Source organism: Pholis gunnellus (genome assembly GCF_910591455.1).
Source record: "Pholis gunnellus genome assembly, chromosome: 14".
In the NCBI taxonomy this organism is placed as follows: Eukaryota; Metazoa; Chordata; class Actinopteri; order Perciformes; family Pholidae; genus Pholis; species Pholis gunnellus.
The window spans coordinates 12,501-142,500 of record NC_136541.1 but is presented as its reverse complement, the minus strand read 5'-3'; the positions used below and the strand labels follow the sequence as shown (position 1 = coordinate 142,500).

Sequence of the window (130,000 nt, the reverse complement as noted above, 5' to 3'; positions counted from 1 at the left end):
AGTGTCGTGAGCACTGAAGTTGACCAGCAGAACTGTGGAGTCCCCAGTTGCCATTCTGCTGATTGGTACACGATCACAAACAACAGTCTGAGACTCACAGTGTCATAGAGGTGACCGTCTCTCGTTTCTCGGCGCACAGCCGGGGCCTCGTGAGAGTCCCCACACCTCCAGTCCAGCCCCTCTCCAGGAGTCTCCAGAACCAGTGCTATGCGTGGAGGAGAGCCCAACTTTATCTAGTTGATACCGCTGCATCTACCTGCACCAGCTCCGGTTCCTTCCCACCATAGAGGTGACTATCCATGTCTCTACAGCCAGTGATGCAAGGGGTTGGCACGTCTTGGTCCCCGCCGTTTGCCTATCCTTGTGAGTGGTGGGCCAACAGGGCGGAGGCTCCAAGAAGATTTTTCAGCCTTTTGCCTGGACGACCCCAATGTGTCAAGGCTCGGCCACTAGACCCTCCTAGGTCTGCCTCCAGAAGGGGGCCCTGGTTTCCCTTTTCCGATTGAGGTGCTACAACTACTTCCTGGACGATTAATTTAGGGACCACTTTACCTTGAGAGCTGTTGCCCACTACAACACAGCTCCCAGGGTCACAGATTGGATAGCAGGACTGTAAACAGTCTAAAATCTGCCTGGCAACAGCAGACAGGAAGTCAGCAGGTAAATGATGCCATTGTTTGTCCTCTGACCCTCAGGTTCATCGGGGAGGAGTCTGTAGCTGCAGGTGAGCCTGTGGAGCTGACTGACAGTCCCACGTGGATCATTGACCCCATTGATGGGACAGTAAACTTCGTACACAGGTGAGAGGCTCCGCCCACGCTGTGATGTCACGGAGAGGAGGGTCACACCTGCTCCACCTGCGCTGATCTCATTGAACTCTTCTTCCTGTTTCACAATAAAAGCTATAATGAAAATACATAATTATATAAATCACGGATATGAATAGTTATATAAATATTAACAATCTGTGAAGCATACGACACCTTCGATTGAGAAAAAAACACTTTAATAGGGAAAAAATGTTAGAAGGCTCAACAAAATCAACAGAGGAGGGATCCTGGACGGGCAGACAGGAAGTCAGTGTTATGTGTTCAAACTCATAGAACTATAGTTACATGTGTAACTGTTTCTCCTCACAGATTTCCATTTGTGGCCATCTCCATCGCCTTCACCGTCAACAAGCAGGTAAACTCACCTGTTAGTCACAGGTCACGGGGGTGGGGGGGGTCAGACAGGAAGTGGACTGACATGTTGTTGTTGACAGACGGAGTTTGGGATTGTGTACAGCTGTGTGGAGGACAAAATGTTCTACGCTCAGAGAGGAAGAGGAGCATTTGTGAACGGAGACCCTCTGCATGCCTCTGGACAGGAAGGTGACATCACACACGTGTGACATCACAGATGTGACATCCCACCTGTATTGAAGTTGTTCTGATCATCCCGTCTCCTCCTATCAGACGTCAGGAAGTGTGTGGTGGTGACGGAGATCGGATCAGAGCGTGATGACCTCGCTCTGTCCATCATGACCTCCAACATCTTCAGGGTGCTGAAACTACCTGTTCACGGGTCAGAACTCCTCTCTGCTCCTCAACATATATAACATATATAATATATAAATATATTATTTAACTGTGCATTGTTGATACACTTTGATGTTTAGTTTTGGTGAGAAACTTCAATAAATCTAGTTTGTAGAAGATTTTTTCACATTAATGTAAAATAGATATTAGAGATGAAAAACGACTTGTTACTTAATAACACAAGCTCTAAGCAAACTACTAATATTTAAATAAAGCAAATATTTAATAAATACAATCATTTATTTCCTAATCCTTTCAATTGTGTGTTTCTATGCAAATACATGAAAAGGGGGATGATAGTTATCTGTAGGAAATACACCTCTAGTCCTGATGGAGAGCCTAAGTTGTGATATCACCTCTTGTCTAGCTACACCTGAAACATGTTCCTGGGGTTTACTTTCCTATTCTAAGATCAGTGAGGATCCACTATCAGAACCCCTGTCTTGTATGTTCCAGTATCTGTTCGTTGTCACCTCTCTAACGTGTTGTTAGCATGTTTCTTGTATGTTCCAGTATGTTCATTGTCACCTCTCTAACGTGTAGTTTGCATGTTTCTTGTATGTTCCAGCATCTGTTGGTTTTCACCTCTCTAACGTGTTGTTAGCATGTTTCTTGTATGTTCCAGTATCTGTTGGTTGTCACCTCTCTAACGTGTTGTTTGCGCGTTTCTTGTATGTTCCAGTATCTGTTCGTTGTCACCTCTCTAACGTGTTGTTAGCATGTTTCTTGTATGTTCCAGTATGTTCATTGTCACCTCTCTAACGTGTAGTTTGCATGTTTCTTGTATGTTCCAGCATCTGTTGGTTTTCACCTCTCTAACGTGTTGTCAGCATGTTTCTTGTATGTTCCAGTATCTGTTGGTTGTCACCTCTCTAACGTGTTGTTAGCATGTTTCTTGTATGTTCCAGTATCTGTTGGTTGTCACCTCTCTAACGTGTTGTTTGCGCGTTTCTTGTATGTTCCAGTATCTGTTCGTTGTCACTTCTCTAACGTGTTGTTAGCATGTTTCTTGTATGTTCCAGTATCCGTGCGTTGTCACCTCTCTAGCATGTTGTTAGCATGTTTCTTGTATGTTCCAGTATCTGTTTGTTGTCACCTCTCTAGCATGTTGTTAGCATATTTCTTGTATGTTCCAGTATCTGTTCATTGTCACCTCTCTAGCGTGTTGTTAGCATGTTTCTTGTATGTTACAGTATCTGTTTGTTGTAACTTCTCTAACGTGTTGTTAGCATGTTTCTTGTATGTTCCAGTATCTGTTTGTTGTCACCTCTTTAACGTGTTGTTAGCATGTTTCTTGTATGTTCCAGTATCTGTTCGTTGTCACCTCTCTAGCGTGTTGTTAGCATGTTTCTTGTATGTTCCAGTATCTGTTCGTTGTCACCTCTTTAACGTGTTGTTTGTGTGTTTCTTGTATGTTCCAGTATCTGTTCGTTGTCATCTCTTTAATGTGTTGTTTGTGTGTTTCTTGTATGTTGCAGTATCTGTTCGTTGTCACCTGTTTAACGTGTTGTTTGTGTGTTTCTTGTATGTTCCAGTATCTGTTCGTTGTCACCTCTCTAGCATGTTGTTAGCATGTTTCTTGTATGTTCTAGTATCTGTTCATTGTCACCTCTCTAACGTGTAGTTTGCATGTTTCTTGTATGTTCCAGCATCTGTTGGTTTTCACCTCTCTAACGTGTTGTTAGCATGTTTCTTGTATGTTCCAGTATCTGTTCGTTGTCACTTCTCTAACGTGTTGTTAGCATGTTTCTTGTATGTTCCAGTATCCGTGCGTTGTCACCTCTCTAGCATGTTGTTAGCATGTTTCTTGTATGTTCCAGTATCTGTTCGTTGTCACCTCTCTAGCATGTTGTTAGCATGTTTCTTGTATGTTCCAGTATCTGTTCGTTGTCACCTCTCTAACATGTTGTTAGAATGTTTCTTGTATGTTCCAGTATCTGTTCGTTGTCACCTCTCTAGCATGTTGTTAGCATATTTCTTGTATGTTCCAGTATCTGTTCGTTGTCACCTCTCTAACATGTTATTTGTATGTTTCTTGTATGTTCCAGTATCTATTGGTTGTTACCTCTCTAACGTGTTGTTTGCATGTTTCTTGTATGTTACAGTATCTGTTCGTTGTCACCTCTCTAACGTGTTGTTAGCATGTTTCTTGTATGTTCCAGTATCTGTTCGTTGTCACCTCTCTAGCATGTTGTTAGCATGTTTCTTGTATGTTACAGTATCTGTTCGTTGTCACCTCTTTAACGTGTTGTTAGCATGTTTCTTGTATGTTCCAGTATCTGTTCGTTGTCACCTCTCTAGCATGTTGTTAGCATGTTTCTTGTATGTGACAGTATCTGTTCGTTGTCACCTCTTTAACGTGTTGTTTGTGTTTCTTGTATGTTCCAGTATCTGTTTGTTGTCATCTCTTTAACGTGTTGTTTGTGTGTTTCTTGTATGTTCCAGTATCTGTTCGTTGTCATCTCTTTAACGTGTTGTTTGTGTGTTTCTTGTATGATCCAGTATCTGTTCGTTGTCACCTCTCTAGCATGTTGTTAGCATGTTTCTTGTATGTTCCAGTATCTGTTCGTTGTCACCTCTCTAGCATGTTGTTAGCATGTTTCTTGTATGTTCCAGTATCTGTTCGTTGTCATCTCTTTAACGTGTTGTTTGTGTGTTTCTTGTATGTTCCAGTATCTGTTCGTTGTCACCTCTCTAGCATGTTGTTAGCATGTTTCTTGTATGTTCCAGTATCTGTTCGTTGTCATCTCTTCAATGTGTTGTTTGTGTGTTTCTTGTATGTTCCAGTATCTGTTCGTTGTCATCTCTTTAACGTGTTGTTTGTGTGTTTCTTGTATGTTGCAGTATCTGTTCGTTGTCACCTCTTTAACGTGTTGTTTGTGTGTTTCTTGTATGTTCCAGTATCTGTTCGTTGTCACCTCTCTAGCATGTTGTTAGCATGTTTCTTGTATGTTCCAGTATCTGTTCGTTGTCATCTCTTCAACGTGTTGTTTGTGTGTTTCTTGTATGTTCCAGTATCTGTTCGTTGTCATCTCTTTAACGTGTTGTTTGTGTGTTTCTTGTATGTTGCAGTATCTGTTCGTTGTCACCTCTTTAACGTGTTGTTTGTGTGTTTCTTGTATGTTCCAGTATCTGTTCGTTGTCACCTCTCTAGCATGTTGTTAGCATGTTTCTTGTATGTTCCAGTATCTGTTCGTTGTCATCTCTTTAACGTGTTGTTTGTGTGTTTCTTGTATGTTCCAGTATCTGTTCGTTGTCATCTCTTCAACGTGTTGTTTGTGTGTTTCTTGTATGTTCCAGTATCTGTTCGTTGTCATCTCTTTAACGTGTTGTTTGTGTGTTTCTTGTATGTTCCAGTATCTGTTCGTTGTCACCTCTTTAACGTGTTGTTTGTGTGTTTCTTGTATGTTGCAGTATCCGTGCGTTGGGGACAGCGGCCGTCGACATGTGTCAGGTGGCGACGGGTGGAGCCGACGCCTACTATCACATCGGGATGCACTGCTGGGACATCGCGGCCTCCGCGATCATCGTCCAGGAGGCGGGAGGCGTTGTCATGGATACAGACGGTCTGTATTTAACATGTGATACCTCACCTGTGTGTACCTGCTGAGGTTGTGTCTGCCTCACATCGGCCCGTGTTCCTCCTCAGGTTCAGAGTTCGACATGATGTCCAGGAGAGTCATCGCTGCCAGCTCTGCCGCTGTGGCCAATGACATCGCTCGTGTCATCAAAGCGTTTCCCTGTCCCCGCGACGACGAGGACATCAGGTGTGTCAGTGGAGCGACAGGTGTAAACTGAGTGTCTGATTAAACTGTTGTAACGTTAAGACGGTAAATCAGGTTGCACCAATAAAACTTAAGAAAGCTCATAAAGATTTTAAATCAATTATTTCAGAATTAATAAACACAAAAAATAAATCCTAACTTTGTCATTCTGATTTTTACTGTTATTTTGACAGCTATTAATGGTTTAGTTGACAGTTACACTAAAACATGGAAGATTTTCCATACTGTTATTTTACTTCTTAGTCCATTCTGTTCCCATGATATCTACTTCCTGTCCGTCCTGGAGAGTGGTCCCTCTTCTTCGAAAGGGACCACCCTTCGAAAGGTTTTTCGGGTAGTCAGTGTGGCTTTGTGGCACAAAGGCAGTAAAACTGCCTGTGCCAAAGCACACTGACTGTAATCCTGCGTGACTGCATTCCAACAATAATAGTTTTGTTATTGTTATCCTGTTTCTCTTTCTTTAACTTCTATTTCTTCCGTATGTATTTTGCTACTGATCTCCTTCCACATTTTTTAAGCTACAGAAACCGTTCGAATAGGAAAATGTTCAGCTCTTTCAGGAGAAGTGTGCTATATCTCTTCATATTTATAATCTTTAAACTTTTAGAATTATTAAGCTTTTTGCAATTTTTTTTGAATGGGATGTCTATGGAGAATATTTTCAAATCCTTCTACTCCAGGGGTGGCCAACCCGCGGCTCCCGAGCCGCATGCGGCTCTTTGCCCGGTTTCATGCGGCTCTTATGTTCATATCGAAGTTTGTATTTGTGTTTTTTTAATGTTCGTGTTCGCTTCGCTTGAGTTAAATACGGTATTTTCGTCAAACGCGCATGTGCGGCCACAGATTACGTTCCTCGTCGACCCATTTAACGCCGAGACGGACTGTTTGAAAGCCCCGCTAGTCACAGATGAGGATGCGGCTGAGTTGGAGATGATCGATCTTTGTGAGGAGGACCAACTCAAACCTGCTTTAAGGGACCATTGAGTTCTGGAAAAGTGTGCCAATGAAAAAATACCCCAATGTCAAACGGGCTGCGCTTAAGATACTGTCAATGTTTGGGTCAACATACGTCTGCGAGTCTGTGTTTTCTACCCTGAAACACGTGAAATCAAAGCATCGATCTGTTCTGACTGACACCCATGTGAAAGAATTGCTTCAAGTGGCAACAACGGAATACAAGCCAGATTTGAAGAGGATTGTTCAAGGCAATGAATGCCAGAAGTCCCACTAAGTAACATGCATAGTAAAAGAAAAACACTATTGTAAATTATTATATTTTTGTTTGTGGACTTGGTTGAACTGAGAGTTTGTCTGTGTGAGACAGTGCACACAATGTTCATTGTTGAACATGACTGGCCTGTGGTCTTAGGAGTCAATTTCTGTCATTATCATATTGGTGTGTGACATTTACAATAAATCTGGCTGAGCAAAGGTATGTGTGTGTGTGAGGAAGGGATAGGGTGATGTTCATGTGTGCCCATGTGTATGATGTGGCTCTTTGCGGTAACACAGTAAAAAATGTGGCTCTTGGTCTCTGACTGGTTGGCCACCCCTGTTCTACTCCCTCATACTTTCAGCTATGACACCATTTCCTCTCTCTGAAGAAACTAAACTTCTTCACTTCTGCAGGAAAATGGTTCGCTTCCTCGTCCAGGATGCGAACAAACAAAATGATAAACAGTTGGTGGATTCGAACTATGGAATTTCTTTAAAAGGGGAGCAAACGTTGCGTGTGCTTCCCTTGTCGACCGAGATCGAGGGAAAAAGCACAGAGATAGGGGAGCAAGAGGGTGAACCACAGGGGTCCTCCTGGCCCTCAGCGGTGCGTTCAGGTAACCTCAGGTTTCCATAGGTTTTGGGGGTATCCGGTTGTCTTACCGGAAGTCCCGCCTCGGCATCCCTGCTCTCGTCCAATGAGAGCAGGGATGCATTTGGGGGAGGAAATTCACACGATGTGAACTTCTTCAGAGTGGGGGAGCTGGTCTTCAAAGGGGAGAACTGATTCTCTCTGTTTCAGAGCCCATGTCGAAGGCACATGGTCAGATCCCAACACTAATGTCAGGTACTCTGTTCTCTACCTGCTCAGGTACTCTGTTCTCTACCTGCTCAGGTACTCTGTTCTCTACCTGCTCAGGTACTCTGTTCTCTACCTGCTCAGGTACTCTGTTCTCTACCTGCTCAGGTACTCTGTTGTCTACCTGTTCAGGTACTCTGTTCTCTACCTGTTCAAGTACTCTGTTCTCTACCTGTTCAGGTACTCTGTTCACTACCTGTTCAGGTACTCTGTTCACTACCTGTTCAGGTACTCTGTTCTCTACCTGCTCAGGTACTCTGTTCTCTACCTGCTCAGGTACTCTGTTCACTACCTGTTCAGGTACTCTGTTCTCTACCTGTTCAAGTACTCTGTTCTCTACCTGTTCAGGTACTCTGTTCTCTACCTGTTCAGGTACTCTGTTCACTACCTGTTCAGGTACTCTGTTCTCTACCTGCTCAGGTACTCTGTTCTCTACCTGCTCAGGTACTCTGTTCACTACCTGTTCAGGTACTCTGTTCTCTACCTGCTCAGGTACTCTGTTCTCTACCTGCTCAGGTACTCTGTTCTCTACCTGCTCAGGTACTCTGTTTTCTACCTGTTCAGGTACTCTGTTCTCTACCTGCTCAGGTACTCTGTTCACTACCTGTTCAGGTACTCTGTTCTCTACCTGCTCAGGTACTCTGTTCTCTACCTGTTCAGGTACTCTGTTCTCTACCTGTTCAGGTACTCTGTTCTCTACCTGTTCAGGTACTCTGTTCTCTACCTGTTCAGGTACTCTGTTCTCTACCTGTTCAGGTACTCTGTTCTCTACCTGCTCAGGTACTCTGTTCTCTACCTGTTCAGGTACTCTGTTCACTACCTGTTCAGGTACTCTGTTCTCTACCTGCTCAGGTACCCTGTTCTCTACCTGTTCAGGTACTCTGTTCTCTACCTGTTCTTAAATGTGGTCACTACGATGGTTCAAACTGCATTGAGTCCTCATGAAGATAAAATACAAGTTAATGAGACATCTGAAGTTAATGAACAGACACAAACTTGACCTGAGAGACGCGATGTGTTGAGACACCTTTGACTCAGGATTGTGATCACCTGTAGAGTGTGTACGTCACCAGCAGGAGGCAGCAGCACTCCGCTGCACGAGGAAGAAGAAAAAGAAGAAACCCGGAAGTAAGCGGAGCCGCAGCAGCAGCAGCAGCAGCAGCAGCGGATCAACAGCAGATTGTCGACAGGTTAGTCTTTAATGATGTTTATAGGATGTTTTCATGTTTACTCCTTCACGATACACCTCATCACGTTACACTCTTAAATCACCGTCTTTAACTCTCCTCGTTCTCTTCTGGTTCCGTGTCTCCGTCTCACCAGACTCACTGACTTGTGTTTTTAAGCCGCTTGTGTGTAAAGACACGGACAGCTTCCGGTGTTACACCACAGCTTGTTATCTTAGAACAAAGTATATTATCATGCTTTTCAAATGTATAATGTCCACACCCACGTTTTCTAAATTATGTTCGGATTATATTAATGAAGATAATAATAATGATGATAAACTTGTAAAGTGCTTCAAAGGCGTAAAAACAGAAAATGCATCAATGCAATTTATCAGATAAAAAAAAGTACCTGAACAGAACCAGCGGCTCAGGATCAACCAATCACGTAACGTCAATAACATCAGGAGATTTAACAGGTTCTATTGGTTCTTTACGGCCACCATGGAATATTTAACAGGTTCTATTGGTTCTTTACGGCCACCATGGAATATTTAACAGGTTCTATTGGTTCTTTACGGCCACTATGGACTATTTAACAGGTTCTATTGGTTCTTTAAGACCACCATGGACTATTTAACAGGTTCTATTGGTTCTTTAAGACCACCATGGAATATTTAACAGGTTCTATTGGTTCTTTACGGCCACTATGGACTATTTAACAGGTTCTATTGGTTCTTTAAGACCACCATGGAATATTTAACAGGTTCTATTTGTTCTTTAAGTTCACCATGATGATGATGCCATTTGTGTCCTTATAAGGAGCTCTTCCTCTAAGATGGCAGACCTCTGGCAGAACGCCATGGATCACGCTGTCGCCATCGCAAGAAGAGCCGGAGAGGTGTGTGTGTGTGTGTGTGTCAGTTAGTGTGTGTGTGTCAGTTAGTGTGTGTGTGTGTGTGTGTGTCAGTTAGTGTGTGTGTGTGTGTGTGTGTGTGTGTCAGTTAGTGTGTGTGTGTGTGTGTGTGTCAGTTAGTGTGTGTGTGTGTGTGTGTGTGTGTGTGTGTGTCAGTTAGTGTGTGAGTCATAGTCAGATAGTTCATAGTGTCATCCTCCTCCAAAGTAACAGATACAGCTCTGTGTTGATCGGCTCTGTGTTGATCGGCTCTGTGTTGATCGGCTCTGTGTTGATCGGCTCTGTGTTGATCGGCTCTGTGTTGATCGGCTCTGTGTTGATCGGCTCTGTGGTGATCAGCTCTGTGGTGATCGGCTCTGTGTTGATCGGCTCTGTGTTGATCAGCTCTGTGCTCTGTATTGATCAGGTGGTGCGTGAGGCTCTGCAGGACGACAGGAAGGTGATGACAAAGAGTTCGTCGGTTGATCTGGTGACACAAACCGACCAGAAGGTGGAGCAACTCATCATCCAATCAGTGAAGGACAAATTCCCCACTCACAGGTAAGAACACCTGTTCGTGTTAACGATCAGATCCATCTTTCAATCACTGAAGGGACGACGAGTTCCTGTTGATAGACTTTCTTTATTCTCATAAACTAAACAGTTCAATCAAAACTCCAATCTCACACACACACACACACACACACACACACGTGTATATATATACAGTATATATATATACTTATATACAACATGCTTTATTTACAGTAACAATGAGAAAAAAAAATCTTCAGTTGAAATCCTGAATGTGTGTGTGTGTGTGTGTGTGTGTGTGTGTGTGTGTGTGTGTGTGTGTGTGTGTGTGTGTGTGTGTGTGTGTGTGTGTGTGTGTGTGTGTGTGTGTGTGTGTGTGTGTGTGTCAGCTTCATAGGGGAGGAGTCAGTAGCTGCAGGGGAACCTTGTGTCCTCACTGACGGTCCCACCTGGATCATCGACCCCATCGATGGGACAACCAACTTTGTTCACGCGTGAGTTTTATGAAAAATCAAACATAGTCTAAAAGCATAAAATTATGAAGTGATGACATTTTGAACAGAGATGGATGTAATTTCTAACTTGACTTTTATTTCTGGTTACTATTATTATTAATTTATTGGCGACTGTGGCTGAGTGGAGAGAGCGTCAGCTAAATGACTGTAATGTCATTTATTACCTCCAATAAATACATAATTGTCTCTTTAACAGATTTCCTTTTGTTGCTATTTCCATCGGATTTTCTGTCAACAAACAGGTGAGTTCAACTTCTAGTCCAAGTGGTGACCTACTATACTATGACTCACTATACTATGACCTACTATACTATGACTCACTATACTATGACCTACTATACTATGACTCACTATACTATGACCTACTATACTATGACTCACTATACTATGACCTACTATACTATGACTCACTATACTATGACCTACTATACTATGACTCACTATACTATGACCTACTATACTATGACTCACTATACTATGATTCACTATACTATGACCCACTATACTATGACTCACTATACTATGACCTACTATACTATGACTCACTATATTATGACCTACTATACTATGACTCACTATACTATGACCTACTATACTATGACTCACTATACTATGACCTACTATACTATGACTCACTATAATATGATTCACTATACTATGACCCACTATACTATGACTCACTATACTATGACCTACTATACTATGACTCACTATATTATGACCTACTATACTATGACTCACTATACTATGACCTTCTATACTATGACCTACTATACTATGACTCACTATAATATGACCTACTATACTATGACTCACTATACTATGACTCACTATACTATGACCTACTATACTATAACTCACTATAATATGACCTACTATACTATGACTCACTATACTATGACTCACTATACTATGACCCACTATACTATGACCTACTATACTATGACTCACTATACTATGACCTACTATACTATGACTCACTATACTATGACCTACTATACTATGACTCACTATAATATGACCTACTATACTATGACTCACTATAATATGACCTACTATACTATGACTCACTATACTATGACTTACTATACTATGATTCACTATACTATGACCCACTATACTATGACTCACTATACTATGACTCACTATACTATGATACACTATACTATGACCCACTATACTATGACTCACTATACTATGACTCACTATACTATGACTCACTATAATATGACCTACTATGACCTACTATACTATGACTCACTATACTATGATTCACTATACTATGACCCACTATACTATGACTCACTATACTATGACCTACTATACTATGACCTACTATACTATGACTCACTATACTATGACTCACTATACTATGACTCACTATACTATGACCCACTATACTATGACCTACTATACTATGACTCACTATACTATGACCCACTATACTATGACTCACTATACTATGACCCACTATACTATGACTCACTATACTATGACCTACTATACTATGACTCACTATACTATGACCTACTATACTATGACTCACTATACTATGACCTACTATACTATGACTCACTATACTATGACTCACTATACTATGACTCACTATACTATGACCCACTATACTATGACTCACTATACTATGACTCACTATACTATGACTTACTATACAATGACTTACTGTACTATGACCCACTATACTATGACTTACTATACAATGACTTACTGTACTATGACCCACTATACTATGACTCACTATACTATGACCCACTATACTATGACTCACTATACTATGACTCACTATACTATGACTCACTATAATATGACCTACTATACTATGACTCACTATACTATGATTCACTATACTATGACCCACTATACTATGACTCACTATACTATGACCTACTATACTATGACCTACTATACTATGACTCACTATACTATGATACACTATACTATGACCCACTATACTATGACTCACTATAATATGACCTACTATACTATGACCCACTATACTATGACTCACTATACTATGACCTACTATACTATGACCTACTATACTATGACCTACTATACTCACTATACTATGACTCACTATACTATGATTCACTATACTATGACCTACTATACTATGACCTACTATACTATGACTCACTATACTATGATACACTATACTATGACCCGCTATACTCACTATACTATGACCCACTATACTATGACCCACTATACTATGACCCACTATACTATGACTCACTATACTATGACCTACTATACTATGACTCACTATACTATGACTCACTATACTATGACTCACTATACTATGACCCACTATACTATGACCTACTATACTATGACTCACTATACTATGACCCACTATACTATGACTCACTATACTATGACTCACTATACTATGACCCACTATACTATGACTCACTATACTATGACCTACTATACTATGACTCACTATACTATGACCTACTATACTATGACTCACTATACTATGACTTACTATACTATGACTCACTATACTATGACTCACTATACTATGACTCACTATACTATGACCCACTATACTATGACCCACTATACTATGACTCACTATACTATGACCCACTATACTATGACTCACTATACTATGACCCACTATACTATGACTCACTATACTATGACTCACTATACTATGACTTACTATACAATGACTTACTGTACTATGACCCACTATACTATGACTTACTATACAATGACTTACTGTACTATGACCCACTATACTATGACTCACTATACTATCATTTTTGTATTTTAATTATTTTAACTATACACCACAGGTGTGTTGTACAGGTGTGAAATGTATTTTTTTCTTTTTTCTTTTTTTGGCCGGTGGTAGTCTTTTTGCATGTACAGTAGGTACTGTGTGTGTGGGTATGTGGACTGCCGACAGTCTGTGTATGTAATGTATGTGTGCAATATGTTACTTGTATTGTCTTAACAGCAGACACTGTATGTATGTCTCCAAGACAAATTTCCTTCGGGACAATAAAGTCTATCTTATCTTATGACCTACTATGACTCACTATACTATGACTTACTATACAATGACTTACTGTACTATGACCTACTTATTAAAACTTACATTACTATGACCTGTGTCACTATGACTTACTCTAGTATGACCTGCAGCTCTACAGCTGTCCTTCCTCTTTCAGATGGAGTTCGGTGTGATCTACAGTTGTTTGGAAGATAAGATGTACACAGCGAGGAGGGGGAAGGGAGCGTTTTGTAACGGAGAGCCACTGCAGGTTTCTGATCGTGAAGGTCAGTAATCAATAACACAACTCAACGGATTCACTCAACAATAAGCGATGAGGACGAGTCAATCATATTTAATCCAAAGACATTGATCAAAGGCAACAACTGAAATCATGAAGGCTTTTGTTTAAATGTATTACACTGTAAAACACACGTCTCTTTATCACTAGATGTAGCTGAGGACAACCAAAAACGTACAGGAACAGGATGTGATGTCATGATGCTCTGATCCAGACTGAGGTCACAATCTGACCCGTTTCTTTTTTACTCTCAGACATTAAACAGTCGATCATTGCCACAGAGTTTGGATCCAGCAGAGACCCTGAAGCTGTAGAGAAAATCTTCTCGAGCCTGAGGAGTATTCTCTGCATCCCTGTACACGGGTAATACTACTGATACTGCACTCATTTACTGATATTGTAATTGGTGTGTATTTTTGACAGTATATTCATGTTTCCAGGGTGCGTGGTGCAGGAACTGCAGCAATCAACATGTGTCATGTGGCATCCGGTTGTGTTGAAGCGTATTATGAGATCGGGATCCACGTTTGGGACGTCGCTGCAGGATCTCTGGTGGTCTCAGAGGCCGGAGGAGTCCTCATGGACGTGGAGGGTAAAGATACTCAAAGCGAACTTCAGTGTTTCTGTTGATTTCAATGGAGGAGATAGGCATTAACACATTGTGTGTTCAGGAGGAGCAGTGGACCTGATGTCCAGAAGAATTGTTGCTGCCAACAGCAGAACCATCGCTGAGAGGATCGTCAAACAGATTGACAGCTTCAGTCCACTCAGGGACGACGCTCCACCACCAGAAACACTGTGAAACGCAGCGCAGTGGATTCAACAGATTCCATGTGTGAGACCGATGTTCAGTTTGTTAAGATGAATAAAGTTTGTCATGAAAACAAATACGAAATCTGTTTATTGGAAATCTTATATCTGTGACTTTCAGATGACGGACATCAGGACGCGTGTTACAATCTTAAAAACATACTTTGACCTTTTAATCGTTTTTTAATCACTTTTTTCGCCTGTGACTGTTTGGGGAGAGAGAGTCCGCTTTAAGGACCTCAGGATTGCGTCTTGTGTTTTTGCAGATGATGTGGTTCTGTGGATCCTTCAGAACGTGACCTTCAGCAGCGCTGAGGCCGTTGGGATGAGAGTCAGAACCTCCAAGTCTGAGGTTCTGAGTTCTCTCCTGGTTTGGGATTGAGTCTCAGCTCAAGGAGAGGGAGGAAGTTCAAGGATCTGGGTCTGGCTCACCTATTATTATATATATTATATTATTATATATATTATATTATTATATATATATATATATATTATATTATTATATATATTATATTATTATATATATTATATTATTATATATATTATATATATTATATTATTATATATATATATATATTATATTATATATATTATATTATTATATATATTATATTATTATATATATATATATTATAGAAGTGGTGAAGTGGTGAAGGGGTCAAGGGGTCAAGGGGTGAACGGGTGAAGTGGTGAAGTGGTGAACTGGTGAAGGGGTGAACGGGTGAACTGGTGAAGGGGTGAACTGGTGAAGGGGTGAAGTGGTGAAGGTCAAGGGGTGAAGTGGTGAAGGGGTGAAGTGGTGAAGGGGTGAAGGGGTGAAGGGGTGAAGGGGTCAAGTGGTGAAGGGGTCAAGGGGTGAAGTGGTGAAGGGGTGAAGTGGTGAAGAGGTGTTAAGGGAACAGAAGAGGGGAATCTGAAGTAGATTAAGATTTATTTATTTAATTGGTTAAATAGAGCAGAAGCCACACACACACAATCACACACACACACACACAATCACACACACACAATCACACACACATCTGTGGTTCAACTTGAGCCTGCAGGTGTGTGTGTGTCTGTGGGATTTTGTGTCTGTGTGCTTGTGTGTGTGTGTGTGATTGTGTGTGTGTGCATGGGTGTGTGTGTGTGTGTGTGTGTGTGTGTGTGTGTGCGTGTGTGTGTGTGTGTGTGTGTGTGAGTGTGCGTGTGTGTGTGTGCGTGTGTGCATGTGTGTGTGTGTGTGTGTGTGTGTGTGTGTGTGTGTGTGTGACGGTCCGATCCCCAGCTCCCCCTGTCCTTGACTGAGACCCTGAACCTCGTGTTGATCCTCAGCTGCTCTACAGCAGCTGCTCGTTGGCTTTGAGCAGCGTTCATGTTCAGTTCACACTCTGAAGGTAACGTGAGGCGACAGATTCTGAGGTTTGGCATTTTAAAGTTTCCTGGTTCAGCCTGGAGGGGGGGGGGGGGCACTGACACTCCCACTCACATCAGAGTGCTTCTATCTGAGAGGAAGAGATGAACCATTAATCTGGTTTAAAGACTTTCTGTTCATCTGTCTGTTGATGTGAATCATTCCAGTGAACCCAGCGTGGCTTCAGGTTTAACAGCTAAAGACAAACGTAAGAAACCTGCTTTCACTTCATTTCTGCCCATTTTATAGCAACTTCTTCAAATTAAAACATTTTCATTTATATTGATAAAAATCTTGCAGCATATAATAAAAATGGACTCATGGCATGTAGCTGATGATGACCAGTTCTTTCTTGTTTTTAATTCATATGAGTTACTGTGTGACTGATGCTGGAGTCACGTCTCAGTTTATGATCAGAAAACTTTGTCCAACCTCGTCTGAAATCAAAGTTTCTATTTTGAACTTCCAAACTGGAAAATGAAATAAAAAGTTGTCCGTCATAGAGACTTAAATATGGAGATAACATTTTTTATCATTTAGACATTCAATCTTTCAATTATATGAATATTTTATTTGTATTTGCCTCAGAGGGCTTAACGATCTGTAAAACATACAAGCTCCTCCGTCCCAGGACCCTCACATGAGAACAGACCCCCAAAACTATAACGAGGAGAGAGCAACAGAAGAGGATCTCTATCACAGGGAGAAGTTCAGAATAGTATCAGTGGGTATCAGCAGGGCCACGGCAGGAGGCGCCACCAGGGACCAGGCAAGACCACGATCCATACCTAAGACCACGATCCTAACCCTAACCCTGTGAGGAGAGGAAGCACAAAGAGAGGAGCTCGGTGTATCCTAGGAAACCCTTCAGCAGTCTAAGCTTATAGCAGCATAATTAAGGTCTGGACCTAACTATAAACCTGAACCAGACCTAACTATAAACCTGAACCAGCCCTAACTATAAACCTGAGCCAGCCCTAACTATAAACCTGAACCAGACCTAACTATAAACCTGAGCCAGCCCTAACTATGAACCTGAGCTAGACCTAACTATAAACCTGAGCCAGCCCTAACTATAAACCTGAACCAGACCTAACTATAAACCTGAGCCAGCCCTAACTATGAACCTGAGCTAGACCTAACTATAAATCTGAGCCAGACCTAACTATGAACCTGAGCCAGTCCTAACTATAAACCTGAACCAGTCCTAACTATAAACCTGAGCCAGCCCTAACTATAAACCTGAACCAGACCTAACTATAAACCTGAGCCAGCCCTAACTATGAACCTGAGCTAGACCTAACTATAAACCTGAGCCAGACCTAACTATGAACCTGAGCCAGTCCTAACTATAAACCTGAACCAGCCCTAACTATAAACCTGAGCCAGCCCTAACTATAAACCTGAACCAGCCCTAACTATAAACCTGAACCAGCCCTAACTATAAACCTGAGCTAGACCTAACTATAAACCTGAGCCAGCCCTAACTATAAACCTGAACCAGACCTAACTATAAACCTGAGCCAGCCCTAACTATGAACCTGAGATAGACCTAACTATAAACCTGAGCCAGACCTAACTATGAACCTGAGCCAGTCCTAACTATAAACCTGAGCCAGACCTAACTATAAACCTGAGCCAGCCCTAACTATAAACCTGAACCAGCCCTAACTATAAACCTGAACCAGCCCTAACTATAAACCTGAGCTAGACCTAACTATGAACCTGAGCTAGACCTAACTATAAACCTGAGCCAGACCTAACTATGAACCTGAGCCAGTCCTAACTATAAACCTGAGCCAGACCTAACTATAAACCTGAGCCAGCCCTAACTATAAACCTGAACCAGCCCTAACTATAAACCTGAACCAGCCCTAACTATAAACCTGAGCTAGACCTAACTATAAACCTGAGCCAGCCCTAACTATAAACCTGAACCAGTCCTAACTATAAACCTGAGCCAGCCCTAACTATGAACCTGAGCCAGCCCTAACTATGAACCTGAGCTAGACCTAACTATAAACCTGAACCAGTCCTAACTATAAACCTGAGCCAGCCCTAACTATAAACCTGAACCAGCCCTAACTATAAACCTGAACCAGCCCTAACTATAAACCTGAGCCAGTCCTAACTATAAACCTGAACCAGTCCTAACTATAAACCTGAGCCAGTCCTCACTATAAACCTGAGCCAGCCCTAACTATAAACCTGAACCAGCCCTAACTATAAACCTGAACCAGTCCTAACTATAAACCTGAGCCAGCCCTAACTATAAACCTGAGCCAGTCCTAACTATAAACCTGAGCTAGACCTAACTATAAACCTGAGCCAGCCCTAACTATGAACCTGAGCTAGACCTAACTATAAACCTGAGCCAGTCCTAACTATAAACCTGAACCAGCCCTAACTATATACCTGAACCAGCCCTAACTATAAACCTGAACCAGCCCTAACTGTAGACCTGAACCAGCCCTAACTATAAACCTGAACCAGTCCTAACTATAAACCTGAACCAGCCCTAACTATAAACCTGAACCAGTCCTAACTATAAACCTGAACCAGCCCTAACTGTAGACCTGAACCAGCCCTAACTATAAACCTGAACCAGCCATAACTATAAACCTGAACCAGCCCTAACTATAAACCTGAACCAGTCCTAACTATAAACCTGAACCAGCCATAACTATAAACCTGAACCAGCTCCTTAAGATATGATGGTTTCTGACCGATTCGGGCTTTGTAGGTGAGGTGAAGGATTTTAAATTATATTCTAGATGTTACATGGAGCCAGTGCAGAGACATGAATCCAGGAGTAATATGATCTTTTTTCTCAATTTCTGTTAGTACACGAGCTGCAGCGTTCAACTGAACAGTCTTAAAGGAACAGTGTTTAATATTTAGGGGGTTAATTGGCAGAAGTGCAATATAATATTCATATGCATTTATTTAATGAGTGTTTTTTTGTTAGCTTAGATAAAGCCATTAATGTCTCCAGAGGGAGCGGGTCCTGGTCCACTGAGTCCACCATGGTGCACCACTGTGCTTCTACAAACTGAACTGTAACTCTACTGTGAAATTAAGTGTTTATACGTTAACGGGAGGCCGTGATGGGAACTGAACCCGGTATGAAATTATTAAAGACTGGAGTATTGAGAAGCTTTGGTGGTTTTTATTAGTATTTTTCATTGTTTTGGTGTAATTTAATATCACGCTGAAGCAACCAAATCAATTTTAAAAAAGCAATAATTTAGTCACGAAGAAGAACAGAGTATTGACTGAAGAGTAGCTCCCTACAGTAAGAACATCCTAAAGATCTCTTTCTCTCACTGAAGGCCAGCATAGAGGTGTGAGCTCACACACTGTTGCAGTCATCTAGTCTAGAAGTAACAAATGCTTGAAATTTGTTTTATTTGGGAGTTAAAGGACAAATCCTGATCAAAGAACTGAGATTATTGACGCTGCTGCTGGATGCAGAGCAGCTACATCAATAGATCATCGATGTACAGTCGAATAACTTCAGTCTAGTCTGAGTTCAACAACAGGAAGTAATGAAAGCTTGTGACATTTTATATAATTTAAATTGAAATATATATATATATGTGTGTGTGTGTGTGTGTGTGTGTGTGCTTGCCTGCAGCTGTAGGTGATTCACTTCCTGTGAACACCTGAGATCAAATCAGCTGCAGGCTGTCAGAGCTCAGAACACCTGAGACTCATGAGCCTGAAGTCTCTGGGGTGTGAGAGCCTTTAGACTCAAACAACACAGCCTCAGACGATCACAACCGATCAGCTGTTAAGATCCACAACATCAGTCGGGTCACAGGTCTGATCAAAGATTTGTCTCTAAAGGTTCTGGGACAGTAAAGTTATCACTTCCTTCCTCTGCTAACATCATTTTAAATACCAAAACATCCGTGTGGTGGATTTGAGGGTCCCTTGTTGTCTCTGGTGTCTCAGGTAGACTCTCTTGTGGACTCTGATGTCTCTGGTGGACTCTCTGATGAACTGTGTCTTTGGTGGACTCTGGTGAATTGTGGTGTCTCTGTTGGTCTTTGGTGGAAACACCTACCTGACGACAAACTACAATAACCAGCTTCCTGTACCTCGCACAGTCTCGAACCTCCAGCAAGAGAGAGGAGGACGTCACAGTCCTGCAGAGAGACTGGTGAGTCTGGCCTGGTACCTGGTTTAACTTGAACCAGGTACAGACACGGGTCAGTAATATGTCAGTAGAACAGAGTTCTTCACTTATCTTTAATAAGAGTGGACATGGAGATCAGCTGAATCTCTTCACAGATCAATAACTCACAGAAGGGAAAGACGTTCATCAGTGATCGTCAGCGTTGGTGACAGTCGAAGCTCTTCAGAAGAAGAGAACTCTGAAGGTCTTCGTGTTCCAGCTGAACCTCCTGCAGCTCATCTGGTATTTGAGTTAAAGGTCGAGGATCTCCTCTCACACGGAGTCCTGCTGAGTGAAGTCCTCCTTCAGGTCCTCAGGCCAGGATGTGAGTTATTATGACCTGGTGTGGACTCTGAAGTGAGTCTCTTTTTAAATGACGTATCGTTTAAATGTAGAGATTTTAGATATCAATAATAATAATGAATAATAATAATAATGATTTGACTACTCTGTTCTCAACATTACAAAAGAAAAACAAGTCAAGATATTTAGTGCTAATCAGAAATTGCAAAGAGAAAAATATCCACCAGCGTCCGTTTTCCCTCAACGGTCAGAATGAAAGCTGCAGCTTTCTGTCTTCTCTTCAGCTGGTTTATTGTGTATAAAGAAGAAAAGAGACCAATCACAGGCCTGTTTCATCATCACATGTCTGTCAGTCACCTGTCCAGGTGTTTCAACAGCTTCACTCAACATATCCAGCAGGTTTGGTGACGTTTGGACAAACTGTCACTGATTTATGGACAGATTTGCACCAGGTTCAGAATCAGGTCCATCTGGTCCCACAACACCAGGTTCAGAATCAGGTCCATCTGGTCCCGCACCACCAGGTTCAGTTACTGACATAGACTGACACAGACTCTGAGTCCATGGCCGGAACAGATTCCGGATCAGATCCCAGAGCAGATCCCGGTGCTGGTCTCATCTGACCCCGGCTTTACCTTCTTTTCTTTTTTTCACATTTTCAATCCATTTTAATACATTTACAAATGTTATACAAAAGTGTAGTTCGTATGAATTAATAATGTGTTTTGAATCAAAGTGTTTTTTTATGTTGTAGTGACGAGGCTGATGAACAGACCCCCCCCCCCCCCCGTGGGGGAACAGGGTCTTTGTAGCAGCAGGACTCCAGCAGAGAGTTCTCTCTGTTTCCTCCTCTCGGAGCTGCTGCTGGAGTTCTTCTTCCTTTAAGTAATCTGAGCTGATTACTGATCAATAATCATAATAATCAGAGAAGCTGCAGATCAACAGGACACAGATCAGCTGGACGGTAAGACTGTTTTTCAGTTTGTTCAGATTTAAATGTTGTAATAGTTACAGAAGAGGTTTTAATAAAATAAACTACAATCAGATTCACATGTTTGTCCCACAGTGAACACTGTATATTATTATATTTATATATAATAAATATTATTACTTTGGGATATTGAAAGTAAAAAAAAATCAATTTTAAAGCAAAACAGAAAATCCTGCAAAAGAGAAATAATCCTGTTTTTCACAATAATCCTGTTTTTTAGTGGATGATTTTCACAAGAAGAACTGCTCAGTTTGTTTATCTTCAGAATGAAAATGGTTTTTGATACCATTTATAATGCTATTAATTATTTTCTGCAAATTAAATCAAAGATTCAGGGTCCCTATTAAATATCATCTCATATATATTTACATAATTTAAGATTATAGTATAACTATATAATTATATAGGTAATTATATATATATGGATATTTCAATTTCAATTTCAATTTCATTTTATTTTTATTAAAAGTTGTATGCTGTATAAGGAGGTGAATATAACTTGTTTTGACACTGTTTACAGTAAAATAACTATTTCTCTTTTTTTCTTCCTTTTGTTCTAAAGGATCAACTCCTCCTTTATCACCTCCTCTTGTGTCCTCCACCATTGTTCATCTTCCTGGATCTGGACGGTCTCCTGTGTTTATTTAGGAGTATTTTTCCTTCCTCTGATCGGACTCCTTGTTGGACAGTTTGACGTCTGGATGTTGGACAGTTTGAAGTCTCTTTGTTGGACAGTTTGACGTCTCTTCGTTGGACAGTTTGTCGTCTCTTCGTGGGACAGTTTGTCGTCTCTTCATTGCTGTCCGTCTTCTCTGAGATGATGTCTCTCTGGTGTCTGAGCATGCTCAGTGTGATCGTCCTGTCACTGTGGGAGGAGCCAGGCTGTGAGGCGATGACCCTGAACTCCATCCTCCTTCGTCAGGTTTCAGGAAGAGGATGCGATGGAGGACTAAGACGAGGAGCAGCAGCAGGTGTCCACTGCTACCAGAGGATGAGGAGGAGCTGGGTGTGGAACCAGTTCTTTGTCCTGGAGGAGTACACCGGAGATGAGCCGCTGTATGTTGGGAAGGTACAAAAACACTTTGATTTATGTAAATTATACTGACAGATGAATCAGATCTGAGAGTTTAGACTAGGTAAGCTATCAGTTATCTCTGTTAGTTTACCCGGTTATCTCTGATAGTTTACCCGGTTATCTCTGTTAGTTTACCCGGTTATCTCTGATAGTTTACCCGGTTATCTCTGTTAGTTTACCCGGTTATCTCTGTTAGTTTACCCGGTTATCTCTAATAGTTTACCCAGTTATCTCTGATAGTTTACCCGGTTATCTCTGATAGTTTACCTGGTTATCTCTGTTAGTTTACCCAGTTATCTCTGATAGTTAACCTGGTTATCTCTGTTAGTTTACCCAGTTATCTCTAATAGTTTACCCAGTTATCTCTGATAGTTTACCCAGTTATCTCTGATAGTTTACCTGGTTATCTCTGTTAGTTTACCCAGTTATCTCTGATAGTTTACCTGGTTATCTCTGTTAGTTTACCCAGTTATCTCTAATAGTTTACCCAGTTATCTCTGATAGTTTACCCAGTTATCTCTGTTAGTTTACCCGGTTATCTCTGATAGTTTACCTGGTTATCTCTGTTAGTTTACCCAGTTATCTCTGATAGTTTACCTGGTTATCTCTGATAGTTTACCCAGTTATCTCTGTTAGTTTACCCGGTTATCTCTGTTAGTTTACCCAGTTATCTCTAATAGTTTACCCAGTTATCTCTGATAGTTTACCCAGTTATCTCTGATAGTTTCCTGGTTATCTCTGATAGTTTACCTGGTTATCTCTGATAGTTTACCCGGTTATCTCTGATAGTTTACCCAGTTATCTCTGTTAGTTTACCCAGTTATCTCTGTTAGTTTACCCAGTTATCTCTAATAGTTTACCCAGTTATCTCTGATAGTTTACCTGGTTATCTCTGTTAGTTTACCTGGTTATCTCTGATAGTTTACCCGGTTATCTCTGATAGTTTACCTGGTTATCTCTGATAGTTTACCTGGTTATCTCTGTTAGTTTACCCGGTTATCTCTGTTAGTTTACCCGGTTATCTCTAATAGTTTACCCAGTTATCTCTGATAGTTTACCCAGTTATCTCTGTTAGTTTACCCGGTTATCTCTGATAGTTTACCCGGTTATCTCTGTTAGTTTACCCGGTTATCTCTGTTAGTTTACCCGGTTATCTCTAATAGTTTACCCAGTTATCTCTGATAGTTTACCCGGTTATCTCTGATAGTTTACCTGGTTATCTCTGTTAGTTTACCCAGTTATCTCTGATAGTTTACCTGGTTATCTCTGTTAGTTTACCCAGTTATCTCTAATAGTTTACCCAGTTATCTCTGATAGTTTACCCAGTTATCTCTGTTAGTTTACCCAGTTATCTCTAATAGTTTACCCAGTTATCTCTGATAGTTTACCCAGTTATCTCTGATAGTTTCCTGGTTATCTCTGATAGTTTACCTGGTTATCTCTGATAGTTTACCTGGTTATCTCTGATAGTTTACCCAGTTATCGCTGTTAGTTTACCCAGTTATCTCTGTTAGTTTACCCAGTTATCTCTAATAGTTTACCCAGTTATCTCTGATAGTTTACCTGGTTATCTCTGATAGTTTACCCGGTTATCTCTGATAGTTTACCTGGTTATCTCTGATAGTTTACCCAGTTATCTCTGTTAGTTTACCCAGTTATCTCTGTTAGTTTACCCAGTTATCTCTAATAGTTTACCCAGTTATCTCTGATAGTTTACCTGGTTATCTCTGTTAGTTTACCTGGTTATCTCTGATAGTTTACCCGGTTATCTCTGATAGTTTACCTGGTTATCTCTGATAGTTTACCCGGTTATCTCTGATAGTTTACCTGGTTATCTCTGTTAGTTTACCTGGTTATCTCTGATAGTTTACCTGGTTATCTCTGATAGTTTACCCGGTTATCTCTAATAGTTTACCCAGTTATCTCTGTTAGTTTACCCAGTTATCTCTGATAGTTTACCCAGTTATCTCTGATAGTTTACCTGGTTATCTCTGATAGTTTACCCGGTTATCTCTGTTAGTTTACCCGGTTATCTCTGATAGTTTATCTGGTTATCTCTGATAGTTTACCTGGTTATCTCTAATAGTTTACCCAGTTATCTCTGATAGTTTACCCGGTTATCTCTGATAGTTTACCCAGTTATCTCTGTTAGTTTACCCGGTTATCTCTGTTAGTTTACCCAGTTATCTCTGTTAGTTTACCCAGTTATCTCTGTTAGTTTACCCAGTTATCTCTTATAGTTTACCCAGTTATCTCTGATAGTTTACCCGGTTATCTCTGATAGTTTACCTGGTTATCTCTGATAGTTTACCTGGTTATCTCTGATAGTTTACCCAGTTATCTCTGTGAGTTTACCCAGTTATCTCTGTTAGTTTACCCAGTTATCTCTAATAGTTTACCCAGTTATCTCTGATAGTTTACCTGGTTTTCTCTGTTATTTTACCTGGTTATCTCTGATAGTTTACCCGGTTATCTCTGATAGTTTACCTGGTTATCTCTGATAGTTTACCTGGTTATCTCTGATAGTTTACCCAGTTATCTCTGATAGTTTACCCAGTTATCTCTGTTAGTTTACCCGGTTATCTCTGATAGTTTACCTGGTTATCTCTGTTAGTTTACCTGGTTATCTCTGATAGTTTACCCGGTTATCTCTGATAGTTTACCCGGTTATCTCTGATAGTTTACCTGGTTATCTCTGATAGTTTACCCGGTTATCTCTGATAGTTTACCTGGTTATCTCTGTTAGTTTACCTGGTTATCTCTGATAGTTTACCTGGTTATCTCTGATAGTTTACCCGGTTATCTCTAATAGTTTACCCAGTTATCTCTGTTAGTTTACCCAGTTATCTCTGATAGTTTACCCAGTTATCTCTGATAGTTTACCCGGTTATCTCTGATAGTTTACCTGGTTATCTCTGTTAGTTTACCCGGTTATCTCTGATAGTTTACCTGGTTATCTCTGATAGTTTACCCGGTTATCTCTGATAGTTTACCTGGTTATCTCTGTTAGTTTACCTGGTTATCTCTGATAGTTTACCTGGTTATCTCTGTTAGTTTACCTGGTTATCTCTGATAGTTTACCCGGTTATCTCTGATAGTTTACCCGGTTATCTCTGATAGTTTACCTGGTTATCTCTGATAGTTTACCTGGTTATCTCTGATAGTTTACCTGGTTATCTCTGTTAGTTTACCTGGTTATCTCTGATAGTTTACCTGGTTATCTCTGTTAGTTTACCTGGTTATCTCTGATAGTTTACCCGGTTATCTCTGATAGTTTACCCGGTTATCTCTGATAGTTTACCTGGTTATCTCTGATAGTTTACCCGGTTATCTCTGATAGTTTACCTGGTTATCTCTGTTAGTTTACCTGGTTATCTCTGATAGTTTACCTGGTTATCTCTGATAGTTTACCCGGTTATCTCTAATAGTTTACCCAGTTATCTCTGTTAGTTTACCCAGTTATCTCTGATAGTTTACCCAGTTATCTCTGATAGTTTACCCGGTTATCTCTGATAGTTTACCTGGTTATCTCTGTTAGTTTACCCGGTTATCTCTGATAGTTTACCTGGTTATCTCTGATAGTTTACCCGGTTATCTCTGATAGTTTACCCGGTTATCTCTGATAGTTTACCCGGTTATCTCTGATAGCTTACCCGGTTATCTCTGATAGTTTACCTGGTTATCTCTGATAGTTTACCCGGTTATCTCTGTTAGTTTACCCGGTTATCTCTGTTAGTTTACTCAGTTATCTCTGATAGTTTACCCGGTTATCTCTGATAGTTTACCCGGTTATCTCTGATAGTTTACCTGGTTATCTCTGTTAGTTTACCCGGTTATCTCTGTTAGTTTACCCGGTTATCTCTGTTAGTTTACTCAGTTATCTCTGATAGTTTACCCGGTTATCTCTGTTAGTTTACCCGGTTATCTCTGTTAGTTTACTCAGTTATCTCTGATAGTTTACCTGGTTATCTCTCATAGTTTACCTGGTTTTCTCTGATTGTTTACCGTGTTGTTGTTGACCATTTCCGTGGTTGCCTCTGGTCCCTGCAGATCCACTCTGACATGGATAAAGGTGATGGTCAGGTGAGGTACGTCCTGAATGGTGAAGGAGCGAAGTCAATTTTCACCATCGATGAGAACACAGGAGACATTCATGCCACCAAGAGGCTGGACCGGGAACAGCAGGCGTACTACACCCTGAGAGCTCAAGCTCGAGACCAAAATACCAACCTGCCCGTCGAACCTGAGTCCCAGTTCATCATCAAAGTCCAGGACATCAATGACAACGAACCCAAGTTCCTGGATGGACCATACACCGCCAGGGTGGCTGAGAGGTCTCCAGTAGGTGAGTCTGAACACCTGCAGACTAAATGAGGGGTTTAGTTTAGCAAAGAGTACCTGTTGACACTGATCTCGGACTTCATCAGCTGAGAATATAAGAAAGTGATCAGGCACTCCACTTGTCCCAATATAAACTGATCCGTAATGGAGGGGAAAGGAAACAGGAACAGAAACCATTCTCTAGAAGCTCTTACATGATGCAAATATATTCAATTACATGTATTCAGGTATAGCAGTTAAGTACAACAGGTTTATCCACCTTTAAACTTCTACTTTTATTATATTGTTTGTAAAATAGCATCAGTAAATAAGTTCATATTATCTCCACAATAATGCATCATTAATGATGTTCCAATAATATAGTATTAAATAGTGTAGTAACATTCACAGTTTTATACATTATATTATAACGTTATTTGAATGAACCATAAACACTTACCAATAACCTTGTTTATATGTTTTACATTATGCATGTTCAATATATTTGGGATTTGTGGATTTCTGTTCATGCCATTTTTTATTCTTGCACCTTTATTGAGGTTTTGTCTTTACATTTGCACTTGTCCCTACTTTGTACTGCAACTGCTGTTTCCCTCTGGAGAGGTTCTATCTATTAATAATAGATTTATCTTTAAATAATAACCTGTTAGTTTTTATTTATTTTATTTTTCTCAGATGGACATTTTTATTGCTTCTCATATTTCTTGTTGTCATATCTAATGGAAATGTGGACTACATACATCATTGATCAGGCAGAACCTGTGTTTTCCCTCTCAGTAGAGATTTGATGAGTCGACTCAACATCTGTGAGTCCGACTGCAGAAGCTTCAATAAAATGTACAGAAAGACAAACGTTGACTTTATGCTTTATTCAACAGAAATTGCCACCACACATATTTATCGTATTATATTTTATATATCTTTATATATATACTATATATTTTCCTTCTTTCATGGAGCAAAGCCTTTCGCACGACTGTACTTGTATATGTATATATATATATGTATGTGTGTGTATATATATATATATATATATATATATATATTGTATAACCGGAGTGACAATAAACATTTTGAATCTATCTTATCTTAGATTTTTCATTCTCACACTTTTACTTCAGTTCCACTTTGACTTTATCATTCTTATGTTGCAGTTTTGCTACGTTCAGTTCACTGAATGATGTGAATTCGTCCTCCACCTCTGATTAAGCGTTACAAACTGAAAAATATTGAAATCCACTTTTAGCAAGTAAATATTCTTTATTTCTACTTTTCAACACAAGCTGCTGCATGAGCACCAATAAATGAAAGAATAACTTAAAACCAGTTTCACAGCCTGTGAAGTTGTTTATTTATTTGTATTTTTTCACTTTTAAATGATGAAATCTTTGATTTATTACAAACATTAGTTTTGTTAATTGATGTTTTGGATTTATGTGTGATGAGGTTCGTCCCCATGGAAGACATTTCATGGTATTCAGTAGAAACCAAGGTCATTCACAGTTTTCATGGTGTTTCTTAAGGTCTTGGTGTTATTTTGAAGGACTTTTTGGTGGATTTTTTAAATAATCGAAGCCCTTATATACTACATTTGAATTGGCGCCTAGACAGAAAAACTTGACACACGATACTGAGCTGCATCTCAAATCAATCCTCCGGTTCCCAGCTTTCAGACGACGTATATGAAGTATATGTAGATGGTATTTAATTTCTATGTGACTTGTTGACCTGCTATCGCCCCATAAGACCCCCCCCCCAAAAAAAAAAAGACAAAACACGGGTCAATGTTGAAGAGGGGTGGAATAGAAAGAGTCACAATGAGGAACATTAATCCTGTGACAACAACGCAGCAGACACTGACATGAGAGATAAATACATTTAAGAAAGATTGACTTCTTATTTCTAGTCAATACAGCTAAAATAATTGACTTACTTGAACTTGGAGTAAATTAGCAAAAGTAGAGCTTCTGGAGGACAAAGAGTGCACAGGTCTAAATCCAATGTTTCCATGTTTTTTCATGAGGAAGAGGAGCAGCAGCTGATGAAGAAAAATAAGTCTGACCTCAGTTAAATCATTTTATTTTTCTCTGCAGGTACGTCGGTGGTGACGGTCGTGGCAACAGATGCTGATGATCCCACTTATGGAAACTCTGCCAGAGTGGTTTACAACATCCTGCAGGGTCAGCCATACTTCTCTGTGGAGCCAAAGACAGGTGAGTACAACACCTGAGTACAACACCTGAGTACAACACCTGAGTACAACACCTGAACACAACACCTGAGTACAACACCTGAGTACACCTGAACAAAACACCTGAGTACAACACCTGAGTACAACACCTGAGTACAACACCTGAACACAACACCTGAGTACAACACCTGAACACAACACCTGAGCACAACACCTGAACACAACACCTGAGTACAACACCTGAACACAACACCTGAGCACAACACCTGAACACAACACCTGAGCACAACACCTGAACACAACACCTGAGTACAACACCTGAACACAACACCTGAGTACAACACCTGAACACAACACCTGAGCACAACACCTGAGTACACCTGAACACAACACCTGAGTACAACACCTGAACACAACACCTGAGTACAACACCTGAACACAACACCTGAGCACAACACCTGAGCACAATACCTGAGTACAACACCTGAGCACAACACCTGAGTAAAACACCTGAGTACAACACCTGAACACAACACCTGAGTACAACACCTGAGCACAACACCTGAGTACAACACCTGAGTACAACACCTGAACACAACACCTGAGTACAACACCTGAACACAACACCTGAGTACAACACCTGAACACAACACCTGAGTACAACACCTGAACACAACACCTGAGCACAACACCTGAGTACAACACCTGAACACAACACCTGAGTACAACACCTGAACACAACACCTGAGTACAACACCTGAACACAATACCTGAGTACAACACCTGAACACAACACCTGAACACAACACCTGAGTACAACACCTGAACACAATACCTGAGCACAACACCTGAGTACAACACCTGAGTACACCTGAACACAACACCTGAGTACAACACCTGAACACAACACCTGAGTACAACACCTGAGTACAACACCTGAACACAACACCTGAGTACAACACCTGAACACAACACCTGAGTACAACACCTGAACACAACACCTGAGTACAACACCTGAACACAACACCTGAGTACAACACCTGAACACAACACCTGAGCACAACACCTGAGCACAATACCTGAGTACAACACCTGAGCACAACACCTGAGTACAACACCTGAGTACAACACCTGAACACAACACCTGAGTACAACACCTGAACACAACACCTGAGTACAACACCTGAACACAACACCTGAGTACAACACCTGAACACAACACCTGAGCACAACACCCGAGTACAACACCTGAACACAACACCTGAGTACAACACCTGAACACAACACCTGAGTACAACACCTGAACACAACACCTGAGTACAACACCTGAACACAACACCTGAGTACAACACCTGAACACAACACCTGAGTACAACACCTGAACACAACACCTGAGCACAACACCTGAGTACAACACCTGAACACAACACCTGAGTACAACACCTGAACACAACACCTGAGTACAACACCTGAACACAATACCTGAGTACAACACCTGAACACAACACCTGAACACAACACCTGAGTACAACACCTGAACACAATACCTGAGCACAACACCTGAGTACAACACCTGAGTACACCTGAACACAACACCTGAGTACAACACCTGAACACAACACCTGAGTACAACACCTGAGTACAACACCTGAACACAACACCTGAGTACAACACCTGAACACAACACCTGAGTACAACACCTGAACACAACACCTGAGTACAACACCTGAACACAACACCTGAGTACAACACCTGAACACAACACCTGAGCACAACACCTGAGCACAATACCTGAGTACAACACCTGAGCACAACACCTGAGTACAACACCTGAGTACAACACCTGAACACAACACCTGAGTACAACACCTGAACACAACACCTGAGTACAACACCTGAACACAACACCTGAGTACAACACCTGAACACAACACCTGAGCACAACACCCGAGTACAACACCTGAACACAACACCTGAGTACAACACCTGAACACAACACCTGAGTACAACACCTGAACACAACACCTGAGTACAACACCTGAACACAATACCTGAGCACAACACCTGAGTACAACACCTGAGTACACCTGAACACAACACCTGAGTACAACACCTGAACACAACACCTGAGTACAACACCTGAACACAACACCTGAGTACAACACCTGAGCACAATACCTGAGTACAACACCTGAGCACAACACCTGAGTACAACACCTGAGTACAACACCTGAACACAACACCTGAGTACAACACCTGAACACAACACCTGAGTACAACACCTGAACACAACACCTGAGTACAACACCTGAACACAACACCTGAGCACAACACCTGAGTACAACACCTGAACACAACACCTGAGTACAACACCTGAACACAACACCTGAGTACAACACCTGAACACAATACCTGAGTACAACACCTGAACACAACACCTGAGTACAACACCTGAACACAACACCTGAGTACAACACCTGAACACAATACCTGAGCACAACACCTGAGTACAACACCTGAGTACACCTGAACACAACACCTGAGTACAACACCTGAGTACAACACCTGAGTACAACACCTGAACACAACACCTGAGTACAACACCTGAACACAATACCTGAGTACAACACCTGAACACAACACCTGAGTACAACACCTGAACACAACACCTGAGTACAACACCTGAACACAATACCTGAACACAACACCTGAGTACAACACCTGAACACAACACCTGAGTACAACACCTGAGCACAATACCTGAGTACAACACCTGAGCACAACACCTGAGCACAACACCTGAGTACAACACCTGAACACAACACCTGAACACAACACCTGAGCACAACACCTGAGCACAACACCTGAGCACAACACCTGAGCACAACACCTGAATACAACATCGATCCTCCTAAAGACTCCTGTCTGTCTCTGACTCATGAAGATTACATTTCATCACCCTTTAATACTATACTTTCTATGACACTGATTATTGAAGACTGATGAATGTAGGTAACTTTAATTATGAATAGAAACACAAACTTTCTGAATTCAAAAGATCTTTAACAAAATAAAGTGATACTGATCTCTTATTGTCTTGTCTGCTGTGTATACTCCCCGACATGAACATGATGCTGAAATATGTTTATGGTTCACAGAGAACTTGTGTGTTGGTGTGTGTGTGTGTATGTATGTATGTATGTATGTATATATATATATATCATGTGTATGTGGACTACCTGACATAAAACATTTATTGAACCAGACTCTCACCGCAGGTGTGGTGCGGACGGCTCTACCTGACATGGACCGGGAGGTGCGAGACCTTTACCTGCTGGTCATCCAGGCCAAAGACATGAAGGGTCAGATGGGAGGTCTGTCAGGAACCACGTCTGTCACGGTGATTCTGACTGACGTCAACGACAACCCGCCTCGCTTCACCCGCAGTGAGTCTGACCTTCACATACGACCTCATAGAGACAGGTGACCCGTTACACCTCCATGTGTCCACACATTGACTTTATGTGGACGACCCACCAACACATATTCATTCAACCTTCTAATAGATTTCTTTAGCCCAACATCACAAACTATCGTCAGAGAGCTTTACAATCCGTACACATACGACATCCTCTAACCTTTGACTCTCTGTACAACCGCGTGTACAACCGTGTATACATGTGTACCTGTGTATAACCGTGTGTACCTGTGTATAACCGCGTGTACCTGTGTATAACCGCGTGTACCTGTGTATAACCGCGTGTACCTGTGTATAACCGCATGTACCTGTGTATAACCGTGTGTACCTGTGTACCTGTGTATAACCGCATGTACCTGTGTATAACCGCGTGTACCTGTGTATAACCGCGTGTACCTGTGTATAACCGTATGTACCTGTGTACCTGTGTATAACCGCGTGTACCTGTGTATAACCGCGTGTACCTGTGTATAACCGCGTGTACCCGTGTATAACCGCGTGTACCCGCGTATAACCGCGTGTACCTGTGTATAACCGCGTGTACCTGTGTATAACCGTGTGTACCTGTGTGTACCTGTGTATAACTGTGTGTACCTGTGTACCTGTGTATAACCGTGTGTACCTGTGTGTACCTGTGTATAACCGCGTGTACCTGTGTACCTGTGTATAACCGCATGTACCTGTGTATAACCGCGTGTACCTGTGTATAACCGCGTGTACCTGTGTATAACCGCGTGTACCTGTGTATAACCGCGTGTACCTGTGTATAACCGTGTGTACCTGTGTGTACCTGTGTATAACTGTGTGTACCTGTGTACAACCGTGTGTACCTGTGTGTACCTGTGTACCTGTGTATAACCGCGTGTACCTGTGTATAACCGTGTGTACCTGTGTACCTGTGTATAACCGCATGTACCTGTGTATAACCGCGTGTACCTGTGTATAACCGTGTGTACCTGTGTACAACCGCGTGTACCTGTGTATAACCGCGTGTACCTGTGTATAACCGCGTGTACCTGTGTATAACCGCGTGTACCTGTGTATAACCGTATGTACCTGTGTACCTGTGTATGACCGCGTGTACCTGTGTATAACCGCGTGTACCTGTGTATAACCGCGTGTACCTGTGTATAACCGCGTGTACCTGTGTGTACCTGTGTATAACTGTGTGTACCTGTGTATAACCGCGTGTACCTGTGTATAACCGCGTGTACCTGTGTATAACCGTGTGTACCTGTGTATAACTGTGTGTACCTGTGTACCCGTGTATAACCGCGTGTACCTGTGTATAACCGCGTGTACCTGTGTATAACCGCGTGTACCTGTGTATAACCGTGTGTACCTGTGTGTACCTGTGTATAACTGTGTGTACCTGTGTACCTGTGTATAACCGTGTGTACCTGTGTGTACCTGTGTATAACCGCGTGTACCTGTGTACCTGTGTATAACCGCATGTACCTGTGTATAACCGCGTGTACCTGTGTATAACCGCGTGTACCTGTGTATAACCGCGTGTACCTGTGTATAACCGCGTGTACCTGTGTATAACCGTGTGTACCTGTGTGTACCTGTGTATAACTGTGTGTACCTGTGTACAACCGTGTGTACCTGTGTGTACCTGTGTACCTGTGTATAACCGCGTGTACCTGTGTATAACCGTGTGTACCTGTGTACCTGTGTATAACCGCATGTACCTGTGTATAACCGCGTGTACCTGTGTATAACCGTGTGTACCTGTGTACAACCGCGTGTACCTGTGTATAACCGCGTGTACCTGTGTATAACCGCGTGTACCTGTGTATAACCGCGTGTACCTGTGTATAACCGCGTGTACCTGTGTATAACCGTATGTACCTGTGTACCTGTGTATGACCGCGTGTACCTGTGTATAACCGCGTGTACCTGTGTATAACCGCGTGTACCTGTGTGTACCTGTGTATAACTGTGTGTACCTGTGTATAACCGCGTGTACCTGTGTATAACCGCGTGTACCTGTGTATAACCGTGTGTACCTGTGTATAACTGTGTGTACCTGTGTACCTGTGTATAACCGTGTGTACCTGTGTGTACCTGTGTACCTGTGTATAACCGCGTGTACCTGTGTATAACCGTGTGTACCTGTGTACCTGTGTATAACCGCATGTACCTGTGTATAACCGTGTGTACCTGTGTATAACCTCGTGTACCTGTGTATAACCGTGTGTACCTGTGTACCTGTGTACCTGTGTATAACCGCGTGTACCTGTGTATAACCGCGTGTACCTGTGTACCACCGCGTGTACCTGTGTATAACCGCGTGTACCTGTGTATAACCGCGTGTACCTGTGTATAACCGTGTGTACCTGTGTACCTGTGTATAACCGCGTGTACCTGTGTACCACCGCGTGTACCTGTGTATAACCGCGTGTACCTGTGTATAACCGCGTGTACCTGTGTATAACCGTGTGTACCTGTGTACCTGTGTATAACCGCGTGTACCTGTGTACCACCGCGTGTACCTGTGTATAACCGCGTGTACCTGTGTATAACCGCGTGTACCTGTGTATAACCGTGTGTACCTGTGTACCTGTGTATAACCGCGTGTACCTGTGTATAACCGCGTGTACCTGTGTATAACCGTATGTACCTGTGTACCTGTGTATAACCGTGTGTACCTGTGTATAACCGTGTGTACCTGTGTACCTGTGTATAACTGCGTGTACCTGTGTGTAACCGCGTGTACCTGTGTATAACCGTATGTACCTGTGTACCTGTGTATAACCGCGTGTACCTGTGTATAGCCGCGTGTACCTGTGTATAACCGCGTGTACCTGTGTACAACCGTGTGTACCTGTGTGTACCTGTGTATAACTGTGTGTAACTGTGTACCTGTGTATAACCGTGTGTACCTGTGTGTACCTGTGTACCTGTGCACCTGTGTATAACCGCGTGTACCTGTGTATAACCGTGTGTACCTGTGTACCTGTGTATAACCGCGTGTACCTGTGTATAACCGCGTGTACCTGTGTATAACCGCATGTACCTGTGTATAACCGCATGTACCTGTGTATAACCGCGTGTACCTGTGTACCTGTGTATAACCGCATGTACCTGTGTATAACCGCCTGTACCTGTGTATAACCGTATGTACCTGTGTACCTGTGTATAACCGCGTGTACCTGTGTATAACCGCGTGTACCTGTGTATAACCGTGTATAACTGTGTGTATAACCATGTATAACTGTGTGTACCTCTGTATAACTGTGTGTATAACCGTGTGTACCTGTTTATAACTGTGTGTATAACCGTGTATAACTGTGTGTATAACCGTGTATAACCGTGTGTACCTGTGTATAACCGTGTGTACCTGTGTATAACCGTGTATAACTGCGTGTATAACCGTGTGTACCTGTGTATAACCCTGTGTACCTGTGTATAACCGTGTGTACCTGTGTATAACCCTGTGTACCTGTGTATAACCGTGTATAACTGTGTGTATAACCGTGTATAACTGTGTGTACCTCTGTATAACTGTGTGTATAACCGTGTGTACCTGTTTATAACTGTGTGTATAACCATGTATAACTGTGTGTATAACCGTGTATAACCGTGTGTACCTGTGTATAACCGTGTGTACCTGTGTATAACCGTGTATAACTGCGTGTATAACCGTGTGTACCTGTGTATAACCGTGTGTACCTGTGTATAACCGTGTGTACCTGTGTATAACCCTGTGTACCTGTGTATAACCGTGTGTACCTGTGTATAACTGTGTGTATAACCGTGTATAACTGTGTGTATAACCGTGTATAACTGTGTGTACCTGTGTATAACCGTGTATAACTGTGTATAACCGTGTATAACTGTGTGTATAACCGTGTATAACCGTGTATAACTGTGTGTATAACCGTGTGTACCTGTGTATAACTGTGTGTATAACCGTGTGTACCTGTGTATAACCGTGTGTACCTGTGTACCTGTGTGTACCTGTGTCCCTACAGAGAGCTACCAGTTCAGTGTTCCAGAGTCGGTTCTGGTTTCCACGGTGATCGCTAAGATCAAAGCTCTGGATCTGGATGTTGGTCCAAACGCTGAGATGGACTACAGGATCCTGGATGGAGATGGACTGGGAACCTTCAGGATCATCACTGATCCAAACACACAGGAAGGACTGGTCACACTGCACAAGGTACATGTGTATCGGGGTCAAAACCGGGTCAGTCAAAAAGGTGTTCAAATCCAATAAGGGACAGGCAACAATCCAAGGTCGAGAAAACAGGCAGATCAGAACAATACTATATATATATATATATATATATAATGCTGGAGAGCTTGGCAGAGACACACAAGACAATCTGGCAGGGAACAAGTGCAAATGAGTGGACCTAAATGGTGAGGGACTAATGAGGGAATGGCTGCAGGTGAGATGGGCGTGGAGGACCAGGTGAAGGGAACGAGTGATGACAGGGTGTGAGTGGCAGGACCTGAAATCACAGGAGAGTTATAAACAGGCAGGATGAAAACAATCTAATCTGAAGGGGAATTTGTGACAATGATACTAGTTTCCTTATAGAAAGTACTGGTTCTCTTGTATGATGTACTGGTCTCCTCGTTGGAGTACTGTGTTCCTGGGAGAAGGTATTAGCCACATTATAGAAGGTACTGGTTTCCTTGTAGCAGGTACTGGGCATGTTGCAGAAGTGACTGGTCACCAGTGTCTCAAATGTCTGCTTCTTTTTAAGGATGATTGTTCTTATTTTGGTGTGTTGTGATTTTAACAACTGACCCTCTGAGTCCATCTCTCAGACCATCAGCAGTTCTAAACTCTGCGTATGTTCGATCATTAGTCGGCACTGAACTGCAGCAGTTTCCTGGATTACTTTGTGTTTTCTGTGACAGTGGAGAGTCCCCTTATAAGCACTGTTGGTTTTACATTTAGATTTATGTCAGGGATGCATGGTTAAGAATCTTTAGACATATTTTAGCTATTTAAGTCCTTTTAAATCACACTTCAAGAACTCAACGTGAGACTGTTTTATCTCCACACGTTGAGTCATGATGTCGACACAATCAGCCTGAAATAGAAATCTACAAGCATTATTCTTTTCCCTCCAGACTCTGGATTATGAGACCAAGTCGAGCTTCACGGTGTGCGTTGAAGTGTCCAATCGTTACGTGGACAATCGTTTCCTGTCGATGACTCCGTTCAGCGACGTGGTGACGATTCGACTGCTGGTGGAGAACGTAGACGAGCCTCCGGTCTTTTCTTCCGTCAGTCAGATGGTGGTCTCAGAGGCGGCTGCAGTGGGAACTGATGTGGGATCAGTTTCAGCTCACGACCCCGACACCACAAACAGCCCCGTCACGTATGAAACATCAACGCTTTTACAAGAACCAGAACCAGACAGTAGTGCTGATGTTTTAATATTTTAAAACTGTGTGTCTGCAGGTACTTTATAGACAGGAAGTCAGATGTGGAGCGGTACTTTAATATTGACAGCAATTCAGGTGTCATCACGACAGCCAGACCTCTGGACCGAGAGACCTTCGCTCTTCACAACATCACCATCTTCGCCACAGAGAGCTGTAAATCTTCATGCTAAGCTAAGCTAGCTGTTCCCCCTGGTTCCAGTCTTCATAATAAGCTAAGCTAGCTGTTCACCCCTGGTTCCAGTCTTCATGCTAAGATAACCTAGCTGTTCCCCCCTGGTTCCAGTCTTCATGCTAAGCTAACCTAGCTGTTCCCCCCTGGTTCCAGTCTTCATGCTAAGCTAAGCTAGCTGTTCCCCCCTGGTTCCAGTCTTCATGCTAAGCTAACCTAGCTGTTCCCCGCTGGTTCCAGTCTTCATGCTAAGATAAGCTAACCAGTTGCTAGCTGTAGCTTCATGTGTATGTGGACTACCTGACAGGTGTGTCTCTGTGTGTGTCAGTGGATCGGTCTCAAGTGGGGAAAACTATGGTTCTGGTCTCTGTGATGGACGTTAATGACAACGCTCCGAGCTTCGCCATCGAGTACGAAACATTCGTCTGTGAGAACGCCAAACCTGGGCAGGTAGGAATGTTCACCTGCTGCTGTGTTTATAACTGATGTCAAAGAATAACACTGATTGTTTTCCTTCACTTCGCACGGAGACAGGAACAGCTGGTTTTTAAATAAACATACATTGAACACGTAGTCTTTAGTTCTCAAAAAGAGAATAAAAGACTACGTGTTCAAGGTAGATTTATATATCCATATGTATATATATATATATATATATACATATACAGTATATATATATATATGTACTGTTGTCTGTGCACTTTATTTTAAATTCTTCTATATTCTATTGTAAATTTTAATATGTTTCTATTTCTTGCACTGTTGATTGTTGTTGTTTAATGTTCTGCACCTCCCGCCATGACAAATTCCTTGTATGTGAAACATACATTGGCAATAAACGGTTCTGATTCTGATTCTATACATGTGTGTGTATGTTAAGGACAGAGTAGAATATCATGTGTTTGACCTGAATCTTTTATAATAACATATGTAAATACAGTTTCTCAGGGACGGGTTTCAGCTCTGGTATTTTCATGTATTATTATTATTGATCTGTATATTTCTGATACGCTTTAGCTCCCTGCTCTTGATATTTTAGGTTAAAGTATTTCTTTACTGGAGCCTCAGTAATTATACAGAACAGAGTGAACAAATGATGCTCAACTCTTCTTTGTTTACTGTTAAACTTATAAGCGTAAAAATAAGTTAACGTTGCTGCGGATGTTTCACTGCCTCAGTGCCTTCTGACCTTCGACCTTCAGATAAATAGTTATTTCTGTTGAAAGTGTTGGATCGTCTCTGAAATCTGTTTTAATCTGTTTCTGATCTTCATCCAAATGTTCCATCACTGTTCAACTAATCTTTATCCTGAGGACCCCCGAGGTCGTCCCAGACCAGATTAGAGGTCGCGTTAACCAAATATTTTCCATCGACGGAATTTTTTGTATTCAATGGCGGAAAAATGTGAAGGCCGTCCATCATGTTGATGGACTAGAGACCTTGAGTACGGGTCACTGAGCTCATCACCGATGCAGAAGGAGCTCATGATGCACGATTTTCAGAGTTGAATCAAGTGTTTGGAGGATCAGGTTCCTGGAGTCTGGTGAGTCTCCAGTCTGGCAGCAGAGGTTCAGCCTTCAGAAGGAAATAGAAATGACCACGAGAGGAAATATGGGAAAAAATCATTCATCTGCTTTGTGTGTGTTGACATGAAAAGTGACCGTACGTGTCTGTTTAAATATACAATCTCTAATGACAGGTAATAATAGATTATAAAGTCTAACGCAACCACTGGACCAGATATATGAGACGGGAGTCCTGATCAGCGGCCTGAACCACCACAGATGACTTTTAATGAGCTCCCTCTGAATGTCTCTAAGGAGTCCAGACTCCCTACGAAGCCAGATCTTTTCAGCTGTTTGTATCCTAGATGGACTGGTGGATTCAGAGCTTCACCTTCTTGATCAACCGTCCGGTCTAGGTCTGTAAACTACAATTAGCCTACAGATCTAACAGGAAGTCACTGTTTCTTTGACTTCCTGTTTATGCTTTTAAGGCGGCTGAAAACTGTCCGAGTTGACCTCAGTTTTTTGTCAACACCTCCTGAAGATGATGATGATGAAGAAGATGAGGTCTGATCTGGTCTACTGTCCAGGAGAGAAGCAGCTCATCTAGAATGAGCCTGTTCAGAGTCGTCAGGCTCGTTGGAGTGAGGAGGATGGGATTGGGTCTAAGTGAGGAGGTTGGGATTGGGTCTAAGTGAGGAGGATGGGATTGGGTCTAAGTGAGGAGGTTGGGATTGGGTCTAGCTCATTGCAGTCAAACATTTACAATGGTGGAGGATGAGGTTTTGGGTTCGGCGGTCTGGTTCATCTCAAACAAGCCGACTCTGATGTCAGATGACCGGGATCATTGATGAAACATGTATTGAGAGAGTTTTAGATCATACATGACCCCACGATCTAACAAATAAGACAAATCTTGACTGTGATGGATTTTCTTTCTGTTGCAGAGGCTCCAGATGTCATCTGATTGGTTCAAGTCTGAAACTGTGATGAAGTTAAAACAAACCGTGTCCTTTTGTGCCAGCTGACCTTCTCTTTCATGTGTTTGACCTCTCAGATCATTGAGACTCTGAGCGCTGTGGATCGTGATGAACCAGAGAACGGACATCACTTCCTGTTCTCTGTCACCATAGAGATGAAGGGGAAGCTTAAATTCACCCTGAGAGACAATAAAGGTGCAGTCTCCCATAACGACGTCACTGATCAGGTCTAAGAAACAGAGAGCAGGGACCTGCAGGGATGAATATTTAAAAAAAACAATTATCTGATTTACTATTGTATGATTTTTATAATTAAATCAATATGATGTAATGTTCTAGTTTAAAAAGTCTGTAAATGGGTTGAGTTGATTATTTTAAAGTCTGTCCGCCCTTCTGTCCTCAGACAACACAGCGTCCGTTCTGACTCAAACTGGTTTCCTGCAGCGAGATCAGCTGGTTCACTTCCTGCCGGTGGTGATTTCAGACGGCGGCTCTCCGTCTCTCAGCAGCACCAACACGCTGTCCGTCACCGTCTGCGACTGCGACCACAATGGAAACAGACGTTCCTGCAACCGAGAGGCATCACAGCTAATGGTGATAGGACTCAGCACCGCCGCCACCGCCGCAGTCCTCACCTGTGTCCTCACGCTGCTGGGTAACACCTTAGACATGAGGTCATAGACGTGAGGTCATAGACGTGAGGTCATAGACGTGAGGTCACAGACGTGAAGTCATAGACGTGATGTCATAGACGTGAGGTCATAGACGTGAAGTCATAGACGTGAGGTCATAGACAAGATGTCATAGACGTGAGGTCATAGACGTGAGGTCATAGACGTGAGGTCATAGACGTGACGTCATAGACGTGAGGTCATAGACGTGACGTCATAGACGTGAGGTCATAGACGTGAGGTCATAGACGTGAGGTCATAGACGTGAAGTCATAGACGTGACGTCATAGACGTGAGGTCATAGACGTGAGGTCATAGACGTGAGGTCATAGACGTGACGTCATAGACGTGAGGTCATAGACAAGATGTCATAGACGTGAGGTCATAGACGTGAGGTCATAGACGTGAGGTCATAGACATGAGGTCATAGACAAGATGTCATAGACGTGAGGTCATAGACGTGAGGTCATAGACGTGAGGTCATAGACAAGACGTCATAGACGTGAGGTCATAGACGTGAGGTCATAGACAAGACGTCATAGACGTGAGGTCATAGACGTGAGGTCATAGACGTGAGGTCATAGATGTGAAGTCATAGACGTGACGTCATAGACGTGAGGTCATAGACGTGAGGTCATAGACGTGAGGTCATAGATGTGAAGTCATAGACGTGACGTCATAGACGTGAGGTCATAGACGTGAGGTCATAGACGTGAGGTCATAGACGTGACGTCATAGACGTGACGTCATAGACGTGAGGTCATAGAGAAGAGGTCATCGGGTCAAAAAACTCAACCCCTTTCTCCCAAATCTAATGATGAACTCTTCAGACAGTCGAGAGAGAACAATAATGATCAAGTTAGCACCTAAATATTTCCCACCAGCCACCTACAGGCACCTTTTGATTCACTCGACTCTTTCCTTGCTCCATAGGTGTTGCCATAGTGACAGTTGCCCTGACACACAGGAGGAGGGAGCCAACGATGGAAGATGAGCGTGAAATTCGTGAGAACATCGTTCGTTATGACGATGAAGGTGGAGGGGAGGAGGATACCAAGGCCTTCGACATGTTCGCTCTGAGACACCTCAACAAAACTAAACGAATGTTCCAAGACCGTGACGTCCACCCGCCGGGACTTCTCACCAAAACACCGGAGTACCTGATGGATCAGAACCGGCTGTTCCAGGAGTTCATCAGGGACAGGCTGCAGAAGGAAGACCTCGAACTGACGGCGCCCCCCTACGATTCTCTGCAGACCTACGCCTTCGAGGGCAGCGGGTCAGCCGCCGAGTCACTAAGCTCATTGAACTCGTTGAACTTGTTAAACTCATTCGACTCGTTAGATTCGTTAGACTCATTAGAGCCCGAGCAGAACTACGACTTCCTGAAAGAGTGGGGGCCAAGGTTCAGGAAGCTGGCAGACCTCTACGGACACAATGAGGAAGGTGAGTTTAACTCATAGCCCTCAGACTGCAGCAGCCACAGGGGGCCTAAAGGGACACTTCAACAGGTGTGTCAATGCTACAGGTACTGGTTCAGCTTCCTGTTTATCTCTCTGTGCTGTCTGTATCTTTGTTGTCTGGATATGGATCAGGATTATATGTGGATCAGGATCACAATCCATCTCAGGCCAGCAGTTCTGAAGCCTTGCTCAGAGACGGGAGTGTTTTTTTACCCAGAATGCATTTCTGTGGTTTTGGAGGAAACTGGAGTTACACAGAGCTCAGGACTTAAACCTAAGCATCCTCCCTGATGTCGACCATGTTTGTAGTCCCATCAGAGACAGCAACATTTAAAGCAACGCTGCTTCATTGTGCACTAAAACATCCTTATTAGGACGCATTGTTCTGTTCTGGACAGAAGAATGAAGTTTGTCACTGTGCTGAGACTTTAATGTGACAAACATCAACAACAACAACCCTAAGACACGTCTGTTGATCTCACCTCCACAACTCAAACCACCAGAACACTTCACACACGTCTCAAAGACTGTGACTCATAACACACTAACTTAATAATCACATAGAGCATTTTATCGTACTGACGTCAGTCAGTATTTTATTAATACACCTTTTCACTTCATTGACTCACTAAAGTAAATCTAACAAGAATCAATCACAAACACAGACATTTGCTTTAATCTCCTTTATTTCTATATTCTTGCATAAAGTCATTTATTTGTGAAAAATAAAGATTAGCTCCAGCTCTCCTTCGTCCTCATCATCGTCTTCTTCATCCATGTTTTCACACTAAATCACTGAGAAGCTTTTGGTGTGTTTGGTAACGAGAATAAAAACAATCTGGGTTTGGAGTGATTATTATTTCATTTTATTGTAAATATTCTGCTCAGATTTTTATCAATAGAGTTACTACAAAAATGCATGAAATGTTTTTCACAGTTTGTTCACATTTTAAAATGTGCTTCAGATATAAAGTGTTGTTTTCAGGTTGGTGGAGTTTGAACATCGTGTCTTTGAATATATTTAGTGTGAAAGTAATGAAAACGGATTCAAAGTGTTTCTCTGATGAATGTTAGCAATAAAAATCCATAATAATAAAGTTATTTATGAAAACAAGTTTTCAGTCCTCGAATCACTGAAAGCAACACGTGTGTGTGTGTGTGTGTGTGTGTGTGTGTGTGTGTGTGTGTTATATCTTATATATACCTTGTTTATATCTTTGCTATATGTTGGTTCATATTTAGTCTTATATTAATATAATTGTTTCAGTCTTCATCATCTCTGGTTCGAAGCTCTTTCACATTAAATATCAGATTTAAAGGTTAATTTATGAGGAACTATCTTCTTCAGATCGTTTCAACAGAACGAGACTTTAAATAACTATACCTGAGGGATAATATAACATTTATTTATTTCTATATATAATTATACATTATGTTATATTATTACTATCTCATCACAGAAATTCATTTATGTATTTGTGATCTTCCTCCAGATGTCGCTCACAGAGGACTTTTATTTTGACAGGAACATGTCACCCGGATGTGACCAATAGTGTTTCCGGGTGGTGGACATCAGGATCGTTAGATCTGTTCTGTGTTCTCTTGTACTGGTTCTCTTGATACTGGTTCTCTGTGATGGCGGTCCGTGCCGGTCCGTGCCGGTCCCTGCTGATCTGTCTGACCCTACTGGTCTCTGCGGTCCCCCCTCTGAGAGCCTGGGACGCGGATCTGGAGCTGTTGGACCTGGTGGAGGAGATCCAGCAGAACTTCTACCAGTTCCTGTCCCTGGACCAGGTCTGTGCTAACTGCTAACAGCTAACTGTCTCCATGGTTACTTTAGCCGCTAGCTCAGTGCCACGTGCACGCAGAGGAGCTAAGCTAGTTAGCAGCTGTAGCACACCAGTGACCCCAGTTAGTTGAACTGGTTCAGACCAGGTGACTACTGGTGCTAACGGTTAGCTCAGGCTAACAGCAGCTAACAAGTGTACTCAGATTATCAGGTAACCCGGATGTAGTTTCTCTTATTTGATACAAACCAATAGAAACACAGTATTCATACAGGACCAATAGAAACACAGTATTCATACAGGACCAATAGAAACACAGTATTCATACAGGACCAATAGAAACACAGTATTCATACAGGACCAATAGAAACACAGTATTCATACAGGACCAATAGAAACACAGTATTCATACAGGACCAATAGAAACACAGTATTCATACAGGACCAATAGAAACACAGTATTCATACAGGACCAATAGAAACACAGTATTCATACAGGACCAATAGAAACACAGTATTCATACAGGACCAATAGAAACACAGTATTCATACAGGACCAATAGAAACACAGTATTCATACAGGACCGTTTGAACTGTGTTCATCCTGAACTGGACCTTCAGTCTGTTTGTTTATATTTGACTTCATCCAGCCAATCAGGAACAAGAACTGCGTGTACATGAAGTAAAAACTGAAGTAAAGACTGTAAACACTGACTCTGTTTTGGTTGTTCAAATATTGAAATGATTCTGATATTTCCCTCTGAGGGGTTGGTATGTTGTTATTGACAGCACGTCTGTCTGTCTCTCTGCCTGTCTCTCTGTCTGTCTCTCTGTCTGTCTGTCTGTCTCTCTGTCTGTCTCTCTGTCTGTCTCTCTGTCTGTCGCTCTGTCTGTCGCTCTGTCTGTCTGTCTGTCTCTCTGTCTGTCTCTCTGTCTGTCTCTCTGTCTGTCTCTCTGTCTGTCTGTCTGTCTGTCTCTCTGTCTGTCTGTCTGTCTCTCTGTCTGTCTCTCTGTCTCTCTGTCTGTCTCTCTGTCTGTCTCTCTGTCTGTCTGTCTGTCTGTCTCAGGATGCTTCAGGAGCAGAGATAAAGAAGGCCTATCGACGGCTGTCTCTCTCTCTGCATCCCGACAAGAACAAAGATGAAAATGCTGAAACTCAGTTCAGACAAGTAAGAAACACTTTTCTTCTTCTTAAAGATGTTATGTAGAATACACAATACACACACAACAAAACACTACACTATCAGGGTGAGGAATTAACTTAAACCTAGATAGATGGATAATTTATTCATCCCTCAAAGGGAAATTTGTTTGTTCCAGCAGCAAAAAATATACTAAAGCAATTAATCTACAAATCTACAAAGTGTTACAGCCAAGGTACAAACTGCTGCTGTCAATAATCAGTCTGTTAAGATGTTGATGAATCAACCAAAGCAGCATCTCATGAAAACAGAACTTCAGGTTCAGATCATTCAGTCTTTGTCCTTTTTGTTTTTAGCTGGTGGCCATTTATGAAGTTCTGAAGGACGAGGAGAGACGAAGCAAGTGAGTCTCACTTCTGTGCATCATGTCCAGACCTCTGCAGCTAGTCCATAGACCTCCATAGACCTCTGCAGCTAGTCCTTAGACCTCCTTAGACCTCTGCAGCTAGTCCTTAGACCTCCTCAGACCTCTGCAGCTAGTCCTTAGACCTCCTTAGACCTCTGCAGCTAGTCCTTAGACCTCCTTAGACCTCTGCAGCTAGTCCTTAGACCTCCTTAGACCTCTGCAGCTAGTCCTTAGACCTCCTCAGACCTCTGCAGCTAGTCCTTAGACCTCCTCAGACCTCTGCAGCTAGTCCTTAGACCTCCTCAGACCTCTGCAGCTAGTCCTTAGACCTCCTTAGACCTCTGCAGCTAGTCCTTAGACCTCCTTAGACCTCTGCAGCTAGTCCTTAGACCTCCTTAGACCTCTGCAGCTAGTCCTTAGACCTCCTTAGACCTCTGCAGCTAGTCCTTAGACCTCCTTAGACCTCTGCAGCTAGTCCTTAGACCTCCTTAGACCTCTGCAGCTAGTCCTTAGACCTCTGCAGCTAGTCCTTAGACCTCTGTCACTAGTCCATAGGCGTCTGTCACTAGTCCTTAGACTAGGATTGTTTGTAATTAGTGCTGTATAAATAAAATGTGTATGTTTTGCAGGTATGATGATATCCTGGTGAACGGGCTTCCTGATTGGCGGCAGCCAGTGTTCTACTACAGACGAGTGAGGAAGATGAGTAACGCTGAGCTGGCCTTCCTCCTCTTCCTCATCCTCACTGTGGGACACTACGCTGTCATTTGGTCCATTTACCTGGAGAAACAGCTGGTGAGACAACATTAGAACTCATTCACCCAATCAAAGGCCTGAGCATGTGATACCATTATGAATCCTCCATGTTTCCAGGATGAGCTGTTGAGTAAGAAGAAGAAAGAGAAGAAGAAGAAGCTAAGCTCCAGACCTGCAGAGGAGCTCAGGTGTATTGGCCAGGATCGCACCGACAGGTACAGCTTTGACATCACAAGACTTACTGTTTATTTGGTTTATTTGTGTTATTTATTGTTTGTGTGTTTGTTGTTTCAGAGTTCACGATCGGCCACACTGGCAGGACATCCTCCCTCTGAAGCTGAGCATCTGGCTTTACCTCTCCATCAAGAACCTGCCGCAGACCATCCAGGTACTCTACCTGTCCATCTCTTTACCTGTCCATTAAAAACCTGCCACAGACCATCCAGGTACTCTACCTGCCAATCAAAAATGAAATCACTGCAGTGAAACACAACTGTGGAGTCACCGTGGTGACGTCACCTTACCTGCCTCATCACTCCATGACCTCATTGTGAGTCACTCATAACCTCATTGTGAGTCACTCTCATACTTTGATAAACGGTCCTTAATAAACCTCAAGGGCCTCTTTTCTGTCTCACTAAGCGTCCTCTTCTGTCTCACTAAAGGTCTTCTTCTTCTGTCTCACTAAAAGTCTTCTTCTGTCTCACTAAAAGTCTTCTTCTGTCTCACTAAAAGTCCTCTTCTGTCTCACTAAATGTCTTCTTCTGTCTCACTAAATTTCTTCTTCTGTCTCACTAAAAGTCCTCTTCTGTCTCACTAATGTCCTCTTCTGTCTCACTAATGTCCTCTTCTGTCACACTAAATGTATTCTGTCTCACTAAAAGTCTTCTTCTGTCTCACTAAAAGTCCTCTTCTGTCTCACTAAATGTCTTCTTCTGTCTCACTAAAAGTCTTCTTCTGTCTCACTAAGCGTCCTCTTCTGTCTCACTAATTTCTTCTTCTGTCTCACTAAAAGTCTTCTTCTGTCTCACTAAAGGTCTTCTTCTGTCTCACTAAAGGTCTTCTTCTTCTGTCTCACTAAAAGTCTTCTTCTGTCTCACTAAAAGTCCTCTTCTGTCTCACTAAATGTCTTCTTCTGTCTCACTAATGTCCTCTTCTGTCTCACTAATGTCCTCTTCTGTCTCACTAATGTCCTCTTCTGTCACACTAAATGTATTCTGTCTCACTAAAAGTCCTCTTCTGTCTCACTAAAAGTCTTCTTCTGTCTCACTAAAAGTCCTCTTCTGTCTCACTAAATGTCTTCTTCTGTCTCACTAATGTCCTCTTCTGTCTCACTAATGTCCTCTTCTGTCTCACTAATGTCCTCTTCTGTCTCACTAATGTCCTCTTCTGTCACACTAAATGTATTCTGTCTCACTAAAAGTCCTCTTCTGTCTCACTAAAAGTCTTCTTCTGTCTCACTAAAAGTCCTCTTCTGTCTCACTAAATGTCTTCTTCTGTCTCACTAAAAGTCTTCTTCTGTCTCACTAAAAGTCCTCTTCTGTCTCACTAAAAGTCTTCTTCTGTCTCACTAAAAGTCTTCTTCTGTCTCACTAAAAGTCATCTTCTGTCTCACTAAAAGTCTTCTTCTGTCTCACTAAATGTCTTCTTCTGTCTCACTAAAGGTCTTCTTCTGTCTCACTAAAAGTCTTCTTCTGTCTCACTAAAAGTCTTCTTCTGTCTCACTAAATGTCTTCTTCTGTCTCACTAAAAGTCCTCTTCTGTCTCACTAATGTCCTCTTCTGTCTCACTAATGTCCTGTTCTTGTTGAGGAGCTCTGCTTTGACCGTTGATGGTTTAAAGTGGACGTGTAGAAGGAGGAATGTGAGGCGGATCCAGCTGCACATTCACAGGTTGACTTTAGATTTGTAAATGTCCTTTTCTGTGTTTCAGGAGGTGAAGCAGTACTATGAGGACTACCAGCAGATGAAACAGCAGCTGAGAGAAGAAGCTGAAGCAGAACAGGAAGTTGTAACAAGTAAATACTTTTTACATTTTTTTTACTTGTATGTGAATATGGGTTATAATTAGTGCTGGGCAATGATTACAATTTTTAATCGCGATTAATCTCATTTTTATTCGCAACATTCAATAATGAATCTAAAGTAGTGTGTTGAGCTCTTTCATGTTAAAGTGCTGCTCTATGAACTAAAGGTCAACAACATTTGGTTTAAACATTTTAAACTCATCAGGTTCTTGTTAACAGCAGGATTCTCTTCACACAGCAGCAGTTATAACACAGTTATAATGATTCTGATCATAGATATTCAGCCGGTGTTCACAACTTTATCTTCATGTGTGTCAGAGATGAATTTAAATATACATCTTGAAACCTGCAAACCTATCTACGTCATGTTTTAATGTTTGTTAAATTCTCAGTAGTGATAACTAAATGATATGATTATTATACATATTACAAACTAAGCACTTTAAAAACTCTAAAAAAAAATATTTATATGAATCATTTATTTGTTGCTTTTGTTGGTATGTTGGTCAGACACTATGCTACGCTGATTAGCGTAACATGTGTGGTGTTTGTTATAAATGTACGTTGGTACATAGAGGGTGATAAGAAGCTGTACATGGAGGGACTTAGGACCCAGGGGAATGTAGGGGAAGGAAACAGGAAGAGACGCCACACAAACCGCTGTTCACCGCTCGCTGGTTCTTGTGTTAAAAATGTCACTTAATAATTTTAAAAAACTGTTAACGCGCGATAAAATAATTGTCTGCGTTAATTAATTAATGCGTTAACTCTATAATAACGCGTTAACTTGCCCAGCACTAGTTATAATATATGAATATGGGTTATAATGTATGAATATGGGTTATAATAGCTTCCACATGTTTGTATTTCCTGTCTCAGCCATGAGGTATAACTAAACTTCCTGTCTGTTCAGGAGAGAAGAGGCCGAAGGTGAAGAAGCCGAAGGTGGAGTTTCCTGTTTACGAGCTGTCTTCAGAGAACCTGAACAGTCCGGGTTATGACCAGGCCACGTCCATCGAGGACATCGAGGACCAGATGGATGACTGGCTGCAGGACCGCGGAGCTGCAAAGAAGAAGGTCTGATATTATTCATCAGTTATTAGTCTGATAACTGTTCTTATCAGGAAGATTAAAACCAGAACATCTGATGGAGAACAAACTTTTTAATCACTGATCTTCATACATGTCTTCAGACCTTCAGTCTAAATGTCCTCAGACTAAAATGAACTACAGATGATGTCACTGTCTTTTTATTTATATCCTCAGACTGCAGACTGGATGGAGGACGAGCTCAGCCTCCTCAGCAGGTTGATGGTTAAATTCCCTGGAGGATCTCCGGGTCGCTGGGAGAAGATTGCTCATGAACTGGGAAGATCTGTGTCTGATGTAAGTTTGGTAATCCTGGTTTAAAACCAGTGAAGAGTTAGACAGATACCAGAATCTGTTATTCAGGGTCACGATGATCAGGGTTCAGTTCTCAAAGGGTCAGTAAACAAGATTCAATGTGTTCATGGTTCTGTTGATGGAATATTAAATGTTCCAAAACATAAACTGACTGAATCTGTTTTCTTCAACAGGTGACGACTAAAGTCAAACAGGTGAAAAACAATGTGAGCAACACCTCAGGTAAACTCAACTGTGTTCTGTCACCTTCGGGTTCTGTTGTCAGTATCAGGTTCTACTGTTATTATCAGGTTCTACTGTCAGTATCAGGTTCTACTGTTATTATCAGGTTCTGTTGTCAGTATCAGGTTCTACTGTTATTATCAGGTTCTACTGTCAGTATCAGGTTCTACTGTTATCAGGTTCTACTGTCAGTATCAGGTTCTACTGTTATTATCAGGTTCTGCTGTCAGTATCAGGTTCTACTGTTATTATCAGGTTCTACTGTCAGTATCAGGTTCTACTGTTATTATCAGGTTCTACTGTCAGTATCAGGTTCTACTGTTATTATCAGGTTCTGCTGTCAGTATCAGATTCTACTGTTATTATCAGGATCTGTTGTCAGTATCAGATTCTACTGTTATTATCAGGTACTGTTGTCAGTATCAGGTTCTACTGATGGTATCAGGTTCTACTGTCAGTATCAGGTTCTACTGTTATCAGGTTCTGTTGTCAGTTTCAGGTTCTACTGATGGTATCAGGTTCTACTGTCAGTATCAGGTTCTACTGCTATTATCAGGTTCTGTTGTTAGTATCAGGTTCTACTGTTATTATCAGGTTCTGTTGTCAGTATCAGGTTCTACTGATGGTATCAGGTTCTACTGTCAGTATCAGGTTCTACTGTTATTATCAGGTTCTGCTGTCAGTATCAGGTTCTACTGTTATTATCAGGTTCTACTGTCAGTATCAGGTTCTACTGTTATTATCAGGTTCTGTTGTCAGTATCAGGTTCTACTGATGGTATCAGGTTTTACTGTTATTATCAGGTTCTGCTGTCAGTATCAGGTTCTACTGTCACCTTCATGTTCACCTGTCAGTATCAGGTTCTACTGTTATCAGGTTCTGCTGTCAGTACCAGGTTCTGCTGTAGGTATCAGGTTCTGCTGTCGGTATCAGGTTCTACTGTTATTATCAGGTTCTGTTAGTATCGGGTTCTACTGTTATTATCAGGTTCTGTTGTCAGTATCAGGTTCTACTGTTATTATCAGGTTCTACTGTCAGTATCAGGTTCTGTTGTCAGTATCAGGTTCTACTGTTATTATCAGGTTCTGTTAGTATCAGGTTCTACTGTTATTATCAGGTTCTACTGTCAGTATCAGGTTCTACTGTCAGTATCAGGTTCTACTGTTATTATCAGGTTCTACTGTCAGTATCAGGTTATACTGTTATTATCAGGTTCTGCTCTCAGTATCAGGTTCTACTGTTATTATCAGGTTCTGCTGTCAGTATCCGGTTCTACTGTTATCAGGTTCTGTTGTTAGTATCAGGTTCTACTGTTATTATCAGGTTCTGCTGTCAGTATCAGGTTCTACTGTTATTATCAGGTTCTGCTGTCAGTATCAGGTTCTACTGTTATTATCAGGTTCTGCTGTCAGTATCAGGTTCTACTGTTATTATCAGGTTCTGCTGTCAGTATCAGGTTCTACTGTTATCATCAGGTTCTGCTGTCAGTATCAGGTTCTACTGTTATTATCAGGTTCTACTGTTATTATCAGGTTCTGTTGTTAGTATCAGGTTCTACTGTTATTATCAGGTTATGTTGTCAATATCAGGTTCTACTGATGGTATCAGGTTCTGCTGTCAGTATCAGGTTCTACTGTCACCTTCATGTTCACCTGTCAGTATCAGGTTCTACTGTCAGTATCAGGTTCTACTGTTATCAGGTTCTGCTGTCAGTATCAGGTTCTGCTGTCGGTATCAGGTTCTGCTGTTATTATCAGGTTCTGTTGTTGGTATCAGGTTCTACTGTTATTATCAGGTTCTGTTGTTGGTATCAGGTTCTGCTGTTATTATCAGGTTCTGCTGTCAGTATCAGGTTCTGCTGTCGGTATCAGGTTCTACTGTTATCAGGTTCTGTTGTTAGTATCAGGTTCTACTGTTATTATCAGGTTCTGCTGTCAGTATCAGGTTCTACTGTTATTATCAGGTTCTGCTGTCAGTATCAGGTTCTACTGTTATTATCAGGTTCTGCTGTCAGTATCAGGTTCTACTGTTATCATCAGGTTCTGCTGTCAGTATCAGGTTCTACTGTTATTATCAGGTTCTACTGTTATTATCAGGTTCTGTTGTTAGTATCAGGTTCTACTGTTATTATCAGGTTATGTTGTCAGTATCAGGTTCTACTGATGGTATCAGGTTCTGCTGTCAGTATCAGGTTCTACTGTCACCTTCATGTTCACCTGTCAGTATCAGGTTCTACTGTCAGTATCAGGTTCTACTGTTATCAGGTTCTGCTGTCAGTATCAGGTTCTGCTGTCGGTATCAGGTTCTGCGGTTATTATCAGGTTCTGTTGTTGGTATCAGGTTCTACTGTTATTATCAGGTTCTGTTGTTGGTATCAGGTTCTGCTGTTATTATCAGGTTCTGCTGTCAGTATCAGGTTCTGCTGTCGGTATCAGGTTCTACTGTTATCAGGTTCTGTTGTTAGTATCAGGTTCTACTGTTATTATCAGGTTCTGCTGTCAGTATCAGGTTCTACTGTTATCAGGTTATGTTGTCAGTATCAGGTTCTACTGATGGTATCAGGTTCTGCTGTCAGTATCAGGTTCTACTGTCACCTTCATGTTCACCTGTCAGTATCAGGTTCTACTGTTATTATCAGGTTCTGCTGTCAGTATCAGGTTCTGCTGTCGGTATCAGGTTCTACTGTTATTATCAGGTTCTGTTGTTAGTATCAGGTTCTACTGTCACCTTCATGTTCACCTGTCAGTATCAGGTTCTCCTGTTCTTCCAAGTTTCTACCATCAGGTCTAGTTAACCTTGGTGTCTATGTTTTAGGTCTGGTGAAGCTGTCGGATCTGAAGGGACCTCTTCTTCCTGTGAGGTCATTTCCTGTTCCTGACAAGCTGATGACTCAGAGAGTGGGGGGAGCCTGTGAGCAGCAGGAAGAGGAAGAAGAAGAAATAGAAGAAGAAGCAGCTCCAGCTGTCAGGAGGAGGAACAGGAAGTCAGCAGCAGAGGGAGAGGAGCTTAAAGTCAGAGGTCGTCGGCAGAGAGATTTTGACCCAACGGCATCAGTGGAGGAGGAGGAGGAGAAGGAGGAGAAGGAGGAGGAGGAGGAGGTGGCGGCGGAGCCTCAGGAGAACAAAGTAGAACCCACAATCTGGACTCAGAACCAACAGAAGCTGCTGGAACTCGCTCTGCAACAGTTTCCCAGAGGAACAGCAGAGCGCTGGGATCGCATCGCCAAGGTGGTCCCTGGGAAGACTAAGGTGAGACCGGAGACCGGTAGAAAGGTAGACCGTCTACCTGTAGGCAGCTAACCAGGGAGATCTGATGATTCATTGATTATCTAACTTTATTTAAGCAATAAAGAGACGTTACAGAAGCTATGAGACAGACTTATGGTTAACTAGAAGAACATCTGGAGACCAAATGGGTTATAAATGTAGTCGTCATTTTATCTGAGACAAAACCCGTTGAGTTGCACAAAGTCGTCATTGGAGACGTGAGTTCTGGTTTATCTTCTTCATTCAGACTCAGACTTACTTACACATGAAGCTGGGATCGATTGATGACCCATCAGCTCTCTACCAATAACTAACTGACCAATGACGGTTCACCTCGTTACCGTTTCATGTCGGTTGTGAGGAAACATTGTCTGGAATTAGAAGTTGCAGCAGGAAGCCTCCAAAGTGTTAAAACTGTGTATTTCATGGCTGAGCCTGAACCAATCCCTGCTTTTCCTTCATGAGTCATCTAACGATGTGCCAGAACTTCCTTGTTCTCCATAGTCTCCCCAAACTCCTCCCACACCCAGATCAGACAGTCCGTTCCTCCCAATCATCTCCAGGGTTCTCCATCGGTACTCTCTAGAACGCCACCCAGAGACTCCAAGCAGACCGGGTACTCAAACAAAAGTCAGAGACTCACAGTTTTATAGAGGCGACGCGCTGGTTCACCACACCTCTCACACTGGAGAACCAGCCACTCTGAATGTGAACCTAACTATATCTAGTTAATGATCCTGTCCTTACCTGTCAGCTCACATTACACTCGACCCCAAAGCTTCTCCTTCCGGTGGTCCACAGGTCGGCGGCTCTATAAAAGACCCCCCCATAGAAGAATGAACCCTAACCCCAGTAGATTTGAGCCTTACAACAGAATTATTATTATTATTGTAACATCACAATAATAATAATAATTGAATGAACATTTAACTGATCTGTGTCTTTGTTTTTCAGGAGGAGTGTATGATTCGTTACAAGATGCTAGCGGAGCTCGTTCAGAAGAAGAAACAGAATAAAAGTTGATTGAAGGAACTGAGCACTGACTCCTACTGCTGTGACCTCTGACCTCCTGACGGGTGGGTCACCTGACGGGTCAATGACTGTGTGACCTGTGACTTGTGTGTCAGGTTCAATGTCAGCATTGTTATATTTTTCTCTCCAGGTGAGCTCCCTCCTGATTGGACTGAACCGTTTAGTTTTGTTCTATGTTACGTGGCGTCTCACCTTCTCAGGTGTTTTATAATGAATGTGTCAAAGGAAGCAGAAAACCTCTGACCTCATAGCTTCATGTGCCTTAATACATACAGCATGCTGTCAATCAACCTCTGTTCAACTAATCAATAAAAAGTATTTATTATCTCCTGCAGTTTGGTTTTATTGTGTCAGTCTACTGTCTTTTATTATTGTTTACATGATCAATAATGTATTACATGTTTACATGATTATACGTGATCAATATATAATGTATTACATGTTTACATGATTATACATGATCAATATATAATGTATTACATGTTTACGTGATTATACGTGATCAATATATAATGTATTACATGTTTACATGATTATACGTGATCAATATATAATGTATTACATGTTTACATGATTATACATGATCAATATATAATGTATTACATGTTTACGTGATTATACGTGATCAATATATAATGTATTACATGTTTACGTGATTATACGTGATCAATATATAATGTATTACATGTTTACGTGACTATACGTGATCAATATATAATGTATTACATGTTTACGTGATTATACGTGATCAATATATAATGTATTACATGTTTACCTGATTATACGTGATCAATATATAATGTATTACATGTTTACATGATTATACGTGATCAATATATAATGTATTACATGTTTACATGATTATACATGATCAATATATAATGTATTACATGTTTACATGATTATACATGATCAATATATAATGTATTACATGTTTACGTGATTATACGTGATCAATATATAATGTATTACATGTTTACGTGATTATACGTGATCAATATATAATGTATTACATGTTTACATGATTATACGTGATCAATATATGTATTACATGTTTACGTGATTATACATGATCAATATATAATGTATTACATGTTTACGTGATTATACGTGATCAATATATGTATTACATGTTTACATGTTTATACGTGATCAATATATAATGTATTACATGTTTACGTGATTATACGTGATCAATATATAATGTATTACATGTTTACATGATTATACGTGATCAATATATAATGTATTACATGTTTACGTGATTATACGTGATCAATATATGTATTACATGTTTACATGATTATACGTGATCAATATATAATGTATTACATGTTTACATGATTATACGTAATCAATATATGTATTACATGTTTACGTGATCAATATATAATGTATTACATGTTTACATGATTATACATGATCAATATATAATGTATTACATGTTTACATGATTATACGTAATCAATATATGTATTACATGTTTACGTGATCAATATATAATGTATTACATGTTTACATGATTATACATGATCAATATATAATGTATTACATGTTTACATGATTATACGTAATCAATATATGTATTACATGTTTACGTGATCAATATATAATGTATTACATGTTTACATGATTATACATGATCAATATATAATGTATTACATGTTTACGTGATTATACGTGATCAATATATGTATTACATGTTTACATGATTATACGTGATCAATATATAATGTATTACATGTTTACATGATTATACGTAATCAATATATGTATTACATGTTTACGTGATCAATATATAATGTATTACATGTTTACATGATTATACGTAATCAATATATGTATTACATGTTTACGTGATCAATATATAATGTATTACATGTTTACATGATTATACATGATCAATATATAATGTATTACATGTTTACGTGATTATACGTGATCAATATATGTATTACATGTTTACATGATTATACGTGATCAATATATAATGTATTACATGTTTACATGATTATACGTAATCAATATATGTATTACATGTTTACGTGATCAATATATAATGTATTACATGTTTACATGATTATACGTAATCAATATATGTATTACATGTTTACGTGATCAATATATAATGTATTACATGTTTACATGATTATACATGATCAATATATAATGTATTACATGTTTACGTGATTATACGTGATCAATATATGTATTACATGTTTACATGATTATACGTGATCAATATATAATGTATTACATGTTTACATGATTATACGTAATCAATATATGTATTACATGTTTACGTGATCAATATATAATGTATTACATGTTTACATGATTATACATGATCAATATATAATGTATTACATGTTTACGTGATTATACGTGATCAATATATGTATTACATGTTTACATGATTATACGTGATCAATATATAATGTATTACATGTTTACATGATTATACGTAATCAATATATGTATTACATGTTTACGTGATCAATATATAATGTATTACATGTTTACATGATTATACGTGATCAATATATAATGTATTACATGTTTACATGATTATACGTAATCAATATATGTATTACATGTTTACGTGATCAATATATAATGTATAACATGTTTACGTGATTATACGTGATCAATATATAATGTATTACATGTTTACATGATTATACGTAATCAATATATGTATTACATGTTTACGTGATCAATATATAATGTATTACATGTTTACATGATTATACATGATCAATATATAATGTATTACATGTTTACGTGATTATACGTGATCAATATATAATGTATTACATGTTTACATGATTATACGTGATCAATATATGTATTACATGTTTACATGATTATACGTGATCAATATATAATGTATTACATGTTTACATGATTATACGTGATCAATATATAATGTATTACATGTTTACGTGATTATACGTGATCAATATATAATGTATTACATGTTTACATGATTATACGTGATCAATATATAATGTATTACATGTTTACGTGATTATACGTGATCAATATATAATGTATTACATGTTTACATGATTATACGTGATCAATATATAATGTATTACATGTTTACATGATTATACGTAATCAATATATGTATTACATGTTTACGTGATTATACGTGATCAATATATAATGTATTACATGTGTATATCATTATCATTATCATGAATATCATTCAGTGGAAATAAATGAAAGCCTCATTGTCATTGACTGCAACTCAGAATCATACAGAATAACAGAATGTATTGATCGTTTCATTAACCTTCACCCCAGCTATCTTTAAGACACCTACGAATTTGTTAATAAAATAAAAAACCTCCAGGTACCCAGTCACAGCTTCCTCTTTTCCATAGATACAGACTCTACATATAGACTTTACACAAATATAGAAACACCACTCGGCCTTGCAGCCATTCAAAACATGTTCAATAAACACCCAGAGCCAGACCAGATAAAGAAACCCTACAGTTACTACAAACCACTCTCACCAGAAACCACTTTAAATTCAACAATGAACACTATCTCCAGCTGTGCGGTTGTGCCATCATATGCAGACATCTACCTGGCCCATTGGGAGGAGAACATCCAGCACAAACCCCTCCTGTACTTCCGGTACCTGGACGACATCTTCAGCCTCTGGAATCACACAGAACAGAACTTTCACACATTTCTGGACACCCTCAACTTCCACCATCCCAGAATCAAACTCAAACACAACATACAGAAACATACGGTGGAGTTCCTCGATACAAGGTTCTTCTTCTGTGACTCCAGCGACCAGCAGAAAACTCTGTCCACAAAAGGTATACTTCAAGGACACTGACCGCCACGCACTCCTCCACAAGTCGAGTTATCACCCCAAGCACACGTACAGAGGTCTCATCAAGTCCCAGCTGATCCGCTTCCACAGAATCTGCACCTTCCCGGAGCATGTGGAGGAGGCTACCAGCACCCTCTTTGGTGCGTTGAGGCTCAGGGGGTACTCGAAGCGCTTCCTCAGAAGCACCAAGGCGGAGGTCACCGGCACCTTTAACAACAACAACACCCCGGTGCGGCCGTCCGACCTATCCCTTGTCCCCTTAATTTTAACATTCTCAGACTGTACGCAGAACTTTTTAAAGAAACTAAGAAACAGTTTTCAGGGGACGAGGGAGGACTGTGCCGCCCTGAGTGGGTGCCGGATGATCTCTGCCTTCCGTAGGAATAAAAACTTAAAAGATATCCTGGTCCACACAGATCTCAATAAAGAGAGGACCAGGAAGGAGTCTCCCCCATGTTTTTAACCCTCATGCGAGGATTGGTTTTAATCTGGAGCAGGCCCTGCAGCCTACGGCTACAAACGCAGTCTACGCTGTCAGGTGCGGGGCCTGCCACAAACTGTACGTGGGGGAGACGGGTAACGAGTTACAGCTTAGAATCAAACAACACATCTACATGATCAATAGTGGTAATGGCACGAGCGTCCTGTACACACATTTTAAACTCCATGGCTCACACAATGTACAAAGTGTGGGCCTTGAGAGCAACAGACATTGGAGTGTGGCGCAGCGGTGGACGGCGGAGAGGAAATGGATGCACAGACTAAGAACAATAGAACCTGAAGGTCTAAACGAAAAATACTAACTGTGTGTCCATTTTTTAACCTCTTTTAATAACAAACCACTTCCTGATCTCCATGCCCCCCACCCCCACAGGTCCTTTTATCAACGACCCCGTCTGCAGTGCGATCACCCTTTTCTCCATTGTTTATGTCTTTTAATCCTTTTTTTTCTGCCCAAATCATTTTAGGACCCCTCTACCGTACAACCACATGAAATATCTAATATTTATATCAAAATAACTATTTTATTTCATTTCATTTCATAAAATCCTAGAATAAACAAACACACATCATTGTATTATTGTACATAAAGTGAGCACACTTGGTCTATCATAGAATAACTTATGTATCGGAACACAACAACAGAGAGGACGAGGAGAGGTCACCAGCTGAGCCGTGAGAGGTCACCAGGTGTATCGTGAGAGGTCACCAGGTGTATCGTGGGAAAATGTCCAATTTCACTTAATGAGTGAAAAAAAATATGATTTAGTTGCTGCAAACACTTCACCATCGTTGAGCGTGTGAGCTGCAGCACAGTGCTGCTCAGCAGTAATACTCCTCCATGCCGGTGGGGGCAGTAGGGAGCGCAGTAATGACTTTGTTAATTTAAAACAGAGTTAAATGAGCGCGGGAGAGGTTGTGATGACGAGACGAACAGCGATGGAGAAATATTTGAAAAGGAGAAACACAGACTCTGAACTGGGTCCTGGACCACAGAACCCAGAAGAGAAGCCTCGTGAGGACCAACACATTGAGATCTGGTCGTTATGTTGTCAGCATGTATCCGGCCCAACAGAACATCATGTTCATCAGAACTGAACACCACAGAGCTCCGGGACCACACGTGGCGATGTGAGCTGCTTTATGTGCAACATAACGAAGCATCTCACTGCGCTCAACCTCCAGCTTCAGGCACGTGACGTCACAGACATGTGACGCAGTAAAAGTCTCCTCCGCTGTGTTCACACTGCGCATGTTGCTGATAACTGGCGCTCCTGTGCACATCCACATGGAGCTGATAGACCTCCAGTGTGATGACACTCAAGGCAAAGTGTGACTCTGTGGGCGCTGCACAGTTTACAAGCTTCATCCTGAAGCGATGCCTTCACTCCTACTGTCCCTGCTGCTCACACGCTCTGCATGCTGGGAAGCACACACCTGTGTGAGCAGCTTCTCTCTGTGATGAAGATGAACATAAACACACAGGAGTCTCACTGATGCACAGCTTCACTCCACACTGAGGTGTTAAGAAAGACTCTTTGTCAACTTTCAGTTTCAATGTTTTTGTTTCAAATTATGATTTAGTTCATAACGGATCCACACTCCGGACCAGGAGGTGGCGGTAATGAGCCAATGAGATAGAGGATAAAAGAAGAAGAAGAAGAAAAAAGCCAGTTCCTCGTTCCATTCGGGTCAGAAGAAGAAGAAGAAGAGGAAGAAGACGGAGCTTCCGTTAGCGTTAGCATTAGCATTAGCTGTGCAGTTATTATATCTGGAGACGAACCTACGGATTAAAGTGCACACGTCACTGCTGCCGTAAGTCGACGTCACGTTTGTTTTCTGAACGTTTTAAATGTTTTAATAGAAGAAGAAGAACTTCAGAGCTAAAGGAAGCTAACTGGTGACGTCACATAGTTAGCAATAGAGCTAACAAGTGTTTGAAGGTTTATATTAAAGTTCATATTCAGACTTTTATAATTAGTTTGAACGGTTAAAAAGTAAATATTTATTATTTATATAAAACATTAACTCTTCAGTCACTTATTATTATTATTATTATTATTATTATATGATCATCATAAAGTAAACGTTCAGTATAATAATGAGTAAAATACACAAAGCCTGTTAAAGTAATAATTAACCAGGTGTGTGTGTGTCCTCAGGTGTGATGTAGCAGACATGTCTCTCCAGGTGGTGCTCCAGCAGAGGATCACCTCTGCCCAGGTGTTGCTGCAGAGGGCGGAGCTTCTGTGTCCAGGTGTGGAGGGTTACCAGAAGCTGATTGGTAAACTGCGGGCGGAGCTGCGTTTCCTGCGGCGGGTGGAGGCCGGAGAGCTGCAGGTGAAAGAGTCTCACCTGCACAGCACCAACCTGACTCACCTGACGGCCATCGTGGAGTCGGTGGCGAGTCTGGAGGACGTGGTCGCTCTGCTGCACGTCTTCACCTACCTGGACGCCGCCGGCTGCCGGCAGACGTTGGTGGTGGACGTGGTGGCGAACGGAGGACACACCTGGGTGAAGGCGGTGGGAAGGAAGGCGGAGGCTCTGCACAACATCTGGAAGGGGCGGGGCCAATACGGAGACAAGAGCATCATCAGCCAGGCTGAGGACTTCCTGTTGGCCAGCAGACAACAGGAAGTCCACTTCAGACATCCTCACGTGGTCTTCGCCTTCTACAACGGAGTCTCCTCCTCCATGTTCCACCGACTCAAGGACATGGACATCTCCGTCAGAGGGGACGTCGTCGCTGTCAACAGTGTGATGGAGGAGGAGGAGGAGGAGGAGGAGGAGGAGGAGGAGGAGCCAGCTGAAGGTAACGAGGAGGAGGAGCCAGCTGAAGGTAACGAGGAGGAGGAGCCAGCTGAAGGTAACGAGGAGTCTGAAGATAAAGAGGAGGAGCTGACCCAGGTGGACCGGTCCACGGTGGTGGTCAGCTTGGCGTTCCCCGTCCAGGTGAAGGTGGAGGAGTGTCATCGCGTGAACCTCGACATCACCACGCTCATCACGTACGTGTCATCGCTGAGTCACGGACGATGTCACTTCTCGTTCCGGGAGCCGGTTCTGACGGAGCAGGCGGCTCAGGAGCGCCGGCAGCCGGTTCTGCCTCAGCTGGACGACTTCCTGTTTGGTAAACAGCTGTTCGTCTGTCGCTCCGCCGTCCGAGACTTCCAGCTGATCCTGGACACGCTGGGGGGGGCGGGGGAGAAGGAGCGCGCTCAGACGCTGCTGGCTCGAGTCCGCCTGGTGGACGACCGGCCATCGGAGCGCACGCTGCGCCTCACGCACAGCGCCAAGGTCAACCGACGCTCGCTCGCCATCTTCGGCACCGGAGACTCGCTGAGAGCCGTCACCGTGACTGCAAACAGCAGATTCGTCAGGGCGGCGGCCAATCAAGGCGTCCAATACAGCGTGTTCATCCACCAACCGAGGGCTCTGACCGAGGGCAAGGAGTGGAGGGCCAAGCCCATCTAGGGACTTCCTGTCTAGAGGGACTTCCTGTGCCGGGGCTGATGGGAGTTTGAGTTCTAATAATCATGTAAATAGATCAGTCTGTTGAATTACATCACAATAAAGCGTCTCAGTCACTTCCTGCTCTGCTGTCGTTTGTTACACGAGGTCACATGGTGTCGGGGGGGAGGCGGCTAGAGCGGGTCGCTTCAGTCACAAAGGGTTCATCCCACGTCGCCCCTAGAATCTGTGTCTCTAGGTAGAAGAGAGGCCCCAGGCCTGCAGACTCACCAGTGAATCCATGTGCAGGTTAAGTGAATGGGGACGATGTTGTTGATCGTCATCGTGTTCAACCAATCAGATCTTTAGTTTGACATGGTGGGCGTATTCTTTGACGTGTCAGAGCTGCTAGCTGGCCTACAGCTTGATTGGTCAGTGGGCTAGCGTGACATGTTGGGCGGTGACGATCCCAACATCTGCTGCCTCTGTGGAGCGACATGTTCAGCCTCAAACGCATTAAAACGTGTTCAAGAAACACAACTGAGGAGGCTCGACTGTCTTCACTGGCGTCCATGAATCCAGAAGAACTTCTGACTGGAACTAAAACACACGGATGAACTGAACAACGTGAGATTAAACTCTTTATTAACAAAGAAAGGAGGATGGACTTTGTCTTTAAATAGTGAACAGCAGCTCTGGTAAGTTAAATGCGTTTGTTTTTACATCTGCAGCAGCTTTAAGATGCTTGTTTATATATTATTATTTGTACAACTTGTTTTTATGAAGATGGATTTTTGTTTGGTTTAATATGTGATAGGAACCATTGTTACATCCAGTGTTGCTCTGGGGACATATTTAGCTGGTGCCAGTGTTTCCAATTTGGCGACTTTCTCGCTAAATCTGGCGACTTTCCAAACCCTCATATTCAAAAGCTACTGGAGACAAATCCATCGACTTGTTGTGTGTTGATGGAGACTTCTGTGCCGTCAGAGCTCGTAGTTCTGCTCCGTGTGAACGAGCCGCTCAGAGCTCACAGGCCGTAACTCAGCAGCAGCCAGAGCAGAGCGGAGACCAACTCCGTGTTCTCTGCAGGAAGTCTGTCTGTAGGTGTTGAGCTTCAGTTTTACACGAAACAAATAATAACGTAGCTGTGTTTCAGCTGCAGGACAGCAGTGAAGGCCCAGCTATAGCATGCACGGCCCACCACTGTTATTGGCCCAGTCCCAACGTCCCCCCTGAACCCTGAACCCTCAAACCCTGAACCCTCAAACCCTGAACCCTGAACCCTCAAACCCTGAACCCTCTAACCCTCAAACCCTGAACCCTTTAACCCTGAACCCTCAAACCCTGAACCCTGAACCCTGGAGGACTCACTGACGTCACCTGGTGAGTGAGTGTGAGAGGCTGTGAGGGCTTGAGATGGTGTGAATATGAACGGGACAACACTTTGCTGCAACACATCACGTTACCATGAAAACCACAACAAATATGATGTATAATTGTGTGTATTTATTGTGTACTTTGTACTCCCTGATTTGAACGTCTTCAGGCTCTTTCCGCACAAGATGAAGTGATTTTATATTATCTATTTACTCGTTTTTGTCAAAACAGCTTCGATGACAAAATCAAATATTTGATGAATAAATTAATAAATATCTTCTGATTTCATGTTGTGTTCCATCTTTAACCCTTCATGTTCCTGAGTATTATGACAGGCTGAACACACTGAGCGTCCTCTTTGTTTACGTCTCCATGCGTCCACTGGTTACCTCGTGTTTAACGTCACATTGCAATGATTTGTGGGTAATTCCCTTAGGCTGTCTGCATACCATGCTGACTTACGGAAATGGTTCATAAAGGGCTCAACATGTCTGCGAGAGACTCGATGATTTGACAGCGGGACAGCCCTAAACCTTCGCGGGAGCGCGCCTCATAGTCCGTGAGTCCGTGAGGGGGGGCCTTGGGATTTGGCCATATTATACATATTATATATTATTATAGAGGTTTCCTTAGTCCACACTCCAGATCAGTGGGTGGCGGTAATTCCCCCGAAAGATGTTTGCCAACTGCCATAAAACCCGAAGAAGAAGAAGAAGGAGTAGCCTGTTAGCCTGTTAGCATGTGAATATAAACAGGTGAGTTCAGTCTGTGGTGAGATGCCGACAGTTGGTTCTGAGGCGGAGTTGCGGAGTCTCGTGGAGGTGAGAAACTAACCGTTAACCTTCAAAACAAAACTTTATTCATAAGAAAACACAGAACAAGTTGGCGCTTCACCTGCTACATGATGCTAACATGCTAGCATCGATTCTAACAAGAGAAGATCTTCTGCTCAGAAGAGTGAGAACTTAGTGTCTCCTCTTCCTCTTCCTCCTCCTCCTCCTCCTCAGTGTTCCTACAGGTATCCAGGTGAGACTCTGTCTGATCTTCAGAAGGTTCGTTCTCGCTTCCCTGATCTTCGTCTCCATGTTGACTTCTACTGTGAGTACAAACACGTCTCTATTAATGTATTATTAACATTATATAATATATATACAACCTTAACTTTATTAATATATTATATAATAAATGAATAAAGTTGTATATGGGCCAATGACGCACAGATCCAGTTGTGACACATGTTCAGTAACATAATAAATATTAATAATAAATATTATTTCATGTTCTGGCGCTGCACCGTCCTAGCAGATGAACAGAATAAGAAAACTATTAAAAAAGGGATTTAAATGATAATGAATTCAAAATAAAATGCTATGGCATGCTTTTATTGTTATAACGATTCAAATAAACCACATTTTTACAAATACCAATAGTTTTAAGCTGTTGCAATAATTAAAACACTTTTGTCCAGCAATGTGAATGTTCTCACATGTCACTGTAAAGATGGGACTTTTATTATGAAATTAAAGTGCAGAACAGGAAACAGGATGTTGCATCATCAAGAGCAGCTCAACTGACCTTCATAGCCGAGTGAAAATGTTTTTATATCTCTTTTGAATATTGATAAAAAGTTATAGGTAGAGTAGTGGCCATTTGTCAAATAAATCAAAATAAAACAAACAATAATCAAACGCCACTGATGCACCGTGGTCGGTATGTTACGCAGGCAGAAGAGACTAGATTGTCCATGCAGGATTCCCATTTTCTTATTTATTTAGTAAAGCAAACAAAACAAGCAAACAAACAAAAAGAACAAAGAAAACTCCTGTCGTACCGTCTCTCCTGTGCTGGTAGAAACTGTAGGCCCACCCCGGTGCATGCTGGTCCCATCTGTCTACTCATAGATATATAATATATATATATATATATATATATATATATATATATATAATATATATGATTAATTATTCATCATTAATTAAGGTGTCGTCTCCTCTGACAGGTTTTCCAAACAGAGAGAAGAAGAAGCTTCTGTATCTGTCTGGAACTGTTCCTGTTCACTATGAAGGTGACGTTCTTCTTCTACACATTCTATCATGTTCACTATGAAGGTGACGTTCTTCTTCTACACATTCTATCATGTTCACTATGAAGGTGACGTTCTTCTTCTACACATTCTATCATGTTCACTATGAAGGTGACGTTCTTCTTCTACACATTCTATCATGTTCACTATGAAGGTGACGTTCTTCTTCTACACATTCTATCATGTTCACTATGAAGGTGACGTACTTCTTCTACACATTCTATCATGTTCACTATGAAGGTGACGTTCTTCTTCTACACATTCTATCATGTTCACTATGAAGGTGACGTTGTTCTTCTACACATTCTATCATGTTCACTATGTAGGTGACGTTCTTCTTCTACACATTCTATCATGTTCACTATGTAGGTGACGTTCTTCTTCTACACATTCTATCATGTTCACTATGTAGGTGACGTTCTTCTTCTACACATTCTATCATGTTCACTATGAAGGTGACGTTCTTCTTCTACACATTCTATCATGTTCACTATGAAGGTGACGTTCTTCTTCTACACATTCTATCATGTTCACTATGAAGGTGACGTTCTTCTTCTACACATTCTATCATGTTCACTATGAAGGTGACGTTCTTCTTCTACACATTCTATCATGTTCACTATGTAGGTGACGTTCTTCTTCTACACATTCTATCATGTTCTATTGCACTTAAATCCCCCTAAATGTTACACTGTTTTGCACAGTGCACCCGAGAGTCTGGGGGGCTGGGGGGGGGGGGGGAAGAGTACACACATGTAGTACAAATCACTTCTGAGAACAAATGAAATATTTTTAAATATTTAAAAAACCTACATGACGAAGAGATTCTGATAAAATGGACCATGTAACCTATTTTAATCACTCAAAAACATATATATACACAAAGTACTACAAGTACTACCACAATTTCACCTATTTCTCACCAGGAGAAGGCGAGCAATGTTCTCAGTTATCAGTCCAGCCGCGTTCTACGGCACTTTCACACACACACACTGCATATCCAGCAGCACGAGGAGAACACACTGCATCGAACCATAGCTTCAGAATTCTTCTACTTCAAACTATTAGAAAGTTACAATTATTCTCCCTCGGATCAACACACAACCCATGATCATGATAATTGAAACGCTTCGTAGATGTTTTTCTGGAAGAAAATCGCCCCGAAATGTTTTTCCTCCATTTACAGCAGCTCTCTGTCCTTCCTCCTTCGAAACAGCTGAGTCTCTACGAGCTTCTATGACGAATGAATAATAATTTCAGTTTGGGCCAATGGGTTTGACCCATGGGGGCGGATCACGGTTTTCGAATATTTTATTGGCTTAAAATTCTGTCAAACAACTCAAAGAACGTATCACTACACTGCACAGACTCTTCCGGGTTCAGATCTGTAAGAAATACACAAATCGGCCGATCACAGGCTGTGTTAGGTTCAATTACATCCCGTAAAACTGAAATTCAGACGAAGATGAGCCATGTTTTACAGGTTTTTATAGAGCCCAGGCTCTCAGAATGATGCCAAACTGCTGTTTTAGATAGATTGAACACTATTAGTGATAAAAGAAGTGAAATATATAGTTATATAGTATATAAAAGTACAATAAAACAGCGATATCTGCTGCTTCCAAAATCAGAATTGACGTTGGCTGACCTCAGCTGACCTGTACACCGGCATTGATTTGTCAGACATACTTCACTCTATCAAAGCCAATTCATTTTTTAAAAGGACTGCTGACGTGTTGTGATATGATTTGGGAGAGTTTAGGTCAGGGGTCGGCAACCTTTACTATCCAAAGAGACATTTTGCCCTATTTTCCACCAAATAAAATGTGTCTGGAGCCGCAAAAGCTATTTGATGTCAAATTTCTCGCCACATATCAAGCACTCAGGTAAGCCAGCATCGTTGGCAGTGAAAGCAAATTAATACGTCCACGCAGAATTAAACTCTATTTTCCTCCGTGACTTTTCTTCTTTTGGATTTATCCATCGATAGTTTACCGAGGGTGAAGGTCTGCAGATCATGATCGGGCACTTACGATGTAAGATGCAAGTGGTGGATCGTATAGAGAGTATATTACTATTTTGCTCGACAGGGTTCGAATCCAGGTTGATGCGATCTTTCCATAAATATATGTTCTTCAATGTATTTCTTCATACGTGGCTGTGATGTAGTGCTCACTTATACAATCGTAATCCCTGCAGTATATATGAGATGTGGCTTTTAGATCTCCAGCAATATGTTTGTGAATGTGTGAATCTGACAACAGAGACAGGAAACAGCTGCTGCTGTTACGTGAACACAACACACGCACGGAAGGAAACCAGGAGGTTTGAAACCCAGTAGGACGTAACACCGGCACCCACTGATGCCCCGTGTACGTGAAGAGTCACGTGACATTTGTTTTCAGGCGTTTAAGACTCCGGAGCCGCAGGCTGCCGACCCCTGGTTTAGGCCTTCGTCTGCATCGTTTCAAATCAATAAAAGTGCTTTTTAGGCAAAAAAAAAAAAAAAGAGCTGTGTGTAACATTCATCCAGCATTTACCAGTAATATATACAATGATATGTACACATGTTAACAAAGCTCACATTTATTTGTGTTATTTTGCCATTTAAATTATTCAAATAGACCTTGTAGTTAGAGATTTACTCTCTTGAGTACGGGTATGACCGAGCAGAGGTCTCAAAATAGGCTGTGGGTTCAAGAGGTTAAGACAAGAATGTGGTCGTCGTCGTCGTCAGTAGAGTTATTTTGGTCTGATGTGGTCTAGTCCAGTCTGTCCTGGTCTGGTTTTTGCTGACTCATGTGTGTCTTTACAGGAAGTGAGTATAATTTCCCAGTGTGCATCTGGCTTCATGAGACACACCCGGTGTCCAGACCTCTCTGCTTCGTCTGTCCTTCCATGTCCATGGTGATCAACCCGTCCTGTTCCTGTGTAGACGCCTCCGGTAACGTCCTCCTGGACGGACTGAGGAACTGGACTCACGTAAGACCTACTGAACTCGCGTAAGACCTACGAACTGGACTCACGTAAGACCTACTGAAGTGGACTCAGACCCAGGAACTGTATATATTATAATATAATTCTATATAATATAATCAAATCAAGGGACTACAGCGTGAAGAGGAGGGGCTTATAATAAAGCTGTCTGTCACTTCCTGTCAGGGCGTGTCCAACCTGTCACTGCTCGTGTCAGAGATGAGGCGGGCCTTCCAGAGGGACACGCCCCTTTATGCCCAAAGGTAAAAGTTCAAACATACTGTGGTGTTCATGATACCTGATGACATCATCATCATCATCCTAATGTCTTCTGTCGGTGAACACATGAAAACAGAGTTATTAGATTTCAGTTGTCTCCTCCTGCAGCATCCGTCATCCCTCCTCCTCCACCTCTTCCTCCCCCTCCTCTCCACAGAGCCATTATCTCTCCCTCACCTCATCCCACCTGTCTGGACAGAAAGGTAAACTTCCTGTTCTACAGTCGAGCTAAATGTTAGCTTGTTAGCATGCTAACTGTAGCATGCTAACTGTAGCATGCTTGTGTGTTTGTCTCTAAAGTGACCTGACGAAGCCCCTCCCCCTCTGTTGCAGCGAGCCAATGGGAGCAGGGCAGGGAGGTGAGGGAGGTGAGGGTGAGGAGGTCGTACACGGAGGAGCTGCTGGGGATCGACTTCAGTGCACCTCCTTCTTCATCTTCATCTTCCTCCTCCAACAACCCCTTCATCAGCTCCTCCTCCTCAGGTGAGACTGGGTTCATATGACCAACAGGTCCACCAACACCAGGGAGGTGAAGGAGGTGAGGAGGCTCCTCAGAGGAGAGGGGTGAGGTAAAGGGACAGGTGCATGCAGGTGTACAGCTTTACAGTATGACAGTCATTTAGCAGATGTTTTTATCCAAAGCGACTTACAGTAAGTGTATTCAACAAAGGTATTCAAGAGAACTACTAGTCACCAGAAGTCATGAGTTCATCTCCTTTAAACATCTCAGAGCAGAAACCAGAGCAGACGTACAGAAACACACTAGCATGAACACAACCAGTGCTGAGAGGAAGGCTCAGGGTAGAGCTTCATGAAGAGGTGAGTCTTCAGCCTGATGGAAGATGGGCAGCGACTCTGCTGTCCTGACGTCAGTGGGGAGTTCATTCCACCATCGTGGGGCCAGGACAGAGAACAGAGACCGGGTCCATCGGCCACAGGGACCTCTGAGCGACGGGGAACCGATCGCCCCGAGGCAGCAGAGCGGAGTGGTCGGGGGGGTGTAGGGCTAGACCATGGCCTGGAGACAGGAAGGAGCTGTTACTTTCACTGCCCTGTAGGCTAGCACCAGAGTCTGAACCTGTAGACTAGCACCAGAGTCTGAACCTGTAGACTAGCACCAGAGTCTGAACCTGTAGGCTAGCACCAGAGTCTGAACCTGTAGGCTAGCACCAGAGTCTGAACCTGTAGGCTAGCACCAGAGTCTGAACCTGTAGACTAGCACCAGAGTCTGAACCTGTAGACTAGCACCAGAGTCTGAACCTGTAGACTAGCACCAGAGTCTGAACCTGTAGACTAGCACCAGAGTCTGAACCTGTAGACTAGCACCAGAGTCTGAACCTGTAGACTAGCACCAGAGTCTGAACCTGTAGACTAGCACCAGAGTCTGAACCTGTAGGCTAGCACCAGAGTCTGAACCTGTAGGCTAGCACCAGAGTCTGAACCTGGATGAGAGCTCTTACAGGGAGCCAGTGTAGAGCACGGAGAAGGGAAGTTGTGGGAGAACTTGGGGTGATTGAACACCAGACAAGCTGCAGCTTTCTGGACGAGCTCCAGAGGTCTGATGGAGGGAGATGACCAGAGCCTGGATGAGGACCTGCGCCGTCTCCTCAGTGAGGAAGAGGAGAATCCTCCTGATGTTGTAGAGCAGGAATCTGCAGGAGCGTGTAACCGATGAGATGTTTGCTGAGCACCTGGTAGGATCGACCTGTCAGGTAGGATGCAAACAGGGAGAGTTTAGAGCCTGAGACGCCATCCCCTCGAGGGTGGAGAGGAGGATCTGGTGGTTCACCGTGTCAAATACCGCAGACAGGTCCAGGAGAACCAGGACAGAGGAGAGAGAGTTCGCTCTCACGGCGTGAAGCGACTCCGTCACCTTAAGGAGGGCTGTCTCAGTCCAGTGACCCACCTTGAACCTGGACTGGTGGGGGTCCAGGAGGCTGTTCTGATGGAGATAGGAAGACAGTTGGTTAAAGACGGCACGTTCAAGTGTTTTGGATAGAAAGGGTTGAAGAGAAACCGGTCTGAAGTTCTTGATGTCAGACGGGTCAAGTGATGGTTTCTTCAGAAGGGGGGCGACTCTGGCAGTCTGGAAAGCCGTGGGAAAGCATCCTGAGACGAGAGATGTGTTGATGAGGTGGGTGAGGAAAGGAAGGAGTTCAGTCACAATAGACTGAAGAAGAGAGGAGGGATCGGGTCAAGAGTCAAAGAGCTGGAGAGGGTAGAGAGGGACAGGGGGGCTGAGGATCCTAAGGAGGATCTGATATCGTTTACCTTGGGAGAAGGGAGGAAGTAGGAGGAGGAGGAGGAGGAGGAGGGGGTTGGAGGAGTGAAGAGAAAATTTCGAGTTTTAGGATTGGAAGCAGAGGTTAGGATTTTAGAGCGGAAGAAAGCAGCTTTAGCAGTAGATAGAGAGGAGGAGAAATAGGAAGATAAGAAGGTCCTCTGGGAGTTTTCCTTTTCTCCATTTACGCTCAGCCTCTCTGAGGCTCCGTCTGTCAGCAGCACTGAGGCCCACAGACATGGGGGGTTGGGGGGGGGGTTGGCCGTGCAGGCCTGGAGGTGAAGGGACAGAGGACGTCCAAAGAAGAGGAAAGGATGCTGAGGAGGAGATCAGCAGCAGCATCAGGGGATAGGAGAGAAGGATTCAAGGAGAGCAGAGGTAACAGAAGAGGAAAGATCAGCGGGAGAGGGAGTGAAGATGACTACGGGTAGAGACCATGTGGGTAGGAAGTAAGGGAGGAGGAGAGGAGAGGGAGTAGGACATGAAGTAGTGCTCAGAGAGCTGGAGGGGAGTGACGGAGAGGTTGGCAGTAGAACAGTGTCTAGTGAAGATGAGATCCAGCTGGTTGCCTTGTGGGTAGGAGGAGAAGAGGAGTGGTAAAGGTCAAAGGAGGAGAGGAAGGAGAGAAGAGGTTCACTTATCAGTCTGGATGTTGAAGTCACTGAGCAGGATGAGTGCGGAGCTGTCGTCATGGAAGTGAGAGACTAATGTGTGGAGCTCCTCCAGGAACTCACCAAGAGGCCTGGTGGGCGACACACAACAGCACCGGAGAGCTGGACCGGATGATGACAGTAACAGCATGACATTCAAACGAGGACGAGGAGAACTGTGGAGCAGACACAAGAGAGTGTTTCCATTTAGGGAGATGAGCAGCCAGTTCCACCGCCTCACCTCACAGCTCTGTGTGAGAAAGAGTTCACGTCTCACAGAGCTGCTGGTGTGATCCAGGTCTCAGTTAGAGCAAGAAGGTTGAGGGAGAGCAAGGAAGCGTAGCCTGAGATGAACTCCGCTTTCGGCACCGCCGACCAGACCCCCCAGATGCAAACGCATAGTAATCAATATAAACAGATTACTGACCCGCAAGTACACGCTTGAGAAGTCTTTGCTTGACGAAGTCTGGATTGAAAAAGTCGCCCTGTTGCCTTCGTTCGCCCGACGCTTTGACGCTGACACTTCCAACCACCAGCCGTGGTTCAGGACAGCTGTCTGCTGATTGCTCATTGTCTGCCAGGAGTTTAAGCCACGCCCCTGCCACTTAAGAGGGCGATTGATCAGGTGAAACAAAATCACACCTAACATACGCAATCACAAACTGAAAAAGTATTCACACTGAAGCAGCCTAGGTACAGCTAGTAACAACTCGTAAAAGCAAGAACAATATACTGAGTCAAGTAGTACAGCACAAAAACTACAGTACTACTACTACAGTACAGCTCTACAGTACTACTACTACAACAGTACTTCGGCCTGTGTGTATTTGCAGGTCTTCCCCCTGCAGACCCTCTCAGCAGGAGGATGGGGGCTCTGAGGCTGGACGGAGAGTCCACCAGAGACCAGCAGGAAGAGTCACCTGTACGGACGGTCCAATCGGAAGCAGCCAGAGACAGACCACCGACACGCTCTGTGGTTCTGGTTCCAGATCCTGGACCAGCTGCTGGAGTGGACCTCATCAAGGTGAGGACGACCACTGATTCAGGAGGTCTCAGGCGGTCTCTGTAGTTCAGCAGGTCTCAGGCGGTCTCTGTAGTTCAGCAGGTCTCAGGCGGTCTCTGTAGTTCAGCAGGTCTCAGGCGGTCTCTGTAGTTCAGCAGGTCTCAGGCGGTCTCTGTAGTTCAGCAGGTCTCAGGCGGTCTCTGTAGTTCAGCAGGTCTCAGGTAGTCTCTGTAGTTCAGCAGGTCTCAGGTAGTCTCTGTAGTTCAGCAGGTCTCAGGTAGTCTCTGTAGTTCAGCAGGTCTCAGGCGGTCTCTGTAGTTCAGCAGGTCTCAGGTAGTCTCTGTAGTTCAGCAGGTCTCAGGTAGTCTCTGTAGTTCAGCAGGTCTCAGGTAGTCTCTGTAGTTCAGCAGGTCTCAGGTAGTCTCTGTAGTTCAGCAGGTCTCAGGTAGTCTCTGTAGTTCAGCAGGTCTCAGGTAGTCTCTGTAGTTCAGCAGGTCTCAGGTAGTCTCTGTAGTTCAGCAGGTCTCAGGTAGTCTCTGTAGTTCAGCAGGTCTCAGATAGTCTCTGTAGTTCAGCAGGTCTCAGGTAGTCTCTGTAGTTCAGCAGGTCTCAGGTAGTCTCTGTAGTTCAGCAGGTCTCAGGTAGTCTCTGTAGTTCAGCAGGTCTCAGGTAGTCTCTGTAGTTCAGCAGGTCTCAGGTAGTCTCTGTAGTTCAGCAGGTCTCAGGTAGTCTCTGTAGTTCAGCAGGTCTCAGGTAGTCTCTGTAGTTCAGCAGTTCTCAGATGGTCTCAGCTGTGTCCTCGTCCTCCTTCAGATGGCGACTCGTCTTCCTCCAGACCAGGAGGCCAGCTTCCTGTCTCTGGTGACCATGGAGGGGCGGAGCTTCAGCCCTTCTGATGTCATGGAGGCGGTCCAACTTAGCAAAGATCTCCCATCAGCCCTCAGGTTCCTGACTCACAGCTGCCCCATCTGTCAGGACCAGGTGTCCTTCAGCAAGGTGAGACCAGCTCAGCCAATCAGAGACCAGGAGCCACACTAAAAGTAATGGCTTGTATATAAAGGAGGTCCACCTGGAAACAGGCCTCACATCCTGCCCTCTACATACCCACAATGCAAAGCACCTCATGGATGTTGTAGTCAACCAATCATTGAATATGTATTATTAATCCGTCTACAAGATGCCGGCTGAGACTCTTCTTCTTCTGTGGTGTCTTTGTTGGTGTATCACGTTCCTCTTCTCTCTTCCTCATTTGTGTTCGTAACAGTAACCTGAAGCTCTTTACAACGTTTTGTGAATCTTCAACCATGAACAAATATCTAGACCATGAAGTGTTTACTCCTCACCCAAACAGTTATAAATGAGATCAACAGCTATTTACTGCAGATCATCACCATGACTCACTGTTCCTGTTTCTTCTTCTCCTGTTTATTTACTGCAGATCATCACCATGACTCACTGTTCCTGTTTCTTCTTCTCCTGTTTATTTACTGCAGATCATCACCATGACTCACTGCTCCTGTTTCTTCTTCTCCTGTTTATTTACTGCAGATCATCACCATGACTCACTGCTCCTGTTTCTTCTTCTCCTGTTTATTTACTGCAGATCATCACCATGACTCACTGCTCCTGTTTCTTGTGTCAGACTTGTTTTAAGACGTTTTTCTTGTCGGCCATTAAAGAGAAGAACATCGATCAGCTGGTCTGTCCTCAGTGTGGCCGACCTGAGGTCAGAGGTCAGGGAGGAATGGAATACTTCAACCTGCTGGACACACAGGTGAGAGGTCAGAAGTCACCTGGACACACAGGTGAGGGTTCTCCGGACCAGAGTCCTGTATTATCTTATTCTCACTGCATCCACAATTCTCAGCACCACAACCGAGCCGGACACATAATCACTGAAGATAAGGCTCACGTTCTCACGTTACGCCAGGCTCACGTTACACCGGGCTCACGTTACACCGGGTTCACGCTACACCTGGCTCATGCTATTTTATTAGGTTATGTTATATTATATTATGTTATGTTATATTATTGGTAAAATGAATAAGCGCCTTATTAACGACGTGATTCTGTGTCTTCGGTTCAGATGATCAGTTGTTGTTTTTCTTTGTGCACAGATCCGTCACTTCCTGCCTCCTCAGATCCACGAACTCTTTCAGAGGAAACTCAGAGATCGAGCTCTGCAGGACATGCCAACCTTTCGCTGGTGCTCTCATGTAAGAAAGACAGTCCTGTTGTTACTAGATCAGGTCCTGTTGTTACTAGATCAGGTCCTGGTGACACTAGATCTCCACATCTGGAGGTGGTCTAATGAACACCCAGATAAATAGCACATGTGAATGGGTTCTTACACTTGTATGTGTGTGTTTCAGTGTTCGTTCGGCATGCTTCATGAAGCTGACAGGTTAAGGATGGACTGTCCCAGCTGTAAGAAGAGTACCTGCTGTCAGTGCAGATCTCCTGTAAGACTCACTCACGTGTGTGTGTGTGTGTGTGTGTGTGTGTGTGTGTGTGTGTGTGTGTGTGTGTGTGTGTGTGTGTGTGTGTGTGTGTGTGTGTGTGTGTGTGTGTGTGTGCAGAGTTGAAATCAAACGCAACGTGATCCATAAACTTAAATGTTGCCTATTTGATGGATGACCTCATAGCTGATCACAGATCAGAACCTCAGTGACGTCCTTTCTGTTTGTGCAGTGGTCTCCTCAACATCAGGGACTCTCCTGTCACCAGTTCAGAGTCTGGCAGCAGCAGAACCATCTGGATCCCCAGACCACCACCCTGCTCGACAGCATCGGTACAAACAAAACACCAGGACCCTAAAACAGGGTCCTCTTAACTCCAGGTTCCTCTAACGTGTGTGTATATATATACATGTGTGTGTAATGTAGTCTAATGAGATTCTATTCTGTGACTCTACTGCGTTTCTCCTCAGAATGTCCAAACTGTCAGTTTGTGTTCAGTCTGTCTAAAGGAGGCTGTCTGCACTTCACCTGCAGTCAGTGTCAGCATCAGTTCTGTGGAGGCTGCAGTCAGACCTTCACTCCTGGATCTGTGAGTCTCTTATCTGCTGATGTCATCTACTGTCATCTACTGTCATCTACTTGTTTGTACTGTGTGACAGTCCACAGTTTGTACGGCGTGTTGTCCGATCATAACTTTGCTCTGCAGGAGCTGGTGTTATGGCGGTCACTCTTTTTATTGTTTCTATCATGAAGTACATTGATTTTGTTTTACTTTGTTAAGACTTGAGGCTGCACTGTGATGAAACAGTCAGAACAACCACATAGCTGCTGTTTATAATATCGTGCAGCAGCTCACTGTTGTTGTCTGTTTCCCCTTGAAGGTGCAGTCATATCAGTAAATGATGTTATTATGACATACATGATGTTATTATGATTGCAGCATGAATGGCCGTCATCCCCACAAGATATTACTTTTTAAATATTGTGTGCTGTTTATAGAGTTTGAGACACAAGCATCACACCTGCAATTATTGTGCATTTGATAAAGACCTTGACCCTTTAGTTGGAATTAAAATCTTTAGACTGTCATGGCAGCAATCAAGTCCCTGAGTCATTGGTTTTTATTTGTCCAGACCTCGAAGGTTTTAAAACTGGGATTCATTTGGAACTCTGTTTTCCCAGGCCTGCAGTTTCTCTGTCGACTGTGGAACCAAAGGTCTTCACGCCCACCACCCCAGAGACTGTCTTTACCACCTGAGAGACTGGAGTGTGCCCCGTCTACACCTGTTGCTACAGGTAGGAACCACACGAGAGGATGTGGCTTCTAGAGCTCAGCTCTAGGTGATGTGTGGGTAGTACTGCTGAGGTGTGTGCAGGTGATGAAGTGGACTGTGTTTCTGGTGTGTCAGTATTACAGAGTGTCTCTCACCCGGTTGGAACCAGCCAATGGCAGCTCAGCTGACTCCAGTCAGACAGGTGAGGTCTATTTGTGCTCATCAGGTGGAATGTTCCATCTCCCAGTTTGATTGACCTGTTTGTTCATTTTTAGGAGTGTGTTTGGTTTTGGAGCTGAGCGACGACGGCAGCCGAGGGGAGGAGCCATGTGGACGACCTGCTCTACATGAATACAGGGGATACTGCCAGTAAGACCACTACTCCCAGTTACAGCCTTACAGACTGATAAACATAGTAATAACTACCCCGTACCGACCGCCGGTCCGACCCCCGTACCGACCGCCGGTCAGACCCCCGTACCGACCGCCGGTCCGACCCCCGTACCGACCGCAGGTCCGACCCCCGTACCGACCGCCGGTCCGACCCCCGTACCGACCGCCGGTCCGACCCCCGTACCGACCGCCGGTCCGACCCCCGTACCGACCGCCGGTCCGACCCCCGTACCGACCGCCGGTCCGACCCCCGTACCGACCGCCGGTCCGACCCCCGTACCGACTGCCGGTCTGACCCCTGTCTGAATGTAATGATTTAAAGTTTACCTGTAAAGGTGAGCTTGTCTCATGATCAGGTGTACCTGCAGGTTGCACTATAAGGAGCGCTTGGTGGAGCTGATCAACCGTTGCCGTGCAGACCCGGTGGTCCTCTTCAGCCCGGCAGAGATGATGGCGGAGCTGCAGCGCTGGCACGTCGCCATGCCGATCAAGAAACCAGAAGAACCAGAGCCGCTGTACACACACCGCCTCCGCCAGGTCAGTGACATCATCATCTGTGTGACGTCACCATAACGCAGTTTATCTGTGACATCATCTTAAATCTAGTTTCCTTTTATTATTGATTGGTTTTGATCAGAATGTTTATGTTGAATCATCTCATACTTCAGCCAATCACAGCCCAGTATCTTGTCCCTGTCTCTTCAGACTCTGACCAATAGCGTTCCTCTCAGGAAGCAGTGACGCTCTCCACCCAAACCTCTTTGAGCTCCGCCTTCTTGCCTGCTGCCAAGTGACTGACTGACTCCGCCCACTCCTAACACGCCGGCCAATCGGATGTCAGCGTTCAGTGTCAGCGTTAGTGACCAATAACTTTTATTTAAATGTTCAGTTGGTATCTGTAACACAATATTTATATATTTTATAGTGAAGTGATGTTCACATGTTGACTCAGTGACCCCCGTAGTCCTTGTCTCTGAAATAATGAACTTATATTTATTTACAGAAGAAAGAATAGATTTCTAACAGCTCCGAAAGGTTGTTCCTCGTCTACTTTGACATCAATGTGAGTTTTTCATTGTGATGTTAAGACTCGAGGCTTATGGACTTTAAGCACAACTCCATGTTTTTTACTTAAATAGAAAGGTGATGCATATTATTATTATTATTATTATTATTATTATTATTATTATTATTATAACCATACCAGTGAGACCATTTAGACCAGTTAGAAACTTCTTCTACTTTAATAATTTCTGCACTTTAACAGCTGCAGACTGAAGTGAATCATCTTTATTTTCTCTCATCAGCATTTAGACGCGCTGTAAACTCGCCCCCCCTGCTGGCCACAAGCTTCATTACACATTCTAAACTAAATGTGGTTAATTTGTGTTACACTGACATCCTACCAGTGGTGGACCGTCAGGGCGTCAAAGCCTTCTCTGCTGGCCTAAACAGAATCACAAAGTTAGAGCTATTTTATAATTTAATAATGTTTCTTAAATACACTACATGTATTATAATTTATATAAATATTTGTCCCATCATCTTATGTTCTCATTGCACAGCTACTGTGTTCCTCAGCTGCTCTGCTTCAGTGCAGCTTGTTTTAAGTAGAGCTTTGATCCAATCAGAGTTCACCTCTGTGTCTCTAGGTAGAAGAGAGGCCCCAGGCCTGCAGACTCACCAGTGAATCCATGTGCAGGTTAAGTGAATGGGGACGATGTTGTTGATCGTCATAGTGTTCAACCAATCAGATCTTTAGTTTAACATTATTGGCCGCACCAGAGCATTAGCATTAGCAGCAGCGCTGCAGTGAGATTCTGCGCTGTGATTGGTCAGTGGGCTAGCACGTGACTGTCGTGAAACGAAAGTTACAGCAGAGGCTTGGTCTGAGTAGTGAGAGTTCAAATTGAAAGATATGAATGAAATGATGATATTTTTTACATTTTGCTTGGTGTAGATTATTATTTTTTTATCGAGCTTCGTTTTTTAACACTCAACGGCTGAAACTGGAAGCTAAACGGATTAGTGAGTTGGGATTTAATCGTGGGATTAAACTCTTTGTCAACAAAGAAAAGAGGATGTGATCAGCATCTGGTAAGTCAACTGGTTCGTTTTTTTACATCTAATATCTGAATGGCTCTTGAGTGTGTAGCAGAACACGTGTTGCTGCTGTTGTTTTTCCGTTAAGCTAGTTAGCCTAGCCTCCCGGAACACTTGCGGGGCATCAGCTGTTGTTGTTCCGGTTCAGAGGTCACACAGACTGCTGTCTCCTAGTGAGCCAGGAAACATTATATTTCCTACAATTTAAGCTTCTGCATTTTCCAAATGCGCTAGTGTTATTCAAACGTATTGTTCGGTTTGTAAGCCTCGTACCGAACGGTTTAATACGAATACGTAACGTTATATAGTTACAGCCCAAGAAACGAATAATAACCCTCGCTGTGGCGCCATCATGTGGTTATAAGGTGGTATTTCAGCAGCGAAGGCCCAGGTATGAAATGCACGGCCCGCCTCTGCATCGTAGTGGTGACATCAGATTACAGCAGTGATGGATTATTAATCAGATATCAATAGAGTCCAGTCATGTCTTAATAATATTACATATTATAATATAATATGTATAGTATCATATCACAGTCATGTCAAACATGTATGATCTCTGTGATAATTATCATAAGCATTGTTTAATACAATAAATACATTTTACAGCAGCCAATAGTTCAAGTGTTTGAAGTACATATTACTAACTATAAATCTCTCTCTGTGTGTGTGTGTGTGTGTGTGTGTGTGTGTGTGTGTGTGTGTGTGTGCGTGTGTGCGTGTATATATATATATATATATATATACACACACACTTTAAACACAACTCCATGTTTTTTACTTAAATAGAAAGGTGACGCATATTATTCTTATTCTTATTATTATTATTATTATTATAATCATACCAGTGAGTCCATATATATATATATATATATATATATATATATATATATATATATATACACTTAATAATTACAATATATGTTGGCGTACCTGCATAACTGCATGAACCCTTATGGCACAATACAATTCTGTACATTTGTGGTCATCACCTCGCTCTGATGACCTGCACTGAATGGAATTGGCCAGAGTTGCATCGTCCGGACAGCAGCTGCTGGTCGCCAGCCTCAAGCAGACTTCTATGGTCATCAGTCATGGTGGAACGGTGTTTGGACTTAATGTTCTTCATGTGGGAAAAGGCTGACTCACATCAATATGTAGAACCGAATAATGCAGTCAGGAAGGAAGCACGTTTCCTCATGTTTGTTCCGTAACTGTCCATGAGCCCTGGACTTCTGCTGAATGTCAGCCTGTAGTGTCAGAATGAAAAACAGCGATGATGGTTGATGCGAGTGAATCGACCTCAATATCTTCCTGAAATGTGCAGCACATAAATGTAGCGACTGGCTCGAGGAAAGCAAAGTCTTGAAAGCGTTTGTAAACTCTGACTGACACTTGTCAATCTGCTCTGTCAAGTTGCGCACACGCCTTCCGTTGCGTCTCCAGCTCTGACGCCATGTTTTGGAAGTTCCTCAAATCATGGCGCTGCAGCTTTGAGGACTGATGTTGCATTTTTGGTTTGAAAGCATTAACTGAGCTGATCATATTGACCACGGTTTTGTCTTTTCCTTGCAGCTCTAAATTTAGCTCATTCAACATGTTGGTCAGATCGGTTCAAAATGCCAAGTCTAGCAGCCACTGATCATCATTGAGTTGGTTGTATTCTGCATGTTTAACAACAGAAACTCCTTTATCTCCGGACAGAGCTCTCGAAATCTCTGCAGGAATTTCCCCCTACTAAGCATCTCACATCAGTATGTAGCAAGAACTCCGAGTGGTCGCAGTCAGCCTTCTCCAGATGTGCACGGAACAGCCGTCTTTGAAGAGCTCTCGCTCCAATAGAACAGGCGATCTTCGTTGCCACATCCATTAGCATTTTAGCGCATAATGCTTGTTGGTGTATTATGCAGTGGTAAGGAAGGAAGTCGGGGAAAGCATCGTCCTCCCTGCACTTGGCATTCGAGCGGCCAACCATTGCGGGCGCACCGTCCGTGGTGATTGACATCAATCTGCACACTGGGAGCTGGGTTTAAAAATGTCCTCTCCCCGAGTGTGTTCTTTCATGGGCCGTATTGTTAACAGCTCTTCTTTTGCAGTCATATCTGTAAACACCATCCGAATAAAAATGCACAACTGGGCTGCATCACTTACGTCCGTAGACTCGTCCAATTGCAATGAGAAACACTCGCAGTCCGCGATGTCCTTCCAAAGCTGCTGTGTCAAATCCTCGGCCATGACTTTGTAACTACTTCTGGATAGCTGGAGAGCTTTGATTGACGATAATATTTCCGGTTTGTTTTTAAAGTCCCGAAACAATGAGTCAGCTGCTTCAACGAATGCCTCTTTTATCATCTCTCCATCTTGGAAGGACTTCTTGTGTTAATGATGGAGTGACTCACCCGGAACGATGCTTCGGTGGCAGCCTTCGATTTTGAAGTCAGCTGTGAGAAAAATGACAACTGTGATTTTAGTTCCTTCACCTTTTTCTTTCTCAGCTCGCTTTTCGGCGGGAAGTCAGTGTCGTAGTTTTTATGCAGCTCCACATTTCCCTTCTTCGGAATAGCGATGGTAGGTTGGCAGATCAGACAATATAGTGAAAAAACGTCCTCCTCCCATTCCGCATGGAAGTGGTACGCTTTGGGTTTCTTACTTGGTCCAGCTACCCCACGTTTTTATACCCTTTCTTCAGTAGAAATAAATTGGAAGGCTAACTAATTAGCTCGCAGGAGTTTTGCAGTAGCTTGTGCGGTTAGAAAAGACGTGATCTCAGACTGGCTGCCCTGTACGTCAATCAAGTGGCAAATGCCATAGGGAGGATGGATGATGATGGTGTATCAGACTGTCTCATGTTTATCGTTTTGTATTGGAGATATGTCCCTTCAGGGTTGCCGTAGAGGAAAAGCAACTCCCGCCTCTGGTCGAAGGGGGGGAACAAAAATAAACTCCACTTATTACCCTCTTATAAGTGCCCATCATACACAAACCCAGGACGCTCGGTCACAATAGCCTAACATCTCATTTTATTTCAATGGCATGCGATCTACCCGGCGATTTTCTGTGTTCTATTCTCCAAGGAAGTAGCCTACCTGTATGTGCCAGTAGGAACATTTGAATGAAATTAAAAACATTTACTGTTTACTCTGTACTGTTTAAATCAGGCTGCTCCTCTGATGAAGATGAGTCATCTGTCGCTCTGCTCTGTGGGTGTTTGGACAAACTGACTCTTTGGTGAAGCCAAAAGGAAGTGTGACAAAAGATACTGACCATCTGAATGAAAACAGCAGAGAGTCAATGAATGAAGGAGAGGAGGTACCTCTGCAACTAGTCCCTTCATATCTGCAACTAGTCCCTGTATATCTGCAACTAGTCCCTTCATATCTGCAACTAGTCCCTGTATATCTGCAACTAGTCCCTGTATATCTGCAACTAGTCCCTGTATATCTGCAACTAGTCCCTGTATATCTGCAACTAGTCCCTGTATATCTGCAACTAGTCCCTGTATATCTGCAACTAGTCCCTTCATATCTGCAACTAGTCCCTTCATATCTGCAACTAGTCCCTTCATATCTGCAACTAGTCCCTGTATATCTGCAACTAGTCCCTGTATATCTGCAACTAGTCCCTGTATATCTGCAACTAGTCCCTGTATATCTGCAACTAGTCCCTGTATATCTGCAACTAGTCCCTGTATATCTGCAACTAGTCCCTTCATATCTGCAACTAGTCCCTTCATATCTGCAACTAGTCCCTGTATATCTGCAACTAGTCCCTTCATATCTGCAACTAGTCCCTTCATATCTGCAACTAGTCCCTTCATATCTGCAACTAGTCCCTGTATATCTGCAACTAGTCCCTGTATATCTGCAACTAGTCCCTGTATATCTGCAACTAGTCCCTGTATATCTGCAACTAGTCCCTGTATATCTGCAACTAGTCCCTTCATATCTGCAACTAGTCCCTTCATATCTGCAACTAGTCCCTGTATATCTGCAACTAGTCCCTTCATATCTGCAACTAGTCCCTTCATATCTGCAACTAGTCCCTTCATATCTGCAACTAGTCCCTGTATATCTGCAACTAGTCCCTTCATATCTGCAACTAGTCCCTGTACATCTGCAACTAGTCCCTTCATATCTGCAACTAGTCCCTGTATATCTGCAACTAGTCCCTTCATATCTGCAACTAGTCCCTGTATATCTGCAACTAGTCCCTGTATATCTGCAACTAGTCCCTGTATATCTGCAACTAGTCCCTTCATATCTGCAACTAGTCCCTGTATATCTGCAACTAGTCCCTGTATATCTGCAACTAGTCCCTTCATATCTGCAACTAGTCCCTTCATATCTGCAACTAGTCCCTGTATATCTGCAACTAGTCCCTTCATATCTGCAACTAGTCCCTTCATATCTGCAACTAGTCCCTTCATATCTGCAACTAGTCCCTGTATATCTGCAACTAGTCCCTTCATATCTGCAACTAGTCCCTGTATATCTGCAACTAGTCCCTGTATATCTGCAACTAGTCCCTGTATATCTGCAACTAGTCCCTGTATATCTGCAACTAGTCCCTGTATATCTGCAACTAGTCCCTTCATATCTGCAACTAGTCCCTTCATATCTGCAACTAGTCCCTGTATATCTGCAACTAGTCCCTTCATATCTGCAACTAGTCCCTGTATATCTGCAACTAGTCCCTTCATATCTGCAACTAGTCCCTTCATATCTGCAACTAGTCCCTTCATATGTGCAACTAGTCCCTGTACATCTATAACTAGTCCCTGTAAATCTATAACTAGTCCCTGTACATCTATAACTAGTCCCTGTAAATCTATAACTAGTCCCCAGACCTCTTGGGTCCTCTTGGGTCCACGAACTCTTTCAGAGGAAACTCAGAGATCGAGCTCTGCAGGACATGCCAACCTTTCGCTGGTGCTCTCATGTAAGAAAGACAGTCCTGTTGTTACTAGATCAGGTCCTGTTGTTACTAGATCAGGTCCTGTTGTTACTAGATCAGGTCCTGGTGACACTAGATCTCCACATCTGGAGGTGGTCTAATGAACACCCAGATAAATAGCACATGTGAATGGGTTCTTACACTTGTATGTGTGTGTTTCAGTGTTCGTTCGGCATGCTTCATGAAGCTGACAGGTTAAGGATGGACTGTCCCAGCTGTAAGAAGAGTACCTGCTGTCAGTGCAGATCTCCTGTAAGACTCACTCACGTGTGTGTGTGTGTGTGTGTGTGTGTGTGTGTGTGTGTGTGTGTGTGTGTGTGTGTGTGTGTGTGTGTGTGTGTGTGTGTGTGTGTGTGTGTGTGTGTGTGTGTGTGTGTGTGTGTGTGTGTGTGTGTGTGTGTGTGTGATGACATCGTTCTGATGGGCAGGGGGCATCTTGCATGGTAGCTCCTGCCATCAGTGTATGAATGTGTGTGAATGGATGAATGATGACATGTAGTGTTAAAGTCCATTTACCATTTAAATCAACATCTAGTCCCCAGACCTCTATGAAAAGGTGAGGTCCTGTTTAAAACAACAATGGAAGCCAACAACAACAGCAAGAGGCCTGTTTTAAAAACCTTGATAGGCAACAGGAAAACACCGTAGTTTCCGCTTTCTTTTTCGTTTCCACAAATGTTTGCTGTTTTTTTGCACTACATTCTATTTAGAATATGTTTGGTTCTGATTTTCAGTGCAAAATGCAACCGTTGGAAACGCTTTAATACTGATTGGTTTTACAATGTGAAGATAAATCAATATTTCCATCAGTGTGCAGTCCGGGTTTTGTGTGTGTTTTTGGTCAATATATTCATTTTTAAGATCGTATGAACCGTGTGCCCAACAGCAACAAGGTTAGGTTTTTATAAACTACTTCAAAAGATCTGAGGTCTTCTGCTACTTGTGTGTGAATCCGCGTGTAGTGTTTTGACAACCAAAAAAACTAATTTATGTTAGAATTATGTGTCATTGTCTTTCATGTCTTGTAATTTTATTGTTTATTTGAAACCTCTTGAATCAAGTGGTCAAGTCAGTCCGTTCTCTCCTCGATCACTGTGTGGTTTGGATCGGCCACCAAACGGACTTCAACGGACTCTCAGGTCTGCAGAGAGGATCATTGGTTCCAGCCTGCCCCCCATCCTGGACTTGTTCACCTCCAGAGTCAGGAAACGGGCTGATAGATCACTGCAGACCTTCACACCCTGGACACCAGCTGTTCTAGCTCCTCCCCTCTGGTAGATGCTACAGAGCTCTGTACACCAAAACCACCAGACCAGGACCAGCTTCTCTCTGCCGTCACTCTCATGAACAATGAATCAGACAAACTGCACTACTACCTCCATTCTGCACTATCACCTTCATTCCATTGCCACTGTTGTTCATAGGTTTATGTTCATAGATATATACATATATATGAACATAAACCTTTTTAGATATTTATTTATATTGTGCATAGTCATTAAATGTTTATTCTTACATCTGTTCTACTTTTTTATTTTTTTGTTGCCCTTGTTTTTTATTTTTTATATATTTTTTATGTTTTCCTGTTTATTTGTAAATTCTGTGTTTGTACGAGGAGAGCAACGGAAAACCGGAGTCAGATTCCTTGTATGTGTGCGTATGCGTACATGGCCAATAAATCTGATTCTGATTTAAACTGGTGACAGAATTTCTCCTCTGAGTAAAATGATTTTGAGTGAAAGAAAAAAGAGTCATTAAGATGTACTTCAGTGTTCCTGTTTTAATATCGTCTCATGAGTTACTAGAGACACAGATGAGCCGACTGGTGTCCTGACGACTGAACTCTGGTCTAATTCAGCAGCAGCAGAGTGTGAGTAAAGCTGTGGGTGTGAATGTCTTTGAATAGCAGCTTAGTGTGCTCAGTGATGGAGTAGCAGTTTGTAGTGGAGGTGGTGTTGAGGTTATCAGGCCTTCCCCCAGCTAACAGCACTGACGTATCCCGCAGCATGCCCACACAAAAAATAGATCCTTCAGTTTGACTCACATGACGATCCTCCACCTCTCATCACGTTTCTCTGGACGTCTTCCCTCCTCGCAGTCCTTCTGCATGTTCACACCATTACTGCTTCCGTCAGACAGCTTTGAATGTTTCATCTTCACACAGAAAAACAGCTCACCTGTAAAAATAAACCTGATCGTTACGAACTGTTCTTCACAGTGTTCACAGGAGACGTAAGGCCTGTGATTGGCTCTTTGTATGAGACACCACAAATGACAGATTTACTAAGTCTGTGGCGGATTCACAGGAGATTTAAAAAAATATGTTATTCTGTAAAACATAATGTCAAACAACAATTCATAAAAGAGTAGACCAAATGTAACTAAATGTACAGAGGCACAGTCAATCTGGCTCATAGGAATGTCTTTCCTATGCTTGTATCACTTGCATGCACCTAGTATTTATGTGCACAGGTTGAGATTATTTAAATGGCAAATGGGTAAACGAAGTAGTGCACAACTTGTGATGGACGTGTACGTAGAGGTGCACAACTTGTGATAGACGTGTACGTAGAGGTGCACAACTTGTGATGGACATATACGTAGAGGTGCACAACTTGTGATGGACATATACGTAGAGGTGCACAACTTGTGATGGACATATACGTAGAGGTGCACAACTTGTGATGGACATATACGTAGAGGTGCACAACTTGTGATGGACGTGTACGTAGAGGTGCACAACTTGTGATGGACGTGTACGTAGAGGTGCACAACTTGTGATGGACATATACGTAGAGGTGCACAACTTGTGATGGACGTGTACGTAGAGGTGCACAACTTGTGATGGACGTGTACGTAGAGGTGCACAACTTGTGATGGACATATACGTAGAGGTGCACAACTTGTGATGGACATATACGTAGAGGTGCACAACTTGTGATGGACATATACGTAGAGGTGCACAACTTGTGATGGACATATACGTAGAGGTGCACAACTTGTGATGGACATATACGTAGAGGTGCACAACTTGTGATGGACGTGTACGTAGAGGTGCACAACTTGTGATGGACGTGTACGTAGAGGTGCACAACTTGTGATGGACATATACGTAGAGGTGCACAACTTATGATGGACGTGTACGTAGAGGTGCACAACTTGTGATGGACGTGTACATAGAGGTGCACAACTTGTGATGGACGTGTACATAGAGGTGCACAACTTGTGATGGACATATACGTAGAGGTGCACAACTTGTGATGGACATATACGTAGAGGTGCACAACTTGTGATGGACATATACGTAGATGTGCACAACTTGTGATGGAAGTGTACATAGAGGTGCACAACTTGTGATGGACGTGTACATAGAGGTGCACAACTTGTGATGGACGTGTACATAGAGGTGCACAACTTGTGATGGACGTGTACGTAGAGGTGCACAACTTGTGATGGAAGTGTACGTAGAGGTGCACAACTTGTGATGGACATATACGTAGAGGTGCACAACTTGTGATGGACATATACGTAGAGGTGCACAACTTGTGATGGACGTGTACATAGAGGTGCACAACTTGTGATGGACGTGTACATAGAGGTGCACAACTTGTGATGGACGTGTACATAGAGGTGCACAACTTGTGATGGACGTGTACATAGAGGTGCACAACTTGTGATGGACGTGTACATAGAGGTGCACAACTTGTGATGGACGTGTACGTAGAGGTGCACAACTTGTGATGGACGTATACGTAGAGGTGCACAACTTGTGATGGACGTATATGTAGAGGTGCACAACTTGTGATAGACGTGTACGTAGAGGTGCACAACTTGTGATAGACGTGTACGTAGAGGTGCACAACTAACAATCCATCAGTGAAGTGATCCACTCTCCTCCAGTTAAACCAGTGTAGTGATCCACTCTCCTCCAGTTAAACCAGTGTAGTGATCCACTCTCCTCCAGTTAAACCAGTGTAGTGATCCACTCTGATGTGTTGTCCAAACATTGCTTCAGTGTTTGTCAGTCTTGGAATGTTTCCGGCTGCCATCAGGTGAATGAACTGGTTATAACTGAGCTGTAATGAACTCTGGCTGTTTGTTCACGTTTTTTCTCCACTCGCGCTCTCTGTCCTCTCTGAACACACTGAACTAGGTTAAACTCAGACCTGTACTGAACTCTATGGACCTGATCTGTGGTCAGGTTCACCTCCGTTCACAGACACAGTTTATTGATTTAAATGTTGGAGGTGATAAGGATGATGCATATTTAATGAGGCGCTCCCTATTGTTAATATTATATTAAATACAGTTAGGACAACAAACACGTTTGAGTTGCCAATTTATCAATAATCGATAAACTAATAATATAATACTATGGAAATGTGTTAAAGCTATAAGGTGATTAATAACAGCTTTAGTCAGTGGTGGTGCTCCCACACAGTTCACCAGTCCAGTTTAGATGTTCTAGCAGTTTGACCTGTGGATTCTCTGGTGTTCCTGTTGGAAACAGATTTAAGTCACCATCCACATCTCATATCTGAGCTGAAGACTTCATTCATGTTTCTATAAACATTCTGTCACAATGGGGCAAAAATACAACAGGGGATGGACCCAAATGCAGACAGCCACGAGGGAACAGAGGGATGATTTATGGGGATTTTAATTCAAAACAAACAATCTACAGAGCAGGGGAGTCCAACAATGGGTAACTAAAAATCCAAGAGGCCAAACGACATGAGACAGGAACTGCTAAATCAGACAATTGTACAAGGGATATTAGCAGCAACACACCAGGGAGCATAGCAGGGAACAAAGCATGAAGCATAGCAGACACGGGGTTTAAATACACTGGGGTGATGTGGGTGGTTAGATACAGGAGGACACAAGAAGCAGGGAACTTACTAAAACAAAACCAAGATCGTGACACATTCAATTGTCAGCGCTCTGATCGCAAACCATCCCATTCATATTAGATACTCACTTACATGGTGGAGGGCTTTGTGTACCTTAGTGACCCTGGGAGCTGTGGGGTGATGGCTCCCGGTTGGATCTCCAGAGGCAAAGTGGTCCTTTCTATGCAGCTGCACGTGGCTGAGAGTTCTCTACTGTTGCTTTTGCTTATGCACTGTGGAGACATGGAATCTGAGTGGGTCATGTTCAAAGCCTCCATTGTGGAAGTCGCTGCAAGGAGTTGTGGTCGGAAAGATCATCTATGCACGTTGAGGCGGGAACCATGGGAAACAGGGTCTCAGGAAACCGCAGACCGATGCTGAAGGCTCTGGACATAGCTGGGCTGTCTTCGCTGACGCGCCTTTTCATGGTTCATGACCTCTTGCATGGAGGTCGAGGACAGTGCCTGTGGAGTGGCAGACTGGGGTGGTGGTTCCCATCTTAAAAAATGGAGACCAGCAAGTGTAATCCAATTATCACAATGCCCAGCCTCCCGAGGAACGTTTATTCTAAGGTGCTGGAAAGGAGCCTCAGATCCAGGAGCAGCAATGTGGATTCCATCCAGGCCGTGGAACAGCACTTTACTTTGCAGGTCTGTTGGAGGGGTCATTGGAGTTTGCCCATCCAGTCTGGATGTGCTTTGTGGACTAAGGGCAGTCCTGTGGGGGTATCTGGGTCGTTGCTGTGAGCCATCTGGTCCTCGTATGACCAAAGTGAGAGCTGTCTATCCCCACAACACAAGCAAAACAAAAAAGACAATAAAGAGTACAGAAAAATGCTATAAAGATAATACAAATATAAACATACCGTCCACACACTGAGATGTCAATCAGTTGGTAGTTTCTCTTCTCCAGTACATCCTTTGTACCTTCACTTCCTTTGGGCTACTGTGTACACACTGAAGATAGCAGCTAATACTGAGCTCCTCATGAATATCTACTCTTTATATCTAATATCTTTCTTCATATTTGCCTGTGGAGCGCATTGAGTAAACGTGTCACGGAGAAGAACTATTCAGCCTTTTAAATGTAAAAACAGGAAAACAAACTGAGTTCAAACTCATAACATTGTGTTGCGATGCTCCATTGTCAGCACATTGCTACGCTGTGGATGTAGCGTCAAATATTTCATCCGTCATACAAACAGCCGTCTCTTGAAAGCAGGAGTGACCACACTTTGTGGACTTTAGACCATTTTGCCGTCTGAGATTTCAGCATTTAATGAAGTCAAAGTGTTTTATTCAGAGCTCTGATCTCAGGTTTGATGTTTGTTTTAATGTTGCGTTGTATTTCGGGCTGTTTTCAGGAAATGTTTCTGTTAACGCGATGTGCTCCAGTACCCAGAGTGCTTTGTGTTTGCCTCAGCAGCCGTCTTTGTGTTTCTTAAATCAACTTGTCAACTCAGCGATGAGTTTGTAGGTCAGCGAACAAACAGAGCGTCGCCGTGCCAACTGGCTCTGGTCGTCCCGCTTCTCCTCAACCTGCAAAGGTTTAACTTAACATCAGCGGCCGCTCGGTGCAGATGGCAGAGCGAAGCCAGGAGGAAGTGGAGGGGCCTCTCTGTCTGCCGGCCATCGCTCCAGTTTTTACCTGCAAACAAAGAGCTAAGTGTCGGGTTTCTGCATCGCTTTGTGAACGTGTGAAAGCAGAGCTCAGACTGATCCTGATCTCTGAGAAGAAGAATCACCTGAACAGGAGGCAGAGAGGCCGCCTGGCTCCAGACACACGACTCAGGATCATGAACTCACAGATAACGTTCATCTCCTGACCTGGAAACACGCTCTGCTCTGACCTTCAGCTTTTATCAGAACTTTTTATTTTCTTCCAGATTCTGAAACATTTGCTAAATTGACTGAAGACTTAAATGGAAAATTTGCCAAATCTTATGTGGATGTCCGCTCGGTGCTGATGGTTTATGTAGTCCACTGAGTTCTATATATATATATATAACTATATATATATATATATAACTATATATATAGTTCTCCAGTGTGTGCTGTAGTTACTGACGGTGTGTGTTTCTCCTGCTGCAGTGTCTACATGTACACATTGCACACAAGCAGCAATTTGATTGTTACACAAGCTCGCGTATTTTTTCTAGTCTTTTTAAAAACAAAATAAACAAATATTCTACGCTAAACAGAAAAATACAACTGTACACCTTCTGAATTCCAGTTTCTCTCTTACACTGAATTAAGACATGTTTAATTAGCTGGTAACTGTCTTCATTCACAGCGGACAGAAACACAATCAAACTCACCGCATGTTCATTAGTCTTTCTGCTGTTCCAACAATCAGGTTAGGTCTAAACATTAATTCACCAAGCAAGACGGGGAAATATGTATCTCTGAGCAGAGAGACATTAACACGACAACGAAAGAATAGAAGTCAAAATGAAAGACGTTTATTATTTTTAATTCATAGGTTATCAAAATGTGGGGAAGAAAAGACAAAGTGTTCAATTTAACAATACTAGACCTGGCTAAGTGTGAAAACACACAAAGAAAAAGTATGAACTTGTTTACATGAATGCCATCTGCTTCTAAAGGTCTCCAGACCAAACTCAACTACTTATGTGTAGAATGAGTACTAACCCTAACCCTCACGTCCTGACCACAAACCTCAACATGTTTTCAAAACAGAAGCAGCTCAGACAGGAAGAGAACAAAAAAGAGGCCTGAACCTGATCCTTTTATTTAGGACCCAACACTGATGACCGGCCAGCTAAAAGTCCGTGGAAACCACAGAGCAGCGCGGCTGGAAACAGAGCAGCGCGGCTGGAAACAGAGCAGCACGGCTGGAAACCACAGAGCAGCGCGGCTGGAAACCACAGAGCAGCGCGGCTGGAAACCACAGAGCAGCGCGGCCGGAAAAAACAGAGCAGCGCGGCCGGAAACCACAGAGCAGCGCGGCCGGAAACCACAGAGCAGCGCGGCCGGAAACAACAGAGCAGCGCGGCCGGAAACAACAGAGCAGCGCGGCCGGAAACAACAGAGCAGCGCGGCTGGAAACAGAGCAGCGCGGCTGGAAACAACAGAGCAGCGCGGCTGGAAACAACAGAGCAGCGCGGCCGGAAACAACAGAGCAGCGCGGCCGGAAACAACAGAGCAGCGCGGCTGGAAACAGAGCAGCGCGGCTGGAAACAACAGAGCAGCGCGGCTGGAAACCACAGAGCAGCGCGGCTGGAAACCACAGAGCAGCGCGGCTGGAAACCACAGAGGAGCGCGGCCGGAAACAACAGAGCAGCGCGGCCGGAAACCACAGAGCAGCGCGGCTGGAAACAGAGCAGCGCGGCTGGAAACAACAGAGCAGCGCGGCTGGAAACCACAGAGCAGCGCGGCTGGAAACAGAGCAGCGCGGCTGGAAACAGAGCAGCGCGGCTGGCCTGCACAAGCGGAAATCAATCATTTTTTTGGCACCTGGAGAGAAAACGTGAGGGAGAGAGAAAGAATACAAGCATCTTTGTTTTTACCGGCAGTTATCACAGATACACAGAGATGAGGTTGGAAAGCTGGAAATGTTCCCGTTCATGTGATTTCGGGTGTTCTCTCCTGTTGAGACTCCATCAGCCTTGTTTTCAGGGTTTTTCAAATGGAAACGGCCACTTAGCTGTTAGCAAAAAGCAGTGACGTAGGTTACCAAAGCATCTCATTATGGTTATTGATCATGTGAATGATAGCACTGAGTCAATGTTTGAAAATCAATGAAATGGTTAGTTTGGATTATTTGAAGTGGGCTTGTATGTATGTATGCTCTGAGGTCAGATGACAGCTTCAGTTCTCCTCTAATGTGTCTCTCAGCATCACGTGACCTCTACAGTTAGAATCTTTTCAGTCATTTTTCCCTCTGTTTTTAAAGCCAGAGTCCATTAACAAAAATAGTCATTTTACATTGCAGAAGTGGGCGACCGTGGCTAAGTGGAGAGCAGGGCCGTCCTTCAATCAGAGGATCGGCGGTTCGATCCCCGGCTCCGCTAGTCGAATGTTGTATCCTTGAGCAAGGCACTAAACCCCAAAATGTCTCCCGTAGCTGAGCCCACGCTGTGTGTGATAGAATGTGGATAAAGCGTCTGCTACATGACTGTAATGTGAGAGAAGTTAGTGTTCTGTGTTCCACAGCAGCACTTTGCTGAGCTTTGACTCCTAACTCTCTGACTCTGGATGAGGAAATATGTCAGGTCATGTGGGAAAACATTTTTAGAAGGATAGAAAAGCATTTTAACATGAAAACACACATGAATTAGAATGTTCATATTTAACTAATACACACTTTAACGTCTCCTACATGCAGAGTTCATACATCTGGATGTGAAGCTCCATGTTCTGATCCAAAGGCTTCATGCTCTGAGCAGCATTCATGTGCTCAGTCATCTCATTAGATGTTTGAAGGAATCTGATTTTCACAAAATAAAGAGACAATGATGAGGATTGAATGTTGATAGACATCATTGTTTAATGATGAGGCTAAAAAAGGCACAAAATGCAAATAAATTAGATAAAGTTTGTAACAGGATTACTTTTCTTCATGATGAAGCAACGGCCAAAGATTTCTGTTCACCAAATAATTTATACTAATACTACTCTCAGCTCGTTAACTAGCTCGTTAACTAGCTCATGGTTTAGTTAATCTACTCTCAGCTCGTTAACTAGCTCGTTAACTAGCTCATGGTTTAGTTAATCTACTCTCAGCTCGTTAACTAGCTCGTTAACTAGCTCATGGTTTAGTTAATCTACTCTCAGCTCGTTAACTAGCTCATGGTTTAGTTAATCTACTCTCAGCTCGTTAACTAGCTCGTTAACTAGCACATGGTTTAGTTAATCTACTCTCAGCTCGTTAACTAGCTCATGGTTTAGTTAATCTACTCTCAGCTCGTTAACTAGCTCGTTAACTAGCACATGGTTTAGTTAATCTACTCTCAGCTTGTTAACTAGCTCGTTAACTAGCACATGGTTTAGTTAATCTACTCTCAGCTCGTTAACTAGCTCGTTAACTAGCACATGGTTTAGTTAATCTACTCTCAGCTCGTTAACTAGCTCATGGTTTAGTTAATCTACTCTCAGCTCGTTAACTAGCTCGTTAACTAGCACATGGTTTAGTTAATCTACTCTCAGCTTGTTAACTAGCTCGTTAACTAGCACATGGTTTAGTTAATCTACTCTCAGCTCGTTAACTAGCTCGTTAACTAGCTCATGGTTTAGTTAATCTACTCTCAGCTCGTTAACTAACTCATGGTTTAGTTAATCTACTCTCAGCTCATTAACTAGCTCATGGTTTAGTTAATCTACTCTCAGCTCGTTAACTAGCTCGTTAACTAGCTCATGGTTTAGTTAATCTACTCTCAGCTCATTAACTAGCTCATGGTTTAGTTAATCTACTCTCAGCTCGTTAACTAGCTCGTTAACTAGCTCATGGTTTAGTTAATCTACTCTCAGCTCATTAACTAGCTCATGGTTTAGTTAATCTACTCTCAGCTCGTTAACTAGCTCGTTAACTAGCTCATGGTTTAGTTAATCTACTGTCAGCTCGTTAACTAGCTCGTTAACTAGCTCATGGTTTAGTTAATCTACTCTCAGCTCGTTAACTAGCTCATCATCTCATTTATACTTCAGTGAACCAGACCTTCGTCATCGTGTCTTTGGCTTCCTTCTGAGTCTAAATGTTTGGAACTATCAACATTCAACTTATGTAACAATAATCTCAGAATGATAATCATAATGTTTGGCTCCAGCAGCCGGTTGAACACATTTCTTTCAAGTATCTCAACAGCATCAGAAATCTTTACACAGACTGAACCTTAACAATAGAAAACAACACACACACACACACACACACACAGTGTTCTGGTGTTCTCAGGTCGTTCCAATGTGGAACAGAGTCTCTCCCAATAACAAACACAAAGGTTCGTCACTAAACATAAATACTTTATCTTTACTGGCAAAGTGCCTGGACTGATATTGTTGCTGCAGGAAGCAGGAAGTGTTTCTGACGTCACGTTTACGAGCAGCCGCACTCGTCCACGATCATGTCCTGGACGTCCTTCTTGATGATCTTCTGCTCCTCGTTGTAGTACAGCATCGACATGGCGCGCAGCCTGGTGGGCACGCAGCACGACTTGATGTTCTGGAACGGGCCGTAGCCCCTCATGCGGTAGTGGTTGATGACGGTGGAGTGGAAGGACAGGGACGAGCCGCTGAAGCTCGCCATGTGGTTCGGACAGTCGCCCTCGCAGTAGTTGGCATGGTAACCAGACGGAGCGATAATCCAGTCGTTCCAGCCGATTTCTTTAAAGTTCACGTAAAACTGCCGTTTGCAGCAGACGCGGATCTTCCCGTCGCACTCGAGGCCTCGTTTGACTCGTCGCTGAGCCGCTTCTTCTCCGGCTCTCGAGGCCACCATGAGGAACGGGCGGTGAGACGGATCTCTGCCGCCGGCCGGCATCAGGACGGGCGCCGCTCCGGCTTCAGCGCACAGCGGGCAGGAAACCCGCAGGCTGAGCGAGCCGCCGCTGCCGTCCAGCACGTTCTGAACACTGCGGGACACGGCCAGGGTGTGCCAGCCGCTCCGACGAGTGTCCACCATCTTCTCTGAAACACACTCTTCCTCCTCATCGTCATCCTCATGATGAAGCTGCAGCAGCCGCAGCGTCACTTTGCCTTTCACTCGGTTCGCCGCGGACGTCTTCAGGAAGATCCAGACGTTCGCTTGTTCCACCACCGACGAGCCGCTGCCGTCCGTGGAAATGTCAAAGGTCACCGTGTTCAGAGAGCCTCCTGCAGCAGAGACATGTTAGCATGTTAGCATGTTAGCGTGTAACAGGAGGTCTCTACTGGTTTCTATTCTATCACCATTTATTATTGTAAATTCTAATTAAAGTTTCATTTTGTACCTCTGACCTCTGACCTCAGTCTGATGGTCCTGCTGTTAGAGAACATCAGCAGAACCTAAAGATGATGAAGATCTTTCACTGAGAAGCTTTCTCACCGTTTCAACAGACAGAAATAAAATCATTCTTTGAAGCAGCTGTTTTTGTCTGAAGTCCATAAAGAAGCGGTCTGAACGGCCCCCCCCACATGTTCCTGTCGTCCTGTCATTTCAATGAATGAACAAAGACAATGTCATTGACAGTAAATGCATGAATGGAGCCACCTCTAAATATACTCTATGAGCAGAGACACTAAAAAAAGAAAAGGCCAAACGCACACACACACACACACACTCTTTGTTTCCTGCTGCAACATAATTACTGAGGCCTAGATCTGTCTGAATGAAGAGATTATTTACGGCTTGAGACCACTTGGTATGCCCCCCCCCCCTCGTTACTGTCCTCTAATTTCGGGCGGCCTTTGAGGGACATTTTTAATTAAAGATTCCCGTCAAAGAGACTATTTATAGCACGAAGCCATTCTGTACATTTATGTAAGCAAACAAGCAGACAAAGCAGTCGGTCACGAGCTGGTTCACATTCATCAACACAAAACTTCACCACATTAATGAGTGAATCCTCAAAACGGTGACAGGCTGAGACTCCTGAGACGTTCAGTTAGAGTTCACGTCTGATTATTCAGCTGATCAACAACGTTTAACTCCAACGTCTAGTCGCTCGCTCAGCTGCACCGACGTGCTACAGAAAACCACATGAAGGGATGAATTCACAGATGAATGAAAGAATGAATGAATGAATGAATGAAAGAATGAATGAATGAATGAATGGAGCTCGACTTGATCATTATTTCATGTCAGTATGTGGACGATAGCTTCACTCAGACACTGAGAATCAATAGAACCAGTCTGTGAAATCTGTAAACAAACTTTGAACTTTTGTGATTTTTGTGAATGAGCTGATAACACACACACACACACACACACACACACACACACACACACGTCTCTAATGGAGCTGATGGCCAGTAGACCTCAGTAGAGTCTGACTTCATCATATTCAGGCTGAATGTAGATTATCAGTTTGTTTCTTGTCTTTACAGATTTGGGGTAAAATGTTGTGTTCCTCATCAACCAATCAGATCGCTTTCTGGTGGGATTTGGGAGCATAGACATGAAACAGTGATGTCATAATGAATTGGCATTTAGGGATCTTAACCCGGATCAAGAGGCTGATGTTGACTTTATGATCTGTTTCTATTCAAAGTAATCAACTTAAGACAACTGAGCCTGACTAGAATGTTGATTATTACAGCTCTCTACCATGAATATATTCTCATAATAGTGCTTTTATATTGCATAGAATTATTACATTGAAGAACTGTCTTTAGTATTCTGAGTAACTAATATACTTCATTAATACCTCTTGTATAGAAATCGTACATAGATTCAGAACGTCATATATTGATATCTTTATGTCGTGTTTGTTTTGATGATGAGAAGTTGATTTCTTTTCTAAATGAGGACTTGTTTTTGAGATCGAGTACGTTTTTAAAGTAAGTTAAAGTCATTAACTTTACTATGAACTGCTGAAGTTCTTCTTTCCTCGACTGGATTAGTTCACCTGATCAAGACGTGGAAGATTTATTATTTGCTAAACTTACATTCAAATTGTGTAACGGCATGAGGTAAGCTGACAACAAGTCATTCTAAAGGTGCAATATAAGTGATTCAGAGCATTAATGATTGTGTATGTAAAGATACATCTGTGTGTTGTAATACAAGTGCATGTGAGTGCATGTGAGTGCATGTGAGCCTCACTGGTTGTGCCACAGCTGTTAACATTTCCCCACAGGTAAACACTACGAGCACTATTAAATCAATAACATTTATTTTTACAATCAACATTTAAAATCATGAAGGCACTTGCAAATGAAATGGTAGTATAGTGTTAGCCCTGTTAGCACTGTTAGCTGTGAGCACTGTTAGCTGTGAGCACTGTTAGCTGTTAGCACTGTTAGCTGTGAGCAGCGTTAGCTGTAACTCTGTTATTCTTAAACTTAAAAACCCATAATTATAGTAATTATACATGAGGTACATATATATGAAATGTAACTTCTGCATTAACCCATCGCGAGCTCATTGGGAGCAGCGGGCTGCTGAGAAGTGGTGAGAAGTGCTGAGGGCTTCAGTGTCTGCAACTCTGTGACCTTTGAACTGTAACTGTGTAAAACCATAACCGTGTAACCGTGTAACTTTAATTCTGTAACTTTTTAACTGTAACTCTCTCACATTGTATCTGTAACTCTGTAACGCTCTAGCCTCAAACTCAGAGTAAAGCTGACATCATGATTCATCTCTGATTGGCTGTCAGACTCACCTGGCTCTGCAAAGGTGATCATTTCAGATGGAGGTTCAGGTGCTGTTGGGGCCCGGGGCCCCCGGCCCTCCTCCTGGATCTCCACGCTGCCGTCTTCAGCCACGCGGCCGACGTGCAGCTTCTTGATGGCGTTGAGCAGCGCCGCTCGAGGGACTGGCTGCGTCACGTTGGGCCGAGTGCTCAGGTGCAGCATGTTGAGGATGTGAAGTTTCACAGCTTCCACCATGTCGCTCTGTCCTCCTGATGAAGATGAGTTGGTCCTCATCTGAAGCAGAGAGCAGGACGGACAGTCTGAAGACGGCGCCCCCTCCTGAAGTCGAGATGTTACATCAACCTCCAGAGCAGGAGAGACGGTCGGAAAGGCGTCGACGAGAAGACCGACGGCCATGAAGAAGAGCAGCGAACACTGAGAGGACATGATGCTGTAGAGCATGTAGTGTAGAGTATCTGAGAGAGAGACAGGAAGCAGCTGGTGAACAGTTCAAGATCGTTTCGTTCAAGACCTGCGACTAAGTCGAGTCCAGCAGTAGAGTCTTTGGTGGTCTTTAGTGAGGAGAAGAAGTCAGCAGCTCACGTTGAACTTCAGAATCCTCACAAAGCAGCAGAGCGTTCTGGTCCTCAGACCGGTCTTTCAATCTCTAAGGTGTTGCAGACCTGGTCCTGATGTATCCTGATGGTTCTGGTCCTGATAGTTTGGTGGTCCGAGCTGAATGAACACCGTGTGCAGGGTCACTCTACTCTCCCTCTGCTCTGTTACTGTAATTATACCTCTCTCTGTTTAATCCCTCCCCCATCCACAGAGGTATTCCCTGTGATTCACACACACACACACACTCACACACACCCACACACACACACGCGCACAAACTGTGAGTAAAGTCTCTCAGAATATCTCAGGACTCTTTGTGGTGTTTCCTCCTGAATGAACGTCACGACAGAAGAGGAGGAAGAAGAGAAGAGTAGGAACAGAGAGTGTCCCTGATTCATTCATACCACACACACACACACACACACACACACACACACACACACACACACACACACACACTGGTGACTCAGCACAGAATCATCATCACGTCACGTGGAGGAGAAACTCTGTTGGTGTAAAATACATTTTTAAAGGAGTTTGTTGTTATAGTCCTGCACACAGCAGATGGAGCAAGCTCAGAACAGACGTGTCACACACACACACACACACACTGTGACATAAGCATGCCCTCTGCTGGTGGAAGACAGATGTTACAGTTTCCTCACCTGAGCCTCTAAAACACATGTTGTCTTCCTCTGAAGACACGAACTGGTTCCTGTTAAACCGGTTGTCCTGATAACCCAACATTACAGATATATGATTAGGAAATACTATATTAATATATATATATATATATATATAAACACGCACACACATATATAAACTCATCGTCAGACCTTTGTTTTCTATAATCACTAATTTAAAAACTATTTTGAACAGTCATTAACTTTGACCTTTAAATAGTGTGTTTGTTACATCACATCACAGTCAGCAGACGCTTTTATCCAAAGCGACTCATAATTCAGATTCTATCACATTCACACACCGTAGGCACAGCTATTATGATTAGTGATCAGTGTTCCTGAGGAGTGTTTGTGTCTCAGAGGTGAGATGTTTGTGTCTCAGAGGTGAGATGTTTGTGTCTCAGAGGTGAGATGTTTGTGTCTCAGAGGTGAGATGTTTGTGTCTCAGAGGTGAGATGTTTGTGTCTCAGAGGTGAGATGTTTGTGTCTCAGAGGTGAGATGTTTGTGGAACAGAGGTGAGATGTTTGTGTCTCAGAGGTGAGATGTTTGTGTCTCAGAGGTGAGATGTTTGTGTCTCAGAGGTGAGATGTTTGTGTCTCAGAGGTGAGATGTTTGTGTCTCAGAGGTGAGATGTTTGTGGAACAGAGGTGAGATGCTCAGGTGGTCCCGTTCACACGGTGAGTAAGCTGCTGTTCTGTCAGTCAGGCTGAAGAGCGGACTCCCTCTGGACTTTATTGGGGGTTGGATGGTGTGGGAATGAAAGTGGTTGGAGCAGATGTCTCGGGGGCATATTTGAGGCTGCAGGTGTTTTACAGTGTTTTTTAGGTTCATGGATGCTTTACTGGGTCTGTGGGTTTTAGTGCGTAAGTACCCACCACAAGTAGCCCCTGAAGACGAGGGGGAGCTTACTTAGTTCTGGTTCGGCAGTCAGAGGGACTGTTAGTCTGATTCATTCTGTTTGGATCAGTTTGTTTCTGCTGATCTGGTTTCTTTTTGTTTGATGTGATCATGGTCGTGTTCTGGATGTTTCTGGATAATTCTGGACTCTGTAATGATCAGTGGTGGCCGTCAGGGCCTGCAAAGCCTTCTCTGCTGGCCTAAACAGAATCACAAAGTTATAGCTATTTTATAATTTAATAATGTTTCTTAAATACACTACATGTATTATAATTTATATAAATATTTGTCCCATTATCTTATGTTCTCATTGCACAGCTACTGTGCTCCTCAGCTGCTCTGCTTCAGTGCAGCTTGTTTTAAGTAGAGCTTTGATCCAATCAGAGTTCACCTCTGTGTCTCTAGGTAGAAGAGAGGCCCCAGGCCTGCAGACTCACCAGTGAATCCATGTGCAGGTTAAGTGAATGGGGACGATGTTGTTGATCGTCATAGTGTTCAACCAATCAGATCTTTAGTTTAACATTATTGGCCGCACCAGAGCATTAGCATTAGCAGCAGCGCTGCAGTGAGATTCTGCGCTGTGATTGGTCAGTGGGCGAGCACGTGACTGTCGTGAAACGAAAGTTACAGCAGAGGCTTAGTCTGAGTAGTGAGAGTTCAAATTGAAAGATATGAATGAAATGATGATATTTTTTACATTTTGCTTGGTGTAGATTATTATTTTTTTATCGAGCTTCGTTTTTTAACACTCAACGGCTGAAACTGGAAGCTAAACGGATTAGTGAGTTGGGATTTAATCGTGGGATTAAACTCTTTGTCAACAAAGAAAAGAGGATGTGATCAGCATCTGGTAAGTCAACTGGTTCGTTTTTTTACATCTAATATCTGAATGGCTCTTGAGTGTGTAGCAGAACACGTGTTGCTGCTGTTGTTTTTCCGTTAAGCTAGTTAGCCTAGCCTCCCGGAACACTTGCGGGGCATCAGCTGTTGTTGTTCCGGTTCAGAGGTCACACAGACTGCTGTCTCCTAGTGAGCCAGGAAACATTATATTTCCTACAATTTAAGCTTCTGCATTTTCCAAATGCACTAGTGTTATTCAAACGTATTGTTCGGTTTGTAAGCCTCGTACCGAACGGTTTAATACGAATACGTAACATTATATAGTTACAGCCCAAGAAACGAATAATAACCCTCGCTGTGGCGCCATCATGTGGTTATAAGGTGGTATTTCAGCAGCGAAGGCCCAGGTATGAAATGCACGGCCCGCCTCTGGTAATGAGAGCTCTGCACAGCTGGTGGGTGTCTGGGTGGTCGACCCAGTTACCTTGCAGGTGTTTAACCTGAGAACCTGAAGACTGCTGCTCAGTGTGCAGTAGGTATGAATGGTTTATGTGGTAAGCAAGTCGGTAGATAAAGGAGGGATGTGGTGAACTGTATGTTGTTGTGACATACACACTGTTAGCTTAGCCTGTTAGCTTTAGAACAGTTCATACCTTGGTTAGTGTGAGGAGGAACCTGTTGGATGCTGCTTCAGATTAACGCTCACGGTGGTTTGGTTCTGTACTTTTTGTTAGCTGGTAATTATGTAAATGCTCAGGTCTTCCTTGTCTGACACGGCTGCTGATTTGAGTTTAGTTCATGTATTCTTTAAATAAATGTGTATTTATTACTTTGAACTGGTCTGGTCTCCTCCATGTTGCAGCCTTTGAGCCAGATTGTAAGATATGACAGAAATGATTCATATAATGATGGAACATTATGACTACTAATAATAAGAGCAGCAGTGGATATAGTAGAATAATAATAATGATGATAATGATGATAAAAGAAGTAATGGTATCGGTAATAGAAACATGACTCATAATGATAGTAACTGTGGGGAACAGTCAGGACCAGGGTCCAGATAAAACCAGGATCTATGTAAACCTGTGAGGAGAGAAAGCACAAAGACTCTGAGGAAGAAGAGAAGTTATTAATGTGCATTAATGGGACATTAATAAGAAGAGAGAGGAGCTCAGTGAAGTCCTCCAGGTCTACAGCAGCTGATCTACATCAGTGATGAACTCTGTGAAGTATGTTTTCATCAGTGTCTGATTTATTAAACTGTCAACACTGAAGATTGCATTGTGTAGTGACTTTAACCAATATCCATGTTATATCTTAAAGCCACTGGGGGCGAACGGGAGAACTTGTTCGGATGCGTGTTCCACAAACTCTTCATGGTCCAATGCGCCGTCTTTCTTTATTCTGGTTGCATATTGACACCATAACAGCACCATAGAGTATATTCGACAGGATAAGATATCACCATGAGACTACGCTGACACGCCACGTTGCCTTAACACGCTAACTTCCCTTAACACGCTAACTTCCCTTAACACGCTAACTTCCCTTAACACGCTAACTTCCCTTAACACGCTAACTTCCCTTAACACGCTAACTTCCCTTAACACGCTAACTTCCCTTAACACGCTAACTTGCCTTAACACGCTATCTTCCCTGCACACGCTAACTTCCTTAACACGCTAACTTCCCTTAACACGCTAACTTCCCTTAACACGCTAACTTCCCTTAACACGCTAACTTCCTTAACACGCTAACTTCCCTTAACACGCTAACTTGCCTTAACACGCTAACTTGCCTTAACACGCTAACATGCCTTAACACACTAACTTGCCGTAACACGCTAACTTCCTTAACACGCTAACTTCCCTTAACACGCTAACTTCCCTTAACACGCTAACTTCCCTGCACATGCTAACTTCCTTAACACGCTAACTTCCCTTAACACGCTAACTTGCCTTAACACGCTAACTTGCCTTAACACGCTAACATGCCTTAACACACTAACTTGCCGTAACACGCTAACTTCCCTTAACACGGTCAAAAACTGGTGGCTTCCCGTCCACACACACCTGGTTCTCATTACCAGGCACTTGCCTCTATGCACGTTTAGGTTGATGCGCCCCCCACTGTTCAATGTCAGAACTGCATATAAATTCACCTTGTTACCCTCAAAAACTAAATAAAACAACAAAACTACATTATGGCTCCAACACATTGTTTAGGATAATGGAATTGAATAGCCTACTAAATATAGAATTCAGTTTATGAACTTACACTTATATTTTATTAAATAACTATTTTTCAAGGATTTTTGAATGGATGCTAATTTTCAATATATTTGTTGTAAATCTCACGTACCCACTGGAGTGCCTTCACGTACGTTCGTGGAGAAGTGCCTTCAGTTAAATTCTCTTCCTCTGTCTCTATCTCTCTTTCTTTCTCTCTCTCTCTGACTCTCTCTCTCTTTCTTTCTCTCTCTCTGTGACTCTCTCTCTCCCCCTTTCAAACACAAAAACACACATGTTCTGTCCTAGTCTCAGTGCTGATATTTGTGCTCCTGTAAACCATAATGTCTGGGTCAGGATAACGCATATATAATGTTGTATATATTGGATCAGGATAACGCATATATAATGCAGTATATCTTGGGTCAGGATAACGCATATATAATGCAGTATATCTTGGGTCAGGATAACGCATATATAATGCGGTATATATTGGGTCAGGATAACGCATATATAATGTGGTATATATTGGGTCAGGATAACACATATATAATGTGGTATATCTTGGGTCAGGATAACGCATATATAATGCGGTATATATTGGGTCAGGATAACGCATATATAATGCGGTATATATTGGGTCAGGATAACACATATATAATGCGGTATATCTTGGGTCAGGATAACGCATATATAATGCAGTATATCTTGGGTCAGGATAACGCATATATAATGTGGTATATATTGGGTCAGGATAACGCATATATAATGCGGTATATATTGGGTCAGGATAACACATATATAATGTGGTATATATTGGGTCAGGATAACGCATATGTTTGCATGTTGAGTGGTGCGGATTGGTTTCACACAAACTGACCTGTGCATCACTAATGTGCACAGTTTAGGACTAAGACTAAAGCTGCTTAATCATTCAACCTGTGTGTTACTGCCTGGCTCAAAGGCTGCAACACAAATGAGAGGCTAAACAAGTTCAAAGTAATAAACCCATTTACTTAAAGAATATCAATAACTACACAACAAACGGAGAGTCAGAGTGACGTCAGTCTGTGGGGATGTGTGAAACGTGTGGCGCAAACAAAACTGGACAGCAGCCGTGTTGGCAAAGGAAGAGAGTCCATGTTGAGTTGGAGAGACTGAAAGACAAAGAAGAGTCGAGACACTGACCCCTAGTGGACAGGAGGGGTCATCACACTGGGATACTCAAACGATGAATAGATCATCTGATGTGGAAGGAGTGAAATGACAAAATGATTGGTTTTGGCTCGACTAGATTGACTGAGAAGTTCAGAATAATCTGATGACTAAAAAGGAAACTTGACAATAAAAAAAAGCTGATATAATCAAGAGAGAACGTTTTTGATTAAATGTAATGACTAAAAGGTGGTTAAAATGTCCATACTCGGATATTTTCTTACCCGTACTACAGTATCCTCATGCCTGTAATGCAGTGTTTTCATGTCCTTAATGCAGTGTTTTCATGTCCATATTGCAGTGTTTTCATGTCCATAATGCAGTGTTTTCATGTCCGTATTGCAGTGTTTTCATGTCCGTAATGCAGTGTTTTCATGTCCGTAATGCAGTGTTTTCATGTCCGTAATGCAGTGTTTTCATGTCCGTAATGCAGTGTTTTCATGTCCGTAATGCAGTGTTTTCATGTCCATATTGCAGTGTTTTCATGTCCGTAATGCAGTGTTTTCATGTCCATATTGCAGTGTTTTCATGTCCGTAATGCAGTGTTTTCATGTCCATATTGCAGTGTTTTCATGTCCTTAATGCAGTGTTTTCATGTCCGTATTGCAGTGTTTTCATGTCCGTATTGCAGTGTTTTCATGTCCATATTGCAGTGTTTTCATGTCCGTAATGCCGTGTTTTCATGTCCATATTGCAGTGTTTTCATGTCCGTATTGCAGTGTTTTCATGTCCGTATTGCAGTGTTTTCATGTCCGTATTGCAGTGTTTTCATGTCCATATTGCAGTGTTTTCATGTCCGTATTGCAGTGTTTTCATGTCCGTATTGCAGTGTTTTCATGTCCGTATTGCAGTGTTTTCATGTCCATATTGCAGTGTTTTCATGTCCGTAATGCCGTGTTTTCATGTCCTTATTGCAGTGTTTTCATGTCCATATTGCAGTGTTTTCATGTCCGTAATGCAGTGTTTTCATGTCCATATTGCAGTGTTTTCATGTCCTTAATGCCGTGTTTTCATGTCCGTATTGCAGTGTTTTCATGTCCATATTGCAGTGTTTTCATGTCCGTATTGCAGTGTTTTCATGTCCGTATTGCAGTATTTTCATGTCCGTAATGCAGTGTTTTCATGTCCATATTGCAGTGTTTTCATGTCCGTATTGCAGTGTTTTCATGTCCGTAATGCAGTGTTTTCATGTCCGTATTGCAGTGTTTTCATGTCCGTATTGCAGTGTTTTCATGTCCGTAATGCAGTGTTTTCATGTAATGTATTTACATTTAAAGGGACAGTACAGACTGTATATTATATATAATGAATGTATTTACATTTAAAGGGACAGTACAGACTGTATATTATTTACAATGAATGTATTTACATTTAAAGGGACAGTACAGACTGTTTATTATTTATAATGAATGTATTTACATTTAAAGGGACAGAACAGACTGTATATTATTTATAATAAATGTATTTACATTTAAAGGGACAGTACAGACTGTTTATTATTTATAATAAATGTATTTACATTTAAAGGGACAGAACAGACTGTATATTATTTATAATGAATGTATTTACATTTAAAGGGACAGTACAGACTGTATATTATTTATAATAAATGTATTTACATTTAAAGGGACAGTACAGACTGTTTATTATTTATAATAAATGTATTTACATTTAAAGGGACAGAACAGACTGTATATTATTTATAATGAATGTATTTACATTTAAAGGGACAGTACAGACTGTTTATTATTTATAATAAATGTATTTACATTTAAAGGGACAGTACAGACTGTATATTATTTATAATGAATGTATTTACATTTAAAGGGACAGTACAGACTGTATATTATTTATAATAAATGTATTTACATTTAAAGGGACAGTACAGACTGTATATTATTTATAATAAATGTATTTACATTTAAAGGGACAGTACAGACTGTTTATTATTTAAAACGACTGTTTGAGACACAGTTTCCTTCAAACAAAAGAAACTAGTTGTCTGACAAAAACAACCCAATCAGCTGACTTGTCGTCGCTTTAAAACCCGCCCACTCAAACCACACACACACACACACACACGTACACGCACACACACCTCCCCCTCCTGTCAGCTCGTCTCTCTAGTTGTTAATCCGCCTCTCTCTCTGCAGTCATCATGGCGGAAATCAAAACGGGAATCTTTGCTAAAAACGTGCAGAAAAGGCTGAACCGCGCGCAGGAGAAGGTAAGATCTGCTGCTGCTGATGATGAGGATGTGATGATGAGGATGTGATGATGAGGATGAAGCAGGTGGTGACGGTGGGCGACAGATGGAGGACGTCGGAGATATGGAGGCTGCAGGCCCGCAGTGCTTCGTGATATCATTCGTCTTTTCCGATATTCACGTTTTTTTTCATGATCAGATATTGATTCGCGCAGAGAGGGTGACGTCATGATGTTTCCGTTAAAATCAGCCCATAAAACAGTGAAATCATCAAAGTGACGGAGTGTTTGATGGCCGAAGCACACCGAGCGGATTAACGTTGATTGTAACACTTTGCTATGATGTCACATGTCACGCATGTATTTCACGTGTTTAAATAATGACGGTGAGAAGGTGTTCTCCTGATCCAAGGTCGGCAGAAGGGGATGCCCTGTATGTGGCGCGATGACGTCACTTCTGACGCAGGACCAGCTACCTGCACGTTATTTATAGGAGAGGGCTTTTGGTCTGCGGTCCCGGAATTAATTGTGTATATACATATATAATATATATATTTATTTACATATGATACTGTGTAGAAACACACACATACGTTTGATAGAAATCCTGTCCTCCAACACCACGTATTGCACCTGTCCTGCAGGTATCACTGTTCATTCTCACAGATTGTATATATTATAGTATATATATGTATGTGTGTGTATATACATATATATATATATATATATATATATATATGTATATATATACAGTGATCAGTACGTGACGTTACTGCTGTCCAGCTCCTTCCATGGGCAAACAGCCAACCAATGAGATCACAGCAAGCTGACATTTGAGAATGATCCAACCAGGAGAAGAGAGTTTTTCTTAGTGATGGTTTCAACCAGCTGTCAGGAAGTTCTGTCACACTGTTTGTTGATCAAATCTGTTTCCTAAAGATGGAACATAAGCTCCTTTGTGTTGCGTTCAGGGACACAATCAGCAGGTTGATCTGAGGTGTTGCTGGGTTTCATACACTGGGCCTATTAAATATTAAACATTTAGCAGAGTCATATTTTAAAGGTAGCTGTTTCTCGGGTACTCAAACTACAGCAAATAATCTTGCCACAAAATGACGTATAATAAACTGTATAAATACAGAGCACATTTACAGTTTATAACTGTTCTTTGGACAGTGTATGGTTTGGGTTTGGGTTAGGCCACTGACAACAGAATGTATCAACACACAATATGTACTTTTCATTTATAAGGAATTAGTGCAAATTTACAATACGAGTTAGTCATGTTAGAGAATTCTAATGTAAAACAATTTGCATTGAACATTAAAGGAGCCATGGAGCCAAAAATCTAAGTTCTGAAGTTTGATCCATTTCTTCTCTTCTATATATATATATATATATATATATATATATATATATAAACTCAACATTTTAATTTGTATTGGTCATTTTAATAATTGAAATGATAATGTAACCCCCAGCAAAATGTCTAGTTTGGTTTAGATCTGTAAAAGAATATTTTACAATTGTCTTTCTACAGTAATTTACTCCTGAGTTTGTACAATTACTATTAATTACCTTTAAAAAAACATGAAAACAATTTTTATCAACCATTTTAAGGACCTGCAATTTGAAGGAAAAACCCCTTTGAATGACTGATTTCTGTAATTTTATATGCATTCGGTCATCATGAACAAGAAAAATCTATAAAATATGAACTTACATTTAACATGAAATTACATTTAGAATTTCTCCAAATGCATTCAATTATAATATATATGAATGTAATCTTAAATAATGTTTAATTACCCGTCATTTTGACAGCAACGTTTTGAAATACTGCAAATATATGTAAATCTATGGACAGTTTATTGTTTTGTAGAAAAAAGGAAAACACCTTAGAACATTTCCTGTAAAATGACAAAGTTGTTTTTTGACTCCTTTCTGTAAAGCTGCTGTCAGGTCTTTTAAAACAGTAGACGATAACAAAGGTTTGGTGATGCTTATTGTTTTTACATTATCTTGTATCACATGTATGTTGATGATGTTTAGGGGGAGCTGAGATACAATTGTATCTATAACTGTCAACATGTAACATATTGTTGTTAAAATGTGACTGTTTAATCAGAAAAGTGGCAGTATTTATGTCAGCATTCATGAATCTGTATACCTTTGTCATTTCTCAGGTGCTGCAGAAACTTGGAAAAGCAGATGAGACCAAAGATGAGCAGTTTGAACAAGTGGTCGTAAACTTCAGGAGACAGGAGGTGAGAGGTTTACAGACCAGCATCACAACGTTTTAAATAAACTCATTGAAGCGGCTAACGACACAACACACATACAACTGTGTAGATTTCCAACCAAAACTCTGGTTAGCATGAAGACAGAAATGTGCGTGTGCATTATTTCCACCAGATGTATTTCCATTCATCATTTCCACTCAAACATTTGGTCATAAATGGATGCGTGAGCGCCCTAAAACGCCTTATTGCTTATTATAAATGTTCCAACCAGAAAAAGCCATTTAAATAATGGCTCAAATCTATATCTATATAAAATGTCTGTAGTTTAGTTTGTGTTGAAGTGGGTCTGTGGTTTAGTTTGTGTTGAAGTGGGTCTGTAGTTTAGTTTGTGTTGAAATGGGTCTGTAGTTTAGTTTGTGTTGAAGTGGGTCTGTAGTTTAGTTTGTGTTGAAGTGGGTCTGTGGTTTAGTTTGTGTTGAAGTGGGTCTGTGGTTTAGTTTGTGTTGAAGTGGGTCTGTAGTTTAGTTTGTGTTGAAGTTGGTCTGTGGTTTAGTTTGTGTTGAAGTGGGTCTGTGGTTTAGTTTGTGTTGAAGTGGGTCTGTGGTTTAGTTTGTGTTGAAGTGGGTCTGTAGTTTAGTTTGTGTTGAAGTGGGTCTGTGGTTTAGTTTGTGTTGAAGTTGGTCTGTGGTTTAGTTTGTGTTGAAGTGGGTCTGTAGTTTAGTTTGTGTTGAAGTGGGTCTGTGGTTTAGCTTGTGTTGAAGTGGGTCTGTGGTTTAGTTTGTGTTGAAGTGGGTCTGTGGTTTAGTTTGTGTTGAAGTGGGTCTGTGGTTTAGTTTGTGTTGAAGTGGGTCTGTGGTTTAGTTTGTGTTGAAATGGGTCTGTAGTTTAGTTTGTGTTGAAGTGGGTCTGTAGTTTAGTTTGTGTTGAAGTGGGTCTGTGGTTTAGTTTGTGTTGAAGTGGGTCTGTGGTTTAGTTTGTGTTGAAGTTGGTCTGTGGTTTAGTTTGTGTTGAAGTGGGTCTGTAGTTTAGTTTGTGTTGAAGTGGGTCTGTAGTTTAGTTTGTGTTGAAGTGGGTCTGTAGTTTAGTTTGTGTTGAAGTGGGTCTGTGGTTTAGTTTGTGTTGAAGTGGGTCTGTAGTTTAGTTTGTGTTGAAGTGGGTCTGTGGTTTAGTTTGTGTTGAAGTGGGTCTGTAGTTTAGTTTGTGTTGAAGTGGGTCTGTGGTTTAGTTTGTGTTGAAGTGGGTCTGTGGTTTAGTTTGTGTTGAAGTGGGTCTGTGGTTTAGTTTGTGTTGAAGTGGGTCTGTAGTTTAGTTTGTGTTGAAGTGGGTCTGTGGTTTAGTTTGTGTTGAAGTGGGTCTGTGGTTTAGTTTGTGTTGAAGTGGGTCTGTGGTTTAGTTTTTGTTGAGGTGGGTCTGTAGTTTAGTTTGTGTTGAAGAGGGTCTGTGGTTTAGTTTGTGTTGAAGTGGGTCTGTGGTTTAGTTTGTGTTGAAGCGGGTCTGTGGTTTAGTTTGTGTTGAAGCGGGTCTGTGGTTTAGTTTGTGTTGAAGCGGGTCTGTGGTTTAGTTTGTGTTGAAGCGGGTCTGTGGTTTAGTTTGTGTTGAAGCGGGTCTGTGGTTTAGTTTGTGTTGAAGCGGGTCTGTGGTTTAGTTTGTGTTGAAGCGGGTCTGTGGTTTAGTTTGTGTTGAAGCGGGTCTGTGGTTTAGTTTGTGTTGAAGTGGGTCTGTGGTTTAGTTTGTGTTGAAGCGGGTCTGTGGTTTAGTTTGTGTTGAAGCGGGTCTGTAGTTTAGTTTGTGTTGAAGTGGGTCTGTAGTTTAGTTTGTGTTGAAGTGGGTCTGTGGTTTAGTTTGTGTTGAAGTGGGTCTGGTTTAGTTTGTGTTGAAGCGGGTCTGTAGTTTAGTTTGTGTTGAAGCGGGTCTGTGGTTTAGTTTGTGTTGAAGCGGGTCTGTGGTTTAGTTTGTGTTGAAGTGGGTCTGTGGTTTAGTTTGTGTTGAAGCGGGTCTGTGGTTTAGTTTGTGTTGAAGCGGGTCTGTAGTTTAGTTTGTGTTGAAGTGGGTCTGTAGTTTAGTTTGTGTTGAAGTGGGTCTGTAGTTTAGTTTGTGTTGAAGTGGGTCTGTGGTTTAGTTTGTGTTGAAGTGGGTCTGTAGTTTAGTTTGTGTTGAAGTGGGTCTGTGGTTTAGTTTGTGTTGAAGTGGGTCTGTGGTTTAGTTTGTGTTGAAGTGGGTCTGTGGTTTAGTTTGTGTTGAAGTGGGTCTGTAGTTTAGTTTGTGTTGAAGTGGGTCTGTGGTTTAGTTTGTGTTGAAGTGGGTCTGTGGTTTAGTTTGTGTTGAAGTGGGTCTGTGGTTTAGTTTTTGTTGAGGTGGGTCTGTAGTTTAGTTTGTGTTGAAGAGGGTCTGTGGTTTAGTTTGTGTTGAAGTGGGTCTGTGGTTTAGTTTGTGTTGAAGCGGGTCTGTGGTTTAGTTTGTGTTGAAGCGGGTCTGTGGTTTAGTTTGTGTTGAAGCGGGTCTGTGGTTTAGTTTGTGTTGAAGCGGGTCTGTGGTTTAGTTTGTGTTGAAGCGGGTCTGTGGTTTAGTTTGTGTTGAAGCGGGTCTGTGGTTTAGTTTGTGTTGAAGCGGGTCTGTGGTTTAGTTTGTGTTGAAGCGGGTCTGTGGTTTAGTTTGTGTTGAAGTGGGTCTGTGGTTTAGTTTGTGTTGAAGCGGGTCTGTGGTTTAGTTTGTGTTGAAGCGGGTCTGTAGTTTAGTTTGTGTTGAAGTGGGTCTGTAGTTTAGTTTGTGTTGAAGTGGGTCTGTGGTTTAGTTTGTGTTGAAGTGGGTCTGGCTTAGTTTGTGTTGAAGCGGGTCTGTAGTTTAGTTTGTGTTGAAGCGGGTCTGTGGTTTAGTTTGTGTTGAAGTGGGTCTGTGGTTTAGTTTGTGTTGAAGCGGGTCTGTGGTTTAGTTTGTGTTGAAGCGGGTCTGTAGTTTAGTTTGTGTTGAAGTGGGTCTGTAGTTTAGTTTGTGTTGAAGTGGGTCTGTGGTTTAGTTTGTGTTGAAGTGGGTCTGTGGTGATGCTCAGCTCTCTATCAAGGACGTTTCCTTCGTTGTTGACATTAGCTCTGGCCTAGTTCAGTTCATCTTTGGCAAACATGAACCTGACTTCAGATTCACCTATAAACACACCAGAAAACTGGAGGCCGTCACGATTCACTAAACGGCTGATGTTTGTCTGTGTTATTAACCAGCTCTGTGTTTGTTCTGTCAGTCTGAAGGCTCGCGGCTGCAGAGGGAGATGAAGGCCTACATGGCTGCCATTAAAGGTGAGAAAGAGTATTTATTGTTCAGTATAGCATACATCATGTATTAAACATATATAAAAAATGAATCACTGTCTTTTTGACCCTGCAGGGATGCAGCAGGCCTCCATCAACTTGGCACAGTCTCTGCATGAAGTCTATGAACCAGACTGGCATGGAAAAGATGACATCATGGTCATTGGGAAGGTCAGAGTCATAAAATCACCCACATTACAGGACAGGTGACCAGGTCTCACTGTAACACACAGGTGACCAGGTCTCACAGGTGACCAGGTCTCACAGGTGTCCAGGTCTCACTGTAACACACAGGTGTCCAGGTCTCACTGTAACACACAGGTGACCAGGTCTCACTGTAACACACAGGTGACCAGGTCTCACTGTAACACACAGGTGACCAGGTCTCACTGTAACACACAGGTGACCAGGTCTCACAAGTGACCAGGTCTCACTGTGTCCAGGTGTGCAAGTCTTCACCAGCTAAACTGAAACACTTTTGATCTTCCAACAAAGTTTTAAACAGATTTCTGCACCGGGAACAAACTCAAATTAAACTCTAAGACTTTTTTATTATCTAAGTTTACATGTTACCAGCTTGTTGTCAAGTACATACACAAATAAATCTAACTTTGTCCCGGCCCTCAGTGACTGATACCGGTTCACGAGACACCCTTAAGCGTCTATATGAGACGCACCAGTCTTTCAAATGTAAACCTCTCCGCGTCATCATTAGATGCTCCGGGGGAAAGGGGAGAGGAGGTGGATGTATCAAACAAACACGGGACTTTCAACCAGGAGACCAGTGTTGAGTCCTTTTGAACTGATGTTTATGTTACGTTGTTACGTTTGACTTAGTTTAGGCAGTTATTTTAAGCCCAACCACAATGTTTTCCCTTGTGACTGGGAGCTTTGTTGTTGGTGGCAACAGCTCCTCCTACAGGGTCTATTAAGTCAAAGTGGTCCGAGGTTACGGCCCAGAAGAGTTCTTCACTGAAGCTATGAATTGGCCACAACAGACCTGGAGTAGTACTCTAGTCTCTCTGCTGGCCGGCTTTAACCCAAAGCCCAAACGAGGCATGCTGATCGCTGGCGTTGTAGATCTTACAGAATAACTTCAAAGTTTTGATTTGTTGCTATGCTAACATGAGTTGTTATGTGATTCCTGCAGGACTGTGATGCAATGTGGGAAGACTTTCATAACAAACTGGTGGACTCCACGTTGTTGAACCTGGATGAGTACCTGCTACAGTTTCCTGACCTCAAAGTAACAAACACTTTGTCTTTTGATTCAAAAATCAATCCCAGAGTTGATCTAGAAACTCATTCATCTAAAAACTGAAACTTTGTGACATTTCAGACTCGTGTGGCCAAACGAAGTCGGAAACTCATCGACTATGACAGCGCTCGTCATCACGTCGAAACCCTGCAGGTGTCAGGGATGAAGAACGACCGCAAGATGATGAAGGTGAACCCTTGTGTGATTAAACAGGGAGATTAGAACTTCAGTGACCAGGTTCTGTGTGTCACCTGTTCAGGTTCTGAATGTCACCTGTGCAGGTTCTGAATGTCACCTGTTCAGGTTCTGAGTGTCACCTGTTCAGGTTCTGTGTGTCACCTGTTCAGGTTCTGAATGTCACCTGTTCAGGTTCTGAGTGTCACCTGTTCAGGTTCTGAATGTCACCTGTTCAGGTTCTGAATGTCACCTGTTCAGGTTCTGTGTGTCACCTGTTCAGGTTCTGAATGTCACCTGTTCAGGTTCTGAGTGTCACCTGTTCAGGTTCTGAATGTCACCTGTTCAGGTTCTGAATGTCACCTGTTCAGGTTCTGAATGTCACCTGTGCAGGTTCTGAATGTCACCTGTTCAGGTTCTGAATGTCACCTGTGCAGGTTCTGAATGTCACCTGTTCAGGTTCTGAATGTCACCTGTTCAGGTGCTGAGTGTCACCTGTTCAGGTGCTGAGTGTCACCTGTTCAGGTTCTGAGTGTCACCTGTTCAGGTTCTGTGTGTCACCTGTTCAGGTTCTGAATGTCACCTGTGCAGGTTCTGAATGTCACCTGTGCAGGTTCTGAATGTCACCTGTTCAGGTTCTGAATGTCACCTGTTCAGGTGCTGAGTGTCACCTGTTCAGGTTCTGAATGTCACCTGTTCAGGTTCTGAGTGTCACCTGTTCAGGTTCTGAATGTCACCTGTTCAGGTTCTGAGTGTCACCTGTTCAGGTTCTGTGTGTCACCTGTTCAGGTTCTGAATGTCACCTGTTCAGGTTCTGAGTGTCACCTGTTCAGGTTCTGAATGTCACCTGTTCAGGTTCTGAATGTCACCTGTGCAGGTTCTGAATGTCACCTGTTCAGGTTCTGAATGTCACCTGTGCAGGTTCTGAATGTCACCTGTTCAGGTTCTGAATGTCACCTGTGCAGGTTCTGAATGTCACCTGTTCAGGTTCTGAGTGTCACCTGTTCAGGTGCTGAGTGTCACCTGTTCAGGTTCTGAGTGTCACCTGTTCAGGTTCTGTGTGTCACCTGTTCAGGTTCTGAGTGTCACCTGTTCAGGTTCTGAATGTCACCTGTGCAGGTTCTGAATGTCACCTGTGCAGGTTCTGAATGTCACCTGTTCAGGTTCTGAATGTCACCTGTTCAGGTGCTGAGTGTCACCTGTTCAGGTTCTGTATGGAGTACATTTTATTAAACAAACGTATTATTGTTTGAAGGCAGAAGAAGAGTTGAAAAAGGCTCAGAGAGTGTTTGATGAGTTGAACGTCGGTCTGCAGGATGAACTACCGAGTCTCTGGGACAGGTGAGTCAGATACACACCTGCCTAATAGCTGATGACGAAATGTTGCTTTGTGTATGTTAAACAATGCAAATAACAATACTATTTTTAAAATGTTATCAATAGTCCTAATTGTTCTATACTTATCCTGCTGTTATTGGTGCTACAGCTATTAAAGAACACGAGTGTTGGTAAAGAATGTGAGAACATGGAAATATATTTTCATAGTTGGTTGTTTATAATAATGGTAATAATATAAAGAAATGCGGGAGGTTTGGCCGATCCGATCCCGATCCATCTTCAATGCGTTTTGGGTGCATTTACACCTGTACATTTCACTATTTCAGGGTTAGGGGGGTAGACGGAGAATAATTCACAAATAAAAACACTGGTTTCTAAAAACCGTTTTGAACGGAAAGAGGAGAAGAAAACGGCTAAATCAGTCCGGCGTGGCTGCCGGTAAAATTCCTGCTCTGCCCATCACGCATTTTAATGCAAGGCATGATGATAATAATAATAATAATAATAATAATAATAATAATACTTTTATTTGTAAAAATGATTTAAAAAGCAAAATATGTGAAAAAGTGCTTTTCATACAATTAAAGAAGACAATATGCAAACAGTTAACACAATATTATGATCACAAAAGAATAATAAAACGACAGCAAAGACAATAAAAAGTCTGAAAGAGTGATATTCTTTACTTAAAAGAAGATCCCAGGTTTTTATAGCCGGGCCTGAACATAACCGGCCTGGTTGCCTTTAATGACCTTCCAGGACCTTCAGGCTCGTAGGAAGTCAGAAGGTCCGCTTTATATTCTGGAGCTAGCCCCCTACGAGCCTTAAAAGTTATTAAGGCTATATATATATATATAACATTTTTAAATCCACTTTAAGATGGACTGAGAGCCGATGAAGTGATTTTAAAGTGTGATGTGTTCTCTCCTCTGAACTCTGGTTGCAGCGTTTTCAATGAGCTGAAGTCTGTTGAGGTTTTGTTGCGTGTGGCATGAGTGCATTGCAGTAATAACCGGGACAAATTGAATGCATGAATTCCTGTTTCCAAGGCCTCTGCAGATACAAATGAACTAACAGACAACAACATTAATATCCTGGTCAAAGTTAAGGTGCCAAACGTAATACTGAGGTTTCTGCATTGTTAGATGAGAGGGGACCAAGATGGGAAGAAATATGATTCCATGATAATAATCTCAGAGTTTAAAAAGGTTTTTACAAAGTCTTTACGCTTTTCTTTGTACACTGGAATCATATTTAATAGTGAGTTCATACAGTCAACTCAAGTGATAAACTGACAAATGGAGGATGTGGGTTTGCAGTGGAGCCTGAACTCATTCACTGTCAGCAGCTGAGCGTGGTCCTCTTTGTGTTTGTTGCCTTCAATCTGACTGCAATTATTCTCACATTTCAAACAGAAATGTAACTATGATCACAACATGTGACTGAATCAAACAATGCTCCCTGATAATAGACCTGAGTCAGCGTCTAGTTACACTTATAGTACAATTAAAGCATTTCATTGAAAGTCAAACATCTTTGATTGGCTTAGTTCCTTAAAACAAATGTTAGAAAAAAGATCCACAAGATACTGCAGAAGATTCAGGAGCTGAGTCTCTGAATGGGAACTCATCCTGACTGTTTCCATCAGATGTTCATGAGCTGACGGACCTTCTAGCACTGCTTCTTCCTGCACTATCGAGACTTCCTCTTGTAAAATGTGTGCCGATCCACAGAAGAAGAGTTTAATCAACAACGTTTAGATCATCTGGAGAACAACAATGACATAAAATCACTAACAATCAAAAACTGTTCTTTCACTTCTGTAGCCGGGTTGGTTTCTACATCAGCACCTATAAGAGTGTAACCAATTTAGAGGCCAAATTTCACCGCGAGATCTCTCAGGTGAGTGTGTGTGTGTGTGTGTGTGTGGGGGGGGGGGGGGGGACTACTTTGTTTTTACGATTAGAACAATACGAACGTTTTAAAGCTTATACTGTTCAGTCTGACTCATGACAGCACATGTTACATGGGGAGAGGTGAACTTGTTATGTTTCTTCTATATATTATTATTATTATATTACATATACTATATATATATATATAATCTATATGTTCCCCTTCAGGTGTGTAGGCAGCTGTATGAGGTGATGACCCAACTGGCTGAGCAGCACTCTGACAAAATGTTCACCATCCAAGGAGCACCGAGGTCAGTTTTCATTTTTAAACGTTATCGTAGTTTTGTAAAATATTTGATTTTATTTCACGAAAATGATGAAGTGTGTATTTTTCTGTGTGATGGAATCCTCTTTCAGATTGTTATAATGCTTTGAGAATGTTCAGTCCATTGATCTCAGTTAACTGGGTCACATCTGTGTGTTTTAATGTTATGTCTTCAGAGATGATGTGAAGTTGTAGTGATATGTGCGTCTAAAACATTCATGTTTTGCTACTTAGAAACAGATACAATCACCATCTACTGAGTCTAACCTGTTAGATCTATTGTTGGAAACTTATGCACAACATCACAGAAAGATTTCCAGTTCATGTTTCCTTAAACAATGTTAAGTTTATGTTTGTGGGACAATAAACGTGTTCATTCAGATGAAAGTATATCGGGACAGTGAGATAAGGAAAGCCAGTTGTACGCTTTAGTCCACTTTATGGCATTACATTTAAAGACCTGCTATACAGGTGTCTGTTTATAACATCTGACACTGGCCATCAGAAGACTCTGACACCAGGTGATCACATGAATTCTTGTCCCGCAGTGATTCAGGACCACTGCGACTCGCCAGAACCCCATCACCACCAGAAGATGAGAGTCCACCTGAGAGTCCAGACACCAGCTCTAATCACATGCTCCGCCCTGTCTCACCTGGACCACCGCGGCCCAAATCCCCTATACAGGTAGATCTCATGCTTATTCATTCCAGATTCACAGCATAGGTAGATGTAATTGTAAATGGACCGAGATCCCCATCACAGTAGATCTAATCCTAACTGGATCCAGATCTTCATCATGGGTAGATCCAACCCTATCTTGATACAATTATTCAGCACAGGTTGATCAAATCCTAACTGGATGCAGATCTCAGTAACAATTAGATCAAATCCTGACTGGATCCAGGTCTTCATCATGGATATATGTTATCAGTACTTGATCCAGATCTCGTCACAGGTAGATCCCACCCTATCTGGATCCAGATCTCACCACAGGTTGATCCCACCCTATCTGGATCCAGATCTCACCACAGGTTGATCCCACCCTATCTGGATCCAGATCTCACCACAGGTAGATCCCACCCTATCTGGATCCAGATCTCACCACAGGTTGATCCAACCCTATCTGGATCCAATTCTTCATCACAGTTAGATTTAATCTTAACTGGATCCAGGTCTTCATCATGGATATATGTTATCTGTACTTGATCCAGATCTCCATCACAGGGAGATCTAATCCTAACTCGATCCAGATCTCCATCGGAGGTTTAAAACAAATGTTATTGGTCTAGAAAAATTAAATATTGACTGAGAATATTTGTCTCATAATAAGACAATAGTGATTGATAGATAATTATATAGTGATATATATGTATAACAATGATTGGTTGATAGAAGTGATTGGTGGATTATTTAAGAGTGATTGATAAATAACTATGTTGTAACCTCTGTACCAGTAGATATAGTGTTTCTATATATTTTACTTTAATCAGATCTGTTTGTTGGTTCACTGAACTGTTGGAACTTCACAGTAACTTTATGTGACTGTTTTTCTTTGCTGCCCTCTTTTTGTCTGTTAACTGGTGAGTGAACATGTAACATTTGTCTGTTTTACTGTATGTGTTGAGTGAATTTATAACACCAGAGGTGTTCTATACAGTAGAGTTGATGCTGAGATTAGAATAGTTAAGGTCACGAGACACTGACTCAGTGTTAGCCTTCAATAGCATTTACATGTTTGTCAAAGGCATTTGGACAAATATGTGTGTATATATGTAATGTATGTGTATATATGTCGTGTGTGTATGTTTATGTCATGCTACCACCCAATATGAAGGGGTGGTAAATTGGTGTTGCTTGGCTGAGGAATGTTGAAAGAAGCCGGTTGATGGATGTTAAAAGGTGTCATTTATTAACCAAATTCAACAAAATGATGTTAAGCTGAGCAAAAAAAACAAAGCAACAACACATTAATGAAAGCTATAGTAATAATAATATCAGTGGGTGTCAGCAGGGACATGGCAGAAGGCACGACCAGGGTCCAGGTAAAACCACGTTCCATAGAAACCTGTAAGGAGAAAAGGCACAAAGACTCCGGGGAAGAAGCAACATTAGTATTGTGCATTAATGGGACATGAATATAAAGAAGAGAGGAGGAGAGAGGAGCTCAGTGTATCAAAGGAAGTCCTCCAGCAGTCTGGGTCTATAGCAGCATATCTAGTGCTGATCCAAGGCAAACCTGAACCAGCCCTAACTATAAACCTGAACCAGCCCTAACTATAAACCTGAGCCAGTCCTAACTATAAACCTGAGACAGTCCTAACTATAAACCTGAACCAGCCCTAACTATAAACCTGAACCAGTCCTAACTATAAACCTGAGCCAGCCCTAACTATAAACCTGAACCAGCCCTAACTATAAACCTGAACCAGTCCTAACTATAAACCTGAGCCAGCCCTAACTATGAACCTGAGCTAGACCTAACTATAAACCTGAGCCAGCCCTAACTATAAACCTGAACCAGTCCTAACTATAAACCTGAGCCAGCCCTAACTATAAACCTGAACCAGTCCTAACTATAAACCTGAGCCAGCCCTAACTATAAACCTGAGCCAGTCCTAACTATAAACCTGAGCCAGCCCTAACTATGAACCTGAACCAGTCCTAACTATAAACCTGAGCCAGCCCTAACTATGAACCTGAGCTAGACCTAACTTTAAACCTGAGCCAGCCCTAACTATAAACCTGAGCCAGCCCTAACTATAAACCTGAGCCAGTCCTAACTATAAACCTGAGCCAGCCCTAACTATGAACCTGAGCTAGACCTAACTATAAACCTGAGCCAGCCCTAACTATAAACCTGAACCAGCCCTAACTATAAACCTGAGCCAGTCCTAACTATAAACCTGAGCCAGTCCTAACTATAAACCTGAACCAGCCCTAACTATAAACCTGAACCAGCCCTAACTATAAACCTGAGCCAGCCCTAACTATAAACCTGAGCCAGTCCTAACTATAAACCTGAGCCAGTCCTAACTATAAACCTGAGCCAGTCCTAACTATAAACCTGCCAGTCTTAACTGTAAGCGTTATCAAAAAGGAAAGTCTGAAGCCCTCCGGACTGATACTGGAATCTGGTTCCACAGAAGAGGAGCTTGATAGCTGAAAACTCTGGTTCTTGTTCTACTTTTTAAGACTCTAGGAACCACAAGTAACCCTGAATTTAGGGAGCGCAGCTCTCTAGTAGGATAATATGGTTCTATAACCATGGTTCAAAAGATCACTGCAGACCTTCACACCCTGGACACAAGCTGTTCTAGCTCCTCCCCTCTGGTAGACGCTACAGAGCTCTGTACACCAAACCACCAGACACAGGAACAGCTTCTCTCCAGTGGCCGTCACTCTCATGAACAATAAATAAGTAATATTCCACTACTACCTCTTTTTGCACTATTGTATTATATATATATATATACACTTTTTTTTGGATATATTTATACTTATATTATATATAGCTGTTAAATGTTTATACCTACATCTGTTCTACTTTTTTTGCGTATGCATACATGGCCAATAAAGCTGATTCTGATTCTGATAAGCTCCTTAAGATATGATGGTGCGTGACCAATTAGGGCTTTATAGGTAAACGGAAGGATTTTGAATTATATTCTAGATTAGAGGGAGCCAGTGCACAGAAGCTAATACAGGAGTAATATGATCTCTTCTTAGTGCTGCAGCATTCTGGATCAACTGAAGAGTCTTCAGATACCTGTTAGAGCAGCCTGATGATAAGCAATTGCAATAATTCTGTTCAATTATAGCCCAAAATCCCAAATCACAAATTAGCCTCAGAGGACTTTACAATTTATACAACATACATCTCTGTTTTTTTGGCAGCTTAAAAAGGGGCCGCCGGTGCCTCCACCACCAAAAGCCACACCTACCAAGGAGGTGGCAGAAGAGCAGATCATTGACCTGTTTGGAGGAGATTTTTTACCAGCACCTTCACCATCGCAGGTCTGTGGAGTCCTCTTCTGTGTTCATTCACATTTCCTAAAACAAACAAATGCATGAAGTGTGTGTGTTTTTATACACTTGCTTACCTCTTTGTGTGGTGTTGTTGTTGTTGCTGCTGCTGCCCACAGCCCAATGAAAGACCAGGAGAATCTCTTCTCGACATGGACTTTGATGCTTTTCAGCCAGATGAAAGTGTTTCTCCGATACCACAGGTTCTCTTTAACTGACATTCACATTTCACTTGCAACAGTTTGAACCAGAGTACTCAAGAACACTGGAACATGTTTGATTGGACAAAGCAATGCCAGAACGTCAAGTTGCACCAACAAAATGGTCTGGTGACTAAGAGACTGAAGCAGATCACTACAGAAACCTGCTGATTTACCTGCTCTCAGCATATTTCATTTGACACAGTAGACGGGTCACTGATCACCTGCTTATGGAATCTGTTGAGTTTTGTGTTCAAATGAGAGTTAATCTCTCGATGCTGTAGCAAAATATAAAAAATAAGTAACATAGACAATAATCATGAAAATAATATGTTGATATTTATCTGGTATGTGTTTATAATATGAGCCACATGAACATGTGCTCTGCCTCTTTCAGACTGCTGTGCCTTGGGATATGTGGTCGGTAAGTAAAGTCTTCTGTCTTAATTGTAGTTGTTAAAAGATATGAATTCACACTGCACAATGAATAACATCTTTTAAATTTATGATGTGATCATTTTTAGAGTTAGATATATTTGGAGATTGGGGTATGAATGTAAAAGTGAAGTTAGTGTAGTAACTTTACAAATCAATACTTTTCTAAAAATGAATAAATGAATACATTACACCAGTACACAGATCACAGTAGATGTCTCTGAACCATCTTCTACGCTTTTCTGATTTTTTTAGGCAAACGCCCAAACAGCTCAACCTGTAAGTACACACCTGTTACACACTGGTTACACACTGGTTACACACTGGTTCATCACTAAAACACAATGAATTATTAATGAAGAGTGAGTTTTAATTTCAACTCACTGTCCCCACGCTGATGATATTCACCATGTAGAACATCAATATTATAACATGTTCACCCTGTAGAACATCAGTAAAATCACATGTTCACCCTGTAGAACATCAGTAAAATCACATGTTCACCCTGTAGAACATCAGTAAAATCACATGTTCACCCTGTAGAACATCAGTAAAATCACATGTTCACCCTGTAGAACATCAGTAAAATCACATGTTCACCCTGTAGAACATCAGTAAAATCACATGTTCACCCTGTAGAACATCAGTAAAATCACATGTTCACCCTGTAGAACATCAGTCAGGAACTAACGGATTTGTTAAGTAGAAAACTGAGTCATGCATCTCTTAGTTAGACAGTCTGATCATAGTTGTATTCTGTGTGCAACCTGTCTAGATTCTCACATCATTCCTGTCTTGGTCTTAAAAAACACACACACTGTGTATTTGCATCCAGTTTGACTCAGAACTGTGGGTTTAGAGCAGGGGCGTTAAACTTTAACACTACATTTCCTTCTTTTCCCAAGCAGCCTGCAGACACCAGCTTCGTCGCCAACTGGTCCGCTGACTTTGGTTCAGTGTCAGCAAATGAAGATGCTGCTCCAGGAGTGGAGGCCCCTGCTGTAGGGCCGGAGGGGGCACAGGGTGGGGCACATGGGGCTCAGGACTTGCCCCAGACAGACGGCTGGCAGCCTGGTGCAGACACAGCTACACCTCCTCAGGACAGTGAGGTAGCCACAGCAGCTGAAGATGAGGTTAGCAGCTGGAACTCTCAAACTAACCCCGACCTTCATTCCTCTGCAGTTAGAGGTGATGAAGTTGAGACAAGGCTGTCAGACTCAGTGGGAGTTGCAGGGCAGGAAGATCGCAGGAAGTCCACCCCAGGACTGATATTCACCAATGAGTATGGTGAACAGATTGAGGACAGTACAGAGGACAGAGGGGACAAGTGGTCCAGGTCTCCAGATGGGTCTGGGTCTGAATATGAGACCGCTGAGGAGTGGGGAGATGGAGGTCAAGGGGGAGGCTGGGCGAGTGCCGATGATGAACTTTCATATGAAGATTTTCCCCCAGTGAATGTCTCAGAGGGGTTGGGTTGTGGATATGATGGTGTAGCAGCAGATCGTTCTCAATCAGTAGAACAAGATTCCCCAGAGAGCGATGCAGCAAACAGAAACTGTTCAGAAGAAGAAGAGCTGCCAGGAAAAGTAACTGATCTCAAATCAGTTTACAGAGATCCTTTTGCTGAAACACAGGGAGGAGGTGCGTTTGATGCAGATCCTTTTGCTGAAACACAGGGAGGAGGTGCGTTTGATGCAGATCCTTTTGCTGAAACACAGGGAGGAGGTGCGTTTGAATCAGTTCCCTTTGTTGAAACACAGGGAGGAGGTGCGTTTGATGCAGATCCTTTTGCTGAAACACAGGGAGGAGGTGCATTTGATGCAGATCCTTTTGCTGAAACACAGGGAGGAGGTGCGTTTGATGCAGATCCTTTTGCTGAAACACAGGGAGGAGGTGCGTTTGATGCAGATCCTTTTGCTGAAACACAGGGAGGAGGTGCGTTTGATTCAGTTCCCTTTGTTGAAACACAGGGAGGAGGTGCGTTTGATGCAGATCCCTTTGTTGAAACACAGGGAGGAGGTGCGTTTGATGCAGATCCTTTTGCTGAAACACAGGGAGGAGGTGCGTTTGATTCAGTTCCCTCACCTGAAACACAGGGAGGAGGTGCGTTTGATTCAGATCCTTTTGCTGAAACACAGGGAGGTGCATTTGATTCAGTTCACTCACCTGTAACACAGGGAGGAGGTGCGTTTGATTCAGATCCCTCACCTGAAACACAGGGAGGAGGTGCGTTTGATTCAGATCCTTTTGCTGAAACACAGGGAGGAGGTGCGTTTGATTCAGATCCTTTTGCTGAAACACAGGGAGGAGGTGCGTTTGATGCAGATCCTTTTGCTGAAACACAGGGAGGAGGTGCGTTTGATTCAGATCCTTTTGCTGAAACACAGGGAGGAGGTGCGTTTGATTCAGATCCTTTTGCTGAAACACAGGGAGGAGGTGCGTTTGATTCAGATCCCTCACCTGAAACACAGGGAGGAGGTGCGTTTGATTCAGATCCTTTTGCTGAAACACAGGGAGGAGGTGCGTTTGATTCAGATCCTTTTGCTGAAACACAGGGAGGAGGTGCGTTTGAATTAGAACCTTTTGCTCAGACACAGTTTGGAGACAAGGGGGGTGGTTTTGAATTTGATCCATTTGCTGCGACCTCAGGAGAAGGTGGACTTGTGCCCACTTGGGATGGAAGAGGTGGGTGGGATACAGACCCTTTTGCCAGCACTTTCCCAGCAGCCTCTTCAGGGACGGAGGGTCCTGCCTCCAACGCCGTGTCCTGGCAGGAAGTTAGTCACAACAGTGGCTTCGGCTCTTCTGTCACTCAACAAAACTTTGCTTCTGCTGCTTTCTCTGGAACAGCAGAGGGAATTAAAGATGTAATCCTTACCAGAATTCACAAAGAACCAGAAAATTCAGACATGTCCGAAGATGAGTCTGCAAACCGGAGATTTGGGAAGTTGTACCAAGAGCTAGACACAGAAAAGGAAGAGGTACTTGACTTCCTCCCGTCTTCGTTGTGGTAGATTAGTATAGGGTAGAATAGAAACAAATGAAAACCCATTTTCTGTCTTCTACCTTCCCACAGTTTGAGAACCGAAGTGAAAGTAGTTGTCCTGAAACCTGGATCCCAGCCTGAGCTCCTCCCACTTCTCCTCTTGCCTGCTTTGTCTGCTTGTTCATTTGATTCTTTCATTCACACATCGAGTCTATCGTTACAGCTCATCTTAGACTTGTTTCACCTGGAAGCTTCAAACACTAATTTGTGTCTTTGCAATTCAATTTAGGTGATCAATGCATTTAATGGATTTTCACAGGTAATCTTTCAAACTAAACTTGAATTTGAACCCATTCTCCATCGAAACATTAAAATTAGCAGCTTGCAGAGATTAATTCATCTGTTCTGATTACAGTTTACACATATTTTAGTTGCAGATTGTTCAGAGCTATTTCAGTCAACAGGGACTTCTGATATTAGTTAACTGTAATTTTAGCTTTTACCATTCAGCCTTCCAGCTATAAGTGTCAATCTTTCAGATGTTCGTTAACTGTCAGTGGCCAGGTCTAACTACTGAACTTATCTGTTTCGTCTTTGAGTGGAACAAATAGGTCAGAGCAGAGGTCAGAGGTTACTGCTGATGTTAGTTACTTTAAAGTAGACATTGACCCTAACTGCATGCTAACATCATCAGACCCTCGGAAGCCTTAATCCCTGTACGTCCTGTATCTTCATATTCTCTAAAGACTCTTCTTCTCTTCTGTGAATGAAAAACAATCATGTATTTCCAGATCGTGATTGTCAGTTGTGACTCTTCTTCTTCTCTGCTTTTGACACATGCTCCCTGAAGGATGCCACTGCCCCATCATTCTTTGCTGATTTTGATAAGATGGTGAGTTTTAAATTTAAGTACATCTTGCGACTTGTAATGGTCTATTCATTTATTTTATGTACTCTTCTGTTCAGCAGTTCTATCCTTTTTTTGCAATAGACATTATACTTTTTTCCCACATTTGTGCCAAGTGTATCTCTTCTTACTGTTTGATCCACAGTGCTTTGTAACCTCAGAAATATAATCTGATCGGTATAATCGGTACTGCAGAAATGAAAACCAAATGCATACGGATCAATTAGTTTTCATTTATATAGAACAGACGGAAGTGAAAGTGTCAGACAGACACAATCCTGCTGCTGGGGCAACTTTGGTAAAGTATTTTTATTATAAAAACAACAAACACGTCTGTATTACTCTGTTCCAAAAGGCAACAGGTCAAAATAAGGATCATCTTTTAAGCTATTAAACTAAAAATATTAAATAAGTAGAATAATAGAAAAGGAGCAGTATTTCAATTAGCTTAACCTTGAATAGATATTCACCCAAACATTGATGTATTGCAGTGCGATAGTGTGACATAAATGTAACATGGCTAAAGCACACGGAGTAAATATTTGGAGTTATTAGTTATATCTGAGCAGTACTATGGAATATGGCCATAAAGCCAAGCCAATGTAAATGCAGATTGCTTCTGTAATTGTTGTATCCCGTTCTGTTTTTGCATCTAATGTGGTGATAAGGACGAGGTCTACTTCTTCCTGCTTGCAGCGATAGGCACATCTATGCGTTAGCTTGTTGTGTTAACCGCATTGCATTTTTTTGCTAACGGCCTACAGCTAAAAGATTTCGGACAGAACTTTGACTTGTGGACTTTGGTTCTGTATTACGTGCATCATTCTAATATACCATTAGACCCCGTACTAGACGCTTCTGCACAAATAGACAAACTGTTACAGCCAAAGCTAGTATGTATTAAAACATTATTTAAAAAAGATTTACTTTCTGTTTTTGCATCATTTATAAATATTAAACTAGTTCTTATTTCACCTATCCACCATTCTGCTGGCATTTCTATTTTTGGTAATAATGGTATCAGTGAACTGGTTGGTTGCATCTGGTTTGATCGATAGATATAATTGAGTATCATCTGCATAACAATGGAAGTTTATGGAGTGTTTGCTGATAATATTGCCTAAAGGAACCCTATATAATGTGAATAAAATTGGTCTAAGCACAGAACATTGTGGAACTCCATGACTAACGTTGGTGTTCATCGAGGTTTTATCGTTTACAAACTGAGATTGATCTGATAAATAGGACTTAAACCAGTTTAGTGTGTTTCCTTTAATGCCAATCAAATGATCTAGTCTCTGTAACGGGATGTAATGGCTATAAAGACAGATTGATAATATCAAGTAACGAGGTGCTAACTACAGGTAAAACGTCTTTAAGCAGCCTAGTCGGGATAAGAGACGGGTAGAAGGTGTAGACGTAGAAATTGTTGAAGTCAGTTGGTGAAGGTCGATGGAAGAAAAGCCAGGTTTTTGCGGGTTTGCAAATTAAAGGTGTTGTGTATGGTATGGGCAGTACTTTCAACTTTTATGCAGGTTGAGATGAAGAACACAAGCAGAGATGAAGGCTGGATGAGTATTCATGAATGGTTCATTTAGACATGTAGAATTCTGATTGACCATCTTTCTTTACAAAAGAATGAAGTTACCGCAGACTCAACCGACGCTCCAGAACCCTCCGTGACAAAAGCTGCTGAGGAACAAGACAAGCCTTCATCTCCCCCAGCTAGTGAGAAGCTTCCAGCGCCACCTGCTGGTGAGGAACCTCCAGCGCCACCTGCTGGTGAGGAACCTCCAGCGCCACCTGCTGGTGAGGAGCTTCCAGCGCCACCTGCTGGTGAGGAACCTCCGGCGCCACCTGCTAGTGAGGAACCTCCGGCGCCACCTGCTAGTGAGGAACCTCCAGCGCCACCTGCTAGTGAGGAACCTCCAGCGCCACCTGCTGGTGAGGAGCTTCCAGCACCACCAGCAGGGGGAGCTGAAGGAGAGTTGGAGGAATTTAGAGCTAACTCTGTTGGTGAGGAAGATACGGCAGAAAGTTCTGGCAGCCTGAAGGAAGACAAGCCTGATGTGAGTGGAAGTGTTTATCACAAACACTAAATACTCACTAGCCATCATCATCATCATCATCATCATCATCATCATCATCATTCAATTCAATTTTATTTTATCCCCAACCCTATCTAACATGGAAATTGTGGGAAATATTTTTGTAATAAATATGTTTGTCCAAAATACAAACTGATGTGTTCTGAGTAATATCAATATATTTTAATACATTTAAACTAATATGCAGCAGAATGTGTGTTAACTCCGTATGTGACTGTTCCTAATGAAATCATTTCTGTTTGCAAACAGATTCCTCCTGCTGACGAAGCTAAAACATCTCCAGGTGAAGCAGCTCCATCGGTAACTATCACTCAACTTTCATTATTATCAAAACAAGCATTGAAAGCATTCAAGTTAATCATTGTGTTTCAATTGTGAATGGGTCTGTAATAATCAATAATCAATTCAAACCCAGTGTCTGAAAGTATTAACCCTTAACATGACAATCAACTAACCCAATCAGACACTACAACACGTTCTTCATTGTATTTTAAACTATGATCAGTAACGTGGAGATACAATACATAATTAATTTAGATGAATTAAGTATAAAACATTTAGTTGTGCTTCTCTATTTATTTATTATTATAACTCAGAGAAAGTGAACGGTTACTAATGTGAGATTACATTTTTTTTTACTTCAGGAAAAGATGCCAATCCCCTCCGTGGTGATCGAACCGGCCTCCAGTAATGAAGGAGATGACGACCGTGATGCTGACATCATCTCTCCCACTGCCATCAGTGACAACGGTGTAACAGCTGAAAACCAGACTATCAAACACATGAGTCCATCTGGTGGAGTGTCGGGACTCCCTGATGACTTCCTCTACAAGGCGGGTCTTCCTCCAGCAACCAACTTCTAACGTTTAAAGCAGAACACTATAAAATACACAGTTGATGTGCTGTAATGTTTTTGTGCTGTAATGTTTTTTTCAACAGAAATAGTTTACATGCTCAACCTGTTGTCAGCAGAGGGGTGATGATGTTTTTCTTCCTGCAGGTGGAGACAATGCATGACTTTGAGGCTGCAAATTCAGATGAGCTGGAACTTAAAAGAGGTGATGTGGTCTTGGTGGTTCCCACTGCTTCAGTAGAGGATCAGGTGAGAAGTGGTGGTGAGACACCAGCATACAGGAAGGAAGGAATGAACATAATGTCAACAGTAATTCAGGCTGATTGTAATTTTGTGGTTGTTGTTGCAGGATGCCGGCTGGCTCACAGGAATCAAAGAAAGTGAGTGGTTAATACTTGGTGCTGGTGCTCACAAAGGACTATTCCCAGAAAACTTTATACAGCGTTTGGAGTAAGAAGTCTCTTCAGCTTGTGGAGAGAAATGAGCAGAAGTTTGAGACATCTGTGTCCAAGCTGTCCAGTCAGCGTGTAGCCGACACCTAAAACACCTTGTAACCCGCTGCAGC

At 42.4% G+C, this 130,000-nt stretch overlaps 7 protein-coding genes across 11 annotated transcripts in view; 6 read left to right on the top strand and 1 right to left on the bottom strand.

Moving 5' to 3' along the window:
* The window catches only part of impa1 (inositol monophosphatase 1), a 24,626-nt gene extending 9,869 nt beyond the window's left edge, over positions 1 to 14,757 (top strand). The window contains exons 1-9 of one of the 2 annotated variants that reach the window (XM_079172671.1): positions 8,549 to 8,629; positions 9,428 to 9,506; positions 9,928 to 10,061; positions 10,424 to 10,528; positions 10,746 to 10,791; positions 13,753 to 13,861; positions 14,130 to 14,238; positions 14,316 to 14,467; positions 14,547 to 14,757. In XM_079172671.1, coding sequence (XP_079028797.1) covers positions 9,444 to 9,506; positions 9,928 to 10,061; positions 10,424 to 10,528; positions 10,746 to 10,791; positions 13,753 to 13,861; positions 14,130 to 14,238; positions 14,316 to 14,467; positions 14,547 to 14,677 — 849 coding nt within the window. In that variant the 5' untranslated portion in view covers positions 8,549 to 8,629; positions 9,428 to 9,443 and the 3' untranslated portion in view covers positions 14,678 to 14,757. Of the gene's footprint in view, positions 1 to 695; positions 801 to 1,139; positions 1,186 to 1,264; positions 1,374 to 1,457; positions 1,567 to 4,994; positions 5,147 to 5,229; positions 5,348 to 8,495; positions 8,630 to 9,427; positions 9,507 to 9,927; positions 10,062 to 10,423; positions 10,529 to 10,745; positions 10,792 to 13,752; positions 13,862 to 14,129; positions 14,239 to 14,315; positions 14,468 to 14,546 lie in introns of those variants that run through there. The other variant, XM_079172670.1, reaches the window with a different exon arrangement.
* A 7,615-nt stretch (positions 14,758 to 22,372) lies between these two features.
* LOC306705980 (cadherin-7-like) lies at positions 22,373 to 42,837 on the top strand (the record flags this gene model as incomplete). The annotated part of the gene is made up of 11 exons (XM_079172892.1): positions 22,373 to 22,621; positions 26,678 to 26,972; positions 29,062 to 29,181; positions 32,438 to 32,605; positions 36,618 to 36,805; positions 37,732 to 37,982; positions 38,066 to 38,202; positions 38,547 to 38,668; positions 40,781 to 40,898; positions 41,107 to 41,358; positions 42,308 to 42,837. The coding sequence occupies 11 exons, from the start codon at positions 22,373 to 22,375 to the stop codon at positions 42,835 to 42,837; spliced, it is 2,430 nt and encodes an 809-aa protein (XP_079029018.1).
* Positions 42,838 to 44,410: 1,573 nt separating this feature from the next.
* Positions 44,411 to 55,208, top strand: dnajc1 (DnaJ (Hsp40) homolog, subfamily C, member 1). Its single transcript, XM_079173492.1, has 12 exons — positions 44,411 to 44,631; positions 45,692 to 45,793; positions 46,123 to 46,169; positions 46,802 to 46,967; positions 47,046 to 47,143; positions 47,223 to 47,316; positions 48,861 to 48,945; positions 49,868 to 50,031; positions 50,221 to 50,340; positions 50,532 to 50,580; positions 53,395 to 53,828; positions 54,801 to 55,208. The coding sequence occupies exons 1-12, from the start codon at positions 44,473 to 44,475 to the stop codon at positions 54,867 to 54,869; spliced, it is 1,587 nt and encodes a 528-aa protein (XP_079029618.1). The 5' UTR covers positions 44,411 to 44,472; the 3' UTR covers positions 54,870 to 55,208.
* Positions 55,209 to 60,929: 5,721 nt separating this feature from the next.
* Positions 60,930 to 62,822, top strand: cUnh7orf25 (chromosome Un C7orf25 homolog). The gene is made up of 2 exons (XM_079172480.1): positions 60,930 to 61,053; positions 61,401 to 62,822. The coding sequence occupies exon 2, from the start codon at positions 61,417 to 61,419 to the stop codon at positions 62,707 to 62,709; it is 1,293 nt and encodes a 430-aa protein (XP_079028606.1). The 5' UTR covers positions 60,930 to 61,053; positions 61,401 to 61,416; the 3' UTR covers positions 62,710 to 62,822.
* Positions 62,823 to 64,755: 1,933 nt separating this feature from the next.
* LOC306706403 (E3 ubiquitin-protein ligase RNF31) lies at positions 64,756 to 80,274 on the top strand. Of its 4 annotated transcripts, none has more exons than XM_079173479.1 (19): positions 64,756 to 64,886; positions 65,073 to 65,163; positions 66,065 to 66,130; positions 68,964 to 69,130; positions 69,311 to 69,387; positions 69,512 to 69,606; positions 69,737 to 69,886; positions 73,168 to 73,358; positions 74,151 to 74,333; positions 74,980 to 75,111; positions 75,455 to 75,553; positions 75,710 to 75,799; positions 76,029 to 76,128; positions 76,267 to 76,385; positions 76,979 to 77,092; positions 77,206 to 77,272; positions 77,346 to 77,439; positions 77,820 to 78,000; positions 78,169 to 80,274. In XM_079173479.1, the coding sequence occupies exons 1-19, from the start codon at positions 64,842 to 64,844 to the stop codon at positions 78,202 to 78,204; spliced, it is 2,097 nt and encodes a 698-aa protein (XP_079029605.1). In that variant the 5' UTR covers positions 64,756 to 64,841; the 3' UTR covers positions 78,205 to 80,274. The 4 variants fall into 4 exon arrangements, with proteins under 4 accessions (XP_079029605.1, XP_079029604.1, XP_079029603.1 ...); XM_079173478.1 differs by having other exon boundaries at positions 74,941 to 75,111; positions 77,832 to 78,000; XM_079173477.1 differs by having other exon boundaries at positions 74,941 to 75,111.
* Positions 80,275 to 95,462: 15,188 nt separating this feature from the next.
* Positions 95,463 to 99,145, bottom strand: inhbab (inhibin subunit beta Ab; the record flags this gene model as incomplete). The annotated part of the gene is made up of 2 exons (XM_079173361.1): positions 95,463 to 96,238; positions 98,728 to 99,145. 2 exons carry the CDS (start codon positions 99,143 to 99,145, stop codon positions 95,463 to 95,465), a joined length of 1,194 nt encoding a protein of 397 aa, XP_079029487.1.
* Positions 99,146 to 107,341: 8,196 nt separating this feature from the next.
* amph (amphiphysin) overlaps positions 107,342 to 130,000 on the top strand; it is a gene marked incomplete at its 5' end in the record, with an annotated part of 23,037 nt that continues 378 nt past the window's right edge. The window contains 21 exons of the mRNA XM_079173246.1: positions 107,342 to 107,410; positions 109,575 to 109,655; positions 112,864 to 112,918; positions 113,007 to 113,101; positions 114,081 to 114,176; positions 114,270 to 114,377; positions 115,618 to 115,703; positions 117,527 to 117,602; positions 117,824 to 117,906; positions 118,469 to 118,607; positions 121,818 to 121,937; positions 122,066 to 122,149; positions 122,544 to 122,570; positions 122,837 to 122,860; positions 123,487 to 123,714; positions 125,857 to 125,886; positions 126,418 to 126,459; positions 128,832 to 128,882; positions 129,227 to 129,415; positions 129,583 to 129,684; positions 129,785 to 130,000. The exon at positions 129,785 to 130,000 is cut by the window's right edge and continues 378 nt beyond it. Of these exons, the coding sequence (XP_079029372.1) occupies positions 107,342 to 107,410; positions 109,575 to 109,655; positions 112,864 to 112,918; positions 113,007 to 113,101; positions 114,081 to 114,176; positions 114,270 to 114,377; positions 115,618 to 115,703; positions 117,527 to 117,602; positions 117,824 to 117,906; positions 118,469 to 118,607; positions 121,818 to 121,937; positions 122,066 to 122,149; positions 122,544 to 122,570; positions 122,837 to 122,860; positions 123,487 to 123,714; positions 125,857 to 125,886; positions 126,418 to 126,459; positions 128,832 to 128,882; positions 129,227 to 129,415; positions 129,583 to 129,684; positions 129,785 to 129,889 (1,890 nt within the window). The 3' untranslated portion in view covers positions 129,890 to 130,000. The remainder of the gene's footprint in view (positions 107,411 to 109,574; positions 109,656 to 112,863; positions 112,919 to 113,006; positions 113,102 to 114,080; positions 114,177 to 114,269; positions 114,378 to 115,617; positions 115,704 to 117,526; positions 117,603 to 117,823; positions 117,907 to 118,468; positions 118,608 to 121,817; positions 121,938 to 122,065; positions 122,150 to 122,543; positions 122,571 to 122,836; positions 122,861 to 123,486; positions 123,715 to 125,856; positions 125,887 to 126,417; positions 126,460 to 128,831; positions 128,883 to 129,226; positions 129,416 to 129,582; positions 129,685 to 129,784) is intronic.

What these genes read in the sequence shown, in the direction of transcription:
- LOC306706403 (XM_079173477.1), top strand. Translation starts at nt 64,842, where the DNA reads ATGCCGACAGTTGGTTCTGAGGCGGAGTTGCGGAGTCTCGTGGAG. An exon ending in CACCCTGCTCGACAGCATCG is followed by an intron (nt 76,129 to 76,266) that starts GTACAAACAAAA and finishes GTTTCTCCTCAG; the next exon opens with AATGTCCAAACTGTCAGTTT. An exon ending in AGACCTTCACTCCTGGATCT is followed by an intron (nt 76,386 to 76,978) that starts GTGAGTCTCTTA and finishes CTGTTTTCCCAG; the next exon opens with GCCTGCAGTTTCTCTGTCGA.
- cUnh7orf25 (XM_079172480.1), top strand. Translation starts at nt 61,417, where the DNA reads ATGTCTCTCCAGGTGGTGCTCCAGCAGAGGATCACCTCTGCCCAGGTG.
- dnajc1 (XM_079173492.1), top strand. Translation starts at nt 44,473, where the DNA reads ATGGCGGTCCGTGCCGGTCCGTGCCGGTCCCTGCTGATCTGTCTGACC. An exon ending in GCGGAGCTGCAAAGAAGAAG is followed by an intron (nt 50,032 to 50,220) that starts GTCTGATATTAT and finishes TTATATCCTCAG; the next exon opens with ACTGCAGACTGGATGGAGGA. An exon ending in TGGTCCCTGGGAAGACTAAG is followed by an intron (nt 53,829 to 54,800) that starts GTGAGACCGGAG and finishes TTTGTTTTTCAG; the next exon opens with GAGGAGTGTATGATTCGTTA.